Source organism: Amblyomma mixtum, chromosome 9 (assembly GCF_055824585.1).
Source record: "Amblyomma mixtum isolate Tamu chromosome 9, ASM5582458v1, whole genome shotgun sequence".
In the NCBI taxonomy this organism is placed as follows: Eukaryota; Metazoa; Arthropoda; class Arachnida; order Ixodida; family Ixodidae; genus Amblyomma; species Amblyomma mixtum.
The window spans coordinates 7,475,666-7,601,540 of record NC_143020.1 but is presented as its reverse complement, the minus strand read 5'-3'; the positions used below and the strand labels follow the sequence as shown (position 1 = coordinate 7,601,540).

Here is a 125,875-nt window from a genome sequence, read left to right as displayed (position 1 = left end):
ATTCACATGCCTTTGTATTTAAAGGCAAAACAAAGCAGCAATACCCTTTCTGTAGTTCCGACGCGATCTGTCGTGCGCAAAAGGGTGGAACATATTCCTGATATTAGTAGGAAACGTTTTCATTTTTGCATGACTTGCAAGATTTCTGTGTGAGTTTTTACATAACTTGTCGAGACTGTGCGTAAATTTATCTAACCTAAATATATTGAGTTTCTTCGTCATTTCAGAGCGCCATATTGTTATGATGCGGACAAAGATTACACGATATGTTAGCGACTGTGATGGCTCAGTGGTTATAGTGGTCGGCTGCTGATTCTAATGGCGCATGTTTCAACTCGGGCGTGGCGGTCGCATTTCGGTGCGTGCGAAATGCTTAAGGCCCGTGTATTCTAGCCTGAGTCTTAGTAGCTTTGGGGCGCTAAGCCCACAAACCACTATCTAACCATATTATATCATATCACACACTGAAAAAATAATTCTATAAGAATGCTCAAACGGGCAACATGCTTTCCACTACATACACTGTCCTCGAATCCAGCTCACAGGAGTTACAGAAGTCATATTCGTCAGGAGGCAGACCAAAAGTGACATACTGGTCCCAGGCACAATGTGCCAGGCGATAAAAGTTATACGGAACATTCAGGGCAACAAATTTGAAGTCTTAGTTGCCTACACTCCGGTCCCAAATGCTTTAAAAGCGCTGTAAGTACTCAGCTCATTTATAACACCTTAGTGTTTTTTCTAAAACATATACTCTAAGACTATTTCCGTGCACTATTATTTTGTCTCTTCCTCATAGTGAAGTGTTTTACAATGTGATGACTATCTCAACAGTCCCGCGGCATCCACAGCCGAACGTCTTGAGCTATCAGACAGTGAAAGGTAAGGCATTAGTTCCCACTGTAAGATCAATAAACGACCACGCATGAGGTGTATACGTGTTTTATTATACGAATATAAATCTTATAAAGCGGCAAATAAAAGGGGCGTTTATAGTCGCCTTTGAAATATACAGCTACCATGTGCCGCGAAAAACAGACTGCTCGCTACGGAACATCTGGTCTCGATTCTTCTCGACATTCACAATCTCCATTTCTAGTTTCAAAACACTGTAGCGCGACCGAAGACCAGGACAAAAATAAACAGAAGGAACACCACGAGCGCTCCCTTTCTAGTATGGCGACTAAGAGGCCTATTTGAGCAGAGTATTAGGCTGAGTGAATTTCTTCACAGTGAAAGCGCTCAAAAGGACAAGGACAACAGAAGAGGAAAATCATACAAAGCGCTTACTTTCAATTGATTTTATTTCATGCGAAAAACAATTTTATACTCATCGTAATCACCTGCGCATGCTTACAAGAACATTGCCAAGGAGTGATAGCTGGCACGTTCTTTCAGACAACCGGCATGCCCAATGTAAGATAGGGTATCTCTTTTTCCGACAACAAAATTGATGGAGCGCTTGCGCAATCATCGCCCGCTCGTGCTATCTCGAAAGCCTCCACAATCTTTCTCTTTATTTGACATCTAATGAGTGAAGAAAGTTGGGCGAGTTGGTACTTGTTCATTATTCACAACAGCGCACGAAACAAGGAACAAAAGAGGGGAGAATCGACAACACAAGCGCTGACTTCCAGCGCTTGTGTTGTCGATTTTCCCCTCTTTTGTCCGTGTTTCGTGCGCTGTTGTGAATAATTTGACATCTACTTTTAAAAAGTATCTTACAACTGTGAAAAACGGGACGGCAGCCTTCCTTGCTTTTCTTGCTTTCCCCTTTGCACTTCAGACAAGGGATACTCAAGTGCCCACCTCTTTTGTTTTCCACGTTGTAATTATGCTCTCCTAACCTCTCATTTATGCATCTTCCCGTCTGTCCTATATAATATTTGCCACATGTCAAGGGCACCCTGTACACGACGCCTTCTACGCATCTTGCAACTGTGAGAATTGAGTGAATTTCATTGGTTAAGATATTATTCCACTAAAGAAATAGTTCTTCAACTTTAAGTAGCGAGTGCATTGCGACTCGAATTTTTCTGCACTCACTTGATTTTGAACGAAACAAGTTTCGCGTCTCATAGGACAACGGGCGAACGCAACTGCGGCGCCGACGGGGGGCGCCTCTCGCGGCGAGGAGCGCGCATGCTGGAAGATAAGCTCGCCCCCACGCGAGCTCCAATGGCGGCTGCGGGTGATGCCAACGTTTTTAGATCCCTTTCAGTTTGAAAGCTGCGGTGCGCGGATTGTCGCCTTTCCGTTTCCTTCCGTGCGGTGGCGCTCGCCACGCTGTTTGCCCGACCAGCGTGGCCCTTCGCGTCTACGCCATGGCCACCGCCGCCTGATTTGGAGCAGCCAGCAGATATCAGCATGGAAGATATCAGCTGTCCTGTGCCAGTTGTTGGCAGTGACGCTTATCTTACAGTATAAAAAAGCTTCAAGCAAGGGTGCTTAAAGCATCCCACCAAAAAGATGCTAGAGTTTACCAACATTGTAAAGAAAGCAATCCCGATTTCTTTGAAGGAAGGTCCCGTTTTTGAAAGGGACGTTTTTTGGGAGCTGTTAGACGAGCTTGAATTGCAAAACCTTGTTCGGCTTGGATGTGCAGAGCATATGGCCACTTTTACATGCCAAGTGCTGCATTTTGTCATAGTGACACGCATCCACTTCTAGGCGAGAGACGTGAACCGTCGGCTAGAGAACAGAGAAATATTGTCATTGCAAATAAAAAAGCTCGCCTTCAAGTAGCCATTCCCTCCGTGCTTCCGACTTAGTGTGTCTGCATTTAATGCTTGTCTGTGTTCAATGAAATTAACATTCTAAAAATGAAAGTGCAGTACGCTGCTCCTGTCTGTGCTATCATTGCAAATAAAAAGCTCTTCTACAGTTATTCCCTCCCTGCATCCAGCTAAGTGTGTCTGCATTTATACTTGTGTTCTCTGAAATTGGAATTCTAAAGAACGTGAAAAATGCTGCTCGCATGTGCGGTGCTTCGTTGATAATATAGCCCGGAATTTCGTGACTGATCTAGAAGCGGAACATCGCTAGTTTTATCCTTTCATTAATGTTTCGTGCATTCTCCCGAAGAAATATTGATAGCTCTACTCCAACATACGCATATCATCAGCGTTAAACGTCGCAAACGTGATGCGATAAAGCGCAATGCAAACGATTGGTTTTTTGCGAACTGGCATCAGCCTGCTCTTTATCTCACCCTTACTAGCCAGGTGAAACATTTCTTTAACCATGAGGCTGAAGTTTCAACGTGACAGCTCCAAAAGTACAGCAAATTTGAGTTCGACGTGTTCGCTCCCAACGTTATTGCGGATGAGAACAGGCTGTCACAGCAACTGCCAAGCGCGAGCGCTCCGGCGCCTCCGGGCCGACAGCGACAGCAGCGCCGCGTGGTGAGTGGAAGCGGACGGGGGCCGCTTTCTCGGGCGCGGCGCGGGGGAGCTTGCAAACTGAAAGGGATCTAAAAACGTTGGGTGATGCTGCGTTCTGATTTACTAAAGCCAAAGCCGCATGGAGCGTTTTTCGCGAGCGAAAAACGCGGTGCTCGGCGAACGGCCGCGTTGCCGTAGACGCGCGAGCACCCGCACGAGAAAAATGTTGCGGCGCTGTCGCGCTATAGTGTACTAGAATAAATTCTAGTACACAATAGTTACAGTGCTCTAGAATATTGGGCAAAAAGGTTGTGCCCAGATGCGCGGAGAGCAGAGCCATCTGTTGGCAAACCAAAAAAACAAAACGACACGTGACTGCGCGTCAGAATGACGCACGCGTCCCACCATCCACGCGTACATTGGAAGTTTCAGCGCCGTTTTGTACACCAACCGAAAAACTAATGGCCGTGGGAGTATCGAACACCTTCGACGAACTACGAGAAGCGCAACGTAGTGCGCAATTAGATAGACTCACTCAAACCAGAACGGGAAGACACCTACTGGAGAAATTACGGCTACCTCTAGGTACACAAAAGAGACAAGGAGCAGATTAATAATGAAGACAAAAACAACATCCGGGTAAGACCAATACCCCGACACATGGATCCGAATTTACATCATGAAAGACGACAAGCCAGAGTCCGAGCACTCACCAGGGAACTCAGCGACAATCCCAACGTAGTCTACACGGACGCAGCAAAGTACCGATACCAACGCAAAACGATCGCCGTTGTAACAGACGAAGGAGGGCAAGAAATAACCAGCGCAACGATAAACAACTCAAACATAGAAGCAGCTGAAGAAGCCGCCATTGCTCTGGCAATGTCGCACGGCAACGCAACAGGACACAGCCTCACTATAGTGGCGGACTCCAAACAAGCATGTAGAAACTACAGAAGAGGCAGGATCGACAGCATCGCCAACCATATTCTACACACGACGAGAAGACACAAAACACTAAACATAGTATAGTGTGGGTTACCGTACATGAGGGGATGAGGGGCAACGTGGCAGCAGACGAGTTAGCTTGAGGGTATGTCAACCGAGCAGACTCAGCACTTTGCACCACAGGCACCTTTGACCCAGCTACCCTCCACGTGCTCAGATATTCTCGATCATTACAGGGGTCAGCGGAAACGCTACCCAGCCCCACACAAAAGGCTCACCAAAGAGGAGTCGGTAGACTGGCGCAGACTACAAACCGGTACCTACCCACACCTGCACAAACTACACAAGGTTTTCCCTACACAATATGCAGACGAATGTCAGTGGTGCCAGGGTAAACCTACACCAGAACATGTCACATGGACCTGCCCTAAGGCAGACTTAGAGCCCAAAATAGACCACCCGAGTGCGATGCAGTGGGAGCACTTGCTGGCCAGCGAGGACGAGGAAGCGCAACGATTCCTTGTGCGCCGAGCCACGATGGCAGCAGTCAAGTGCGGCATCCTGGACCAAGGATCGACACGGCGCCCAGTTACCCGTAAGGGTCACGAACACCAATTTATTTACAATAAAGTTTTTTCCATCCATCCATCCGCGCGGCAATCGCGCCCAAAATCGCGCCATGCGGTTCCAGCTTAAGAGTGCCGATTTTAAGTGCAAGTCATGGGGTTGTCGATTGCATAGGCATGCACTTGTGATACTTCACCATGAACTTGGTTTAGCCGCTCCACCTGCTTGATCGCACATATCAGGCAGCAAACGTTGCATCGCGCGCACTAGTGTTTGTCAATTAGTGGAAAATTAATGCTATGAAAAAAAACTGAATGCATCAAAAATGCATATTGGTTTAGCACACGCCACTCGAGAATATAGAGCAAGTACTTACGGTGCGAAAGGAAATGAAGAGATCAACCTAGCGTACTACCGCTCAGCTGTGTTCTATGAGCTACACTGTCTGCTCTGACGTCTGACTAGTGCATCGCTAAATTTTTGCGGAAGAAAAAAAGTTTTTAGAAGTACATTGCTCTGAGTCCACCTGCCGCAATTGTTGCGCAATTCCAAAACTGATATTCGCTGATCTGCGAACAAGGCACACATGCCGGGCATTGCTACTGCCGAACCTGTTTCTACATAAAGCTTTCTGGTTTGGTTTGGTTTGAGTTATTGGGGTTTAACGTCCCAAAGCGACTGAGGCTATGAGAGACGCCGTAGTGGAGGGCTCCAGAAATTTCGACCACCTGGAGTTCTTTAGCGTTCACTGACGTCGCAGAGTACATGGGCCTCTAGAAACGATGATTTTAGCGGGGTGGTGAAAGCTTGATTTAAATGATTTCATGTACCGAAAAATTGCACTGAACACTAATTATACAATAGAAAGCCCTATAAACACAGAAGACACAGCTGGGCTCGACATGAACAAATAAATAAGACGACAAATTATCACGCACAAGGTGCAGAAGCACAAAATAATACAGGAAATAGTAAACTTGATAAAAACGAATGTAATGTATGCGTGTCCTGCTTATATAAGGCCTCATCGATTTCAAATATCTTTGTGCGAAAAGCATTAAAGAATTACATCTGAGAATTCGACCGCTTTCTGTGCAAAGTTGTAAAAACTATGATTTGCTCGATTTCTCTCGCGTTCAGTTTCGGGCTGCGCTAGCTTGTCTACTACACGGGCTGTATTGCCGAAGCGATCCGGCAATACTTTCTTCGCTTGTCGCTGGGTGGCGATGGCTTCTAAGCGATTGCGGAGGCTCCTATCGAATGCTCATTGCCGAATAGTGTTTGTTTAAGGCGGTATAATGAGCCTCCAGTTTATGTCATGGGCTGGTTTGCTTCACTTTTCGGCCACTGCGATGTCAAGTACGTGATTAGAGATGATCCCAATGTTAAATTCCAAAGAAGACCACAAAGAAGACCACAACATATTCCTTCGCACTGTTCTGTTGTTAACCACGTTGTAGCATAATGCGGGGAGCGTTGCACTCTTGTTATTCGTGGGGTAGAGCCACCGGAACAGAATGCATCTGTCAGAGTTAAGCCGGGAAGCATGACGCAGGACTTACTTATTGATTCGCGCCGGAACATAATGCGGAGAGAACAAGCTTTCGGCGCAAGTTACTCGGCTTGCAAAAGAAAGAATGTGAGAAAGAGCAGGGTTTATGGAAAATGAACCAGCCGTGACAGGCTGGAGAAACGTTGGAGTACAATTCACATCAAATGTTGTCAGTAAGGTATAAATTGGGGGCTCTACGTTTGGAAGTGAGTAATGAGCTGTGAGTAACGGTGTAGTCGCTGCAGACCATCGGGGTTCTTTAACGTTCGGTAACATCCGGCGGATGTTTCTGTGTTGCGCCTTCATTTGATATACGGCCGCCGCTGCCGGGATCACACCCGTGACCTCGGGATATGTAACCGAACGCCAAAGCCACTGATTAAGCGCAGCGGGTCGAGCTTTTGTACTCGTGCGAGAAAGTAACAGCAGTCTGTCCTTCATTTTGTACTCAATTTCTGCAACCCTGTTCGATATTAAGCAGACGCAAGCGGTAACAAATCCGGGTAAATGCTCTATATAAACAGACCTGTCACACAGAAATCGCGAAAACGCACCGCTGCCTTTGGTTCTGGATTTCTTTACAGCACGCCCCTACTCATGAATGAACTGAAGGTGAATTTAAAGGCAAAGTCCTTGAAAGATTGGAGGTGGCTTCTGCCACGTAGTCGCTTGACTTCATGTTGACTGCTTTTACTTTTTTGGTGTCATTCACTTATTGCCGTGTACACACAGAAAACGAACAGTGTGAATTATAAATTAAACAGTTCGCAGCCCAACCAGCTTTTTTAAGCGAGAAAGGTATATATGTAAGTAGATTATTATAGCAGAATATTCATGGTTGAGGAATATGATATAGCCAGAGTACCATCTTATTGGTACCATCTGGTACCATGGTACTCTTAATAAGATGGTACCATGGTACCATCTTATTAAGGGTATCATAAGAGTACCATACTGCTACCAAAAATGTGTGTATCCGAAAGCTTATTTGCCTATTTTTCTCAAGGAGCATTAATTAAAAGGTTCGCTTACAACAAATGTGCTTGTGACAGCACGGGCTTTAGATGAAAACAGATTCGAAGCTGATTTTAATTAGCATGTTTTCAACAGAACAACGCATTTGAAATGCCGCTCTCTCAAAGCAATGCTTTTTATTGCGCGTCTTTCTGAGAAAATCAAATATCGCAAGCGCTTTCAAGAGAACAGTACCATGTGCATGAACGCCCGGCCTAAGCATTTTGTTTGTCTAACAGCTCACCTATTTGTCTCGGAGACGTAACAATGACATTTCGATCGCACGCTTCAACACTCACACGTACGCCTGACAGTCGGGATAGGGTTCCCAGGTGGCTAAGGTATTCGTTCATTATATTCTCCTTGGTTAGACAGTAATCAGTAAAGTACTCTTGGACAAAATGTACAACACCGACCAAATAGTAACCTGGGAACATATTCCGCATGGAAATATCACTTTGAAATATCCCGTAATATGCCATGTCTGTAAAATAAACAAAATTAACGACTTTTGTTATTGCTTAATATGCTCCGTCGTGTGGCCTGTTTGAAGCTATTTTTTACGCTGTTTATAAAAATGACACGCTTGATAATTACGTTTAGTTTGGAGGTTTTGATCTCCTAAGGACTTATTCTCTATTTAGTAGTAAACCTTAAAGAATAATTATTCACCTTGATGTTTTTGAAACCTCACGAAGAGAGCACAAACGACGTTTCGTGAAAAGCGCGGAGTGTTCAGTGATTCTTTTTCGTTATGGACAATATAGGTGGAGCAATATATTCTTTCAAGGTCTTGTATGCTGACCACTTCAACGGTTGCTTTATCCTGGTTTCTTACAACAAGCGTCACATAAGAGGTGAGTTTAAGCGACAGCATTTTAACACCGGCCGGTAAAAGTCGCCCGATTCGCTCCCGATTCGTTCATTCGCTTTTCATGGACCGTAAAAATTTCCAAATTTTTACAAACTGCTCTCTCGAATACTTATATGCGAATTGGTGCAGTGCGTCTTAATTAGATTACGCCAGGAGCCGTACCTTTGATAGAGCCGAAAACAAAGTAAAAAAGTTCTCTCAATTCTCTCATTGAAACTTTTGCCGAAGTGATCAATTCATTTTATCCACTTCGCATTCGTGGTCGTGTTTTTCAGCTTCGAGTGTAACTGTCAGTTCAAAAACGGCGCTAGCCTTGTAAAACGTCTCTTGTTTGTTCCTTCTAGGTGTGGTACCACAGTTTTCTAGGCGAACGCAACGTGTATGATAAATACACACCTGCAATATGATGCAACAAGAAAAGCTCTTCAACGTGACAAAGTACACGACAATGCCCTGCGGACATTTTAACACCTGCGACTTTGTTCACAATGTAGCAAGCTGGATCATTTTATTATACATATGCTACACCGCCCATTGTTTCATTCAAGAAACCAGTGGAACGCAGATGGAGGCACATCGGCGTGCGGTGCTTATTATACAAGTGTACCTGCTGAAATCTGCCTAAGTACCGACCGATGCGATCAGGTGACAGGTCTTGTACATGTAGACGCAATATGAGATGGAACAAGTGAGCGCTTAGCCTCTGCACTTCGCGAAGCACTGCCGCCGACAGCCGACGTGAATGGGAGGCACCAGGGGCATGCCTGGAAGGAGCAGCCGGCTTTGCTTTCTGGACATGAGCCTTTGCTGGTGATTCCTGCCGTATCTCGGCGACTGCGGTCTATGTATTTTGGAGGCCACGCATTCCAGTGTTCTAAGATTGCTTCTAGCTGTACATATCAATGAAGTACAATTGATGACTCCGTAGAACAAAGTGGCTGAAGTGTGAAAACGTGTGCAAAAAAACCTTCGCAACATTACCCCAGGCGCTGATATTTACCTTACTATTGCGCAGTTTGCAATGTTTTCTCCTCACTAGCAGTTGGGTCGTCGCTTGCTGCCACTGCAGCCGCATGTAAACCGCTGTAACTACGGGGTACGGATCAAGCCGAGCACAATGTTGCTTAAACAGAAACGAATTTAGTATACATATCAAGTATACGAACACAAGTGACGACAGCAATTCAAAACTACAAGAATTTAAAGGTGCACTGAAGAGGAATCTGAACTTGTCTTTTTGCCGCGGGAACTCGATCTACACGTTCCGAGCTTTCTTAGAAACTGCGATTTACTGCCCTGTGTGGTCGATTTCCCCAATTAAATCGAATTAACGTCCGGCTCCCGCCTTTTTTTTTTAATTCTGCCTCGTACGGTGGGCGGAGTCGACCAACGCGTGGAGCGCCTTTCACCCAGTCCCGTGGCGGCTTGCTGCTCTGCCATCGGCGGAGTAATACGTAGTAGTATGTAGTAGCAAATAGTCCGCGCGTATTTTTATTTCTGCGGGCTTATTTTGCGGCTATATTATCTGCGAATGAAACTATTTATTCATGGAAACCTAAAAAACAAAATAAAGCGAAAGCAAAGCCTCCACGGGACTGGGTGAAAGGCGCTCCACGCGTTGGTCGACTCCGCCCACCGTACGAGGCAGAATTAAAAACAAAAAGGCGGGAGCCGGACGTTAATTCGTTTTAATTGGGGAAATCGGCCACACAGGGCAATAAATCACTATTTCTAAGAATGCTAGGAACGTGTGGATCGAGTTACCGCGGCAAAAAGACGAGTTCAGAATCCTCTTCAGTGCACCTTTAAGATTTTTGCGGGGTTTAACGTCCCAAAGCGATTCAGATTATGGAGGGTGCCGCGTTTGAGCACAGCGGGTAATTCCGTCCACCTGGGGTTCCTGAACGTGCACAGACATTGCACAGCACACGGGCCCCTAGCATTTTATCTCTATCGAAATGCGACGCGGTGGCGGTAAAAAAGTCGCATCTTTAGGGTCAGCAGCCGAGCGCCATAACCACTGATCCACCGCGGCGGCCCAGTAGCCAGTTAAGAAACAATAAAGCAGAAGGAGCGAAGTCGCTTATCACTATAGAGCGATAATCAATAAGTTAAAGGCTAAACGGTTATAAAGATGGAATATATCCTAATTCAAGTTGAGACAAAAAATGCAGGTTAAGTGCTCTGAATCCACATTAGGCAAGATGAAAGGATGGTAATAACTAAACTGTAAAATAGCTAGATAAATTGTTATGACTCAAGAGTTGTGGCGTGGGGTTAACAGGGAACATGACACCTTCTGGTGCCGCGTTTCATATTGAGAGGCGAAATGCTAAAACTGTGGTGCACTTTACGACGACAGTGTGCATCAAGTAACAGCGTGAGATAATACTTATTACGACGTCAGCGGTATGACGTCTCTCATAGCAGACGAGCGGCTTCATGATGGTAAATTCGGCACAATAAACTATGCCTGGGTATCTTGAATTCCTGGATATAGCAAAAGAATCCCTTTTACATGATGAACACATTTCAGATTGAAATATTTCACCGCCAATAACTTCTTTAAACACTTACAAAAGCTGAACATTTCATTAAATGAAGTCCGTGTTCGAAGAAACATCCCAGAATGAAAAATATCTAGCAAAGATATATCACAATTTAAATTAAAGCCCAAGCTTGGGCAGCGCACAAAGCTGAATGTTCGCAGTGCCGTAGTTTTGGCTCGATATCTGAAGCCAGAAATTTGGACTTTCAAATACCCATGATCGTGTCGCGCAGCCTGCTAGCTTGGCTTTTCGAGTGCGTGTGTACTATTTTTAACTCGCCGCACACTTGCACTAATTGCTTTAAACTTACGTGCAGTATTCCAAGCATGACGCCCCGTTTTGGCATGTTCCATGGCCTAGTAGCGCTCATATTTGCCCATGCAAACATTAAACCTAATGGGTCCCCAAACATCATTGCAGGCTAATTTCTCAAACTCTATTAACTCTATTAATGTTATTTAAGCAATGTTTAATTCTGCTTCATGCACAGCTCAATTCGAAATTCGTGCGTTTCACGCACCTGCTGCACAGCCATCCACGCAGCTCAATGCATAACATGGTTCCGCCTCACCGGTGGCTGTGGAAGGTCTGTCTATGACGTATATCAAGCAACTGCTAATCCATACGCGGTGGCACTTTGATTACTGGGGGTCCGGCCCGGACTCTTTCTCGCCACCTGACTTCTGACCCTGTGATCACGCTCCCTGCAGCTCTTGTCAATATGGTACTAACAGGCGTCCATGAAAGTATTACGCACTGCTTGTGTAGTTAGTGAAATAGTATCCGTTCCAGCCCATAGAGCATGCATGTTTCTTAATCTGCCCTTGATTTTCAGTAATGTGGGTTCCACGGCCGTAACTAAACATTTACTTTTTTCCCACGAAACTATTTTCAGCAAGTGTTTTTCAGCATCACATGGTGTGTCCAAATCTGGCAAATAAAACAATTCATTTAGTTAGAACGGCTCAGGCAATGCAGGCTCTAAGGGCTTATTGAAGGGAAGCTGGTATCGTTCCGTGCTATGCAGGGTTTTCTGAATTGGTTTATGGGGGTTAAACGTCCCAAAGCGTCTCAGGTTATGAGGGACGCCGTAGTGAAGGACTCCGGAAATTTCGACCACCTGGTGTCCTTTAACGTGCACTGACAGCACACAGTACACGGGACTCTACAATTTCGCCTCCATCAAAATTCAGCCGCTATGGCCGGGATTGGACCCTCGTCTTTCGGGTCAGAAGCCAAGAGACATAACCACTGATCCACCACTTGGACGCTGTGTTTGCTAATATCAAACATAACCAGCAGGTGTCCATTGGTCAGCGCGGCATTCTGCGAGTTTGACTAGCCTTTTTTTTTCTTTTTTCGAACGTCAACTGACTCAATATCTGTTAGTGTTCATTTATTGCACCGAGTGTTAGTTTTCTCAACCTAAAATGATCTGATATTGGGTTTTTACACTAGGTCTCTTGTGTTGCCAACTATCCTCGTGAATAGCTTAGTAGCTCTAGTTCCTGATATCATATAGCGGATTCTTGTCAAAAGTTTTGATGGAGGTGCAAACTACATTTCAAGTGCGCCGATATTTCGGTGCTGGTTTAAAAATATCAGGGGGCTCAAAACTAATCCAAAGCGCTCTAAAACATTACATTTTACCATTCATAGTCTTGCTTCACTTCCTAACAGCACTAAAATAATCAAATTAAATTTTTCCACAGCTTGCCGGCTTCTCCAGACAAGCAGCAGGGTGGATAAACGCATTCCGTTCATGTGCCTGAGAGTCTACAATGAAAACTGCCCTCAGCCTAGTGCTGAAATTTACATGCCAGTTTGTCGGCAGGTGTTCGCGTATAATAAAGGGCCGAGAAGATGACTGAGCCTGTAATTGATATGGCGTGCTGCTTCACGTGATGTCAGAGAATAAAACCTGTGGAAAAAATGCCTCAATATTTCTCGACTCCACCTACAAAAACCTTATATTTGGACAAGTGGGGCAATAGAAGTCTGCGGTATTTCCGCAGACTAAGCCGATATTTGTAGGGATGGCACTACTCTAAACCAGATGAATCAGAACTTTTCGGCCAACAGGCCAGATTGTAGATTCGTTAAGGCGAGAGTGCGTGACAATGGAAGGGAAATAAATGCAATATTACCAAAGAACAGTCATATAGACCCCATATGTCATCAACATTAGCCTGACTACACCCACTGCAGTGCAAAGGCCTCTTCCACGGCTCTGCAATTAACCCTGTCCTTTGCCAGCTGCCCTGTCCCTGAAAGCACCTTAATCACATCCACCCAACAAACTTTCTGCCGCCCCCTGCTACGTTTGCCTTCAGTTGGAATCCACTCTGTTACCCTTAATTAAGCACCAGCAGTTATCTTGCCTTCGCACTGCATGCCCTGCCCAAGCCCATTTCTTCATCTTCATGTCGACTAGGATGTCTTTAACCCGTGTTTGTTCCCTCACCCACTGCGCCCACTTCCAATCTCCTAACGTTAAACCCATCATTTTTCTTTCCATAGCTCGCTGCGCTGTCCTTAACTTAAGCTGAACCCTCTTTGTTAGCCTCCACGTTTCTGCCCCATAGGTGAGTACCGGTAAGATATAGATGTTATGTACTTTTCTCTTGAGGGATATAGGTCAACTGCCTTTCATGATCTGAGAGAACCTGTAATATGCGCTCCACCCCATTCTTATTCTTCTAGTTATTTCCCTCTAATGATCCGGATCAGCGGTCACTAGCTTCCCTGAGCAGACATACTCGTATTACTTTACTACTTCCAGCCCCTCGCTACCAATTGTGAACTGCTGTTCCCTTGCTAGACTGTCGAACATTATTTTGGTTTTCTGCCTGGTAAATTTTAGAACCACCTTTCTCCTGTGCCTGTCCAACTCATTATTCATGATCTGCACTTCATGTCCTAAGTGAGTTCACAACGCTGTGCGAATCGTAGATTACTTAAGTATTCTCCATGAACTGTTATCCTCGACTGTTCCCAATTCAGGTTTCGACATGCCTCCTGTGAAAAGGCGGTGAATAGCGTAGGCGAGATCGTGTCTGCCCTGCGTGACAGCCTTCTTTATGGGAATTTTATAGCTGACTTCATGGGGGGCTATGGTAGCTTTGGAGTCGTTATAAATATCTTCCAATATTTTCACATAACAATCTTCTAATAAGGGAGTAATTACTCATTGACGTCCACCCGAGCACAGCCATACGGGTTCGAACCCCGGACCAGGACGAATTTTTCTTTAACTATGAAGTTTCTGAGAAAGCTGTATAGCTTTCCTTTGTAGCCGTATGGCTGCGCTCGGGTGGACGTCAATGAGTAATTACTCCCTTATAAGAAATCTACTCCACCTTGGGGGATTCCCCTAAACATTTGGTCAACACTCTTCTGCACCGATTCCGCAATGCCTGCATGACAGCTGAGGTTTCCACTGAGTCAAATGCTTTCTCGTAATCAATGAAAGATATATATAGGGGTCGGTTACCTCCTGCGCATTTCTCTATTGCCTGATTGATAGTGTGAACATAGTCTATAGTTCAGTATCCTTTACAAAAGCCTGCCTGATCGCTTGGTTGACTGAAGTCTAAGGTTGTCCTGAATCTGTTAGCGATTACCTTAGTAAATACTTTTTAAGCAACCGATAGTAAGCTGATCAGTCTGTATTTTCTGAAGTCCTTGGCATCTCCTTTCGCATGAATTAGGATGATGTTAGCACTTTTCCGAGCTCTTGGTACGCTCGAGGTCACAAGGCATTGCGTATACAGGGTGGCAAGTTTTTATAGCACAATCTCCCTGCGTCCTTCAACAAATCTGCTGTTACCTGATCCTCACCAGCTGTTTTCCTCCGTTCCATTGCTCCTAAGGCTTCCTTTTCTTCCTGTTTCGCTACTGGCAGGATGTGCCATTGCTGTGCGCTGCTGTATTTTTCATTAACGTTCGGATTGTGTAGGCTGCTGTATAGATCTGTGTAGAACTCTTCAGCTTTTCGAACTATCTGATACATATTGCTAATGACATTGCCCTCTTCGTCTCTTAACTCATACGTTTGGATTTTACCTAGGCTTAATTTATACTTCACATCTTTTAGGCCTCCTCCGTTCTTTAGAGCATGCTCGATTCTCTCTATATTAAACTTCCTTATGTAGGCTACCTTGCGCTTATTTGTTAACATTGATAGCTGTGCTAGTGCTATTCTTTGTGTAGAGTTAGACGCACTCATGCTTTGGCGTTTCTGATCAGATCTTTCGTCTCCTCAGATAGCTTGCGGGTATCACGTCGAACCATCTTACCGCGCACTTCTACGGCGCATTCTGCAACTTTAGCAATAAATAGTTTTACTAAATGCAGCCAACATTTACAGCTAGTAAATAAAAAAAAACAAGAATTAAGCGAGCAAAAGCGCAAACCCCGTGTTTATGGCACAGCAATGCTTACCAACGTAAGAAAACATCAAAGCGGAGGTCATAAAGTCACAAAAACTGATTGATTCATTTTATGTTAACTGAAAAGGTGCAATGCCAAGACATGGCGCCTGTGTTGTCCCAATGTAAAACGGTCCGCCATATTAAGGCGGAAGCCTTTAATGTCTCATCGTTGTAAGCAGCAGTTGTTGACAGCAAATGTCACGCTTTTCAATTGGTGGAAACAGTCGTGACGTCACAGTGCGCGAATTTCAAACGGGGCCAATTGCACTTTGGCTAGTAACCATGCAACCAATTGAAGGGATCGTATAGTGATCCCCCAAGTAAGTGGGACTGAGCTTAGTTAACTGCTAAATTACCCAATTAGCCTAATTAGCTTTACTAGTCAGGCCATATAAATCAATAAAACCGATTAAGAAATTGGTCGAGCTCAGGAATCGAACCCCGGTCTTCGGAGTGCGAGACGAGCATGCTATCCACTCCGCCATGCCAGCCCGATGGTTTGGAATGAACAAAGGCGCGTCTAGTGAATACGGTGTCTTCACTCACTCTCATCCTCCTCCATTCCCTTCCCGCGAGGTTTAGGTGTCCACCGACAAATGAGAGACAGATACATTTCCTTTCCTCAAAAACCAATTTACTGACAAGCGAGCCGTACAACCGAATGGGCGATGGCGTTCTATGGACTCCTTGGCAGCGTTGCAAGACGCTGTCGCGTTCCACTCTTAGGGGCATCAGTGACCACACTTTAGGTCAAAAAGTGCCCCCCCCCCCCTGAATTTTGTGAGACAGTTACTGCGTAATTTCCTTTCCTCAAATACAATTTTCATTTTCTTCATTACGGCTCCTCTTTATCTATCTTCTTTCACTCCCACTTCCTCCCTTCCTCTACGGTGCGGTTCAGGTGTCCACCGAGATGACAGAGAATTACTGCGCCATTTCCTTTCCTTAAAAAGCGTTGCGTTCAAAGGGCAAGGCATCGCGCTGAACGGGTGGTGTTCCGTGGACTCCCTGGCAGCGCTACAACGCGCGGTCGCGTTCCACTCCTAAAGGCGAAGCTTAAGCGTCATTAATTAGCAGTTAATTAGTATTCAGGCATTAATCAGTAATTAACCATTAATTAGTGATTTGTCATCACTTAGTAATAAGTAGTCAATTATGTGACGCCACCGGTGCCACAGAAACAGCGAAGGTGGTGCGGAAAACGCTTCCGCCTCTACCCACTTTAGACAGTCAAAGTGCCCCCTGAATTCTTTTTTCTATTGCTTATTTTACAGCTCAGCGCAGCACCTATTTCATCAAATCCGCGTTAACAGCTGCAAGCGCCGCAGTTGTAAGGAATTAGTGACATTAGTTGCTATTTTGACGAGAATTGGTGCTCTTCACAGCGATGATGACTGAATATCTAAGTTTTCGGATTTTTATGGGATACCACGAATTCGAGAACTCTTTAGCGAAGTGCAAAACACGTCTGCTTTCGCTTTTGTAACAAAAAGATGTTTTCATCTAAAATGAAATTAAAGGTATATTAGTTTGGCAGAGCCGGTATTGAAAAAACAATAGTGTTGAAAAAAAAAGATGTTGCCTGAATAATTTGCCGCAGCTTGTTCCCTGCGCAAAAACGATAACATTTAGAATTTCTCGATTTAATTATACCGTTTGCATACACAGGACTGAAATGTGTAGTAATGTTTTCCTTCATTACCATATAATGTTCTTAAAGGGGCCCACGAGTTTAGGACTGCAGCCCCTATGCCTGTAGAGCAAAACACAAGGAAGCACGTGATGCACGAGGTATATAGTCCAACGAAGTGCTTTATATTCCATTAGGATAGCACGCGGATCGGATGTGCCTTGACCGCTAAGATAGGAAGACAAATTGTGTACTTACGTTTAATGTATTATCTAGTGTGCTGGTGTTTCCTTTCAGCGATGTATTGTTTTCTGTTATAAAACATGCACTTGCTTTTAGTGTTCTTTAACTTTCATCGTTTCGAATTTCGCAAGATAATTTGTTTTAAGCAGTACCACACTGTTCAGAGCTATATTAAATATTTTTAAGGCGAAAGGCTTTAATGGCTTATACTGTCGAGACCAAGACGTGTTAGCAAATTTTTCCGCGTTTCGGATTGGTCGAAATGGTCGTGACGTCACTGCGCGCGAATTTTGACGGGTGTCCACCGAAATATGTGAGACAGTCACTGCTCAATTCAAGGTTCTAGTAACGTTGGCTCAATTTCCTTTCCTGAAATACAATTTTCGACTGGTGTCCACCGAGATGTGTGAGACAGTTACTGCGTAATTTCCTTTCTTGAAATACAGTTTTCATTTTCTTCATTACGGCCCCTCTTTCTCTTCCTTCTTTCACTCCCACTTCCTCCCTTCCTGTACGGTGCGGTTCAGGTGTCCACCGAGATGACAGAGAATTACAGCGCCATTTCCTTTCCTCAAAAAGCGTTGCGTTCAAAGGGCAACGCATCGCGCCGAACGGGTGGTGGCGTTCCGTGGACTCCGTGGCAGCGCTATACAACACGCTGTCGCGTTCCACTCCTTAACGCAAAGATTAAGCGTCATTAATTGGCAGTTAATTAATGCACCAACAGAATGTGAAGTGAACACTAGCATAACAGAATGCAGCACACAGGCTTTCGCCGTTCACCACTTTAGCGGCTAAAGTTCCTCGTAATTTTTTTCGTTTTCAACCGCTGTTTTAGAGCGCAGCTCTTTGGCGTCCGTTCCTGGGTTTCGCGTCGTCGTCGGCGTCGGCGTCGGCGTCGGCCTCGTAACCAGCTCCGCCCCCAATGTCACGCTTTTCAATTGGTCGAAATGCTCGTGACGTCACAGTGCGCGAATTTCAAATGGGGCCAATTGTACTTTGGCTAGTAACTATGCAACCAATCAAAGGGATCGTATAGTGATGCTGCAACTAAGTTGGACTGAATTTAGTTAATTGCTTAATTAATCAATTAGCCTAATTAATATAGAGGAGAATGAAGAGCTCAGAAGAAAAGAAAAGAAAGACGCGCGCCGAAGCGACACCACCGTCCGCGGAAGGAGACGCTGCTGAAAAAAACAGATAAGTACGAAGCCGCGTTCCCTCCACCACCACGCACTTCCCCACTCAGTAAGACGTTGCTCGTTTCATATACGATGTGTCGAACATCCTAGACAGTTCCAACAATTGACAGGTTAATGACAGAACACGATGGATAGAAATACAATAATATAAATATGAAATAGCCTAATTAACCTTTCTAGTTAGACCGCATAAATCAATAAAACCGAGAACAAAATTGGTCGAGTTGGGGAATCGAACCAGGGTCTCCGGAGTGCGATACGAGCACGCTAGCCACTCCGTAATGCCAGCTGAATGGTTTGGAATGAACAAAGGCGCGTCTAGCTAATACGGCGTCTTCGTTCACTCCCATCTTCCCCCTTTCCCTTACGGCGAGGTGCAGGTGTCCACCCAGATATGTGAGAGAGATACATTTCCTTTCCTCAAAAAATAAATTTACCGTCCAGCAAGGCGTACAGCCGAATTGGCGATGGCGTTCTGTGGACTCCCTGGCAGCGTTGCAAGACGCTGTCGCGTTCCACTCTTACAGGCGAAGCTTAACATGTTAACCACACATCAGTAACACACGCAGACAGCCAATGGACGCGTCATTCGCTGGCAGCACTTGATTCATCATTCACAACCACATTCTTAACGTACGCTCCCTTGCCGCACATGCCAAGGACGTACACCACGATCACATTCTGCGCCATTCCTCTGTACTTTGCTTTGCTGAAACCTGGATGGATCCCGAAGAGCCTCTCGAAATCATAGATCTCCTATACTGCTGTGGTGCTCGCAGAGACCACAACAGAGCGGCGGGAGTCGCTATCTACTTGCGCACAGGTCTCTCTGCAATACCAGTCGAAATGTTTGGCACGTCACATGAAGTTGGCGAACTGTGCGCCGCAAAGTTGCCCAACGGCTTGCTGGTAGTAGCTGCCTACTTCGCCCCTACCGCACTCACGAAAGACGTCGTGCACTTCCTGCAACTCGCATTAACCGTCCATCGATCCACACCGATGTTAGTAGTGGGGGACTTTAATGTTGACATAAAGACAAACAGCAATTTCCTAACACTTATGCGGGAGAACATCCCGTTCCTCTCGCTCGTAACGCGTCCCACGGCTGTGACAACCTCGCGAGGCACTTGTATAGATCTCGTCTTTGAGAATCAAGCATTGGTGTACCAAGTCGAACATATATCAGTCTATTTCTCCGACCACAAAGCTTCCTTCATGACTGTCAAGAACTGTTAGTGGAGTCTTTGTTAAAGGAATACGTGTGAAAAATAAAGAAAAAATTCTGTGATAGCGCATACATGTGTTGCTCGATTTCTTTGCCTCAATCTATCGAAAAGGTGAAACAGCTTATTTGCTGCGCTCAAATTTCGCATTAGGAAGTAACGTAATCGTCGGTAATTTTTTCTCCTCTCCACACCTTGCTCTCTTCGCCTCTGTTTCCCGCTGAGACCAATGCGTAGCGTCTCAGTGCCCCTATAGCATTCTAGCTCTTCCAGGTCCTTTGCTGCCAGTGCTACGCGAATATATTCCCGGTCCTGTGCTAGGTAAATGCAGTTTAAAGCACCCAGGTAGTCGAAATTATTTTGTTATTTCACCTTCCGTCTTCCTCTGCCTCCTTTACTACTTCCACCGAAGCGTCGTAGGAGTGTGCATGTACAGTTACATGGCTTTTCATTCGATGAGAAGGAACCTTTGCGTTCTGTATATTGGAGAGTACACGGATAATTGGAGACGTATGGCACACGCCTTTGTCATTTAGTGTACAAGGCTAGGTTTATGATGCTGTTTACAACCCTACTGATATGTTATTCGAATGAAAATCTGTTGTTTGATTCTTTGTGGATCCTTGTCGTATCTACAGCGCGAAAAAAAGGTATACGAAAGTTTTTTGAAGTGTAAACAGAATCACTTTTCTTGATACACGAATCAAAGTCGCTATGTCAGTGATGACGATGAGAGATATCTGAATTTGTGATTGATGACTTAAAGCGGTTGGCTGCGGGGGGTTTAATTTGAGATGCGCTTGTATAAGGTATTTGACATTAGGGAAGTTTTCTTCAGATAATGCCTTAAGGCGGCTATATTTTTATGTCATTTGATGACCTGTCACAGCTAAAAAAAAAACGAGAAATTCGGTTCATACAGCGCTACGTACATTTCTCCTCTGTGACTTTTTAAATTTGGAATTCTCGCGCGTCGATGCTCATTAGGTGCACAAATTGTATTTAGCCTCCTAAAGCGACTCTCACTATGAAAGACGCCAAAAACGTAATGCACAGAAAAAGAAAGGCCGCGGCCGTGGCAATGTAAAAGCATTGCAGAACAAAATAAAGCTTTGGGCCAGAATAAGATCCCACGTTCTAGAAAATGTTCACGTTTCGGATACCATTAAATTTTTCTTCCATTTATGCTACGGATGTATAAGATGGATTCGCTAATTACATGAAGATGCTCTTATAATTTCGAAACAAGGATCACCCATAAAATTTACAGTTATATTGGCGAATGAACTATTCAACTGCTCGGTATTTGGTGATGTCCACGTACTCTTCAAGACAGGAACAGAAAAAGGAGCGAGGAATCTGAAACCGAATGGAAAAACTTACCGAAGACATTTTGGAAATTCTGAAGTGTGCTTGGCACTTGGCGGGCTTCCCGCATGTGCGGTTTTTGTTGTGTTTGGCGGCTGCGGCCGCTTTTTTTATTGTAGTGTTTTAGTGTGCGGCGTCGCCGTCGCCGTTGCCCGTTCGGCGTTCATCGTGTTCATTGGCGTTGGCTTTGACGTTTAACACTCCGATCATTTTAAGGAAAGGAAGTGCGCAAACTGGCTCCCTAGGTCACTGGATGCCTGATTCGCGCTGTTGTGTTGTTGATGCGGCCGTATGAGTCGTCGCCTAGCAACCGTCGTGGTGAACACCCGAACCGCACCGTACAGGAAGGGAAGAAGCGCGAGTGGAAGAAGAAAGACAAAGAGGGGCCGTAGTGAAGAAAATGAAAATTATTTCCTTTCATCAAATACAATTTTCATTTTCTTCACTACGACCACTCTTTGCCTTTCTTCTTTCACTCCCATTTCTTCCATTCCTGTTAGGTGTAGTCCGGGTGTCCACCAAGTCGGTTGCTAGGGAACGGCTCATACAGCGGCATCAACAACTCAAAAGCGCGATTCAGGCGTCCAGTGACCCAGGGAGCACTTTGCGCACTTCCTTTCCTTAAAATGATCGGGGTGTAAAACGTCCACGCCAACTGCAATGAATGCAATGAACGCCGAACTGGCAACGGCGACGGCGACGCCGCGAAACGGGCGCCAACGATCTGCGCTCTAAAACACTGCAATAAAAAAAAGCGACCACAGTCACCAAAGATAATAAAAACTGCACATTCGGGAAGCCCGCCACGCACCTACCACGGGTGAGCGGCAGTGGGTTGACCGCAAAGCTTTCGCGAAGCACACTTTAGAATTTCCAAAGTGTCTTCGGCAATTTTTTAATGAAGAGCGTTCTTGATTGTGCCTAAGCGCTGGCAAGAAACAGAAGGCATATGAACTGGATTTCTTGCGTGCACTTCTAATAGGGGCAAATATTATTAATTGCCATAGAAAAATGACGCCGTTGTGATCTCACCTTCATAAGTGGCACCCAAAAGAAGAATTTACAATGCCAACAATACTTTCCATTACAAATTCGACGTTACTTTTCTGCTATAGAAATAGGCCCCTCATACAAATAGGCTTCTTATAGTATGCGCAGCTAGCTGTTAGTATTACTCTTTTCAGGCGTCTACTTGATAAGAAGTCTGACCGTCCTGATGTGAGAGACGAATACTGACTGACGACAAGCACTTACACAGTGATGATCATACGCTATTGAGTAGGATAAGTGCCTCCATACGCAGACCGAGGTGTGCACCGTGGACTAAGCAAGCGACATTTAAGGAGGTGATAAGCAGCGCGCCTTGAGGGTTACGATATTAAGGCGAAAGCCTTTAATGGCTCATCCTCGCGGTGTCCGTCCATGCGCTCGAATTGGGCGAACTGAGGCCTGTCCTCCGCGCAGCGGCGCAACCTTCTCCCCTCCTTAGCAACCGGCTCGCCGGTGGGGGGCGCAGCTGTGCATACCAACCGTGACGTCACTTAGTAGCCGTAGAACGAGCACGCGCGCGTCAGCGGTGGTAGCTGCACCACCGCTCTTTAGCCAGACGTCTCGTTGCAGTCGAGTGAGTGAGACGCATGGCTCCGAAGCGACCCAGTGCCCCGCCGCGGTGGCTCAGTGGTTACGGCGCTCGGCTGCTGTCCCGAAAGACGCGAGTTCGATCCCTACCGCGGCGGCTGAATTTCGATGAAGGTGAAATTCTAGAGGCCCGTGTGCTGTGCGATGTCAGTGCACGTTAAAGAACCCCAGGTGGTCGAAATTTCCGGAGCCCTCCACTACGGCGTCTCTTATAGCCTTAGTCGCTTTGGGACGTTAAACACCAAAAGGGAAAGGAAAGCGAAGCGACCCAGTGATTGCGCGCCAAGCGGTTCGGGGAGGCGGCACTGGGCTGACCACAAGGCTTTCTCCAAGCGCACTATAGAATTTCGGTGATCACACACGCATGTCGAAAACCGTAAGCAGGCTCAATGCGCACAGCTAACTTGATCGAATCGCGCTACTTTTTCACGCACTTGCCACGCAACCTTCTCAGTCCCTTCATGTGCATCTATGTGCTTCTGTGCAATGGTTAAGATTTTGGGTATTATCACTTTGATTTCAGGCTGGTTAGTTAACATGATTCAGCTTTTGTTTTCTGACCTCAGCCGTCAATAATACAATTTCCTCGAAAAAGCGCTCTGATTTATCTCTAAACGCTATATTTAAAAATTACAGTCGGGCTTCCCAGAAACAAATGGTATCTGTCGCGGCTATGTTCAGTTCGAAATCGTGTTCGTCTCTGTGGTTGTGACTCGTGTGCATTCTACCAAAAATACGAAGCGTTATTTTGCCTTCACAATTCCTCTTCTACAGCTATACCTGAACTATGCGTTTTATCTCGTGTTCCATTTTTTTTGTGTTGTCTGTACTCTTCCCTGCCATTCACTAACACATCGTCGGGTGCAGTGCCCAGTACCAGTTTGCTGGCGAGCAGTTTTTCTCTGTCAGTGAAAACTTAGCCACATCACTGTTATGTCATCATCACCATCACCAGCCTTAGTACATCCGCTAGAGGACAAAAGCCCCTCCCACTGACCTCCAATTAGCTCTGTCATTCGGAAATATGCTTTACGTGTTGTAAGCCTGCCTGGAAAATAAAACCTGCCAAAAAGTGTGTCAAGTGTTGCGCTGATATTGCTGATATTGTCAGTTACTGCGTGCTGGTCAGTGTCGCGCTCGGCTCCATCTCCTGACGCCCTAAGAGGGCGCAGTTATAGCCTTGGCGATGCTAACTGGTGGCACATTTTAGGTTTCCGCTATTTTGCTTAGCTCGCCTAGTATGCGGCCACTAGCAAGCAAAGAAAAGGTATGCGTGGGTGCATGATGAATAAGGTGCCCCTCTTCGGTCCATAGTAGTCGTTTACGCTTGCCCAAGCTTGCAGGAACAATGCAAATATTGTAACTATATCAGGGCCGGTTAACTAATTTTCATGTGTCAAAATCTCCCAAAACACCTCCAGCTTGGCTATTCCAAATCAGTCAGAAATAAAAAAAAAATCAGCCTATTATTTTTGGGGGGGGGGGGGCTCTAGTTTATATAGAGCGTGTTTATGTCTAAAACACATTGCTTCGATTGCTTAGAATGAGCATTGCATCTCATTAGTGAAACCTTATTATGCGGCGAGGCACCTCCGCTTTTCGATAGTGAGGCCGCTTCTTCTGTCAGTACGCGGCAGCGCAAAGCCAGAGATTTTAGAATTAAGTAGATTCTGCTCGTTGCTTGCGCCATTTACACGACTGAAGAATGAAAAGAATATCCACGTCCATATGGGCAAATTGCTCATAAATTAACTTTCATTTCGGTAATCTCGCAGAGGGCATTATGAAGCAAGCTTCTTCATGTATAAAAAGCACGACAATGCTATGCTGACAATGACACCGCTTTGTAAAGAAGTGGATCGTATAATGTTGGCTGTCTCTTTCGGTATCTATGTGCTGGCTGCCGCTGGAGGTGTGACAGCGTTTTTCTTTGAAGATAATCCAAAGCATCACCGGGTACAAATCGCCACTGCTGTGAGTGAATTCAGTGTTTCTGTTCTGTTGTTTTCTACGCGTTCTTCAGTGTCTACGGTTTGTTAATCGAGCAGGAATAGGTAAAAATGTATTTAAAATGTAGGGTATTTTATTTGGCAACATCAAATCGACGATTAAGGCGTAAATGGATATGAAGAATATCGAAAAAAAGAAGCCGTGTTAACCCCGAGCATTCCGCGATTGTTAGTATTGTGAAGAAGGTCTATTTAGAGAACGGCATGGTAGAGAGCATAGATGGCGTGTGAGTTCACAGCAGCAAAGTCAACTCTTGCATTTTCGTCTCGCTCCTCGTGGTTCAATGCTAGTGCTTCTGGCATAGCTGCAAGGTCATCACTGTGACTAGTCGAATTCTCCGGAAAAAGATGGTTTATGGTTTATGGGGTTTAACGTCCCAAAGCGACTAAGGCTATGAGAGACGACGTAGTGGAGGGCTCCGGAAATTTCGACCACCTGGGGTTCTTTAACGTGCACTGACATCGCACAGTACACGGGCCTCTAGAATTTCTCCTCCAAAGAAATTCTAGCCGCCGCGGCCGGGATCGAACCCGCGTCTTTTGGGTCAGCAGCCGAGCACCATAGCCGTCCGGAAAAAGAGGAAGTCGTCCGGGTGACACAAGTGGGGAACATATGGCTGGGCGTAGCCATGCTACAGAAGATGAATGTCTGCAGTCTCGAAGCTGTTGCGGCAGAGGTTGGCATAAGGGGTTAAAGTGACGGTGAATTAACTAATCGGAGATGTTTCCTCGGTCACATATTAGGGGCAGTTATACTTGGTGACCGATTTTGAAACAGGTATTAATGCGCTTGAGAAACAGAGGCAAACATGAGAGTAGTGCAGAAATATATGAACATTATATTAATTGCTACTGTGACCTTGAAGGCGACGTTGGCGTTCCGACGTGAGCGATCTGGCGAAACGTTGGCATTCACGAGGATGTTGTTGCGGGCTAGTTGGCTTAACATTGCTAAAAGGGAACAGCGCAAACGCATGACAATTCTACAGTCACTTTCGCTGCCTGAGGTACGTTGTTACAATCGGGTGGACCATAGAATACCTAGTAGTAGTAGTAGTACAAAACCTTCAATCGGCCATAAATTACAGGCCGAGCAAGTCGACCGCCTGGGCGACTAGAAATCGCTGTTCTTCCTCCGCTTCAGCGCCAAGCCAGTCGAGCCAAGTGGTGATGGATAAAGAAGGTGTGGGGTAGGAACCCGACTGCCCAGCAGCCGGGCAATAGAAGAGGCAATGGGCCAGGTACGCATAGATACCAGGACAGTTGGGGCAGGAAGGGTCCGATCGAAAGCAATAGAGAAAGAGGCGAGACGGGGTGATGACTGCATTCATTTGGATGTGCCGAAGAAGGCGAGCCTCCGGCACCGTGAGTGATGGATGAGGGGGAGGGTAAAGCCGTTTGTTGAGGCGGATCTCGAGGTAGACCTCTTTTATGGTGCGGCGAGTCTCCCACCGTCCTCCTAGGGCTTGGGCCAGGGGATCAACGGTGCCCGGAAAAGTGCGTCGCGGGCGAGCTGATGGGCCAGCTCATTGCCGTCAATCCCTAAATGCCCAGGGACCCAGCGGAGGAAAACAATGGAAGGCTACAATGCGGAGACCGCTCGTTCTTAGCGCGGGTGAGTCTTTTGGACAAGGCGGCTGGAAGGAACCTTGATTTAATTCTAACCAACACAACTTGTGATCCACGACAACAATGAACTCCTGGCCGTACATGTAGGGCCGAAATCTGTAAAGCGTCCACACGATGACCATGGCCTCTGTATGTGCTGAAGTGTTGGCTTTGTCGGCTTTGCGGGAAGTCCAGTAGCTGCGCGCTACTGAGTTTTCTAGAAAACCAATTTGCCTTTGATCAAAAACACTGGTCTGAATGTGGCGCTCTAGAAATTTTTTGGAGGCTTTTTCTCATCTCTGTGACCATGCAGTGGGGCTCGTTATTAGTGCCGACTGGTTGTGTCAATGAATCATCGATGCGAGCGAAACTCGGATTAGACAAATAAATAGTAAACCCGATGAAACTGCTTATTTCTATGAAATTCTGTGCTTTGACATAACTGCGGCGAAATTCGTTCGCATTGTAAACTTCATCGCCGTTGTTGGGTAGTAGTGCCATCGATCTGGCCCCGATGCAATCTTCGCAAGTCAGTAGACTGGTAACGACAGGTGAGTGCTTGATACTCCACTCCGTCTCTGAGCTATGAGCGTTAAAGCAAAACCCATAATCTTGGAGCTGTAATTTATGTAAATTTCCTTTTGCCGTAACCTTGCTGGCCAAGCTCACTGGTATTAAAAAGTTGGGCGCGATGAAAGTTTTGTTTTCTTAATCTGCTCATAACAATGTTACCATGTGAAAAGCGTGTAACGGAATATAATTTAAATTTCTTCAAAAATAGGAGAGTAGGGTTCCTGGTCGAAAAATTGCTTTTAGCTCCCGTACGCATTAAGCAGATTTCACTGGAAAATATATGCGACAATACGCATATGATTTTGCATTTAGTTACCCTCGGACTGCAATAGACTGAAACGTCATATGCAAACCTCACTGACAATAAGTATGAGACTTGAAATTTTTATTGTTGAATCGGATACATTGTTGCGTCACCGTGCAACCGCGTTTTCATCAAGAAGGAGGTACATCTCAAAAAGCTACTATATATCTCTGCTGGTTTGGTTTGGTTTATGGCGTTTAACGTCCCAAAGCGACTGAGGCTATGAGAGACGCCGTAGTGAAGGGCTCCGGAAATTTTGACCACCTGGGGTTCTTTAACGTGCACTGACATCGCACAGTACACGGGCCTCAAGAATTTCTCCTCCAAAGAAATTCGAGCCGCCGCTGCCGGGATCGAACCCGCGTCTTTCTATATCTCTGCTGTATATCTATAAATATGCAACATACCACTCTATGTGCTGAGTATGCTGAGTGGAATATGCCACACATATATAACTTATAGACCCTTGGACCGTAAATATTAGAAGGCGCTGCAGATTTCATGCTGGTGTCCCAGAATGCTTCGTTTTTCTAACTGGGGCGCCACCAATTTTTCTCCAGTTTTTCTCAACAGCAGGGATTAGCCATTTCCTCTGGAGGGCTAAAAGACTGAAATTGTTCATCGTAAATGTAGCCTCAGTTAATATCGACGGCTCTAATTAAAGGCGATTTTTCTTGGGTTCGAATTTTCCTATGTATTTTCCCCTGATTAATTACGAAACTTGAATACCAGGCGATGAGCAAGGTGAAAATATGCAGAACACATTTTGGCCCACACACTCTTGCTGCAGTAATGTCGTCGATGATATAAAAACAAGGTTAACTATCTGTATCAAGTGGTTGCTTTGCAGTTTTCTGAGTCAGAACACCAGCGGAACGAATGCGAAAGTGCAAAGCTGTATTTACCGTATTTTTGTTTTTTGAGGATCCATGCGTAAGAGTTGTAAGGTGCCAAGCCGATCCAGCGTTCCATTTGGCGTATTTGGTGAATTGCTGCGAAGTGAGCTCTAAAAGCAGCCTCCGAGACGTTGAAAGACGCGTTCATCGGCTCTCAACCAATTGCGTATAGACATGTAGTACTGGTTGAAGTGGCATGGCCTGTCATAGGGAAGATATACATCCCTCCATGAGACACCATTTCGCTCCTCATAGATCACGAAGAGCATCAAACTCCACTACATTATTTTTGAGGATAACGATGACCCGCTTACGCATTCGGAAATCTGAACATTGCTGAAATACCAATTTACTGTCCGCCACTATGCACAGAAGCCGACCATAATATCATGTCAAGGCCTTTTAATACTTGTTATTTTAAATGACTTAACGAATTGCATTTACGTGACAATACAGACTAGCGTTCGAGCACGAGCCGACGATAAGACGGCAACCCTTATACCTAATGCGGAGACGGACCTTGACACTAGAACGCTAAACGGAGGATCTGATAACGCTTTGCATATTCACACAACGTCGATGTCTGCGCCTGCTCTACTCACCTGCTGACAGCTTCCTCAGCAGATCAGGGAATTTAATTGAATTCGCACCTTTCTTGATCATTGGCTTGATTTCGTGTTCATGGATTTATCTTTGACGTGTGATGGCTTTGCTTTCATTTCCCAGTCAGCAAACCTTTCCCTGAACGTGTAAACAAATGTTCCTATGTGCTTATGAACAGTAAGTACCACTGTAGCATGCCAATCTAGAAATAAATGGGCAGAATCACGACCATTCTTTCCCCATCCGATTTTCCAGTTGACAAGCGCTAATGAGATGCTCTGGGTGAGAAAACAGACTGCGGGCACCAATTTGATTTCGCCCGCCCGCTGCCAGGGGATAAAAAAGTCCAGGTACATTCATGGCAACCAGTTCCGTTATGATGTGTACTTCGCTCCTCCTCCAACAGCTAAGGGAGCTCTGTGAGTGCTTAGGTCATTTTTTTTTACATTGACTTGGAAAAAAAATGTTTCCTTAAAGATTTACACCTACTGTATCTCATTCCATGCAGCCACAAGTATTCTACAGTTCTAACTACCACGAAAACTACGAACCACCATTTTGAGAACGCTATAAGCTATCAGGCCTCAAATGGTGAGTTGTCTAATTTACGACATGAAAAAGTGGGATGGTCATTTCCCAAAACACTGCTGACCTCAGCAACGAATGCTAAGTAACGACGTATAGCAAATGGTTGAAAGAGGTGCAATGACCTTGAAAAAATACTAAGGTTATGTGCGCTGTGAAAAGAAGAGCAATTGCAGGGGACACTTCAGGTTCGCCTGAAGGGTATGACGCTGTAGCGTAATGGGTTGATTGCCATATATACAGGAGGTCATGTTCTACTTTACGTTAATAGACCGCTTCGAGTGTCTTACACCACTCCTGGGGCAGCGGTGCAGCAGTTAAGCGATGTGCCACTGCCCTGCGATGACAGACGCTCATTGCGGTGGGGATTGTATGACCCGGGCTGCTTTGCCTAAGTGACAACTCATTAATTTACACTGCCACGTATTGTAGTTGGTAGTTGTAATGACGCCTGGAGGTGGCGTGACCTAGGTGGCCCTCATGCCTCATAGGTTTCTCTCAGGGGCCACCTGCCAAAGCCATGCCCGTTTTTTTTTTCGCTTCTTTTAAGTACGAACATAATGCAATCTTTCTGTGCTAAGAGTGAAAAAAAGCCTTCAGGAGCTAGGAGAAAAGCCAGAACTGCAATTGCGAAGAATCTAGATCAGAAGACGAGGTTATATTCCAGAGTTTGGCCGTGGCGAATTCCGGCTACCTTGTTTCGCTGACGCTATTGTTTCATAGCAGGATGAAAATATATGTAACAGCATTTTACTATTTTAGCTCATTGAAGCGACGTACAATGAGTGCTGCGTGATGATCTAACATTACAATTTAGTCGTTCATATTTCCGATTTATCACGCACATGACACAGCCTCGCCCCTCATGCCAGCACTTTCATTAGTGCCGAGTTGCTTTGACAGTGACGGCATTCCTCTTAGGCCACCTGCTTTTGCAGCCGTGTACTACACGCATCGACACGTTACGCTTTAAAAGGACTTACTGCACTGCAAACTACTAACACGATTCTAGCGCCAAGACGTACAACACACATGAAGGAAGACAACACTCGTTCTGTTGTCTACCTGCTTGTGTGTTTTACGCCTTAGCGCTAGAATAATTTTATCACGTCTGATAACCGACTAGCCCAACAGGTTACTCTTTCAAACCGACTTTTCCACCTTTCTGGATCTGGAGTACAGACACAGTTGGTCTTCGGGGTTACAGGTTGCAAAAGAATGTCCTGATTAAATAAGAATTCCCACTGAAATTTATTAAGACTTCGCACTTTCGTAAGAGTAGGGTTGCTAAATTTTAAGAGAAAATGTGATATGCATTTAAAATCTCGCCGAGTGTAGAGAGGACTATGCCATTACCGATATGGAGAAGATAGTTCATGTAGTCAGAGAATTCTACAGGATTCAACTGGGTAGCAGAAGAGATGAGCGCATAATGAGAGACGATATAGGGCAGTAAAAGTGTATGTTACACCGGTAACAAAGGATGGCGTAAAGAAACCTTTGTAAACAATATAGAGAGGGAAAGCAACCGGTTGTATCAGTTAACACCAGCTTTGTTGAACGAAGTGGGATGACTGTGCTATAAAGACTGGTCACCTTGTTTTTGCATTTCCTTACGACCTCCTCCATACCGGAATCTTAGAATAACGCCATCATGGCCTTTTCCAAAGAGATAGGACACGTCACAGGAACTGAAAAGCTTCAGAACAATCAGCTTGCTGTCCATTGCATACAAGGTCTTCATATCGTTGACAAAGCCAGAAAATATGTAGACTACAGTAAAAAAACAGGAGCAGGCAGGCTTTCGTAAAAGGATGATCGACCTTAGACACACTTGCACTCGCGCTCTGATTATAGCCAAATGAGCAGAATATGCAAGCCCCATTATATAGCCGGTATAGATTGCGAGAAAGCTTATGACTCAGTCCAACACTCAGCAGTCATGCAGGCATTGCGGACCGAGGGTGTAAAGAGCCGACAGTAAAAATCCTGGAAAATATATGCAGCCGCTGTACAGTCACCATGGTCCTCTATAATGCATGTATTCAATCCCAGTAAGAAAGATTGCCCGGCAGGGAGACAAAGCTTTCCAGTGCTATTCATTGCTTGTTTGCAGGAGGTACTCAGAGACCTTAATTTAGAACATTTGGCGATAAGCGGTAATGAAGAATACATTTGCAGTCTTTGATAGTTGATTTCACTGGCCTGCTAAGCAAATTGTAGTAGCTTGCAAAACATGATTAGTTATATAGACAAGCAAAGCAGAATACTGGCTCTCAGAATGGCATGGACAAAACTAATAAACGTTCAGTCTCCTTGGCAGAGAAGAGCAGTTTGCGATAGACAGCCAGCCAAAGGAAGAGGAACGAGAATACGACTACTGAGGGTAGGTAGGGACTCTAGACGCCGATAACTGCAATAAAATACCTGGAGAATAATAAATGCGTGGAGTGCATTTGGCAGATACACGCAGACCATGGATGGTAGTTTGCTAGTATCCCTCAGTAGGCCAGTATATAGGAACACCACCTTAACGGTGCTCATTTATGCGTCTGAAATTCCATTTTTTCAGCAATTAATTTTCTATACATTCCTAAAGTTACCATATTTTAACCTATTATATTAGGATTTTATTGTTAGTGTGGTTCATTTTGAGGTGCTCCTATTACCAGGAGAGTTCGAAGCGCTTTCCGGGGCTGCATTCCTTGACCTGAAGCCCAAGAATTACAAAGCACTCCTTCTTCCTTTCTACAAATGTGGGGTGCGTGCAAGAAACTTTTAATTTTTGCATTTTGTTCGCTCAGGCTTAAGTATGCCACCATCTTTAAAGAGCTGTACTTATTTATTACTAGCAATGCAACAAAACTTGCCACTGCAAAAAAAAAAAACACTTTATTCTGTAAGATTTGCCAGACACACTTACGGCTGTTTACATGTGAGAATGCTATAGCATAGAAAGGTTAAGTCGTGCTATGCAGCAAATCTCTATTAGCGATTAGTCATGACTATGCATACCTTCTACAAACTCTATCTTCCTAGTATGAGTCAGTGCTGACTCATGCTGCGTTGCCGAAAGACTATGACCATCCCCGATCTTTGTACATTCTGTGTACACCTTATATTACTTGTAAAGTGCAGAGTTATGCTAGGTTGAAGAGCGATTATAAGCCACGACTATGAGGCATGAGTATGTGAAACATTGGTACAAATCTATACGGCTTAAATTACTTCACTTCTCAAGTGCTGAGTCATGCATCCTTGCAGAAGTAAAGCGCTGAGTCATGCTCATGAATGTGATCCCTCAACAAAGAAGAGGATGTGCCTAAAATGTATTTCAAACATATTGTATTAATTTCACATTTATTTCGCATTTCTCTGCCCCTATGCTTAAACTGCAATACGAATGCTTTCTAAGTATGCTACGAATAATGTATAGAAAGTTCTTTAAAGTACGTGAACAGTACATTTTTTCCCGCTTACCATATTTATAATGCATTTAAAATATACTAAAATACCCATTAAATACATTAGATTACATTAGAAACACACTAAAATATACATTTAATACATTAAAATACATTCACTTTGGCTTAAAGAAAGGTCGACTTCACAGAATGATACGGGTTAATGCTTCAGCTTCAAAACAAATTCTACAAGCGCAATTATCATCAATCACAATGTACATCAGATTATAAAGTCACGTGACGGCATGGGAACGGCAAAGATACCTACTCAGCAAACCATGGCGGAAGGGCCGCAGCAAACAACAAATGCACCGACAAGCGCCATACTTGGCTTGCCTTATATATACCCACCGAGAGCGACGCACTTTCTTGTCCGGTGAGGCGCTTATTTGCGCAAAAACTGTGGGTCGAAAAATTATCCAAGAAGTGCCCTACTCGCGTTCGAATTGGAAGGTGATCAAGAACAGAATTGCTCGTCGAAACTTGCGTCAGAAATAGGTCAGGAGTCTAACTGTCAACCAACAGATACACGGGCGTCAATGGGAGCTGGTCGGCCTTCCAGGTCGTGGTCCTTTTCCCTGGCATATTCGGGCCCGTAACTACCCAAGGCGCCTGTACCGGCATCATGCTATCACGTTCTCCGCACGTAGTGTAAATAAGTGGTGATTACCTTCCTGCTAGAAGTTACCATAAACGAAGGGACTTCAGAACAGAAAAGGCTTGGGCAGGTTGGTAATTCATTGCAACACAGTAATCATAGCGCGGGAACAACGCAGGCGTTCTCGTCTGGTCTCGTATTTGTCCTTCGTTGTTCCCGCGCTATAATTACTGTGTTGCAACGAAAGGACGACAGGAAAGGGAGTTTTCACTGTTAACTGAAACGTCATTTTGAGCTCTACATTGTTCCATGGTAGCTTGAAGTGTAATGCAAATATGTTTACGCGGACTGCCCATTTGTTCGAATCGAAGTGTACTTTTACGGATTAATTGCTTATGTACGAAAGTACACTTTAAAAACATTGTCACCACCAAAATGTGATTTCCCTAAACTCGATTTCGAGCATTAGGTTGTTCAAAGCCAGCTCGAAGTGTGCTGCAAAGATGCTAAGGCGGACTGCCCATTTGCTAGAATTTAAGTATTCTTTGGACGACATAATTGTGTATTTACGGAAGTACACTTAACATACGTTGACAACACGCAAATTCCTTTTCCTGAAGCGCAATTTCGAGCACTCGACTGTTCAACGGCAGCTTAAAGTGTGCTGCAAATACGTTTCAGAGGACTGCCTGTTTGTTCGAATTGAAGTATACTTTGGATGAATTAATTTCATATTTCTGAAAATACACTTTTAATACACCGACAAGATGCTAAAACTGCATACATATTTTTTCATGTATTTGAAAAGTGCTCGAAGTGTGCTTTAAGTGAGATATTTTGCATATTTTAAGAAAATATTTCGAATATCAAGGATGAAATTTCAGGAACGTATTTCTTATATATTTTTAGGGCATTCATGAACAAAAAATATGTTTAAAATACAGTTTAAATAGCCCACCGTATATTCCAAACTTATTAGTTTTTGCTGAGGGATTTCATGTCATGACTGGGCATACTTTGTACAAACTCTGTATACCTTACCTCACAATACTTGTAAGGGGCTCAGTCATGTCACATTGTAGAATGACTATGAGTCATGACTGACTACGAGGCATGACTATGCATAATGTTGTAAAGCAAAGAAAAAGTACTAGTGCACATTAGTCGCGTTGAGCGAAAGCAGGTGAATAGGGGTCAATTTGTTTATGGTACGTCTTCCGATCACTGCTTTGTTGCTGAGGGACAATTACAAAAAAGCTTCTCCAGCATAACGATTAATAAAGAAACGTTAATTTCTCTATAAATGCCTAACTTTCAGACGTCTCACGAACAGTCTACAAGCTGGTGTTCGCTGACTTCGACAATCGTTGCTACATCCTGTCTGTTACTGACCGGAAAGGCAATAGAGGTAAGTTTCAGTCTTGGAATGTGCAACTAAAGGAAAAGCAAAACACTTAAATTTGCTTTTATTTCAACAACCTTCATAACATGACGGCATTCTAATGCTTTACTGGTGAACTTCGCTTTACGCAATACTGGCAGAAAATTGTGTTTAGCTCATTAAAAACGCCGCGCGTGCAGAAGCATCGGCGGTGCGGTTCATGTATGTAGTCCTAAATATATGAATATTGTTACGTCGCGTCCAGCAGAAGCATGAGGTGTGATGGACGATGGATAAGATATGATTTAATCGCCCCTGGCCTAGCGCGAGCGCTCCGTCCCGCGCCACTGCCAGCTTCGTCTTCTTCGTAACATTACACGGGGCCACCGAGCGATCGTCCCGATCGTAAACTGAAGAAGACATGGACGAAGGGATGCGTGATTCAGCGATGGCTTCCAGGGCAGAAAAGAAGTGGCAAGGTGATGAAATGCTGGCCGCCATGGTGGATGAGATGATAGGCGGATCAGTCCCGCTCCACGAAGCATCTGGGCCGTAGGGTGCCAGGAGCTGACGGCCGAGGTGGTCCTTGGACGCACCGAATGACAGGGGCAGGGGGCGGTGTCCTCATGTGTGGGCAGGCTCTTGGGTCGGTCGGGTCATTATGGTCGCGGCAACGTCGTCAGTTCGTCGTGTCTTGTGGTCCGGGCGGAGGACGGGGCTGGGGTGAGCGGCGAGGTCGGTTAAGGTCGGGCGGGCTGGGGCACGTCCGTGCGGGGCGGACCAGGTACTCACGGCTGACGTCCACGGCAGGCTCAGGACGCCGAAGCTCTGTGACCAGGATGGCGATGAAGGGACCCCCGCACCTCACACCAAATGTTACGTGGCGGCCAGCCGAAGAATGAGGCGTGGTGAACGATGGAAGAGAGATGATTTAATGGCCGCTGGCCTAGCGCGAGCGCTCCGTCCCGCGCCACTGCCAGCTTCGTCTTCTTCGTAACATTACCCGGGGCCACCGAGCGATCGTCCCGATCGTAAACTGAAGAAGACATGGACGAAGGGATGCGTGATTCAGCGATGGCTTCCAGGGCAGAAAAGAAGTGGCAAGGTGCTGAAATGCTGGCCGCCATGGTGGATGAGATGATAGGCGGATCCGTCCCGCTCCACGAAGCATCTGGGCCGTAGGGTGCCAGGAGCTGACGGCCGAGGTGGTCCTTGGACGCACCGAATGGCAGGGGCAGGGGGCGGTGTACTCATGTGTGGGCAGGCTCTTGGGTCGGTCGGGTCATTATGGTCGCGGCAACGTCGTCAGTTCGTCGTGTCTTGTGGTCCGGGCGGAGGACGGGGCTGAGGTGAGCGGCGAGGTCGGTTAAGGTCGGGCGGGCTGGGGCACGGCCGTGCGGGGCGGACCAGGTACTCACGGCTGACGTCCACGGCAGGCTCAGGACGCCGAAGCTCTGTGACCAGGATGGCGATGAAGGGACCCCCGCACCTCACACCAAATGTTACGTGGCGGCCAGCCGAAGAATGAGGCGTGGTGAACGATGGAAGAGAGATGATTTAATGGCCGCTGGCCTAGCGCGAGCGCTCCATCCCGCGCCACAGCCAGCTTCGTCTTCTTCGTAACAATATATACACCACTCCAGTGCTAGCAGAGGAAGGAAACAAAACGCCGAAAGTTGATGCAGGTAATATACGAACGTACTGACTGGTATCAAGTACGGAGGGAAGAACCATTTAGAACGAGCGCCGTTGTTTTGGGGTGCACGAGTATGTACGCATAAAATTCAATCTGCACTCTAAAACTTACAGTTACATCTACTGCTTGTTTCATAGAACTCTGTCTTCAAAAGACCTGAATATGTATTTGCATTGTAGGAAACCACATTACATGACGTTCAATGAATTTCATAACACCATAATTTCTCTACATAAAACCTTCATAGCCAAAAAAGGTTTGATGTGAATTCATTAAATAGCCGATTTTCGCGATTTGGTCAGTATAAGAATAGAACTATAATGCCAGATATTGCAACCAAAAGAGTGAGATAGCTGGTAGAATAAGTATTTGGTGACGTCCATTTGCCAGGTGCTCCCAGGCCATGGATAGCAGTTTAAAAGTATACGTGGAAAAGGAAGTCTATATTAAATATCGGTCTTAAGAGTACTGAGCTACTGGGCTTGAAACAAAAGGCTTGGAAGAAGTCTTCACTTTAGAAGGGTGAATGGAGTTAAGGAAAGGAAAATAACAGGGTAGTGACAAAAGATACGAAGAGCTCAGAGTTGGTCACGGAGAAAATGGTAGTTAATGACACCCTAGGTGAAATGAAGGAGGAGAAATAAGCAAGGACAGAGTCATTAATCTGAAGGTTAGATCATCAATTGGCTGCTAACAGAACGGAAGAAGGAAAACAGCGAGAGTATCTTCCAAACGAGCGTCGTTAATTTGGCTATTTTGCCCCCGTAAATAAATGAATCACTCGGCTGTGGTGCAGCAACTGGCGTTCTAGGAGGTCAACCAACACAATGCCCGCCGCTCTCGGACGTACTCAATTTAAAGCGGATAGCGAACTTCCGACATAAAGCCTGATAAGTTACTAGAACATTCTGGAGCACGATTCTGCGCGTAATTTACCGTCTCCTCTCTTCCCCTGTAGGTTTTTAAATTTCGAGTGAACGATGGTCAATCGCACCTAGCTGCTAGCATAACACGCCATAGTGTACGCTAATTTCTCTCATGCTGCACCATTTAACGCGAAACACGACGCATCGCTGTTTGAGTATAAAGGCTCGCAAACGGTAGAAGGACGATTCCGCACTTACAAATCAAATCGACACGGCAAAATGTCATAGGCGCTGGTCGGCAAGCCACCCTTCAACATGATAATTATGATAAGGAGTCCACTGAGACAAGCAGGGGAGAAGAGGGGTGAGACGATCGTCGCACGCCGAAGACGGTAGCATATTAATCATTCCGTGGATGCGTGACTACAATGTGTATGGCGCTGTCAAAAAACCAAGCACGAAATTTGCGGAAGCGGGCAGAGGCGCCTAGTAAGAGAGAAAGCGTAGGCAAGAAATTAGTAGGCAGAAGCTGATATGCACTCTGAGCTCTACTCAGCAGCATTAAAGAAAACAAGTCTACGCGTGAGCCCCACCAATCACTCTACTTGACCACTAGAGAGGACGTTTAATAGCTGCATATTTATTGCCGGAATTTTTCCTTGAACTGCATCAAAATGAACGTGACATCGTTTTACCTAATGAATGCGTGAATAAATAAGTCCGTGTTTCAATAAATCAGAAACTGAAACAGTCCACCTATCAATATATCGTTTTTATTTCTGCTGTTGAACGCCTCAAAGGTACTTGAGCTTTAAGGGACGCTGTAATGGAGAGGTTCAGACGATTCCAAACGCCTGTGTGTTTTTAACGGGAACTGCCATCGGACATTATGCGCGACTCTAGAATTTCGCCTCCATTGAAATGCGACCACAACCACTGAGAGCAAGCCCATCTCTTTGATTCCCCAGCAGCGCACCATAAACAGTGAGGCACCGTGGCGGCTCAGTCAGTCAGTCCATCAGCCCCGTCCAGTCCGGTGCAGTCCTGTCCAGTCAAGTCTAGTCCCGTCCAGGCCAGTCCAGTCCAGCCTACTCTAGTCCACTCCAATCGTGTCCAGTCCAGTACAGTCCAGTCTAGTCCTGTCCTGTCCAGTGCAGTCTAGTACAGTGCAGTCCTGTCCTGTCCAGTGCAGTCTAGACCAGTACAGTCCGGTCACTCAGTAAGTCGACTGACTGACCGACTGAGGAGATACCCTTTTTTTATTAAAACGAGAGGCTCTATTGGTCCAGGCCAACTTCTATTTGTCTTTTGTGTCCTTTTATAATAATTTTCAGGGAAGGTAGTCACTGATAAAATAGGCATGGCGCGATAACCGGGTTTCTTGAAATTCGCTTCCGTGTTTCCATGATTAGGTCTCGACTAGCAAATTTACTTCAGGTCATGGTTGTGCCCAAAAGCAATTTCTATCTTTTCCGCACATATGAAAACGAGCACAACAGTTGACGAAGTTTCAGTTTATAAGAATTGTGTAGTATTCAGCCTAGCAGGGATTCTGTGAGGCTGAGCCGTTTATTTTATTTTGGGCTGGACTGATTATATGCAGTTTTCTAATTAAGCGGATCCTGTTGGTGCCTCGAAAAGGAGCTGAAGAGAGCAAAACTGCTCCCAGCTATAGTTTCGGTTCCTAAAAAGGCCTCAAGTGCATAACAGAAATAATTTTACTTGAAAGACATCCTTACTGCTAGAAAGTTTCGTAAACTGTTTTCTCTTTCAAGCATTTTCTGATGAAACTGGTAGCTAGGGTTGGCGCTGAAAGCAACAGGAATTGTAATCAGTATAAATTCATGCTTCATGACGGCGGCAGCAATTTCTCTCTACATAGCAACAAAAACGTTCTGAATGATTGATGAGCTGTTTATAAAATCAGGGATACAAACTTAAAATGACGTTTACAAAAATCAGAACACAAAAAAGACATTCAAATCATAGCAAATTACGCGCTTTACAGTGTTCGCCAGCGATGGCAGGCATTGTCAAAGAGAACAAGTGATTTTCAGTTAACTGTGCATGGCAAAGTTCCGAAAGATTCTATTGCATGGAACAACTGAATGCCTAATTCCTGACCTTTAGTATTCAGCAATAATTCAAAGTTATTTGCGATGCGGTGTCTTGGAGTGATCATCACAGAAAGCAGTGCGGTGCTATGCAATGTAGACGACTTCCGCGACGCATGGCTCTCCTACGCGCAAGGTTCTCATAGAAGAACGTTACATTTAAGAACGCCCAGGACCGCATCCATATTTATTACGATTTCCCAGAAGGCGACGACTGCCAGAATAACATACGTCAAAAATATCTTCATCGACTCGAATGTGTCATTTAAATGGAAAAAAAAAGCGAGAAGACGAAGCCTAAGCTTTGAAATATGATTTGTAAGAAGATAAATTACGTGTCCCCTCCGGTAGCGATTATAAACATGTGGATTCATGTAGTACCGATAGTATAGGCTTCGACTGCAGACTAAACTGTGAAGCCTTAACCTTTAGGAAGTAGACCACGTTATGTGGGCTCCCTCAGTGGGCGTCTACATACTAGCTGCAGTAGCCTTGGCCTCGGCTGTTACTCTCTATGAAGACAATCCACGATACTTCAGAAAGCAGTACGCTAGTGAAGTGAGTCAATTTAGTATTAGTATTTTGTTTTGTTTGCCAACTTTATTTTTGTGGAAGTTTGATTCCTCACATTACAAATTCTGCAACGTGATGATCTTAGCCCCTCCTTCGGTCGTACTTTTCTGACAGTTTGCTTGGCATTCACATCATTTTTATTGTTTTATTGGTAACTTCTCTCAGTCACGTAGCCCATTGTGGATGACGGCACGCTGTACGAGAGAAGAACACATCTGTAATGGCACTTACGGCCATAAAGCCGCCGCACACCGAAGGTGACAAATGATTGACCCCAACGACATTGGTGACACGCCTTACGATTTGAATCAAGCCTAGTCCCGTATCATGAAAGAAACTGTTATGTTGTGCTACAAATTGACTGGTTATCTGGTTTCTGATTCGGTTAAACTAGATGCTGCTGCTTAAGGGTTAGCAGTTGCACAACCAGCAGCCTGGTCATGCTGTGGTTGACTGTTTCGTTCACCTGCTCCTTCAATTATAATGGTTGACCAACCGGCTAAATGAAACGATAACAAGTAATGACCCCTCAATGGTTTTCTGAATGCAGATAACTCACATATGCTGTACAAGTCAAAACTCCTAGAATCGAAAACACTGCAAAAAATTCCCTGAAAAGTATCAAGCAGAAATGTCGCGCTTAATGCAGTGAAATAATCCAGGTAACGAACCTTAAACATGACTTCTTTTTGTCATTGCGATGCCATGCAGGGGCTCACGATGCGGGACGGTGGGGCACCACCGATTGTGTACTGGCGGTGCTTGACAGACCTCGTGAAGGGCGAGGGGTACCATCAGATGTTCTAACGGAGCGACTTTTAGATCGGCGCCGCCCCTGAAGGATCCTTTCGTTACTCACCTGTTACCCACTTTCGTTACCCACTTTGGATTCAATGGACAGCGGTATTTTTTAGGAGCTGCTTACGTGTGAAGGACTAAATAAAAATTCCGAGAAGATAGGTAGAGATAGCGTTTATATCGATATTCACGGGACGTTACCTGACGTCCACTTGTACCAACATTTCAGTTGAGGATGTTTCAGAAATGAATGGTTCCGTGGGCTTCCGGGGTTCCAATCAAGCCTGGTGGAAGGTTTTCATTGTTCTAACGCTTTGTTGTTCTAACGCTTTCCTCTCAGAAGACACGAGCAATTTACCGGACAAGGACTGGCGCGCTCATATTGCGCTTATTAAATCATTTACAAACTAAAAGTTCGCAGCCGTCTGCCAGCAGGGTAGAAGGGATGGTCCAAGACAGATGATTCTAGAAAGTAGATCGTATAGCGAAGGTGTTTTAACGGCGCTCGTAGAATATTGTCATCAAACATTCCATCGAACTTGGATGTTTCCTAACTCGCATAATACGCTTAAGCGGTTCAACGCTGGTACTGTCTAGAAACCTTTGGCCTGGCAATGCACAAAGCACCGGGTGAACTTGAGGCACTGCACGACTACGGGTTCTTCTGCCGGGTACACGGCTTTAGTCTTCTTTCTTTAGGCTTAGTTCCTTCGGCGAATTGTACTGTCTGAGAACAGCCTATGCTCTTAGAGTCTCTGCACCCAGGGGCTGCTACAGAGCTCTCGCTCGATGGCAGAAGCCTCTGCGCTGACTTCGGTGTAGAGGGTATTTGCAGCTTTTCCCTCGAGGGCCAGCTCGGAAGCTACGTGGGCTTGTGGGGCAGTTTACAGCACCGGTCCTTGGCGAAACCGGGCACCTGATCATGGTGCCACTCATCTTCGGTGACAGTTACAGACGATATCGTGTCTACGGACGGGAACAATCAGACAGAACATGAGCTGTTTACTCAGGCGCAGTTGAGTCCCTCGAAAAAAAAAAAATGAGTGGACGGTTACCACTGTATAACACGATATTCAGCAACAGCTTTTAAGGCATTTATATTTTACGACATGTTGAGGAAAAGAATATGAGTCAGCTTCACGTCTGTATAGCTCTGGAGCGCTGTTTTTTTTAGTTTTCCACGCATACTCGCTTTTAGCTAGCTCTCCTCTCCAGTGCGCCATTCTGGTCGCGCGGCGCGATCAGTGGCCTTCACCTCGCTCGGAGCCTTTCGATTTAGCTGCCGCATATTGACAGTTCTGCGTCTGTACGCTCTCACCATGCTCTCTCATCTGCTTCCACTCTAACCAACCTCCAGATGGTTCCCATGGTAACAACCTTTACCGGTTGCCTATTCCTACTCTCGCCGTATTATACCTCCTTCCATGGTAACCGTCCTCCACCTTCATCAAGGGTAAATACCCTCCGGGTGGTCCCCGTGGCAAACACTTTCTGCTTGGGCCTTAATTTCTCGCCATACCTTACTCTTTTTACGGCAACCACCATCCGGTTAGGTATTTCAATGCTCTCGCCATATTACATTCCACCTTCCACGGTAACCAGCAACCGGTTATGGATTTTTTCGCTGTCGTCACGCGCTCTTCCCGCCACAATCACTTTTTTTCGGATGGTTTTCACCCGCCGGTTACGTGTTCTTCCATTAGCGTCATACGCTCCTCCTTGCTCCCGGTAACCATTCTTCGAGTAGTTCCCGTGGCAACGCACTCACCGGTTGCGTTGACGACTACGACATACTACAACGACGCGAAAGCCAGGTACCGGAACTTAACAACTGTCTCTGTAAAAACAAATATCCCACAGCCAAGGCAAGAACTACACTCGCTGCTCGTCGGAAGAACACTTCTGTTCGTTCTCGCCCGCCCTCAGTTACACGGTAACAGTGAACTTTGAGGTAAAGCACCAACAAACACTCGCAACAACATCAGACCTTGCAAAACTGAAGCGCGTGTCAACCTCGCTTAGAAGGCTCGGTTAGTGCCGCGAGTAGCAAACTGATAACAGGAGGTGCCCCTGCTATAAACATACGACAATAAAATGCAAAGAACCAAAGCTGGTCGAAATTTCCGGAGCCCTTCACTACGGTGTCCCTCATAGATTGAGTCGCTTTGGCACGTTAAACTCCACTAAGCCAAACCTATAAAATTCAAATTCTGCTTCGTATCAATAATAGGTTTAGCCAGAGAAGAGTTAGTTCAATTAAATAACAGTTATAAGCTAGTCATCATTCTTACAATCACCGTGTGCAGTTTACAGGCCTGAGCGAGCTCCTTTTCGTGAAGAAGCAGACAAGAAGCCACCTTCTGAGGCCTTTCTTTCACTGCCAAGCGATGATGAAGAAATTTCACAGTTTTGTCAACGTGTTTGAATACAGAATGTTCTACACCTCCACTTCGACTCCGAATATAATGTGAGTGAAGAGAAGTATCTTGCACTGATTCTCTTATTTCCACTGAAAAAATAAGAATCTCACTTGCCCATTGTTTCTGTCCTTTTCGTGCAGCCGCACCTTCGTCACTTCATTGTATACCTCGACAACTCCACACCATGATCAACCGAACGCCTTGACGTTTAGGAGAGAAAAAGGTAAAACCCTTGTGCGTATCGGACCAAATTTCAGATCCCAGAAAATCAAGGCACCGAACCAGATTTCGACATTACAAACCAAGAGCCTGGTGCGTTTTGGTCGATAACTGTTATCTTACGAAAGCATTACAAGAGTGAATGTAAGAAAAATACAGGCAAAAGGAACTATACTGCAGGATAACAGCACCTTTTGCTGGGCGAGTTGGTGCGACATGTGTTCCGGAAAGAAAAAAACAGCGCTAAATTGTACACAAACCACACAGAAAGACGGACAAGACGTGCGCTGCCGTCCTGTCCGTCGTTCTGTGTGCTTTGTGTACAATTTAGCGCTGTTTTTTTATTCCTGAATACAATAAACTGCCGGACATCATAACATTCAGAGTGCAAAGGGATAACAGCAAGAATAAAGTAGAAAATATATAATGCAATAAAAGAGAATAAAGATGTCCTATGTGTTCCTACGGGCACCAATTTGCGCTGGCAGTCAGCAAAGCGCAGCTCAAACGGTAATTTTCATCAGCAACCTGACTACTCTCCTTACAAAACGACTGCCCATGCCATATACAGGGTGTTTCACCTAAGACTTTCTGCAATCTTTAAAAATAAGCTATTTGAATTAGATGCGCGCTTTTTCTGGCATAGCATCGTCAGTGGCATAATACATCATAATGCAGCTAAGACGTGCTAACTAGCAGGCATGTTAACCAATATTTAATAGTTAACTTTTAAACTATTACCGTTGGGCTCCTTAGTTATTGAGAGGCATGTAGCCCACCGTAAGTAATGTCCATATCCGTTTTTAAAATTTCGAGAACGCGATTATCCTCCGCGCTGTGGCCCAACAAATTTTGGCTATTTTGACGAGTTAGGTTCCCTGGAGAGGTTGCTTTGCCTGCAAGCTTCTCAAACAGCATGTATTTTGGCGCGATGTAGGCGAAATTTGTAGGCGTATACGCTACACGCATATTAGTGACCACGGAAATAAGAGCTAAAAAAGGATTTTGTACACATTGACTTTTGCAGACGGCTTGTTGATGTACTACTGCCCTTTTATTTTGCTTTATAAGCAAATATAAGATAAGAGTGTGTTGTAGGTCGCATGTCATGACCGCTTACAAAAACCTTGGATTCTTAGGTCTTATTCCTATTTCTGTTAGGCACACAGCAGTCTCTGGTGAGGTCACTAATTCTATTAAAATCTTCGTTCGTGGTCTTCTGGAGCATATCATTACTAGAGCTGTTCCTGCGACTGCGAGGTCACTATTGGTTTCTGCTCATTTCCCCGTACCTCCCGTTGTGTTCTTGTTTATGAGCGCTTGATTGTACAGTATGTTTGTATGTTTATTCTTCTATGTATAAGTTTTGGTGGTGTTGAAGATATCTGTCCTATATATGTTCCGAAAGGGAACCGTAATGCACTGGGAAAGTACAATGCTCTATTGAGCACTCTTGCGTTTCACAAACACCAGGCAACAAGTTTATTCTGGCCCTAAGCAACTTGTCTCGTAGGTTCGTTCAGCCACCTCTCATTGCGTGGATATACAGTCTGACTTTGTGTTGTGGAATTCGATTAATGCACGGAGATTTATAAATAAGTTCTCTGTGTTGCCTATTTGTGAACAAAACTCCACCAAAACAATTGTCACAACGAGTTGCTCGACACCTTCGCTGCAGGAAAACAGCTTCCTACCAACACGCAATATATATAATTAAAAATGCACCTTTCGGAAATTAGACTAATAGCTAGCCCAGATAGTATGTAACACCTTACAATTCAGCGTGACACACACGGAAAAGGCAACAGAAAAAGACACAACTGACCACAAAAAGATGTCTTCGTATTCGGCACTTGTAAATTAATTCTTAGCCCTTTTCTTGTGCATTGCAATGAACATCCAGGCGCTATAATATTTATTTCTACCGCCAAAAAATAAGTATTTATGACGTTGCGGAAGTTTTTGTTCTTTGTTTTTAGTTATTATGTCAATGTTCAGTAGTCTTCTCCATTTGAATTCGGAGCTGGTACCACACCATAAGATGCTGTGCTTTGAACGTATTGGCTACATTGCATGTTTTGAGACATTAACATTCTCTCGCCCAATAAACATTTTTTCGGCATTTGAAGTCCAACATCTACGGATGTTTTGTTCGCTGAACGGGGCATTTAGCGCTTCAGAATTGAAACATAGGCACATCGTAGCAACAACGTCGCACCTCATCGGCGCAGTTTAAGGGCATCATAAAGGTGTAAAGGAGCGCGACCTCCGTCGCCTCATTTATGCCTTGGTCCTCAGCCGTGTGCTTTACGCTACCCCATACCTTCAACTATCCAAACATCACATAAACGTATTGGATGCCTCGATTCGCAAGGCATTCAAGGTAGCACTTCATCTTCCCCTCAACAGACCCACATACAGCTTACTAGGCCTGGACCTCCACAACACGATCGGGGAACTGGTGGAGGCCCACCGACAGGCCCAATACATCAGGCTCACACAAACCTTCACAAGTCAGTAATCCTGGATATCCTCGGAATCAGAATACCGGTCAACGACCCAATGCTCCTCACCATACCTCTGCTCTTTCACCGGGAGCTGCTCATCATGCTTCTACCGAAGAATGTGCGCCCATCCCACCATGAACAGCGCCGCAGCGCCCGTGCAAAACCACTCCACCCAGAGTACGGCCCCCAGCTGGACGCCGTATGGGTGGACGCTGCCTGCAATGGTGATGAAGCGGCAGCAGCTGTGGTGGAGTCCTCTTTATTCGCCCCCCTTATACTACATCTCCACCCAGACACCTCTACAGAGAAAGCCGCCATTACAATTGCCATCACCCGCACGGAAGCTCGTACATTTCAACTTCGCATCCTCTCTCTATGGCCGGCGGACCCTGCCCCTCGTGGCCTAGAGAATCTCAAGACCTGGGAGAACTGGGAGACCTTGCTGCGCTCGAAGGACCCAGCCGTGCAGACCATCGCAACTGGTCAGGCTGCCAGTGTTATTGAGCTTAGGAGTATAAATACTTGAGTACAGTGCGGCCGTGAGGGAACCTAGTGGCGTGCCCAGAACTCCCACCTCCCTTAAACCACCCGAAAAAAAAAAACTGAAAGAATAAGGGAATTGCCACGTCCGCCCTAGTGACTACTGCAGCAGTGGCACCATCTCACGGCCAAGTGAACTTAGATACAGGCAATACAATCAGTGCTACGATAAGAACAGCACGGTTGCATAAAACTAGCGGAAATTTCCTGCGCAGCGAAGTAAAACAAATAAAACCAAAATTATGTCAAGCACGCCTCACGAGACATTTTTTGTTACCTTCTACCGTAACACATGCTCATGCGTGGACGAAAGAGACCTCTAGAAAATGTCGCAGCTTTTTATGCTTCCGGAACAATCAAGATCTTTCTCATTCGATCGCGGCTTAGTTTGAGCACAAGCTCAGAGCATTGCTGAGACGATCTCTTGTCCGCTCTCACACGTGGTTATTGAGTGTATACTTCTCGCGTTTTAAGACAGAACCCTGACTAGCCACATTAAGAGAAATGCCGGCAGGTGCGTTAGTGCGTGTGCGTACTCACAGGTATTAGAGGAAATATCAGTGATCTAAATAGGGCGACGCCATCAAGCACCGTCATTTCAAGCAACCATATACAGGGTGTCCAAGCAAACTTGCACCAAGTTTTTGAAAAAAAATCAAAGTGTTCTTCCGAACTGAAATCGCGTGTATATTCTTAGTGGTTATCTGAAGTTACAGTACCATTTTTGCTCGCCCTACTTGAATAATTAGTGGAGATAAATAAATTAATTTTTTAAATATAGCTTGAAACGATCAGGCGTCAATAGGAAAGCTGTGCAGCTGCACTAATGTTGCCCAACCCAGGCAATTCCAACGAGATAGACTTAACGTGGCGGTTTTTATTTGGGAAAAACGAAAACCAGCGTAGCTTTAAAAAATATCACGCGAAAGTGCGCTCCGTGCACCCGAATGCGCCGCGATAACAGCGCTCTAATTCGTGCTTTGTAAAAAGCATCCTTCGCTTCGCGCCTTTCGTGCTGCACAACAGAGATCTTCGCGTTGTGCTTGGTTCCAAGATAAGCGCCAGTGGGTTCGGGCGGCAGTTGAAAGAAAGCGTGACTCCGGTTTCTGCGATGATAATTGCGCTTTAATGTTAGCAGAATGCATGCGGAGGAACGATGACAATCTCATGAGTTCAAATTTAGGAGCAAGACCCCCATAAGGAAAGACGAATTATAGCAAGCTAGATAACGCGGTCTGAATTACGCTGAAAAATGGGAGCCGTTTACAGCGTAAACCAAGACGGGCTGTTTTCTCCTCCCCACGCGATCAGGAACCTGATATTAATCCGGTCTATACCTTCAAACATATTACAACCTGCTATCAAGATAGTCATCGCCTTTACCCTCGCCCATGTAAAGGCCTCAAGAAGACGATGAGCGCCTCCTTCTCCGCCTTCTCACCAATACATTGCTGTGCCCGGCAGCACTAAAACATTTTGACCCCTTCTTTAGCAACAGCTGCCCGCACTGTAGTGCGGGGTCTTCGGACACCTATCATATGTTATGAAACTGCCCCTCCAACCCGGCCCCCCACCCCCGGCCTCCCTTCCTAGCCTATCGAATGTACCAAAATTGCATACGGGATGCGGACCCCCGACACCGTTACCTTATATGGGCCCCTGCTCATCAGGGGTTGGTAGGAAACGAGGCAGCAGACGCAGCCGCCCGTGTCACCCAATACATGGCTGTGCCCGGCAGCACTAAAACATTTTGACCCGTCCTTTAACGGCAGCTGCCCGCACTGTAGTGCGGTGTCTTCTGACACCTATCACATGGTGTGGGCCTGCTGCTCCATTCCGGTTATTCCCCCCATCCCCAACCCAATCCGGGAGGACGGGGAGGCGACCCTGCTCGGCTGCCACGACTTACAGGCCCAACAAGCCTCAGTCAGGCGCGCCCGGGCGGCGACCACCGCCACAGGGGTCCCAAACTAGGGACCTTTACCTAGTGCTTGTAAGGATCGGTCCCTTAAGGGCTGATGCAAACATACCTGCTGTTCCTTCCAAAGAAATGTTTTCACCATCCCCACTGAGGTCCCAAACTAGAGACCTACAACAAGACGAGCGCATTGACTGACGCCATCATCAGGAAGGCAACAAAGCGAGCACTGGACCTCCCGGTGGCTACCTCCAACGCCAAACTGAAGGCGTTGGGAGTGGTAAACTCCTATCAGGAGTTGCGGGAGGCCCACCTCGTGAACCAATATACGCGGCTATCGCAGACGGTTCCTGGGCGCCGCCTGCTAAACCGCTTACACATCCAACACACATGCATACCAGAGGGGACGGAGAACATCCGGGTGCTGTGGCGCCACATGCTCTGAGTCGCTCCGCTCCCGCGTAACATGGACATGGATTCACATGAAGGCAGACGACAAGCCCGGGTTCGCACACTTGAGACGCAATATGGATATAAAGAGGGCGTCTACTACCTGGACATCACAGGGCCGTCGCCCGCAGGATTCTTCACGGCTGCCGTAGTCCACCGGGGAATGAATGTCGATGGGCTATCTTTTCAGGCCCAAAATTCAACACGAGCGGAGGAAGTCGCAATAGCTCTCGCTGTCGCCGATCCAAAATCGAAAACTGTTATCACAAACTCTCGCCGGGCCTGTGAACATTATCTTGCAGGCGAAATATCACCTCTTGCCTCGCAAATTCTAAGACGCGCTCTCGCCGATCCAACTCGCACAAAAGTGATCTGGGCTCCTGGCCACCAGGGTCTACGAGGCAATGAGGCCGCTGATGCGGCCGCCCGAGCGCTCACACACCGGGCTCCTCATCCTAGCTCTCCTGGCTCAGAAGCTCATTAACCGCTTCTGCGGTTCCGCGAAAACCTAATTCATTATTGCGACAGCCACCGTCTCTACCCGGCTCCTGCCAAGGAGCTGAGTAAGGCGGAGGAGCGAACTCTGCGGCGCCTGCAGACAGGAACCCTTCTCTGTCCTGCCATAGCAAAACACTTCGATCCGAACACAGATGGGCGCTGCCCGCACTGTGGAGAGATCTGCGATATCTTTCACCTGGTGTGGGCATGTACTCAGAATCCTCACCTTCCCCTTTCCCCCAACCCCACCCGAGAGGCATGGGAGACTGCCCTCCTCAACTGCTCCACGCCGGAGTCCCAAACGACTCTGGTCAAGCGGGCGCGAGGCGGGGCCTCGTCGTGCGGTGTCCCGGACTAAGGATACCGACCATGCAGCGGAGTTTTTTTACCCTCAAGCTCTCTTTGAATAAAAGTTTTTCACCACCACCACCACCACCACCTAGTGTTTGTAAGGATCGGTCCCTTGCGGGCTGGTTCAAACATACTTCCTGTCCCTTCCAAATAAATCTTTTCAGCACAACCACCAGGAAGCCGAAATTATTCCGGAGGCCTCCACTACGGCGCCCATTCCGGGAGGACTGGGAGGAAATCCGGCTCGACTGCCATGACTTACAGGCCCAGCAGGCCTTAGTCGTGCACGCCCAGGAGGTGTGGTGGTGGTGAAAACATTTATTTAATCATAGAGAGAGGTGTTGGGGGTCATGACCTGAAGGGTCACGCCCTTACAACCACTAGGTGCGATGCCTAGTCAGGCACACCATTGGCGTTTGCCGCAGCCCGGGCGCGCTGCGTTAAGGCCCTTTGGGCCTCGAGGGTGCAGCAACCGGACAGGGTCGCCTCCCAGTCCTCTCGCGTGGGGTTCGGGATAGGGGGTAGCGATGGGTTCTGCTGGCAGGCCCACACCATGTGGTAGGTGTCAGACACCGCCCCACAGTGTGAGCACCGCCCGTCGAATTTTGGATCGAAATGCTGTAGAATTGCCGGGCACAACATCGTGTTGGTGAGCAGGCGCAGGAGTACAAGCTCGTTGACCTTCCCCAGCCCTTTGCATGGGGTGGGAAGAGTTTGGTGCGTGGATTTGTAATAATCACATATTTCCTTAAAAGTGTAAATCGGATTTAAATGGAAGTCCTGGTCGGCGTCGGGTCCCGTGGGAAATGCCCGGAGAGAGAGCGCGTGGGCGCCGGCGTCGGCTGCCTCATTTCCGTGGACGCGTTGGTGACCTGGAGCCCAAACGATAGATCGGTGCGCGGGATCCGAGTCTCGGCTACAATTTTGGTAAATGCGATAAGCTAGGGGAGTAACCCACCCTTGCGTGACGTTTCGACAAGCCCCTCGTGAGTCGGTGATTATGTATTTGGAGGAGGTGTCAGAGGATGCCAAAGCGATGGCAACCTCTTCTGCGTGAATTGCTGACTGGGCCTTGAAAGTAAGTGCGTCTACTGTTTTACCCTCGTGGACGACCGTGGCCGTGTACCATCCCCTGGAGTCCGGGCCGGACGCGTCCACGTAGAAGACTCCTGGTTTGCTCCGAAAATGGCGGTCCAAGGCTTCCGCCCGCGCCAGGCGCCTGCCATTATGATCCTCTTTGGACATATTGGTGGGGAGAGGCCGCACGTGGAGGGCGCGTCTCCAGTGTACGGGAAGGCGGCATCTCTCCTCTGTGAATTGAGTGTGCTGGATGTGTAGTCGGGCTAAAAGGCGCCGACCCCACCCTGTCTTTGTGAGACGAGTGTATTGGTTGTTGAGGTGGGCCTCCCGAAGCTCCCTAAAAGTGCTCACCATCCCCAGTGCCATAAGGCGGCTGGTAGAGGTAGAAACTGGGAGGTCCAGCGCTCGTTTCATGATTTTGCGGAGGATGACCTCGAGGGAATCCTCTTCCTGTTTCCGCAGGTGGAGGTAGGGAGTCGAATGCAAGATTCGACTGGTCACGAATGCGTTCGCCAGCCGCAAGGCGTCTTTGCATCGTAACCCACCGCGCTTGTTGGAAACCCGGCGGACCATGCGGCCCACTTGGTCCCCCACCTGCCGGAGCTTGGCGAGTGTTGTGTCGCAGCGTCGCTGGTTGTGTATGAAGAGTCCAAGGACTCTGATTTCCTTGGATTCGCGAATGGGACCGCTTTGCAACGAGAGATTGATTTGGGTCGAGCATGTGCGCGAGGGACGTAAATGCATGCACGAATTCCGATTTCTGCGGGGAGCATTACAGACCACAGTCTCGAGCATAGCGGTCCACTATGCTGGCGGCCGTTTGCAGGCTGGTCTCCATATCCCCCAGGCGTCCTTGCGTAGCCCAGATGGTGATGTCGTCGGCGTACAGCGCCTGCTGGACCCCTTCGACCGCACCAAGCAGGGCGGGTAGGCGCATCATGGCAATGTTGAATAGCAGAGGGGACAGCACCGCGCCTTGTGGAGTCCCCCTCGTGCCGAGCAGGAAAAGTCCGTGCTCTTCGTCCTGTATTCGGATGTAGGACAGTCTGTCCGTGATAGATTGTTTAATGTAATTGAAGGTATTGGTGATGCAGTGGGTTTGACTCAAATCTGTGAGTATGACCTCGTGAGTTACGTTATCGAACGCTCCTTTCAGGTCGAGCGCAAGGACAATTTTATCGTTTTGGGGGTGTGTAATGGGGTTCAAGATTTCACGGTCGAGTTGGAGCAGGACATCCTGTGCGGATCTATGTGGACGAAATCCGAACATGTTGTCCGCGAAGGTGTTGTGTTGTTCGATGTACTCGGACAGCCGATCCCGCACCATCGTCTCCATCAATTTTCCCACATCCCCAGGATTCCGGCCCATGCGCCTCGGAAAGCCGGTCGCGCCATCTCGCGACAGCCGGCGGCGCGGCGGCGCGTAACTGAATGGCGATGAAAAATAAAAAATCAATATCTCGTCACGCATAACAGTTACAAGCGAGCTCTGACCCTGAGGGGTTAAATACCTCATAAAGTTTCTTTTAATAAAGTTTCATCACTGTGGCTTAAATATTGCGTTTACCCTGCGCGATGAGATATGGTCGCATGATGCCTATGACGAGGTCGCGAAAAAAAGCCCACTTGTCCTCACTTGATCACTCACCGCTGCCATGATTTGAAATATATCGGACTGCTCTAGGAGCTTTAGGTAGCGAAATGTCCCATCTTTTAATAGATGTAAAGTATTTTACATTTGAAAGAAGCAGAATTTTTCCCTGGCTATTTTTCTATTCATCATGCATCCTCAGCATCGGCAAGAAACGTGTGGCGCCCTCTCTTGGTGCGTTTGGCTAGGCGCACGTCTACGCTTTTTTTGCTTGCTTTAAGGAGATCAAGTCACGCCTTGTGAATGCGCGCTTTTATTAAAAGTGTCCCCATCGGATGTAGGCACACAAACATGGGCCGCTACAAGAAAGTGCTCGCCATGAATGGGTATTATAGAGGACTATAAGCAAACTCCAGAGCTTTACAGACACATTTACTATTGCAAACGCGTACAGTGGCTACTTGAGGATGAGTGATAGTGGAAATGCGTGCGCATTAACTATACAAAGCCACGAAACTTAGGTATTAGCGCATTAATCGCTACATCTTAAAGCTCAATAGCGTTCAGCTCTTCGAAAGTTTAGGCGATGCGGTCAAAATGCAGCAGGGATGCGTTGAAATCAGTGTACCTCTGTAGTCTCTTTATTGAATATAAAGCTATTTCTGTAAGGGTACAAGCCCAATCAAGCCGAATTCGTTTGGCTTCTTGCTGTACTCCTGTCATCTGTACATATATAGATGCCCATAAGCTTGTACGTTGCAAGTACTGCAGGATTCTATGCAAGAAACCTGGTGCTCCGTTTCGTGCCTGTTTCACTAACTGATTGTGCGCATTAGGCAGTTTGTCCAGTGTAACAATTCGTAGTGTGGTAATTCACAGCATTTCTTCTAGGTTGTTAAAGTGCCTCCAGTTATTCGATCATTCGCCGTCGCTAAGGGCTTTGCCATTGCCGTAATCGCTGCTAATTTCCGCGTTCATGTCAAAAGTGTGTGCAAACTATGAAGCGATAACGAAGAGTTCATAGAACGGCATGTTGTGAGCTATTCTGACAAATCTGCCATTTGCTGTGCAGGAAGCTACGCCTTTTCCCAAAGCTGCAACCCAGAGGCAAATCCAATTAAAATTTTATGACTATAATTTGCATTTATTTGAGAAGTAAACGCCAGCCAAATAAGTTCTTGTAGGATAACACGACGTTTCAAAGCCGGCTCTGTTTCTGCTTTAAGGCGGCAGCTGGGCGCTCCATCCGGGCCACTTGCGCAATGCGCCGCTCGCGCTGTCCATTAGCGACAGGACGCTACGTGCACGCGGCCTAGAATATGCAGTTAATTTACGCGCGTTGTAAATGTGTACAACAAAGCTTAGGCACTACTAGCTTGCGAGCGGCGCGAACTTGATACTTTTTTTGTATTTTGTGAATGGACAACTTGCAGAATAACGAGCGCCCTCTACAATTTTCCAACCAAGAACCCTCGTACGCAGACGGCAATCTCTCATTCTTCTTCGAAAAGAGAGAGGAGAGCCGTCCCTTTATCTGTATGGGAGGGAAATTGTTGAAAGGACACAATAGAGCCGAGACGCGAAGGACAGGTGCGGGTCGAGACAGGCAGTCGTCAAGGGAATGCATCATTGTAACCTTTGCACAGCTTTCCTTTACACTCTACCTCGAAAGCTGGCAATGTCTGGCGGGGCTTCAGGTTCACGCAGATTTGTGGGGCGCCCCGCACACCTTTTCGAAGAAGGACACAGTGCAGGGCTGCTGACTCATCTCCCCTCGCGGTTAAACCCTTCATGCAGCATTCCAGGAAGCGAAAACGTGTCTGTGAACGAGGGTTCTTAGTTGGAAAACATCTTCCTGTTAGTCAGCTTTCCCGCAGTTTTGCAAGTTGTCCAAACAAAGCTCCCCCGTCTTTTCTGCCGGTCGCTTTCCTTCGTACTTTTCCTCGCTATACTCTCCCTGTGACTTCCGCCGGCTCTGAATTCCGTGAATTCCACCGGCTGCAGCTCTCGTGCTTCCTTTTTGTATTTTTTTGTCAGTAAACGATTACTACTACTTCTTGAAGGTGCGACTGCGGGCGCGTTGCGGAGCCTTTTCTAAGCCCACATAAGGTCGACCGCAGGGTCATGGAGCTTATACCGTGGATGTAGGAAAAGGGAGTTATTCCCAGAAAACATTCAACATTCTCCTCCGTCATGACTCAAGTAGAAGGCTTCTGCGCAGTTTGGTTCGGTTTCCACCTCAATAGTGCCGTCAAAGTCACCCCTGTGGTGGCATGGCTGGGAAGTACGGCCACTGCGCTTCTGTTCATTTGCTTGACATAAGCTTTTTGCTGCTTCACTCTTTCCGTCATATTGTTGGTGTCCCCAGCCTAAGCCTCGTTTACATAAACCGGACTGCGGTAGATCGAATCGGGGGGTCAAGTTGTGTAAGGTCAGCCCGACTCGACGATTGCGTGTTTACATGAACTAGATTTTAGCGAGTCGAGACCGGTTCAACTGCAGCGACACCAAGCGTCGAGCAGCGCAGCGGGTGAGGGCAGTGGCAGCCTCCAAGATTGCGGCACGGCACCGCTGTCTCGCAGGCGCGATGGCGCAAGCGTAAAAGCAGGATCGTAATTTATGCTCTCCACTCCCGCTAACCCGACTCTTCGTCTGTATCCGGTTTACGTGCTATCTTCCGTTGGAATTGAGCGAGTCAACCCCCCCCTGCAGCGGAGTTGACTGGACTCACTTCCTCGACTCCCGGAACCGACTGTGCGGTGTTTACATGAAACCAGTAACCGGTTTTCAACTGAATTCCTCAACTAAACCCCTTCAAGTAAACGCCACTCTAGACACCATGCACTCGAGCAGGGTTTTTGCGTACCACGCCTTGCATCTTTTCTGTAGGACGATGGGTCTTCGGGACAGGGGAGGAGGCGCCTGATAATGATGTCCGGCTGGTACCCAGTTTCCACCGCTTCCTTTCCGCGAATGCTGGCCAATGTTTTGCTGACGCCTTTTACGTACAGATTGCATACGCGTTTTTGCTCCTGGCGTGTACTTAGCCTACGCGTAGAATTGTTTTCGTTGCGTTTTTTCCCATAAGGATGTTTGCTTTTGTTGACGAGTTTTAATGGTGCAAGGGCCGCCTTGCACCAAAGAGCGCCATGGAACAGTGTTTTCTTCTACATAAGGTTAGGTGAAAGACATTTTTCGAGTCAATTCACCTCAGAGAAACCACGAAAAAATTTGTATGCATTGGAAAGCGATAGGTACCCGGGGGGCACTGGGAATCGAACAACCGAACCGCCCGCGAACCGCATGCTAAAAGCACTGCTATCGCTGATTTTAAAATAAATAAGGAAGAATTGGGCATCGCTTTCAACCTAAACTTGCTTGAATTTCACGCTACCCTTCCGACACAACTCTTTGACAATATGTTCCTCTCAGAAAGGCTATGACAACGCGACACAAGATTCGCAGAATTAAATGGATGACGAACACAGGGAGAAATGGGCGTTATTTTCAAGAGGTACGTAGGTGACCGGTTGCGGGGGTAAGGGGGAGGAGAGAGCAAAGGGCAGTAGGGAGAGGGTGCTGTCTCCTGCTGTACCTTTGTGTGCGCCTTTCTCTTTTTCCCCTTTTACTTCTCCTCGAGCCGTGGACCGCAGGCCGCGAATTCTTCTAAAATGCGCTGTTTTTTTTACTTCCGACGCTGAAGAACGACAAAGCTGGCGCGTCTGCCAAACCGGTCCTGAAAGGTCTCATGCATGAACGCATCCTTGCCGGCTCACGTAAAAAAAAAAAAAAAACAAACCCTTACAGCTGCTAATGTGCCACTCCTGACTGAAGCGGTCAAACATTTCCCAAAAACCCCATCAGAGTTTTTGGAGAGAATCAGTTGCATTCTCTGATGTCCTGGTTACGCAGGACTGCCACCAGCTTTGCGAAGAGAGCAGTGCAAGGCAAAAAGAGTGACACAAAAAGAAATTTTGGTCCATTTGTCGTGGCTACGGCAAATGCGAATTAGATGTGTTAGCACTGCGGTTTCGATATTCGAATCCGCTGATCACGGCTGCAAGTTGATGCAGAAGATACCCAAAGCACAGCGCGAGAGACGGGTAGTTTAGGACACGGGATGTTCGGCTGCGGTGATGTAAGAGCGAGTGCTGTGGTGCTGAGGTGTGTCGTATTACGTGTCATGTCGATCTGCTACTGTTTTCCATATGGTTTGAACACGGTTCATGTACATAGAACAAAAGGCAGTGATGTAGTGGTCTGATGCAGTGGCCAGCAAAACTAATCTATACGCGCCGTCCGGATTCGCAACCCACTCGGTCCGTAAGGTATTTTCGTTTAGTTAATTTTATTTAAGGTCAAGAAAACTCCAGACATACAGACGGACCTAGGCGAACACTAAGAAGCCTCAGCACCGAGTAAAAAAAAAAACTTTGATCGCATCAGGTCGCTGTTGTTCCACTGCCATGTGGAGCAAGACCTTTCTGCGGCCACGTAATTGGTGGAAGCTTCGGAAACCACGTGTCCTCAGCCTGTGTGTCAAGAAACCAGCCGTAGTGCGTTTATTTTTTCTTTTCTCACCCAGCGTGTTCAAGGCGGGCTGACTGTGCGGCTGCCCCCCGTGCTCCCTTTGTTGGCGTGCAGGAAAAGGAAAAGTCGGGTCGCGGCTAACAGGGCTCTGTGCCTTCTTCGTGCGACTTCGAGCGATGATTTGTCAAAAATTACTGCAAGTATACACATAACATAAGACATGACTAAACGTCCCATAAGCGGCACAGAACTTTTTCGAGACAACGGGACAAGATTTTGCTGCGATAATCAGAGAGCGGAGCCCTAAAAGCCTGACAGTTGCTATCATTAACAACATGGTCGGGAAGGTATCCAAACTGTGAAGGATGAGGTAAATGGGATAGTTGGTTCAGAAGCAACAAAACTTTCCACCACACCAGCACTTCTCAGCATGAGGGGTTGTTTTAATAAATATTTTGTGTATTGGAGCTCCACAATACTGGTATTACTGCAACAAAATGGCGATATTTCTACTTCACAGCTGCATCAGAATGCACATTTTTCGTTCCATAGTTGCCCCAGAACGCCCATTTTTGTTCTCCAAAAGCTTTTAAAAAAAAAACATATTTCGGCCATTCCAGCACTGTTGTCAGCGCTCCGTCACTCAGTCGCTAGCTTTCGTTGCGAGCAGTCTCAGTCACCGGAAGCAGGACTCCGAAAGTTCGCGAACAATGCTGAAACGGTGAGCGCAAGCGGCGCCTATGTGTTGATCCTGCGTGAACTGAACGAAGCCTTCAACGGTGGGCAGAGTCACGCGCGATCTTGCGATGCCACCATTATTAGGAAGTGCGCGCCCACGAAGTCAAAACCGCCAGACGCAAGAAACAGCAAAAACAAAGAAGGTGCCATTTGGGCATTCGAATGCCAGTTCAGCGTCAATACATTCGGCTTTACGTGTTTGGCCAGTGAAATGCAGACTAAGACGCTGCCAGGTAAGCTGTAGGCACTCTGAGCAGCTCCGTTTTTCATAGTGAGGCGGGGCTAACCAAAGTGCAAGCGCAGAATAGAAGGCTTGATGATCGATACAACTCATGAACGGTACGACGAATACACCCTATGGCTTCACCGATTGGCATGACGCCGTGACATCTTGTACCTGTCAGCCTGTCATCACGAGTTTTTGCACGTTAAATGGGATTACTGAGGATTAGGCAGATTAAACACGACGATAGCGAAACCCGGCAGACGGCATTTGACGGAAGGCCTCCTTTCAGCGGAATTTGTCGATTACGGTTCTTGAGTTCTATTCGACAATTTTGACTTTCTCAACTTCTCAGATTATCGGCTCTTGAAAAAAAGTATAATATGTGATTAACGTAAATTAAACCAAGGATAAAAAAATGGAGTTCCAGAGCTACGTGAAACCACCCACAGAGTGTTTCCCGTCGTATGGTCCTCCTCAGAGTATTTTATAAATTCCGATCAATTAGTTAATTAGGTAAGATTAATTATGCTAAATTTTAAACATTCACTTTAGGTTAACGTGCCTTTTGTTAAGTTGTAGAGGAGAGTTACGAAAGAACCGATCAAGTTTTTTTGTAGGAGCGTGTCTTCTACGTGGTTCTTTCTTCAAGTTTTTTTTTTAAAAGCCCGCGAAATATGAAAACACCACGTGTTTTCTCTGTTGCGCTACCGTACTGTCGCGTTGCAAGCCAGCTCTGAATGAACGAAGCGTGTGCGCTCACCGTGGCCAAGTAAGCGGCCGGGGCGTAGTTCGACGGGCTGCAAAATTATGAACAAAAAAAAAAACGAAGACTGCACTGGAATACACGACTTCACTACTTTCACTTCATTTTCTGGTTTGCCTGCGCGATGTCTCATAAAAGCCCTATCGCAATTGGCAGATCACGCCGTGCGCTTTCCATGCTGGAAGAATGTGCTGATCGCACTTTCAAGATTATGCTAAGAGCGGCGTCGACTGCTCACTTCCAGAAGGTGAGCGCGCACGCTTCATTCAGAACGCGCTTGGCAGCGCTACAATGCAGTAGCGCAAGAGCGCAATGAAGTGTTTTTTCTTTTTCATATTTAGCGAGCATTCCATGAAAACTCGAAAAAAGGGCCACGTACGTTGCTACAAAAAACTGGATCGGTTCTTTCGTAACGCCCCTGTACAACTTAACAAAATGCACGTTCCCTTACAGTAAACGTTAAAATTATGTATAATTGATCTTAAATAAGTAACTAATTAAGCGAAAATAAGAAATACTCTGAGGAGCGCCACACAGTGAGCAACAACATGTCGTTGGTTTCACCTGGCTACGCAGCAACCCTTTTTTTTAATCTTTGGTTCAAGTTCCGTGAAACACCCTGAATAGATTTGGCCTGCAATTGCGTCTATCTGGAATGAGGCAGGGGCCCTTGTGCTTGCCTCGTCCTCTGGAATAATGACACACGCACCCTATGGCGCCTCTTGGAAAGCGCTTGGGTGCTTTATTTCGTTGCTAAGGCGTTTCACTAAAAAACCTAGGGTTCCGTGTTTTCAGTATTTCTTTTTTTTTCCATTTGGGGCTTATATGGGGTTTATTTTTTCTCTTTGGTTCGATGATTTTCGCTTTCTACTTTCAATGCCGGAGAGAAACCGGCGTTTATCGGGATAGGTGTTCTAAAGCGGCTGTATAGTTACTGGAGAAAATATAGCGCACCTGAATTTTTTTATTAAACACATACCAAACACCCTACCCAATGAATTAATGCCCAAACGAGTAAAAATAAAAGAGAACTGCTATGACAGCAACGGAACGCTGTACGACGTAAGGTTATTCAAAATTTTGGCACGAATGTAGTTGGGAATACTGCCACCGCATTGAGCCTCTGCCAGTGATGGCATCGCTTGGATTGTCTGTAGTGTATGTAGTACATACGCACGCAAATACTTGGAACGACGAACGCACGGCGCCGGATTTTCTCGTAATGGAACTATAAGGCTTTAAAGAGTATAAAATGTTATATTTACACGTAGTGAAAAAAAATGGACACGTACATTGAGAGATTTGTCAGCCATCGGAGGAATGCGGTCAGAAAGCACACGTTTTACATTTGCGCTTGATGGGGGGATGGCAAGAAAATCAAGAGATGGTTTTAACAAGACCGGCCATTCTTTACAGCGCGCTCTCCATATGCTGTGAAAGCAAACGTCAGCAGATGTAATTTTGAACAGCGATTATTCTGAGATCCTTCTTTCAAAAACGGGTGGTCTGCAGAGCTCACAACAGGCGAAAATAATCCATTAAAGACTTCTTTGTCATCAATTCCTGCTCTATGGGCGGGTCCACAACTTGCACTTGATGCCAGAAGTCATCGCTATGAAGTGAGTTTTCGCGGAAGCTGCGCATATATTTCTCGCGGACTTCATAGCTTGTCGAGTAGCGAATATATCGGTCTTCGCACCAAACGCTGACCATTCAGGAAGGTATTGACCAGTGAAGGTGCAGGCTAGATGAACCAGGATTGAGTACACGCAGCAGACAAGTGCCTCCTCTGATTCCAATGATTTTATTGCTGTGTTTATTGCTTCGATGTTCTATACCACGCGATTACACTCCACAAAAACTATATATACAGTCATGTCTTCGGGGATAGCGAGTACTGCTAGCAGGTTCTCGAGCTTTTCACCTTTTGTTTGATTGCTCTCCAGAAACCAAGAACATGAATGAACGCTAAAAAAAAAGTACCAGCTCTCAGGGGAGCCACAGTGGCAAGTTGCCAAACTGGCAATGAGAGAGACGTGCAGGCAATGTGAAAATCCCGCCGTATTCCCCTGGAGCCTGTAAGCACTGCTGAGCCGAAAGAGCAGAAGATTTTGTCGGGTGGGGAGCTTGTCCTGGGTACTCTCGTGTCCTGTTGCGTTCCTCGCTACAGGAAACTTATGCCTGACCTACACACTTGAAAACCGTCACGCTGGTAAAGAGAAGACAAAGGAACGCGACAACAGAATTTGGTTTCGATTGAAAGGAATGGTACCAAGGACAGTTCAGTGCGGCTGTGTTCCGGGTGAACTAGAGAAAAAAAGTAGAGTACATTTCTTCACTTGAAACTGGCATTCTTTTCTTCAAGGACGGCTGAAAATAAGTGTTCATTGGTTTTCCAGCATTCATATCAAAATGCCACGGGGGTCATTTTTCGGAGTTTAACGGAGTTTAACGGAGTTTAACGGATACCGAAAACACGGCATCTCTACTTGTAACAGGGTTAGTTGGTGCGATTGCAATGTTAGAACTACGCTCACTTCAATAAACCGGCCTACACGGATTCGTGTACTACCAGTACGTGTGGGTCTTTGTTATGTACAGTCCAGCCAGCTCAGCTCTAACGCAATATGTTTTCCTCTTTCCGACTTTCTACGGGAGCCAGATCAATTTCAGCTTAACTTCCACACTTTCACGCAGCTGCTGCGCGGCTTCTAGAACGGATATGATAAAACGTTCCGCTGACAAACCACTTGCCCGAGTGCCTGGCATACCGAAGTTTACCAAACATGAACCGATGCTGCAAGCAGTACAGCGACGGCGTACGCCGAACGGGCGCCGAAAAAGGGCATGCACCTCCATGTTCTTGGTGCTGGCTGGCTCCCCCTCTGAAGCCGACGGAAGTAATTTCGAGCCGTGAAGAAAAGAGGTTGGGTGCTCTGAAGGGCAACTCGAACCGCGAAAAGTTCTGGGAACCTGATAGAGCTTCAAGCCATAAAGAAAAGAGTCGCCGAGAGCTCCGCTGTCCTCTGAATGTCGTAAACCGGACCCCGCTTCCTACGCGTGCGCGAGCGCCCGTGCGTTCCGGTGGTGGTCCGGTGACGTCTCCTATAGTGCGCATGCTTATACCGGTTCTGTGGTATTCCAAGAGCGCCCACCTTGAGCGCGTACGCCAAAGAAGGGCCCTTGGAGCACACTTTCAGCATATCGAGTGCCTTCAACAATTTTTCAACCGAACATTCTCGTTCGAAAAATGAGGGGGGAGATGTCCCTTTGTCAATATAAGACAGAAGTTGTGGAAAGGATGTGAGGAGCGGGTCGGGACAGGTACTTGTCACGAGAACGCATCATGGTAACCTTTCGGCAACTTCTTTTTACACTATCTCGATGGCTGGAGGCGTGCGTCGAGGCTTCAGGTTCCGGCATATTAGGGAGCAGCCCCCCTCACCTTCTTCCAAGAACGACACAATGGAGGGCTACTGTATCATCCCCCTTCGCGCTAACCCCTTGAGCCAGCCGAGCAGGAAGTGGAAACGCGGTCTGTGAACGAGGGTTCTTGGTTTGAAGAGACCTTCATGAAAATAAGCTTTCTGCAATTCTGCAAGTTGTCCATTTACTTCAGACACAATGAATGCCGGCACGTCGAGAGTATGCTAGGGTGCGTCAGCGGACATCAAGGCCGCCAAGCGACCCACAGCGAAAGCGGGTATCTTCCACGGAGCTGCCTTCGTTGCCTGCATTCTCAGTGCACGCTCTGCGACGTATTAACATCGACAGCTGTTGAGGGCATGTTTCTCGGTTGTGCATCGTCAGTGTTGGTGTTGATGTCTGAGAGGTACGAGCACAGTTACATCACGAGTGAAAGAATAGTGAGGCCATGCGTATTGAAAGCAATATGAAAATGAATGGCAATAAGAAATACGAATTTCATCACCTGAAATCTCGCGTTCTACAGCGGTAATCACGTCCTGTGATTTTTGCATTCTACTCTGAGCGTTTTCTTTTTGTTTTTGATATAGTGACATTGGAGCCTCGACGCTTTGTCGTCGCCAGATGATCTCTGGAGAAACGGAAAGTTTGCTACATTCGACTGGTTTCTAGCCACACAAGGAGAGAACACGCGGTTTTTGAAGCTTTGACCAATTACGTGGCCGCTGAAAGGTCTCGTCCGTTCCCAATGGTTTGTTTTATTTGATACTGCACACAAGCCACAATAACACTGTGCACGCACGTTTAATGAGAAGGAACGAAGTAAAGGCTCTAGGAAAAGCCTTTCAGCATGCCGTATTTTTCAGTAAGTGAGCAGACGAGAACCACGGCCACTCGGTGATGCGGTTCCATCGAGCGGCCGTTTTTTTGTCAACCGCCACCTCCACAAACTGGTAAAACAACAGCCAGCTGACGGGGTCGCATTTTTTGGTGCGGCACTAAGGCTTGAATTATCGATTTCGACGTGGTCTGTCTGTATGTCTGAAGCCTGCTTCACGTGAAATAAAATAATCGAAAATGTTTTGCGGCCGCGAGTGGGTTTCGAACCCTGGCCAGCGCGAACAGATCAATTTTAGACAACTACATCACCGCAACCGAGCATCCCGCATGCATCTTAAACTACCAGTCTCTTGCGCTGTGTCTTGGATATCATTTCTTCAACAGCATCCGTGCGCAATGGATCCGAACACCGCAACCGCAGTGAAAACCGGAGTGCGGGCGCACCTGCGCATGTCGAGTAACCGCGCTAAATCGTCCGAAATTTGTTTTTGTGCAACTCTTCGTACCACGCCATGACCACGCGCTCTGGTTTTAACAAAGCTGGTGGAAGTCCTTAAAGGTGCCCTGCGACGTAGATAAAGCATGGGGTTTTTATTCTTTGTATGCAGAGTAAGGGACATTGTAAGTCCCGAACGCGCAATGAGATCACCGAAATCATAATATTTGATATCTTAATCTTCGCTAGAAATGCTTGTTTCGAGCCGATGGTGTCGCAACGCGGCGGCCATTTGCGGCAGCGGAAATGAGGTGGCATCCAGATAGGGCGCTGCATTTCTCATTGGTTGGGCGTCCAGTTTGCATATTGTTCCTTTATACTTGCGAAATGAATCCAAAATATTATGTCTCTGAGCACTGAAAGCTTTTTGCATGCAACAAAAACTGGAAAGAAGCAGGGAAAGCGAACGAAAACTAACAAGAATACAGCTAGGGGCGACACTTTCCATTCCGCTTCAAACCTTGGTGGCGGCTAGGGCTGTTCAAAAAACGTTGGCTCAAAACAGAAAGCGCGCACGTCGAGACCGGCCGTGACCATACCAAGACGGCAGCGAAAAAAAAAAGCCTGTCGACACAGTCGAGTTGGGGGGAAGGGGGGCTACTGCCCACAGCCTTCCACTCCGACCTAAAAAGGAACTTCGGGGAGCTTCCTTTGTTGTTAGTCACCCCTGCCCTGACTACGGCGTCGCGTACACAGGGGGCAGACGCCGTCAAAATGCTCGGCTGTCTACAGCCCCGACAAAGCAACAACTGCATGCATGCTTCCGCTGCGTGTGCGCTAGGTGCGGTTCTGATTGGTAGCGCCCAATCTCGGCACTGGGTGAGTGAAATGGGCGAGTGAGGTGCGTTTTAGTGTGAGTTTTTCATTTCGAATTTTCAGAGTGGAATAACTTTCGTTTGCATGCTCCGATTTCAATAATTCTTTTTGCTCTGGTCTCTGGAAAGCATGACGAATCTATTTAACGATATTAACTGGTACCGAGGAAATCATCGCGGGGCCCCTTTAAGCTGGTGGAAGGCATTAAAGAATGTAACTGATCCTCTGCAAAAGCTCTGATGTCATTTTTGGGAGATTTCTTTCGCGCATGGAGTGACCCTTCGCCAGGACTGACACATTACCGGCTGTAAGTTTTTTTTTTTTTTGTGAAAGCCTAGAGACAAGAGTGCGTTCATGTATGAGACCTTTCCGGGCCGTTTTCGCAGAGGCGCTGACTCCGTCCTGTTTCACTGTAGGGAGCAGAAAAACAGCGCACTCCAGAAGCAACCACGGTCTGCGCTCTACGACTCGAGGAAAAGTAAAAGGGGGAAAAAAGAAAGGCAGGCAAAGGCACAACAGGAGACCCCCCTACTGTCATTTTCTCTCCCGCCCCCTTACCACCCACGACCGATCCCCCGTTGCAAAATAACCGCTCTTAAAAAATAACAACAATTTCTCTCTACCTATGCAACAGCTCACATGAGTCACTTCATCCTTCGCCCTTCATGATACTACACCTCCCCCTTCTTCATTAGTTCCCCGCTGGAAAAAGTTGTATGATGCAATAAACTCATACAGTTTGTCATACAAATATCATATACTTATCACACGAATCATAGAAAATTATCATAGAAATGTCATACATTTCTGTAAAATCACACAGTCATCATAGAGATGTCACAGAATATCATACAAATTGTATGATATATCACAAAAATTGCACGATATTCTATGATGAAGCCTCTGTGAGGTTATTGCATCATAGACCTTTTTTTCAGTAGGGTTTGATGTTGCCAACAGTGCGTCTTGTTCTTGTTGCCTTTGTGGGAAGAACACTGCCAAAAAGTCATGTCCGAAGGGTACAGTGAAATGCAAGCAAGTTTTGATTAAGACGAAGTCAGCGAAACCTTGGCCAGTATTCTCAAAAAGGAAGGGATGTAAACTACACACAAGCCGGCCACCATTATCGGACGCCTCCTCCACCGTCCCAAAGACAGTCATCCTAAAGAAAAGGCCTAAGGCGTGGTATGTAATACCTTGCTTCAAGTGCTTGGTGTCGTAGGCTGTGAAATATGGCGGTAAGGTGAAGCAGCACAATGCTTACATCAAACAAATAAACGTAGAGCGAAGCGCGGTGGCCTAGCCCTTCGAGGCGTCTGTCAACAGGACTGACTTCAACAGAACCATTGTGCTCGAGTCCGAGCCAGATTTGCGCAGAACGAAAATAGCCGGCCAAGTCGGTGACGCCGCAGTGCGATTTTCGCACAGTGCTTTCACATGCAACGCGTACCCAGCGAATTCGGTCGGAGGGACACGCAAGGTTGGTCGATGTTTGCATAGGCAACCCACGATTAAACGCGACAGAAAGGCTGCACGGAATGTGTTGACGATGTTATGGCCAGCGTGTTTTTAGATGCAAGGCAATATTTGGCATGTTGTGATTAGAATAAACAGTTTGGATTACGCCGCGGGAACAGCTCCCACGTGACCCCATGCCGAGACGGCGCGTGACGTGACGTCACGTGGGAGCTGTTGCCGCGGCGGTCTCGACACGCGCGCCTCGAGACCGGCCGTGGCCGAGGCAACAGCTCCCACGTGACACGCGCCGTCTCGGCGCTGCCCATTGGTCAGTCGCAGAGCGAGCACACCGACGCTGCGACTGAATTCCAACCGGACGGAACTTGGTCGCAGGCCGTCTGCGGCTAGACCGACGGACCTCCCCAATCACAGCGTCGCAGGCGAGAATCGCATGCATGTGAAACGGCCCTAAGTCATGGCACAGTTAATTTTTTTTTTGTGTGTGTGATGGAACAGAGTAAACACCGGGACACCGGTTTTTGCGCTGTTCCATCACAAATGCAAATGAGTAACCAACATGCCCAACCTGTTGCCCTGGCTGATTTAAAAGTCGCGGGGGAATGTTAATCGTTCCCTGGAAATGGCTCCCTCTTCTTAACCCGCGTTTGTGGGCTTAAAAAGAACCTGCAACTCCCCTGCAGTCCCTCCTTTAAGAAGTAGTAGTAGTAGTAGTGGTTTGCCAGAGGCAATAACAGTTGACAAAAATAAACTAACGAAATTAAAAATGTTGCCGGCTGCGGTGAGTGCTATCGAATACCTTTGCCCTGCAGTGGGTGTAGTCAGGCTGATGATGATGATGATGATGACCTCAAACATTGGAGCTGCGCCGGTGTAATTAAAGGCAAAGGGAGAGGAAAGCGAGAAGTACGTAGCGGAGCGACAGAGAAAAAAGGCAGGGGTAGCTTTGCACAACATTCCAAAATGAAAAAAAAATTATATGTTCGCGCCACTCGCGTGCGAGCGCCTAGGTATTGTTGCACGTATTCGCATCCGTGACGGGTAAATTCACTGCATATTCAGGGCCGCGCGCACGTAGCGTCCTCTCGCTAATGAATCGCGCGAGCGGCCCACTGCACAAGCGGGCGGGGTGGAGCGCCAAGCCGCCGCGCTTGAGAAACCCAGTCAGCTTTTAAACGTCGTGCTATCTAAAAATAACTTCTCTTCATTTCTCAAGAAATTTAAATCATAATCAACAACATTTAACTAAGGTTTGACTCTTGAGTGCTGCTCTGGGTAAAGGCGTAGTTTCTTGCCGAACAGACGGGAAACGCTTCGGAATAGTTCCCAGCATGCCGTTTGTGAAGTCTTCTTTAGCTCTTCATAGTTTGCGTACACCACTGGAATATTTTCCAAAACTAGCATCGCTTGCAGCAGTGGTAAAGCCCTTATCGACGGTGAACGAATAATCATCGGAGGCACTTTACCAACCTAGAAAAAATGTGAACTACCACACTACTAATTGTTACATTGGATAAATCACGTACCGCGCACAATGAGTCAGTGAAACAAGCATGAAGCGCAGCATCAGGTGTTGCCGCTTGTTATACTGCAGCACTTGCTCACTCAACGCATTCGTACTGCATTTTCACCACATCGACAGAAGTTTCGAAGAGCTGACTGCTATCGAGGCCAATAACATGAGTGTTGAAATGCAGTGATTAATACACGATTTTAATATTTTTAATGCACAGAGTAAGAGCCACATACAAGTATTCGTGAGTGAGCTCTAAGTATGAGCGTCGGGAATTACGCATTTCACTGCTTGAACGAGTGTCCCTGGAAGTTTCATTGCTTTTGTATTGTTAATGCGTACGCAATATCAGTGTCATTATGCATATGTGGTCACTGTACGCGCTTAATAAAAAATGCACCTATCACGCAAAAGTGTCCTTGTAATCTCCTCTATCCACCCCGGGTGCGCTTTCTTGTCGCACTTTATGCAGCAGCCCATGGTATAGCCTCACTCCGATGGGAGCACTTTTGATTAAAGTACGCCTTCATGTGGCACGACTCAACCTCTCAAAGCAAACAACCAAAGCATAGCACGGCCGGTCTCGACGCGCTCGCTCACGAGCGAGCGCGTCGGGACCACATAAAAAACTTGCTTTCGAAAAATATTTCGTAGCTAGCAGGGCTAAACCACCCCCAAATTTTTTGACGAAGTTGGCATGCGTACACCGCACTAGCCACGGTCCGGCTTCTTTTCTTTCACCCCAGCAAAGAAGGGAGCGGGTAGGGGAGCGACACAATCAGCGCGCCTTGAATACGCTGGGTGACAAAAGAATAAAGAGAATCTCTGCCGGGGCACCGAAAAGTTGGGTTCACGTGAGGGGAGCGCGCACAAAGTGGAGAATGCGGGAAGGGGAAGGCATCTCTCCCCCAATCCAGGAAGGAGGAATGTAAGAGGAGAAGGAGGAGCTCAACTTCATGCGGCGCGTGGTGGCAGATTTGTGAACTAAGGGCGCATGAACCAGAATCCTGGCCATGCACACGAGGCTAGAGAGATTGGGCGGAGGTTGTCCGTGTCGATCGGTTTCCCGGCCTTCGGGATGAAGGTGACAAGAGCCGTCTTCCAGTCAATGGGGAGCGGGGTTTCCCCCGTCCAGATCGCATTGATGTATTCTAGAAGGCACTGGTACGCTGAATCAGGAAGGTTCGCCAAATGTTTGACGGTGGCCTTGTCCCGGCCCGGTGTGGTGCCCCTCTTCATTTTGGCCAGACCCGCCCGCAGATCGTGAAGCTGGAAAGGCTTGTCCAACTACGAGTTTTCCCTGCCGGCGTAGGAGTAGGCCGATCTGCGGGCGTCCTGCGTTGTGCACAGGTAGCGATCCCGGAGCGCCTGTGCCAACTGCGTTGTATTTCCTTGGAAGGCGTGCATGGCTTTGTGTAGTTCCTTACCCTAACCCACTATCATCCCTCCTTCCCCACTCCTGCTTGCGCCCTATGCCCAGAACCCTTCGCTTCTTCCCTCCACATCCTTTCCCTCTGCCCGGCGGACCCTCCCCCGCGGGACCTAGAGAACCTCAAGACCTGGGAGGACTGGGAGACCCTGCTGCATTCGGAGGACCCGGCCGTGCAGACCATCGCCACCGGCCGTGCTGCCAGTGTTATGGACCTCAGGAACATAAACACTTGAGTGCAGTGGGGTCGTGCGGGGACCCTGGGGCGTGCCCCGAATTCCTTTGTAAATAAAGTTTTCTCTCTCTCTCTCTTGCTTCTGCGTTTCTGTGCGGCTATGTGTTGGGTTGATGAGGGCTCGGAAGAGCCGCCACGTGTTGCGGCTCGACATCTGCCTCGCCGCCGTGTTGCAGCGATCTACCCAGTTGGAGTCAGCGAGTTGGGCCGCGTACTCTGCTGCCTGCCGGGTGAGGTCCGCAATGCGCGCTTTGAGCTTCTTGTTGTGTTTCTGGCGCTTCCAGCGGCGCGTGAGGCCGCGGCGCGCTTCCCAGAGGTGGAGGAGGTGGTTGTCCGCGTCCGTGACCACCTCTGTAAGCTGTATCTGCTTCTCGTGGGAGCGAAGGTGCGATATGACTGACCGGGACCAGTTTGCGTATCCTTGCTCTGTGATGTTCGTGTTGGTGTCGGATGGGAAATTTTTGCGAAAGGTGGTCCAATTTGGGATGCGTGCTAGTGTGGTAGGGCGCTTTAAGGGGCGTGTATAAACAGTGGTGTTGATGATGCAGCGGTCGCTGCCGAGGGTATCCTCGGTGTTGATCCAGTCTGCGTGTCCCAGGTGGCGGCCACAGCCATTGGGGTCCCAAATTACGGACCGCCATCTGGTACTTAAAGGACTGGCCCCTCAACGGGCTGTTCCAAGCATACTTCCTCTTCCTTCCAAATAAATGTTTACACCACAACTACCCCTTTCTCTCTTTCTTCTTTCCCTCGACAGTTCCTCCCTTCCCTTACGGCGCGGTTCGGATGTCCACCGAGATGCGAAAATTGCTGCTCATTTCCTTTCCTCATATACCAATTTTCATCTTCACATACCTGTCTAGACTAGTGTCGTCTAGATCGGCTAACTTATTGTCCTTCGCAGCACTGATTATGAACTGCGCTCGGATAACGGTCAGGAGACAGGCGACGAAATATTGTAACGTTTTGTAAGTATCCCAGCGCTGCATTCTTTTCAAACTGCGTTACTGGACATCAAAATATAATTAATATAAATGCAAATAGTTGCGCTTTCAGCCAAGCCATCTTTGAACGCTCGAATAAAAGACATGATGGTAGCATCTTTATACAACAGCGGAGTAATCAGCATTGGCAGAGTTCTGGCTCACTGAGTTTAGTCGATCAAGAGAAGGCGTTCGACTTTTTAGAGCACGGGTATATTTACGGGACGCTGGATGCTTTCGGTTTCCCAGCTTCTTTCGTGCTTCTCATTAAAGAGGTGTACAGAGATATTTCAAGCACTCTGTTCCTCGATGGCCGGGAAAGTACCGCGTTTGATGTTCGCCGTGGCGTCCGTCAAGGTTGTCCGCTCTCCCCCCTTTTGTATGTCTTAGCATTAGAGCCTTTCCTCTTGGCAGTGAATCGCCACTCCCTTATTAGAGGTCTGGCTTTGCCAGGGAGCGAAGCGGTACGCGTCACTGCTTATGCAGATGACATCACACTGTACTTAGCTGACGAACGCAGCTTGCTTGAAACTCTAAATGTTTTTCGTGAGTACGCCTCCTTGTCTGGAGCTGCTCTTAATTACCCGAAGAGTTGTTACTTTTTTGCGGGGTCTACCCAGAATCGTATTTCATCTGCAGTACCTTTGCAGTTGTGCGCACAGATGCGCATTTTAGGTGTGACCTACGACTGTGCTGGAATATGGGATGGTGTGTGGTCTTCGGTCGTCAACGACATTACAGCTCGTGTGCGAAGGGCGCAGACATTCGACCTGCCTCTGCTTGAGAGGCGCTACCTGGTTCAGTCAGTCATTCTCGGTGCCTTCTGGTACCTTTGCTGTACTGTTAAACCACCCCTCCGTGTCATAAGGCGGGTGCAGACTACAGTTTTTTCTTTTTTAGAGCGCAGCTCTTTGGCGTCCGTTCCTGGGTTTCGCGTCGTCGTCGGCGTCGGCCTCGTAACCAGCTCCGCCCCCAATGTCTCGCTTTTCAATTGGTCGAAATGCTCGTGACGTCACAGTGCGCGAATTTCAAATGGGGCCAATTGTACTTTGGCTAGTAACCATGCAACCAATCAAAGGGATCGTATAGTGATGCTGCAGCTAAGTTGGACTGAGTTTAGTTAATTGCTTAATTAATCAATTAGCCTAATTAATATACAGGAGAATGAAGAGGTCAGAAGAAAAGAAAAGACGCGCGCCGCAGCGACAACAGCGTCCGCGGAAGGAGACGCTGCTGAAAAAAACAGATAAGTACGAAGCCGCGTTCCCTCCACCACCACGCACTTCCCCACTCAGTAAGACGTTGCTCGTTTCATATACGTTGTGTCGAACATCCTAGACAGTTCCAACAATTGACAGGTTAATGACAGAACACGATGGATATAAATACAATAATATAAATATGAAATAGCCTAATTAACCTTTCTAGTTAGACCGCATAAATCAATAAAACCGAGAACGAAATTGGTCGAGTTGGGGAATCGAACCAGGGTCTCCGGAGTGCGATACGAGCACGCTAGCCACTCCGTAATGCCAGCTGAATGGTTTGGAATGAACAAAGGCGCGTCTAGCTAATACGGCGTCTTCGTTCACTCCCATCTTCCCCCTTTCCCTTACGGCGAGGTGCAGGTGCCCACCCAGATATGCGAGAGAACATTTCCTTTCCTCAAAAAATAAATTTACCGTCCAGCAAGGCGTACAGCCGAATTGGCGATGGCGTTCTGTGGACTCCCTAGCAGCGTTGCAAGACGCTGTCGCGTTCCACTCTTACAGGCGAAGCTTAACATGTTAACCACACATCAGTAACACACGCAGACAGCCAATGGACGCGTCATTCGCTGGCAGCAATTGATTCATCATTCACAACCACAATCTTAACGTACGCTCCCTTGCCGCACATGCCAAGGACGTACACCACGATCACATTCTGCGCCATTCCTCTGTACTTTGCTTTGCTGAAACCTGGATGGATCCCGAAGAGCCTCTCGAAATCATAGATTTCCTATACTGCTGTGGTGCTCGCAGAGACCACAACAGAGCGGCGGGAGTCGCTATCTACTTGCGCACAGGTCTCTCTGCAATACCAGTCGAAATGTTTGGCACGTCACATGAAGTTGGCGAACTGTGCGCCGCAAAGTTGCCCAACGGCTTGCTGGTAGTAGCTGCCTACTTCGCCCCTACCGCACTCACGAAAGACGTCGTGCACTTCCTGCAACTCGCATTAACCGTCCATCGATCCACACCGATGTTAGTAGTGGGGGACTTTAATGTTGACATAAAGACAAACAGCAATTTCCTAACACTTATACGGGAGAACATCCCGTTCCTCTCGCTCGTAACGCGTCCCACGGCTGTGACAACCTCGCGAGGCACTTGTATAGATCTCGTCTTTGAGAATCAAGCATTGGTGTACCAATTTGAACATATATCACTCTATTTCTCCGACCACAAAGCTTCCTTCATGACTGTCAAGAACTGTTAGTGCAGTCTTTGTTAAAGGAATACGTGTGAAAAATAAAAAAAAAAAATTCTGTGATAGCGCATACATGTGTTGCTCGATTCCTTTGCCTCAATCTATCGAAAAGGTGAAACAGCTTATTTGCTGCGCTCAAATTTCGCATTAGGAAGTAACGTAATCGTCGGTAATTTTTTTTGGTCAGGCGGTACCGAGCTTGTGGCTCGTGCTGTTCTTGGACAACCACGGGAGAGAGGAGGTTTTGCCTTTCCAAATTTGTCTGTTACGTCCTCGCTGTTAGCTTTAAAGGGTATTTTGCGTATCCTGCTAGGAAACGCGTCTCCGGCGCGAACCCTGACTCGGTACTTTTTGGGCCCTTCTTTGCGCTTTTTGGATCCCGCGGCCCCCGTTAATCATGGACCTCAGTCAGAGCAACCTTCCGCTTTCTATGCCTCGTCAGTGGCCTTTTACAGGCATGTAACAGCAGTAGCACCTGATGTCAACATCGTCGCAGACCGTGTGGTGGACATTATGGGCTCGCTGTTGTTGCCTGTTGTGCCGGCGGCTCGCCGCTCACTTATGCGCCGCGTTCAGTGGGCGCGCTTAGCGTCGACACCTCTCCCAGACCATCTACGCGACTTTGTCTGTAAACTTGGCTGGGCAGTGCTCCCTACTTGTGATCGGTTAGAGCGATGGGGTGTTTTACGCTCCAGTATCTGTCCGAATTGCCCACTCCCGGAATCTAATCGCCACGCTACAGTCACCTGCGTGGTAGCGCGTGTCTTTTGGCGCGCGGTTCATGCGGGATTCCGTGGGCAGGGCATTTCGTATTTCGTCTCCCGCGACCGATTCACCAGCGGCCGTTTTGCTCGCCTGTTAATTGTTGCGGGTCTTTTTAGTTTATGGCGCAGTCGATGCGCCGCGGTCGCTGGTGGCTTTCGACGCCGCGCTGTGTGGCCGATTCTCGGCCGTCTCCGACGGGAGCTCATCAGTTTTTTGTCCGAGGAACTCTTTTTCTTGGGTGCGGAAGAGTTCCTCCGGCAATGGTCATGCCCATTCATTTCTGTGAATAATAGTCGTCTTGTCCTGGTTTTTAGGCCAAACTGGCGCTAAGGTGTCTTTTTAAATATTTCAATGTCAAATTATTGCCTTTTCACCCTTGTGTCAATAGGTATTCTATTCTGTTTTACATCGCCCACGAGCAATTCATATTAGTTAGAGATGTTTATGGTAGCTGTTTAATTGGCTCGCCTTACATGCTTATTGTCATGTGTTCTTGAAAATGTCACTGTACCTGGTAACTTGGCATGTGTACATATGTAAATAAAATTTTTTCTAAACATGAAACACAAAAGTCACATCGATGATGATGATTATTACGTGCAGTGAATGACTTTTGTTTGCAGGGCGACAGGAGTCGCCGTCGTACCTTGAGTGATCGCTTTTCCGTAATCGAGCGACACTAGTCGCGAACTGTACTCTTGTATTTTTTGAGGGACTGTGGTCCCTTATCGTGTAACCATGGGGTCCAATAAAATTCTCTTGAGTCCATCGATGAAAAGCCTGCGGACTAAGGATACAGGCGACATGTTTTGTTGTGGGCTCCGCTATACATACCGAAGTGCGCATGGGTAAATGGGTGGACGGAAGATGGGAGAGAGAGAGAGAAAAGCTTTATTACGATAGGAATTCGTGGCACGTCCCAGGCGTACAGAGCCTCACGCCAGCTCTATGCCGAGAACACTTCACCTCTTCCCTCCACATACTTTCCCTCTGCCCGACTGACCCTCCCCTGAGGGACCTAGAAAACATGGTGAAACATAATTGCGCTTTTGAAAATACAGGACAAAACAGGGACGACACAAACTCGTGCGCGAACTGTCAACTGAAGTTTTATTGTGATGAACACACATAAGGTTCACGTCATAACATAAATCACCAAAATTTATGTGTGTTCATCGCAATAAAACTTCAGTTGACAGTTTGCGCACGAGAGTTTGTGTCGTCCCTGTTTTGTCCCAAGCGCAATTATGTTTGACTATGTTAACTACCAACTAGCCCAATTTGAAACCCTCTTAATGACCTCAAGACCTGGGAGGACTGGGAGACCCTGCTGCGCTCGGAAGACCCGGCCGTGCAGACCACCGCCACCGGCCGTGCTGCCAGTGTTATGGACCTTAGGAACATAAACACTTGTGTGCAGTAGGGTCGTGCGGGGACCCTGGGGCGTGCCCCGAATTCCTGTGTAAATAAAGTTTTTAAGGCGAAAGCCTTTATTGTCTCATCGTTGTAAGCAGCAGTTGTCGACAGAAATGTCACGCTTTTCAATTGGTCGAAACGGTCGTGACGTCACAGTGCCCGAATTTCAAACGGGGCCAATTGTACTTTGGCTAGTAACCATGCAACCAATTGAAGGGATCGTATAGTGATGCTCCAAGTGGGACTGAGCTTAGTTATTGCGTATTTACCCAATTAGCCTAATTAACTTTTCTAGTCCGGCCATAAAATAAATAAAACCGAGTAGTAAATTGGTCGAGCTCGGGAATCGAACCCGAAGAGGCGAAAGCGTTTTCCGCACCACTTTCGCTGCTTCTGTGGCACTGGTGGCGTCACATATAATTGAGTACTAATTACTAATTGATGAGAAATCGCTAATTAATGGTTAATTAAATATTAATGCCTGAATGCTAATTAACTGCTAATTAATGACGCTTAAGTTTCGCCTTTAGGAGTGGAACGCAACAGCGTGTTGTAGCGCGGCCAGGGAGTCCACGGAACGCCACCGCCCGTTCGGCGCGATGCGTTGCCTTTTCAGCGCAACGCTTTTTGAGGAAAGGAAATGGCGCAGTAACTGTCTCGCATACCTCGATGGACAGCCGTCAAAATTCAGGGGGGCACTTTTTTGACCTAAAGTGTCGTCACTGACGTGTGGTTAAGATGTTAGCTTCGCCTCTAAGAGCGCAACGCGACAGCGTCTTGCAACGCTGCCTGGGAGTCCATAGAACGCCATCGCCCATTCGGTTCTACGCCTCGCTCGTCGTTAAATTGGTTTCTGAGGAAAGGAAATGTATCTGTCTCTCATACCTCAGTGAATACCTAAACCTCGCCAGGAGGAAAGGGAGGAGAATGAGAGTGAGCGAAGACACCGTATTCCCTAGACGCGCCTTTGTTCATTCCAAACCATCGAGCTGGCATGGCGGAGTGGGTAGCATGCTCGACTCGCACGCCGAGGACCGGGGTTCGATTCCCGAGCTCGACCAATTTACTACTCGGTTTTATTTATTTATATGGCCTGAGTAGAAAAGTTAATTAGGCTAATTGGGTAATTAAGCAATTAACTAAGCTCAGTCCCACTTGGAGCATCACTATACGATCCCTTCAGTTGGTTGCATGGTTACTAGCCAAAGTACAATTGGCCCCGTTTGAAATTCGGGCACTTTGACGTCACGACCGTTTCGACCAATTGAAAAGCGTGACATTTCTGTCGACAACTGCTGCTTACAACGATGAGACATTAAAGGCATTCGCCTTAAAGCATTTTGACCCCTCCTTTAGCGGCCGCTGCCCGCACTGTTCTGCGGTGTCTTCGGACACCTATCACATGACACCTATCACCTATCACATGCTCGGCTGCCGCGACTTACAGGTCCAGCAAGCCTTAGTAGGGCGCGCCCGCACGGTGGCCACCGCCACTGGGGTCCCATACTAGAGACCCCCACCTAGTGCTTGTAAGGTTCGCTCCCTTAGAGGCTCAACGAAAGATACCTCCGTCCCTGCCTAATAAATTTTATCACCACCAGCTGCCCCTCTTGTCACCTGGCTGCTGCTGCTGACGTCAAATGAAGAGGAGAGACTTAAAGAATAGGCGGATACCAAGAACCAGGACCACTCGCGCCAGTGCCGCAGTGATGTATGATTGATTTTGGAGGTTTAACGTCCCAAAGTGACTGAGGCACTCTGGAACGCCGTAATGAAGTGCTCCGGAAATTTTCACGACCTCGGAATTCATTGACGTGCACTGACATCGACTAGTACACGGGCCTTTAGAATTTTGCCTCCACCGAAATTCGTATGCTGTAGTAGGGAAAGAACCTGCGTCCTTTGGGTCAACAGCCGAGCGCCTCAACCACTGAGCTGCGACAGCGGCTGAGTAAGGTAGGTATGCATGAAAAAATTCAGGGGGGCACTTTGTTTACCTAAAGTGCGGTGAGGCAAAAGCGTTAAGCGCGGTGTTGCTCCTTGTGTCACTGGTGTGTAGTTAAGATGTCAAGCTTCGCGTCTGAGTGGAACGCAAAGCGCCTTGCAACGCTGCCAGCCAGTCCAGACCATCGCCACCGGCCGTGCTGCCAGTGTTATGAACCTTAGGAACATAACCACTTGAGTGCAGTGGGGTCGTGGGGGGACCCTGGGGCGTGCCCCGAATTCCTGTTAAAGTTTTTCTCTCGCTCTCTCTCCATCGCCCGTTCGGCTCTACACCTTGCTCGTCCGTGAATTGCTTTTTGAGGAAAGGAAATGTATCTGTCTCACATATATAGGTGGACACCTGAACCACGCCGTAACGGGAAGGGAGGAAGATGGGAGTGAACGAAAAGACCGTATTTACTAGACGCCCCTTTGTTCATGCGGGCAATAAAGACAAAAAAAGAGAGCTGGCATGGCGGAGTGGTAGCATGCTCGTCTCGCCCTCCGAAGACCGTGGTTCGCTTCCCCAACTCGACCAATTTTCTATTGGGTTTTATTTATTATGCGAAGCATATTACTCGCACAACCGAGCTCTTCCTTGCTGCGCCGCGCACGGCCGCGTAGCTACCACTTGACCTTCATCGGCGCACCACGTGATATGACGTCACAACAGCTGTGAAAGCTGGGGCCTCGTGCGCTCGCTTGCGCACGCGCAGCCTCCGCCGGCGGCCTAACTCCCGCTCCTACCGCTAGGAGATACTGACGTCACGCAAAAGGCGACGCACTCGTTGAGTCAGTTGAGCAGCGAGATGTCGGCCAGGGAGAGGGCGGCTCGCCATACCGCAAAACTATGCGTCGCATCCTAGGCTTAACCATAGGCTATGCCAGGGCATTTTTTATTTATTTATCGTGTCCTCTTGTCGTGACGTCACGCGGTCCCGTGGTAGCGCGCCGCAGCTCCGGCGGAGCGAAGGATGGACCCCCATCGATGGCAGAAAAGTGCAAGCAGTATCGCTTTCGCAATAAAAAACCTGTCATATGTAACACGGGTACTCCTGGTTTATAAAGAACATTCCAATGCTTGGAAAGGGTGGCGTCATCAAGCGCCCGTATGACGCGCACTGCAAGCCGAGCACCGCGTGTTCAGGCAATCCTTTATATGCCGCTTGCTAATAGACGCCAGCCACTGGCTGAGCTCCATGCGGCACCATTCATGTGGTGACATTCGTGCCGGAATTGTTACGCAACCTTTTCTCTGATAGCATTGCGTGTGGTGTCATGATTTCTTCTTGCATAAAGCTTACATGTGCTTTTGAAGTTGGCGGCTAACTTGCAAAAGGGGTTCGAACCGATCACTGAAGTACAGTTTGTTGAATTGGATGCGTTGTCTGGTTTTCATATCAAAATTGTGGTGCAACTGAGCGGCTGACGTGTCCACCAAGGAGTGAGACAGTTACTGCTCCGTTTCCTGTACTCAAAAAAGTTAGGTAGGTTTTAACCACGGTTACGCTCTAAACTCGAGCGATAGGTCCGACATTCCTCCATTGTTTTTCATTGTAATTGCTGATGAGGCAAGCTGTTTTGACTGAAGGAATAATGGAAAGGAAATTGCACACGCCTGCCCACTGGCTGGAGCAGATCCAGAATTGCTTCAACATGCGGACACCTCCGCACTACACAGGACAAGCAAATCCCACACTCGACACCTACATCACGGAGACGGAAGTCAGAGCGGCCCTCCTGATTCTCCGCGGCCAACTGCGCACCTGGTGCAGACCAAATCACAAACTCCATGCTCCGTAATCTGGACGACCGATCGATCCCCCAGATTACGAAATACTTCAACCAGTGCTGGAGGGAGGGTAGCCTCCCGCAGTCGTGGCGCCACGCGAAGGTAATATTCATACCCAAACCCAACAAACCACTTACTATTCAAAACCTTCGCCCGATTTCGCTAACCTCATGCCTCGGGAAGCTCCTCGAGCATGTTGTGTTAGCGATACTCACAAGTCAAATGGCAGACAACAATCTTTACCCGCATAGCATGGTGGGATTCCGCCCCCATCTATCCCCACAGGACCCCATGCTGCAACTCACACACGAACTTTTTGACCCACTTCTTCCAGGTCACACCAAGGCAGTCTTAGCTTTGGATGTTGCCAAAGCTTTTGATCGCATTGCACATCAGGCGATCATGACTGCCCTATCCCCATTGAATGTGGGTGTGCGCACGTATGCCTGCATTCAAGCATTTCTCACTGATCGCGCGGCTGAGATACACTTCGGCCCTTTGTCTTCCCCCTCCTACACGCTTCAGAGTATCGGCACCCCTCAAGGAATCGTCCTTTCCCCCTTTCTCTTTAACATTACCCTCATCCCCCTCGCCCGAAAATTGGCAACTATTCCCCATCTGAAGCACACTTTTTATGCCGACGATATCACCCTGTGCACCACCCACGGCAGTGACGGCGACATAGAGAACACCTTACAGGAAGCAGCCACCCTCACCCAAAATTACGCACGGACCATCAGACTGTCTTGCTCCCCAGAGAAGTCCGAACTGCTCCTCATCCGTCCTAAGAACCACCGCTGTCCCCGCTCCCCCATTGGCATTGAACTGAATGGTGACCCGGTACCTGAGGTTGGTACCCTCCGTGTATTGGGCCTGAACATCCAGTACGATGGCACAAACACCACCACTCTGAAGAAACTCAAGCAGGTTGTAGGCGCGATATCGCACCTCATCCGCAGGGTTTCGGGACATCATAGAGGCATGAAGGAGCGTGACCTATGTCGCCTCATTCATGCCTTTGTCCTCAGCCGTGTGCTGTACACTACCCCATACTTACAACTATCCAAACATCACATAAACGCTTTGGATGCTTTGATTCGCAAGGCATTCAAAGTACCACTTCATCTTCTTCTGAACACACCCACGGACAGATTACTAGGCTTGGGCCTCCACAACACGACCGGGGAACAGGTGGAGGCCCACCGACAGGCCCAATACATCAGGCTCACAAAAACCTCCACAGGTCGGTATATCCTGGACTGCCTCGGAATCAGAATACCTGCCAACGACCCAACCCTCGTCGCCATCCCACGATCCCTTCACCGGGAGCTCCTGATCAGGCCGCTCCCGAGGAGCATGCACCTGTCCCACCATGAGCAGCGCCGCAGAGCCCGTGCGAAGGCACTCCATCGAGCGTACGGCTCCGAGCCGGACGCCGTACGGGTGGACGCTGCCTGCACAGGTGATGAAGCGACAGCAGCTGTGGTGGACTCCTCTTTGTCTGCCCTCATCACACTACCTCTCCCTCCCGACACCTCCCCAGAGGCTGCAGAGGAAGCCGCCATTGCACTCGCAATCACCCGCACGGAAGCCCGGTACATTTTCAGTGATTCAAAAACTGCGATTCTAAATTTTGCTCGAGGCCGAATCCATGTCCCTGCTTTTGGCATACTGGACTCGCCCGATGCACCCCCGCCCCGCCAAGTGGAGCTCATATGGGTGCCTGCGCACTCCGGGAATCCCGGAAACGAGGCCGCCAACCTTTTAGCTCGAGGTTTTTTAAACCGGGGTCAGGTGTCCTCGGATGCGGGATTCACGAAGGAGCGCATGCACTCATTCAGTGAGCTGACCCAGGTATACAGAGCCTCACGCCAGCTCTACCCACCGCCCCACCCCTCCCTAGATAACAGACACGCAACACTCTGGCGCAGATTACAGACACACACTATCCCCTCGCCCCTTACCCTAGCCCACTATCATCCCTCCTTCCCTACTCCGGCATGCGCCCTATGCCCAGAACCCTTCGCTTCTTCCCTCCACATCCTATTCTTCTGCGCGGCGGACCCTCCCCCGCGGGACCTAGAGAACCTGAAGACCTGGGAGGACTGGGAGACCCTGCTGCGCTCGGAGGACCCGGCCGTACAGACCATCGCCACCGGCCGGGCTGCCAGTGTTATGGACCTCAGGAACATAAACACTTGAGTGGAGTGGGGTCGTGCGGGGACCCTGGGGCGTGCCCCGAATTCCTGTTGCATTAAAGTTTTCTCTCTCTCTCTCTCTCTTGAGATGAGGGTGAGGTGTCTACAGCTCGGTGGACACCTGAACTAGAGGGAAGGCACATAACTGCCCCCTTGAACAGAGGACACCTCAACCATGACTCAAGTGGCGGTAGTGACAGGAGTGCGCTGCATGCGATGGCTTTGGCAACGTTCTGCCAGAAACGTGGCGCTTGAAGCCATAGGTTCATCGGCGTTGGGGTTGACGGCGTTTTACACTCCAAGCAACAGGCCAAAGCCTGGCGTAGACTTCAAACTAACACCTATCCAAATCCCCAAGTGTGTAGCTTCTATTCGGAAGGACTCTACTCAGAGAAATGCGAAAATTGTGATATGAAAGCAGATCTAAATCATATGATCTCGAACTGCCTGCAGTCCCTACCCACGAGTCGATTCATTAACGACTCTGTTCACTGGGAGGCTCTATTGCTCAGCCCCAACCCGGGGACACAGATCAAGCTCCTCCAGGTGGCTGAAGACGCCGCCGCTGCGCAAAGGATGGCGGCCGCCGTTTAAGCGGGGAGCGACTTCGGGTCGCTCCTCTATATCCGCTGGTAATAAAGTTTCACCACCAGCACCACTGCGATCATTTTAAGGAAAGGAGGCGCGCATAATGGCTCCCTGGGTCAGTGGACGCCTGAATCGTGCTTATAGGTACGTGGGGTGATGAGAGAGAGAGATATGAGCTGCAGGCATTGACAAGGTTGTGGCAGAAACGCTCCACTGAAGCCATAGGCCATCTGCGTTCATTGTGTTAATTAATTGGCAGTGGCGTTGTCAACATTTTACACGCCGTTCATTTGGAACAAAGGAAGGCGAGAGCGCGCGGCGAGGCTCGCCTGCTGTGCATAATGGCGTCAGTTGCTACTCGCGCATGCGCAGTATGGTCGTGCAGGAGCACGCGAAACGGCGAGACTGTGGGCAGTGTAGCTCACACAACAATGCATGGCTACGCGCCGATGTTGCTTTTGCAATGCTCCAGGTTTAGCCAGAGCTAAACCACAGCCAATTTTTTTTCGCGATATTAGCCATTAAGCATAATGAGAAAGAGAAAGAAAGAAGAAGGACTAAACAAGCCTCGCTTAAAAAGTGCCAAATGCTCTCGATAAAGCGATTATCACGTGTCCACTTGCGATAGTCACCTGCAATGTCCCATCGCAAGCCTACCTTCCTTAGGAAGCGTCATCTCACGAGGCTGCAGCGGGGCAAGTCCATAGCGAGTGTTTTTATCACACTGGGCACACTTGTCAGTCACTTCTAAACATTTGACACACCACTATGACGCACAGAGGGAGTCAGAGCCGCTCCTGCACGAATCCTGCGCACGGATATCTCCTCCTCCCGAGTGAGACTATGTTGGAGAGGGTACGAACACGGAGGAATTAGAGCTCGTGTTAGCTGACGAAAAGCCTGATTCTCGGAAACATGGGACAGGAACGGAGGCATGAGGAAAGATTGGAAGAAAATACAAGCGTCGCATCACCGCGTCCGCTGAAGTGACGACACTGGTTTTAAGAACAGCTGCCCCTCCTCCCCCCCAAAGAAAAAAAAAATTAGGTGTGTTTCAACTCATGTTGAGTCTGGTCAGAGAGCGAAAGGGTTGGCTATGGCGTATTAGACAGTTATACGCGGCTTTCGTCTGTAACCTTGAGTGCGTTCCACGCACTGGCTAGGCAGCGTGCCCACCCTGCCACCCTGGCAGGTGGCAGTTAATAGTTGAACGCGAGAGTTTGCTCACCCAATGAACACTGCGGCCTATTGCTGTTGTGCCGCGTTTCTGGCACAACGTTGTCAATCCCAACGCATGCAGCGCGCCTCTCTCTCTCATCACACCACGTAGCTTAAAGCACGACTTAGGTGTGCATTGTTCCAGCGCGACTCAAAAGTCAAAATGTAATAAAGCATTGAAAAGAAAATATTGTACCATTTAGCAAGATGGTCGATAAGATCCTAGCAAGAAATTTTGAACAGCGGCACAAGCACATCTGTGGCTGTACCTAAGTGTGGAGGCGTTGTACAAGTGACAGCAACAGCGTGCTCCTCAAATCCTCAAAGGTCAAGATGATGCAAGAGCTCCTCCAGCAATCTTCTTGTCGAAGAGGTGAGACGGCGACAGTGTACCCAAAAATGATAGATTCAGGCTCACGCCAAAGTGCACAGAGATGAGATAACGCCAAACCAGACCTGTGTAGATAGATATTTACAGGAGGGATAAGGCAGAAAATCTGGTCGAAGATACTTCAAGCTGCCAACATCACTCAAACACAAACTGTTAGTATCGTCATCTTCAAGAGCAATGATAGTCACTTCATTGTAAGCGGGTAACAATATGTGGGGGTTTAATGACTGGTGTAGTTTGGTTTGTTTTATGGGGCTTAACGTGCCAAAGTGGCTCAGGCTATGAGGGACGCCGTAGTGAACGTCTCCGGAAATTTCGACCACCTGGGGTCTTTAACCTGCACTGACATCGCCGAGTATAGGGGCCTCTAGAATTTCGCCTCCATCGAAATTCGACCGCCGCGGCCAGGATCGAACCCGCGTCTTTCGTGTCAGCAGCCGAGCGCCGTAACCACTGAGCTACCACAGCGGTGGTGTAATAACTGACACTGCATGCAAGAGATATATACATACTGAAGAAGATCGGCCTCCCGATCGAAACGTCGAGTCAAATAATTGTTTCCTTTGACGAATCGTATACTGCGGTATATACTCCTGTAAGCAGTCAGGTACTTCATGTTATATATATATTGTTACGAAGAAGAAGAGGGCAGTGGCGCGGGACGGAGCGCTCGCGCTAGGCCGGCAGCCATTAAACCATATTATCATCTGTCATCATGTCGTGCTTTTCTTAGGCTTGCCGCCTCGTAACATTTGGTGTGAGGTGCGGGTTCCTCCTCGTCATCCTGGTCCCTGGAGCATCGCCACCTTCTGCTCGCATTCGTCGCTGGCCGAGGGGACCTGGACTCCGCCGCCAGCTCAACCCGAGCCCGACCTGACCAGAACCGACCAGCCGCTTTCCCCAGCCCCGTCCCCAGCCCCGACCACAAGACACGACGACCAGGACCAGACGCAGCATGACCCGACGACGACCCAAATCAAGACGGCACCCCCGCCCAAGCTGTCCGGCGAGTCCTTAACCCCTGACCTTCGGCTGTGGGCGACCGACCGCTGGACCTGGAGCTCCAGGGACAACCATTCATCGGATCATCTCGTTCATCTTGGTGGCAAGCCTTTCATCTTCTTCTATCCTCTGTGTTCATGGTCATCGCCACCTCATCTTCGAGAATTTAAGCAACCGATCGGGACGATCGCTCGGAGGACCCGGGTCGTGTTACGAAGAAGAAGAGGGCAGTGGCGCGGGACGGAGCGCTCGCGCTAGGCCGGCAGCCATTAAACCATATTATCATCTGTCATCATGTCGTGCTTTTCTTAGGCTTGCCGCCTCGTAACAATATTGTAAGGCTAAAGAAGATGCGTCTGATGGTTTGCAAAGACGAAGACGAGGTGACAGTGCTCTCGAGAGTCTTACAATATATCCTTACAATATATATATATACCTTACAATATACCTTATTACAATATACCTTAATATACAATATATACCTTATTAGCCTTACAATATATATATATATATATATATATATATATATATATATAAACCACTCCTAGAGGAAGACAATCCGTTCGGTCCCCTGGCCGATAGCGCGCCTTGCGGCGCGTGACCAACCACGGACCTACGATCCGTACAGTTAATAGGCCTTTAACTGAGTTGGAGAACCACTGGGTTTTTCTATGTACGATAGCCAGTCCACACCAAACTGAACTAGAGGAGACCGTAGGAAGAGACCGGTCTGATTTGAATACGCTGCGGTAGCATCAGTTATCAATTATCAGTTTTTTCAACCGTCTTTGTAATTATATAACAGCGAGGGAAGCGTCTACGGTAGGTGAATGGCAGAGATTCTTTCTGCTGATATTCTACTGATATTTCTGCGGACATGTTCTTCCTACTGATTCTTCTCGTCACGACTCGCGAGGTTCTTGCAATTGCGGGTGACCGCTGAAGTGGAGATTACCTGGGCGGAAAAAGGACGTGCTAAATGCGAATTTAAAACACATTTTATTAATTTTATACTAATTTCATACTTTTTCATATGTATCAGCAACGCGAACACAACACAGGAAGAAGAAGGAGAAGATAGTACAGAGCGCTGATCAGCGCTTACTATCTTCGTATGTAGAGGACAACAAAAACAAGTATCTTCTTCTTCTTCTTCCTGTGTTGTGTTCGCGCTGCTGGTACATATGGATCGCAACCAACTAGCCCGACAGATGGTGTTATTTATAGTGAACTAGAATACTAGAATTTTAGTTCACTATAGTGTTATTCGTACTTTTTGTCCCTACACTTGAATTGCAATACGTATGCTTTCTAAGTATACAAGAGAAATATTTTTAATGTACTTACAAAAACGTCAAAAATACAAGTTTTTCCTGCTGAGTATATAAATGCATTAAAATAATACAAATAACATGCATTAAGTATATTACATTACTTTAAAATAGGCTAAAATTATACATTTAAAACACAAAAAATACTTTCACTTTGGCTTGGCTTGAAAAATATAAGACTGGTTAATGTTGTAAACAGCAGACCTAATGACTAACTAAACGATAAGCACAAGAAGCGCATCCCTGAGTTATCAGTCAATAGGTATCCGACATTGCAAGGCCACGTGACAGAATCTGAACTTGAACAGAAAAGATGTCTCCACACAGCAAATGCGGACAGAAAATGACTGCCGCAAACAAGGAGTCATCCGACAAGCTTGATCCTTGGCTTGCTTTATATACGTCCCCAGAGAGACGACACATCATCTTGCCCGGTGAGGCGTTCTTTGCGCACAGTGTGGCCTCGAAAATTGTCGCAAAAGTTTCGTTCGAGTCTGGGGGCGACCAAGAGCCGAATTGCCAGTCGTAACTTGTGCAAGGCACAGGTCAGGAGCCGATATGTGAACCAACAAATACACAGGCGTCTAAGAGAGCCGTTCGGCTTTTCCTGTCTGGGTCCTTTTCGTTGGAATGTTCGAGTCCGGAAGTAACTGGGGAGCTTTTGCCGTTTTAATGCTATCACGTTCTCCACACGTAGTCTAAATAAGCGGCCATTGCCTTCCTGCTAGAATTTACCCTAAACGAAAGGACGACAGGAAAAGGAAAGTTTTAACTACTCCCCGAAACATCATTTCGAGCCCTAGATTGGTCCATGGTAGCTTGAAGTGTGATGCAAATATGTTTATCAGGACTGCCCATTCCACAGAATTTATGTATACTTTGAGCGAAGTATTTAGTTGTTCACGAAAGTACACTTTAAATACATTGCCAACACGCAAATTCCATCTCCCGAAACGCGATTTTGAGCACTAGCCTGTACTACGGAAGCTAGAAGTGTGCTGCAAATACCTTTAAGACGTCTGCCCGTTCAATTCAAGGATACTCTGTACCGATTAAGTTACTCAAAAAAAGTACACTTTGAATACCCTGAGATGATTCTATATCCATATACATATTTTTCACGTATTTTAAACGTGATCAAAGCATGCTTTAAGTAAGGTACATTCGGCCAATTATAAGAACATATTTGGAATATCAAGCACGAACTTTCAGGAACCTATTTTCTGCATATTTTCAGTGCTATCGTGAAAACAAAATATTGTTACGAAGAAGACGACGCTGGCAGTGGCGGGGGACGGAGCGCTCGCGCTAGGCCAGCGGCCATTAAATCATGTCTTATCCATCGTTCACCACGCCTCATTCTTCGGCTGGCCGCCACGTTAAATTTGGTGTGAGGTGCTGGGGTCCCTTCATCGCCATCCCGGTCTCGGAGCTTCGGTGTCCTGCGCCTGCCGTGGACGTCGGCCGTGAGTCCCTGGTCCGCGCCGCCCGGCCGTGCCCCAGCCCGCCCGACCTGAACAGACCTCGCCGCTCACCCCAGCCCCGTCCCCCGCCCGGACCACAAGACAAGACCACCCAAGACCTGACCGACCCAAGACCCTGCCCACACATGAGGACACCGCCGCCCTGCCCCTGCAGTTCGGTGCGTCCAAGAACCTCGGTCGTCAGCTCCTGGCACCCTACGGCCCAGATGCTTCGTGGACCGGGACTCATCCGCCTATCATATCATCCACCGTGGCGGCCAGCACTTCATCACCTTGCCACTTCTTTTCTGCCCTGAAAACCATCGATGAATCACGCATCCCTTCGTCCACGTCTTCAGTTTAAGATCGGGACGATCGCTCGGTGGCCCCGGGTTATGTTACGAAGAAGCTGGCAGTGGCGCGGGACGGAGCGCTCGCGCTAGGCCAGCGGCCATTAAATCATCTCTTGTCCATCGTTCACCACGCCTCATTCTTCGGCTGGCCGCCACGTTACAATATGTGTAAAATACAATATAAATATCCCGCCGTATATTTCAATCGTATTAGTTTCCGCTAAGGGCTTCAATGTTAACAGAACTTGCTGCCTCTTAGCTTCCTAAGGGTTGCCTAGGAAGAAATAACGGATTAGCCTGTGCAGTTGGTGTTTTCCCCACAGTGCAGGATGTTGCGCTCAAAGGCGTCAGGTCTGGTTTTACCTCGCATGGTTTTACCTCGCAGATATACTGAAGTATATCTGAGAAACGACATTAAAGACACTTCCCCACGGGCTGATAAGTATAAAGCGAATGTTGTGAAATCTTTTTGTCGACGATCTGAGGCCCCTGTTATTTCTCTTTCGTGGCTATCGACTGCGAAAAAAAAACACTTTTTCTGAAAATCAGTAGAAACCTCGATGGCGCTGAAGAGGGAACCATTTAGATTCAGAGTAGCGGATATGATGAGCAGGCTGAGCACTATTGTGACAGTTATTTGTAGTCTGAAAGCAATGAAAGATTCTGGCACGAATGTTCACTGCTTCCGAAGCCAATCAAATTCTGCACTTTTACACAAGCTGCCTTGCGCATGCAGGAATTTCAGACTTTCGGAAAATAATTTCACAGCCTTATTTCTATATACATGTTCTACCCATATTTTCTAATTTGTGCTTATTTTGCAGAACAAATATGATTCGTGGAGCGTACACTTTCGCTGTGCAAGGAAAATGATTAAGAAATTCAAAATCTTGAACGGCATTTCATGAACATGGAAACCCCAGAAAAACGCACTGAAGAGTAGATATGAACACGCAGTGCATTGTACTGTCACCTCATTAGGCCGCATAACATGTGTTAGTGGGTTCTGCATAAACATGAGCCTTAATGGGCAGTCTTTCTCATAGGCTCTATGCTGCATTCAAGCGTCAGTTTCATACTTCCTTAATTGAGTATTCTTGGAATTTGGGCAAGTTGCCGCCCGGAGTTTGAATTTTAGAGATTCTTCGATTGCTTAAAAATCTATTTGCTTCCATCGAATATTTGATAGACGAATTGAGTTTTCTTTGTCGGGCAAAAACTTTTTTTGATGATCTAGCAAGAAATCTTGGCTCGTTTTCTGCCCATACATACACACCTGGAACTGAAATTGCTTCAAAATTTTCTCTCTAATGTCTGAAGTAGCTTTTAAATCAAAGTAAAAGTGACTATATAACGGACATGTGGACTCTAGCTGCTTTAAGCTATTATGCACTGCGAAAAATTGTCATCACTTCTCTGCTCCCCATCAGGCAAAAAGTTAAGCATCCATTTCATTGCCAAAATTTTGCAAACGTTTCGAAGCTTACAACGAATTTTTCCAAGTATTTCTTAGAAGAGAAGAATAGCTTTATATTTACCCTGTAATTATCTTGCAGGTATGAACTGCTATGTGCTTCATCAGCCAAGACGAAGCACGAACGAGCAGAACTTGTACTACGCACAAAAGTAATTTTGAAAGTGTATCAGAGTTGTCTTTCTTGCCTGGGCTTTATACGACGATGCAGACGAATACTACGCCTCGCCGAAAGGGCTATTGGCTTTTTAGCACCCTTAAGCTGATAGTCGCAAAGATTAAGAGTGGGAAGAAAGCATGCGGGAAGGCACCGGGATATTGTATATGTCGCATTCCTGATAAGCACAACATATCTTTCCCCTTCTTTCGCAACTATTTCGGGTTTTTGGGATAAGTAACAACATACAAATCACGATTTTTGCCTGCTTAACCATTTCTTATTTATAATGCGTACTGTCTATGTATTCCTAAGTAATAATGCGCATAAACTATGGCCATTGGCCACCTAAGAGCAAAGGCACTGGTTCGAGGGGAATTTTGCACGGATTTTTCGTTTTCTATATGTCCAAATTGGCGGTTCATCTGCTGTGTTTTCTTCGGCGATAATTTTCACAGAAAGCAATCATATCCTCAGTGAAGGCCACTGATTGCGCCCTTTCTCCCGATGATAGTTGAAACCCTTAGCTCGTACTTTAGGACTGCGGCAGAAAAGCCCCTTATAAGAGACTATATCTCTACACAAAGGCCTGAAGGCAGCACAGACATGTGTACAAGGCTTTGAGGTGTGCTCAAAGCGGTGTTTCTGGAAGGTAACAAATTACCCATTCATCTGTTACATCTCCGACAGCCTTCAAGGCTTGTAGCATGCAGGCGTTTCTGGAACGCTCCGCAGCACATTCTCGAAAAGGGGTCGTGAACGACTTACGGAGGGTGCCCTGTCGACTCGCGTAAGAAGGAGCACTGCCGCTTGAAGGCAGGAAATGGAGAAAAGAAAAAAATGCCCCAATAGAAGAGAATGCATGTCGGCGAATTCGTTCGCGCCGACATGGCGATGATAGCATGCGAGCTACTGTCCCTGAGCGTCCCACAGCTTCAAACTTCTAGCAGGCTGCCCCGGTGGATCAGTGGTTATAGCGCTCGGCTGCTGACTCTATAGACGCGGTTTCGATCCCGGCAGCGGCGGTCAAATTTCGCTGGAGGCGAAAATCTAGAGGCCCGTGTAATGTGCGATGTTAGCGCACGTTAAAGAACCCCAGGTGGTCTAAACTTCTGGAGCCCTCCGTTAAGACTACACTCACCGCCTGAGTTGGTTTGGGGCGTTAAACCCCCGTAAACCAAGCCAAACTTCTTGTCTTGTAGTTAAGGACATCAGTGCGCTGGTATAGAGCACAAAATTCAGCAACAAAATTTTAGGGTCATTGCGCTGTGAAAAAATTCTGTTGCAGAAGAGAATCTTCGAAAAACCTTAGAAAGGAAATTTACACGCTTTTTTCAATATTTTAGTTAATCCCTCGTTCAAGCCTTTCTACTAAACACAATGCTATTTCTTGAACTGTTAAATGTATTCGGAAATATTTTTATTTTTTAATCTTAGGAACCGCAGCTGTGAAATGCACGCGGGGTGTCACTATTCGAAAGGCAAGGAGTGACAAGCAGCAGGTCCAACTGAAAAACTCCATCAATGCCAGAAATCTAGAGAGAGAGCAATATAATGCGATTAAAAACTAGCTTGCGGAGAAGGCGTGCAGATAACGGATGACGCAGGCTACGCTGAGTAGGTTTTCCCTAAAGCGATGAACGGGCTCCTCAATCCCTCGCCCGTCGCCCACTACGAACTGCCCCCCCCCCCCCCTTCTAACCTAGCAGCGGCGGCACAGAATGCGAGAAGAGGAACCAGCGCAACCTCATGGGCGGCCCTACTTCCCTCTTTCCGCGGTGAGTTTAGTAACGCCCGCCCTACACCCTCCACTCATTCAGGCCTACCGATTAGATCTGCTTCGTCCCGCAGATACGGGGATTGCGCTTTCTGTGGTTTCTTATATCCGCGCAGTACATTTCCATTCAAGTTCCACCGCGTGCGAGGTTTTATGCCTTACGTGCACAAAACCTCGCACAACTTGAAGAAAGTGGCCAACAGGTATGGCATGAGTGTCGCCTTTTCGGCTCCTAACAAGCTGAAAAAGTTGTGCCCCCGAATCTGCAGCTCAAGAAAGCGGGGTTGCCAGATTAAGCACGATACTCCGTTTACGAATTGTTCCGTAGGAATGGTTTACGCTATCCCCTTAACGTGTGGTAAAGTTTTATGTCGGCCAGACTGGCCGATGCATCAACGAGCGTTTGGGGGACCATGCTCGAAATTTATCGAATATGAAAGATAAGTATGCACACTTGGTTGCGCACGTAATCAGCTGCGACGGTTGCGAGGCTCGGTTAAAGGAGACAAAGATTCTTGGCAAGAGCACGGATAAAACTGCACGTGTTAGTCTGGAGGCTTTCTACATAAAGCAATTTGGCTGTAGGTGTGTTAGCACTCCATCTTTATCGCTTGTTGCCTCCGAGTACAATTTTCTAGATTCTGCTGTCAGGTAACTGTTCTTTTTATTTTTGTGATTTTGGGCTGCCTGCCTGTTTCTGAGTTCCGAGATGGCTGCTTTTGTTCACCTTCTCATCTTGTCACCCTTCTTACCTCTTGAAACTTCACCTTTTATAATGTGCCTCCTGTCTTCAATAGAATTTCAGTTGTGAGTTAGCGCTTGTGTCTCGTCGTCGTTCCTTCTCGTGGTGTGCATGGTTTGCGCTATTTTTTCTCTAATTCAAGTATGCACCAACTAGCCCAAAAAGAGGTGTTAATGAATATAGCGGAGGAAGCTGAATGGAAATCTGGCTGAAGCGCGCTCTCTCAAGGCTTGAAGTTCGGGGCCGTTAAATACGTGTCCGCTGCCGCCTGCTGACGGCGCTTATTAAGACGAGCAGCGCGGAGCTGTATAAAAAGATTGATTCTGTAGATGAGCTGCAGTTTTAAACGCCAACTTTAAAGAAATTGTTCTCACCATGATCGCAGTCCATCTGGCGATCTATATGCTTTCTGCCGCTGGGATAGCTGCGGCACTACCCTATGAAGACCATCCCTATTATTATCGCTGGCACCATGCAGACTACGTGAGTAAATTTTGTACTTGTTTAGTTTCATCTTCGAGACATTCATTTATTGGCTTGTATGATTCCTCGCCGTGCTTTCCACGAAAGACCATTTTCGATGCTATAGTCAGCAGCATGATTGGTGCTATATATATATGACCTATAGTCAGCAGCATGATTGCTGCTATACATATATGAGGTTTTCATTAATATATACCTAATCAAAGGTGATAAAATTTTGAAAACGAAGTCGATGAGATAACACGGGTCTTTATAACAGTCTTCGCATGTTGTCTGAAACCTATGGGCGAAAACTGTGTCATATCCTATTCGTCAATATATAAACTTTGGTTTAAGCTTTAAGTTCATGCACTACAAACATCACCAGAAAATTTTAACACGCGCATTTTTCACACGGAAAGCTCTTTATGAACGCAGTCTTCCTGCGTAATATAACATTGTCCTATAATTACGGATATACATGCGGATTCCTCATCGGACGACTTTAGTTTCGTGCTGGTTAGTGCAAAAGCGCCACCCATTGGTTTTTTAACGCAATTAACTCCTAAGTGTGAGTGCAGGACCGGCTTAAAAGCAAGCTTTCGCTCCCAATCAGATGGTTACAACGTTACTAATATTGTGTTCATAATATTTCGGAGCATTCCTCAGCTACCTCACAGTAAAATGGACGTTCTGGAAAGATGGGCCCGATCACGTTGGGTGTGTTTACGGCATTATATACGCGTTACCATGAAAAAATGCTTGCATTTACGTCGTTATGTGGCCTCTCCAAAAACGGTCATGTCTGCGGACCAACTGGGAACATGGGACAAGCTTGGAGGCCTCACGTTGGCAACATTGCAGAGACGGAATTTCATGTTGCCCAGCTTTGGAGACACATTATTGTTTATTGTTTATTGGAAATACCTGCAGCCCCCGTAGGCATTATTGCAGGTGGGGGTGAGGATACAGAACAGAAGAATAGGCCAGAAAAAAAAGAGACAGAAAAAAAAGCAATTCAACAAGGCATGACACAGCAAGTACAAAATGAAGGAGTATGAAGAAACAACAAGGCATGACAAGAAAGCAAAAAAAAAGAAGCCAACTGCGCACTAATACATACGATAGCAACGCGCGGAACATAGGTTCGGAACGGCACTCAACAATTTCATGGGGAAGGCGATTCCAGTCATGAATGGCAGATGGAAAAAAAAATGCATTTTGATAAGTGTTATCTTTGTATTTCATTTTTCTTTAATCTTCCATCCGTGGTCAAGTCTGTTCGATACTTGGATGTAGTAATGCGCTCGTAGCATGATGACCAGTCGTCGACATCTCGGACTCCTGCAGTTAGCGAGGTCGCCGAACGTAAGACTGTAGGAGGGGAGATGGTGCTAGCCCGGTTATTGGCCTTGGGCGTGGTCAGGGCTAGGACCTAGGTGCACCTGCGGTGTTTCTGGCTAAGGAGGAGCGAGGTATTATCTCATTTATGCGGCATCACTTAGATGAAACATTCCGGAGAACATATGACGGGAGCGAACAGCAACCAAAACCAAGAAGGATTCCTTATACGGCGGGATATTTATATTGTATTTTAAACATATCAAGCATTGTGCGCGAACCTCATCTTTATTTGTCTATATTCATTATCATCTCCAATCATCGTCTTCGTGGCGTACGCCATTCCTGCCGGTGGCAATAAAGCCTACTCCTGGTGTTCCCAATCTCTCAATATCTTCTATTTATGAAGGCACTAAAAATATGCAGGAAATACTTTCCTGAAATTTCATGCTTGGTATTCGAAATATATTCTTCAAATCTGCCCCAAATAACTCACTCAAAGCATGCCGCGAGCACATTTCAAATACGTGAAAAAATGCATATGTGGATTTTGTATTTTGTCGATGTATTAAAGGTGTACTTTTGTAAGCATGAAATTCATTCAACCAAAGTATACTTGAATTGTAACAAATGAACAGTCCACGTAAACATGTTTGTAGAACGCTTCAACATGCCTTTGAACAATACAGTGCTCGAAATCGCGTTTCGCGAACTCGCATTTGCATGTTGCCAATGTATTCAAAGTTCACTTTCTTAAATACGAATTGAATTCTTCCAAAGCATGCTTAAATTTTAGCAAATCAGAAGTCCGCGTAAACATATTTTCATCACTCTTCAAGCTGCCGTAGAACACTTGCCGTAGCAGCGTAAGGATCTAACTGCATGCAGTGGTAATCATCATCGCAGGGACGCACTCTAGCGGGAAATTGTTGGAAGTTGCGTTCTGGGAAACCGCATTTACACCTTAGCAATGCATTTAAATTGTGCTTCCGTAATTAAGAAATAATTCGTGCAAACTATATTTCAATTCTAACAAATGAGCAGTCCGCGTAAACACATTTGCTGCGCACTTGAAGGTGCCGTAGAACAATCTGGTGCTGGAAATCACGTTTTGGGAACAGAGAAAACTCTCCCTTTTCTGTCGTCCTTTCGTTTATAGCAACATCCAGCAAGAAGCCAATAACAATTTATTCAGAACGTGTGGAGTACGTGATAGCATTAGTCAGGCTAGGGCGCCTTGGGCACCTCCAGGAACGAACATGCCATCGGAAAGAGCCCGACGTGCAAGGCCAGTCGTCTCCCATAGACGCCTATGTATTTATTGGCCGACAGTTTGACTCCTGACCGATGCCTGACGCGACTTACCATTAACAATTATTCTAAAGCGCCCTCTGATTTAAACGCGTCCCCTCTGATATTGTGCGACAATTTGGAGGCCCCCAGTCGCTGCGCAAAAAAAGACTCATCGGGCAAGATGATGTGTCGTCACTCTGGGCGTATATAGAATGCATGCCAAGTAGCACGTATGTCGGAGAAGTTCCGCTTTCCTGACGTCACTTTCTCTCGGCATTTGCTATGCGGCGACATCGTTCTCTTTCAAGTTCTGTGTCGTGACCTTGCGCTTTTATCGACCTCTTCATTGCTGGCAACTCCTCGTTTTCTCAAGGATGGGATGCTGATCGCTTATGGCTTCGTCATTCATTAATTGTGCTGTTGAAACATCGATAAGTCTCATCCAGTGAAGCCAATTAGCAGACCGTTTTTAAGGCTAATTGAGTGTATTTTTAATCTATTGAACGCATATTTTTACTCTGCATTTAATGCGATTCTCGTAAAGTGGCTGGCAAACCACCCGTGCGGCCAAACGCGCAGCGTTGCTCCAATTACGATGTTAGTTTTCTGTACACCAACATAAGGAGTGTTCTTTCTAAAAACGTAGCTCTTTCTTCTTTAATTGATTCATGCTGCTCCTCGGTCATCGCGCTTACCGAGACTTGGTTAAATGACATGGTTCCTGATGATGTCGTGTTCGCCTGTGACTCCGAATTCAACATATTTCGTTGTGACCGCACGGGCCGTAGAGTTGGCGGTGTCCTTCTGGCTGTCAATAAAGTGATCACTGCTGTGCCTATCGAGGTCACGTCGTACCTAGAATCGGTATGGGTTCGGTTGAGTTGTGGTCCCACGGTCGCCATCATCGGTGTCATTTACCGCCCTCCGGACATGAATTCTTCATTCGCAAGTCAGTTTTCTAATTTACTAAGCGATCTTACTTGTCGTTTCCCGAATTCAAGCTTACTTTTACTTGGTGACTTTAACTTTCCGGCTATTAACTGGTCGTCATTAACAGCTCCTGCCAATGATCCTGAAGCTCAGGCTTTCCTGCAACCCTGTCTCGATTTCTGTTTGCGGCAACTTATTGCTGAACCTACGCGTCGTTCCGCCACTACAGCCAATATTCTCGACCTTATCCTGACAAGTGATCCTTACCTTTGCTCCAACATTGCGCTCTTAGAAGGCCTTACTGATCATTCCATAATCACGGGTAACCTGAATTTTGTGCCCCATAAAAAGGTAACTCGTACTAAACAAATAAGGTGCTACAACCGAGCAAACATCGGTGAAATAAACGCTCAGTTGTCAGTCTTTGCTGATCATTTTCTTCACGATTTTTCGTCACGCTCCGTGGAAACGAACTGGAACCTGTTCAGCGTGAAACTCGCTACTCTCATTCACAGATTAATACCCGCCATCAGTATCCCATGCACTAACACAGCGCCTTGGTTTAATAGGCATCTACGTCGCCTTAATAACAAGAAAAAGCGCCTTTACAGACAAGCCGACAAGAACAGACACTCCGAACCTTGGCAACGGTACAAACTATGTGATAAGGAATATCAGTCTGAGTTGATATCTGCACGTAGGCACTTCTTCACACACGATCTACCGGCAATGCTAACAAACAATCAACGGAAGTTCTGGCAGATAATAAACCCCTCTAATCATCCTGCCATTGCTCTTACCAACGCGGAAGGCAGCAGTGTTCCAGTTGCCGAATGCGCCGAAGTTTTCAATAACGCATTCACATCCGTTATTACACGTGAAGATCTCCCTCTACCTCCTATTTCTGTCAGCGCTTCTAATAGGTCAATGTCCGAAATATTTATCAGTGATACCGGTATCTTATCCTTACTAGGGAAGCTTAAAACAACATTAGCATCAGATCACCTTGGCTTTAATAACAAAATACCCAAAAATTCATCTGATGGTATTCATCGCATCTTGTCCGCTATTTTTTCACAATCTCTATCATCAGGCGTGATTCCGCTGGCCTGGCGCCTAGCTAAAGCTGTGCCAATTTTCAAGTCTAGCGACCGATCCTCACCACTAAATTAGCGACCCATTTCATTAACTAGCACTGTTTGCAAACTTCTTGAACACGTAATTCACTCGCAGGTAATTAACTATCTTGAAGAACATAATATTATCTTTAAATATCAACATGGGTTCCGTAAAAGCTACTCCCGCGAAACGCAACTTGCCGGCTTCATTCAAGACATACATTCATCGATTGATGCTGGCATTCAAGTAGACTCCATATTTCTTGATTTTTCTAAAGCTTTCGACAGAGTACCTCACAACCGGTTATTAATGAAACTAGCACTGTTTAATATTCACCCTCTTGTCTTTGCATGGCTTAAAGATTTTCTCTTTTCTAAGTCTCAATTTACAACTGTCAATAACCACGATTCGTCTTTCAGCCAAGTACACTCTGGCGTCCCACAAAGAAGTGTGCTTGGCCCCTTACTTTTCCTAATATTTAACAACGATTTACCGGATTCCATTTCTTCCCATATCAGACTTTTTGCTGATGATTGTGTAATTTATCGCAAAATTTATTCTAACACCGATTGTCAATCCCTGCAATCTGACCTGCATTCAGTAACAGGATGGTGCTCAACCTGGCTTATGCAACTTAATCATTCAAAAACAAAATTGATGTCTTTTACTAACTGAATGTCGGGAATTCAAACAGCATACTCCATAAATAATAGCTCACTCGAGCTAGTCACCACGTATAAGTACTTAGGACTTCACCTTTATTCAGACTTAGCATGGAACCACCATATTCACCTAATGCTTGCATCTGCTAATCGGTCATTAGGTCTCTTAAAACATAACCTAAAGCATGCTCCTCCTCACCTCCGTGCTCATGCCTATACCACTCTAATTCGACCTAAAATTGAATATGCCTCGGCTATTTGGGACCCTTACCAATCTTACCTAATAAATAACATTGAATCATTGCAGAACCGCGCGGTTTGTTTTATTTACTCCGATTATTCACGTAACACCAGCATCACAGCCTTGAAGAAACGCGCAGGTCTCAAGGATTTACGCCTCTGCCGCAAAGTTGCACGCCTATCACTTTTTCATAAACTTTATCATCATCCATCACTTCATAACGACTTTTTTTCTTTGCCTCCTTCGAATTTTGACCGCCGCGATCATCCCTTTAAAGTTAGGCGTTTCACGTGCAGAACATCTAACAAGGCGCATTCATTCTTACCACGCACAATATCTGACTGCGACACTCTGCCTTCACATTTCGCAACCACCACTGATCCTGATAAATATTTTAATCTTATATTTTCAATAACTACTGCTTAACTCTTCGCGTACATTGTTAATTATTTGCTCAGGGCTTCCTTTTTTGCAGGGTATGTTACTAAAATGATTCATTGCATTAGTGTTCTGTTTGTATAATTTTAATACTGCAGTAATTTTCTTTCTTTGCCGCGCTGCCATTGTTTTGATTGTTTTGCTTATTTATGTCATGCAAAGTGTCTTATTTGTGGTTTTGTTGTTTTATATTTGTGGTTTTGTTTTATTATGTTCAATTGCCTGTGCCCCCGTCCCCTATGTAATACCCTCTCGGCGCGAGACTTCTCGCTACTAAAGCCTGGCAGATGCCACGCTCTTTGTGGTGTGATCCGCTGCGTCAATACAGACCCCTCTTTCGCACTGACCCCGTTTGTGAATTCTGCATGCCCCGGAATTTAAATAGACGTGACTGTAATTGCCTGCACCGAATTCGTCTGGACGTTGCCTTTACTAAATTCTATATTTATAAAATTGGTGTATCAAGTAGCCCTCTGTGCCACACATGTGGTGTGCGCGAAGATATTCAACACTTGATCTGCCACTGCCAAATCTTTAATACTCATCGCAAGGCACCGTTAGGTGCTTTAGGACTTCGTCAGGAGGACCCCGTGCACCTGGAGCATGTCCTTGGACCCTGGACTGATGCGACTTCGGCTGAGCGAGGGACAAAAGCTTTCTTCGTTTTTCTAAGGGACACGGGTTTAGTGGACATACTTTGATAGTCATCTAAGGGACACGGTTTTATTGGACATACTTTGATACTCATTGTGTGCGTTAGTGTTGAGTATGTTTGATGTCACCTTTTTTTTCACCCTCTTCTTTCATCCTCATCTGGGGTAGCAAGCCAGGCCTACAACCAGGCAGACCTCTCCATTATCCATTAAAGTCTCTTTCCTCCTCCTCCTCTCGAGTGCCTTTATGGGTATTTTGTATAAATAAATACATAAAAAGTTTAATGTACAATTAGTATATTTTGAGTGTATAATAAATATACTAAGCGGGCTCGCGTTTTATTTTGACGTATTTGCAAGAATGCTCCAAATATTACTCTAGCATACTCAAAGGCATTTGTATTACAATTGAATTATAGGGACAAAATACAAAATTTGTTTGAAATGAGTGCAATGTGTTCGAAATGCATTTTAGGATAGCCGTTTTCCGCTTATGGATAGGGGATGAATATTTTTTTCATTTGTAGTTTTTCGTCACTGGGAGATTAGTAAAGCAGAAGAAAAAAATTGGCTTTGGCTTAGCTAAGGTTAAGCCTCGATATCTCGAAGCGAAAAGTTCTCGCTGCTTTCCAGCCAACTCCCAAGCTACCACTTCTGGATCGGTGTTTCTGCGCCGTTCGACTGTTGCTGCTTCTTCTCCTTTCATGGCGAGTGTCTGCGCCTGTTCTATGGGCAAGCGCGCCTTATATACCCCTCCTTCCAAATGTGCACTGCGCACGGATGCGGCGATAGGGCAAACGGTGGCGAGGATGGCCGCCTCTTCTATGGCTGCCGCCGCCACGCACACGTTCTCGCAACGCATTGCGAAAGAACCTTCTATTCTTGGGACGGCGGCGGCGAAGGATAAAACGGTGGCGAGGAGGAGAAGCGGCGACGCACATGCGCAGTAGCATGCGGCGGCGGCGATAGGTCAAACGACTTAAGGCCGGGATACATGCGACGTTTTTTTCCACGACATTCGCGCGGCAGAAAACGTCGCGGCGGCGCGACGCCCGGCTGGAGATACATGGAACGTTGAAGCGGCGGCGCGCCGCCGCGTATCCCTCGACGCGAAAGCAAACGTGATCAACAAGTGGCAAACACCACTGTGTAAGGAGGTCTGTGAGAACAGCGACGCTAACCATTGTGTTAAAATCAGGAAAGTTTCACTTCGACACCACTGTACACATTTTAGCACGCGCGTAAGTATCCATAAAGATTTGCGTGCTCGAATGCATGCCGTCGCGTACCTTTGGATGCCCGCTCAGCCGCGGACACCAGCGGCTGCGGTTTTCTTCGACACATTCGCTTCAGGGAGGGAGCGCACGCATTTCGATCCAAGATTCGGCCGTGTTCTCCAAAAAAAAATGGCTGAGGCTTAGCTAAGGTTAAGCCTAGTCAGATGCGAAGCATATTGATGGCTAGGCTTGGTAATACATGGCTTTTTTTGGTTGAATACTTGGTCATTTTAATACAACCACTAGAAGCCTTCGTCGTGGGGGAAGACAACGGCATGGCTACAGCGGAACGCCGACTAACCCCGAGACGCGCGTTGGGTGAGCGCCTGGATTGCCACGGAAGCCGCGTCCGCCTGCCCGGTGGAGCGAGCGTTTCACCTACACCGAGTGTGAACGCGCGTTCGAAATGCGCGGGAGTGTGACGTCACCATACCACGTGATTCACACGGCGTGCAACCGCAGCGACGGCACAAGTTGGAGCCCTGTCTCTCATCTGTCGTGACGTCACCATACCACGTGGTCTGCACGGCGTGCAACCGCAGCGACGGCACAAGTTGGAGCCCCGTCTCTCATCTGTCGTGACGTCACCATACCACGTGGTCTGCACGGCGTGCAACCGCATCGACGGCACGAGTTGGAGCCCCGTCTCTCATCTGTCGTGACGTCATTGTGTCACGTGGTGTGCACGGCGTGTAACCGTCACGAAGGGCTTGGGTTACCTATTGTAATATGCTTCGCATAAAAAGCGACATTTCAAGTCTGATGAAGCGTTTATTTTCACGAAAATAACATTTCCGTGCCAAAAACACCGCGTAGCTCGTCGGCCATGGCGGCCATGTTGGCGGAGGCAAGCAGAGGATCGGAAGAGCGGGCTTTCTGCGCTGCTATTGGCTCGCTTCAGCCGCCGCTTCCGGTCTCACCGGACGCCGCGCGTCAAAATCTAGCCGGTCCTGATCGGCGGCGGCAGGCGTTTTTCTCGACGCCGGGCGTCAAATCTGCGCCGTCGAGCGAAAATCGACGACTCGCCGCGGTAAAAACGCTCTATGTATTCCGGCCTTTAAGGCCGAGTCACACTGCGGAAACAGTCGACCAACCCGTCCGACAAAACAGCGTTTTCGTCGGGTTCGTAATCCTGCCACACCGCGTCAACACGAACAATGGAAAACGTGTCGCTGTCTCCCGCCAGCCTGTGTTGGCCTCATGTGCGCCACTTGTTCAGAAACACTCTGTCACACCAGGAAAACCACTTCAATCGCGTTCCCCGGCGCTTCTCTGCTCTTGCTCGCGCGCTTTCCTCCGTGCGTGTGCACAGCCTCGGAAACTGGAGAAACCTTGCGCTGCCGTAGCTACTGGCGGTTTTGCAGAATATCGGACAAATTATGACCGTGCCCGACGGCTGAGGTGCAGCGTTGCTCGATTCTGACTCGGACGACCAGCCGCCACCTCACAGAAACCGCGCTGGATGATCGACAGGCTGGGAAGGGCGGCTGAGCGAGGCGTTTTCGAAACCGTCACGCGAGAGAATTAAATACGAGCTACACGCGTCTATTTTCTCTGCCCTGTGTCTACTTCTACGCATTTCGTATTTTGCGCTGCTGTTCCACAATGCATTATCAACCCAGCCGGTCAGTACAAATTCACCACCATCTCGGATGATTCACGGAGTTTATTCCCCGCTCTGAGAGTACTAAAAAAGGTATAATTATACTCATCATTCGTGCAATCAAATGGGAACTCACTAAAGTTATTACGATTCCTATCGCAAAGAAAAATATGCAGCACTGCTTTCTTGTTCATCTCAAGTTCAAAAATAACACGAAAGGTAACAGGTAACTCGCGCTCACCAGCGAAATACGGTCCCAAATATCGACCTCTAGATACACAGATTCCTTCAGGTCACGCCGTTGACATTTTGGGTCTGTTATATCCCATGGATAGCGCCTCTCTTCAATCATCGCAATCAGGTCACTTTCCTGGCGGCACGAGTACGACGGCGGCATGTTCACGAGAGCAACTAGCACAATCGTATGTCGGCTCCTGCTCGGGTGGTTCTCGAGCACAAACCCGTCAATAAACTTCTGGAGGTCGCGGCCGAGGCACTCCCTGGAACAAGACATTCGTTTTGGCTCCCTACAGAGCCGCGTTCGTCAGAAGTGTAGGCTTGCTCACAAGAATGCGACGGGGATCGTAGGAAACGTGCTTCTCCACGGCGGCCGCATCCGCCAGCCGACGGTGGCCACGGCAGCCTTCCCGTCTCTCTGTATGCGCCCGCCTGCAAGACGCCGTACAGCAGCAGACAGCGTTAAGACGAAAGCAAGCGCTCTTTTTTGCACTTTGCAAACGACGTTTCCAAGCACGGAAGGGACAAAAGCGGTGAATCACCGCAAAGTGCTTGGTTTGGTTGTTCGATATCTCCAGGAAATTCGCCCGGTGGGCCAACAGCGCCAACCGGGTCCACGGACGCTGTTTGTTCATTGTTCCGGTTCCCGGAAGCTGTCACACCGAGGCAACACCCCAGCAACCTGTCTCGTTTCTCTGCCGTTCGCGCAGTGTGAGAAGAAGCTGTGGGACGAGTTGGTCAGGCGACTTGTTGACGGCTCGCTTGCGCACGTGTTTGGTTCATGTCGTTGTTGTGTTTCCGCAGTGTGACTCGGGCTTTAGCGCGCGGCGGCGAAAACGGCTGCGGCCTCAGCGGCCACCTGCGCTCCGCGTGACGTCACTCGGTTTCACGCATGCGCAGCTGTTGCAAATCTGTAGTGTGGCTCACGCGAAGCGCGGTGTTGACAAGCCTAGTTAAGCTTTTCCCTTCAAAACGGCCACATGCCGTCGGTGAGATCCCAACCGCAACCTCCGAATTTCGCGTTCGGTGCTCTAACTGAGCTACGTTGGCGGCTGTCCAATCTTCTGCTTTCGGGGGCATTTATGTGTAGCGTAAGCGAACCGCGGGAGAGTTCACCAGCAACCTCTCGTCTATAGCGGCGGACGTACTATGTCCTGTATTACGCCTCTCAATAATTAAGAAGCCTGGCAGTAATACTTCAAATATAATTATTCAGTGTTAGTTAACCAGCCCCTGCATTCAGATGATCTGAAGTGCTGACTATGCTATGCTGAAAAAAACGGTCCTCTATCTCAAAAATCCTGTATTTGAAACTGTAAAAATATAGGTGAAACACCCTGTCTGTGTGTCTGTGTGTGTTGGTTGATTTAGTTTATTGGGGTTCAACGTCCAAAAGCGATTAATGCTATGAGGGACGCCGTAGTGAAGGGCTCCGGAAATTTCGACCACCGGGGTTCTTTAAAGTCCACTGACAAATCACAGTACACGCGCCTCAAGAATTTCGCCTCCATCGGAATTCGACCGCCGCGGCCGGGATCAAAACCACGTTTTTCGGGTCTGCAGCCGAGCGCGATAACCACTCAGCCCCCCGCGGCAGCGTCGTGTGTGTGTGTGTGGTTCGGAATGAGCGCAAAATTTAATTATTAGTTATTGTCAGATTAAAACCCCTTTCCCGTCAGGCTGCCGAAAAAAGCCTGTTAATCTTGCGACTTCCTTTCATGGAAATAATCTACATGGAACGTAAGGTATAAAGATTGCGGAAAAGAAACAGGTGTCATACAAATCCAGAATTACGTGCTACTATATGCGTTCTAGCCAGAACAGTTAAAAAGAAAGCGCAGTAGGCTAAAAATCTATTTTCGTGCTCTATGCTAACTAACTTTATTAAAGAATCACGTCATGAATTCTGGAGCTATGTTGTGAAAAAATCGAGCACTTCAATAGGTTCTGACGTAGAAGGAAAAAAAAACATGCCGACTCCTTCAGGAACTATCCCCAGTCGGTTTTCAGTGTGGATAATGGTCTTTTGCATACCCTTATACGCCACAGTAGTGAGTCGACGCCCATTCCAAGCGTTCCGACCATAACTGTGCCCAGCATTCTATCCCTGCTCTTGAGCTTAGTTGTAAAAAAAGAGTTTCGGTCCTGACGACCTTCCAAAACTACCTTTTGGGGCGCTATGCCGCACCATTCTATGAGTGCCTGCATCTTATATATTCTAAATCAATTCAAGATAGCTGCCTCCCAGCCGAATGAAAAATAGCGAAGGTTGTCCCTAATTATGAGGCAGGTGACGCAACACTAACATCTAATTACAGGCTAATATTTGCGACACGTACTCGCTCGAAAATTCTAGACCGCATAATATTAAAATTTCTCCTACAGCATGATGAGGCCGAAGACATAACCGATCCCAATCAGCACGGCTTTAGATCAGGTTTTTCTCCTGTCACCCAAAAAGTAGGACTCTTTCACGACTTAGTTCAGGGCAATAATAAGCAAAGCCAAGCGGATATAATTTTCTTCGACTATTCTAATCCCTTCGACCGTGTGTCACACGTCAAATTAATATTTAAGTTCAAACATATACTTGGTGACAGACCCATTCTTAAATTGATAACCCACTTTTATTTAGAACGCCGGCAATTTGTGCAAAATTATGACCACGGTTGAAATACTGTAAGGGGTGTCTCCGGAGTACCGCAGGGAACAGTAGTAGCACCTTTTCTATTTATTTTGTTCAGTAACGACTTAGCAAACCACATGTATCTAAACTACGTACGTTCGCAGATGATTGCGGGCTCTACCAGCAAATAAATCAACAAGAAGATAGAACAAGGCTAAGCGTTGCCCTTAACGTTGTGCAGTGGTGTAACAGCTGGAAAATGGTCATTAACTTAGAAAAAGCATTCCCGACATCACCGACAAAAACTAAATCAAAGCCTAGCAACCATTATGATGTTATTATTGTCATTGGACCAGTTTTATTTCTTTTATTTTAACTTTTGTGCGCTGCTTTTCTTTGTTCTTTGTATCCCAAATTTTCTTCCTCATCCAGAATTTCAAGCCAATGATTTTAAACTCCGGCTAAATTCTCTGTTTTTCATTAAAATGTTTGTCTCTCTCTCCACTACCTTTCTGAGACCTAAGCGGGAAAGAAATACCTACGCGCCGTAATTTCTCAACACCTTGGACTAAAGACACATGCGCTTAACAACTAAGAAGGCAATGAGGAGTGTTCTCTTTCTTAAAGTGGTCTGACGTTTTCTACTATCGAAATGAAGCTGTTCGCTCTTGTCCGACCAATCTTAGAATGCGCAAAGATATTTGGTTGCTGTACGCAGAAAATGGCACAGTTATGCTCCAGTCAGTACAATGGAAGGTGATTCGTTTTATCTACCGTAAATACCAGAGCACAGACTCTGCCGCGGGTCTGCTAGCAAGCCGCGCTACCCCTTGTACCGCGCAAGTTTTTATGCTTGCTAATTCATAAAACGTTTAACACGAATACTGCTACATATGTCACTTTCAACCATTCTAGGGGAACACGCCAAAAAGCACGAATTCACGCTTCGAAAGTACACTTGTGTCCACAATGTATACTACTTTTCTTTTTTTCCCGCGAGCAATACGCGAATAGAACTTTGCATGTAAGTTGGTTACTTCACAACCTTCACTGGAAGCGTTTGTACAGTTTTTCGCAATAGCTGCGTGATCAATTGGCCAAAACTGATTGCCTTGTTTGTTATTGTGTTTTTGATTTTGTTTGTATGAGATTGCTGGGAGATCTCCCTTTTTATTTTTTTGCTCTCGCTATATGCATCTTTTTATTCAACTCCTGTACATCAACGCCCTCCTGTAACAGTTATAATTAGGGACTGACATCGTCTTCAGATAAGTAAACAAATAAATAAATAATTAAGACCACCATGGTGAGAGGAGCAGTAAAATGTCGAATTCATTTTTTTTTCAGATAACTGAAGTTAACGAGATGCTCTTCGTGAGGAGACAGACATACGCTGGGTACTTTTTACCTTCCACTCCATGTCAGGCGATCAGAAAAATAGATCGAATTTCACGGAACAAGTTCAAATATATTGTGCACTACACGGCTCCAGCGACTCCTAATCAGATGTAAGCCCCCGAAATTCTTCCGCTTTTTTCTTATTTCTTTAACAATGAACATTTTGCTGCAGAATATTCATATCCGCGTCTTTTTCATGCCTCCCGAGCAGTGAAGCCTTTGTAACTACGCTGAAAACTTCACAAACTATGTCTCACCCTACCGCGAACGCCTTGACTTATCAGACAACAGAAGGTAAGTTTCCTTTCTGTTTACAAAAAAGAACCTTGCGACCATACGGAAAAGCACCTCAGAGCTGGTGAGAACTTTAAATAACTCAGAGTGGTCGCCGAGTACTCGCAATGGTGTCGAAACAGTAGCGGGGATACATGTGGATAGTCTTCCGCGGTGGCTCAGTGGTTATGGTGCTCTGCGGCTGACCCAAAAAACGCGAGCTCGATCCCGACCGTGGCGATCGAATTTCGATGAAGGCGAAATTGTAGAGGCCCATGTACTGTGCGATGTCAGTGCACGTTAAAGAACCCAAGGTGGTCTAAATCTCCGCAGCCCTTCATTACGGCGCCTCTCATAACCTGAGTCGCTTTGGGACGTTAAACCCCGTAAACCAAACTATACGAGGAGATCGACGCGAACAATTATTACTCAAGATTGTTCGGTGTTGCACTCGAGGCAACAAATCGCCGTTTTTTGGCATCTAATCTATTTTTCTCTGCCCCAACGAAGCGGCCTCGCCGACTGACATTTCAGATACAACGTTTGAAGTGTTCCGCGGTATGGTGTTAGTACAAAAGCGCGACCTTTGTGACCGTGATACATATGTGCTCTCGAACATCGTAAAGAACACATCGCAACTTTTGTGCCATTAGAATTCTATATTTCATTAGCCAAAAATGCGTAGGAGCAATTATGGGTGTTTTTTTATTAGAACATATGGTACGGGTCCATGAGCTTTTATTCAGTTTTGCTCATGACGTAGGTGAGGGGGTTCCTACTCTTCTCGCTAAAGGTCACAGCGACGTTCGGGCCTATTGCTTACGTCAAAATGATTAGTATGTCGCTGCATATTGCTAGACTCTGACAAGAACAGCACAGCGGTAAAAGGCGAAGCTCATGGACATTACAAGTTGTGTATCAATAGTGCCAGATCTGTCTTACCCGTTTTATTTTAAGGTCTGTTGGCTGATTCTTTTTCCAGAATAATATACCAACTCGATAAAATTTCTGGTCACCCCTATTCCGCGATGTCTAATGAAGTCTTATTCCAGTTTTATCCCGTGCACGCGGACTACAACTGCAATAAAAGCGGGCACAGGGGGTGAGAGAACATACACGGGTAATGACATCCTAGTCGAAATGAAGAATAAGAAATGAGCTTGGACAGGCAATTTAATGCGAAGGCAAGATAAACACTGGTTCTTAAGGGCAACGAAGTGGGTTCTAAGAGAAGGCAGCCGTGGAAGGGGGCGGCAGAAAGGTAGGTGGGTGGAGGAGTTTAACTAGTTTGCGGCGATACGATGACCGCAGCTGGCAAAGGATAGAGTTAAATGGAGAGATACATCTTGTTTTTTCGCGCTAAAAATTTTGTAAGATGTATGTCAACGAAATCGCCCAATATGCAGTACTGTTAAATGGAGAGACATGGCAGAGGTCTTTGCCCTGTAGTTAGCACAGTCAGGATGTTGATGATGATGAACCCAGGCAAGAAAAACGCTTATACAGGAGACGCGTGGCAGAAAAGCTCAGGCTCGGTGTCGGCTTCTGGTGACCAGAATAAACCTTCTCTGGAGTCCAGCAGGCTGTTGGGTACTAATTCTTTCTCCGCCTGCACTATACAGCTGCTGACTCACGTTGCCCTTGTTTAGCAGTGCTAAAAGACGGAACGAAACATCGATCCACTTCTGCGCCCGATTACGCGGAACGCAAATCGGTACCGCCTCTGTCAGCCAGACGATGGAGCGCCTCTCAGCTGTTGCTGTTCTGACTGTTTCCCTATAGGCAGAGCAAATCAGCGCTCTGGTTTCTGCATATAGAGGCACACTTCGATGCGCTCCATATCAGGATTTGCACATCTTTTATTACCTTCCATCGCGCATGAAGAGCGTCCTGGCATTCTGGCCCGGTTCTGTTTGGACCCCCGGCGGATCCCTACGACAAGCTCAAGTCGGCGGTTAGCACGCATTGATGCACCGGAGCGCACGCAGATAGAGCAATTTCTATAAACACTGAAAGCCACCTCGGACAACTTTTACCTCGCATATCGCACCTTCTCGGTCCATGAGCCCTCATGGTGGATGACCCTCTTCAGCGAGAGCTGTTCCTCTAGCGACTTTCGGCGAACGTCCAGCTGATTCTGGTGCTGCCTTCACTTAGACTTGCCTTACTGCGCCGACTTAGCCGACAAGATCGCCGTAGTAAGAAACAACCCTCCACAAATTGCCATCGACGGCTGCTCCACCACAACCACCTCTGCCAACCAGGCACCGATCTCTTCTCGTTCGGTGCAGACTATTACGTCAGCATATTAATATCAGCTTTGCCATCACGTCGATCAGCTGGTCACTGCTACAACCCCCTCGTCGCTACGATGATACATGTGGGCCTTCCAGGCAGCCTCCAAACTCCTCGAGAGGTTCGTCAGCTTGCGTACGTGTCCGACTATAACGCAGAAATCCAACACGACAGCGGCACGGGCAACTTTCCTGCTGGCGCTATCAGTCTTGTGCACGCCGTGACTGCGCTTCACCCGCTTTCTCATACTGACCTTATTGCCACCTAGCTAACCGACTCCGAGCGGACGCGTTTTCGGGCTTATACCGAAGCTCTAAAACTCGTCGAAACCGAAATACAAGGCACCATTCTCATCTGCGATTGGTCCAAGCGTCCTTCCTGAACATTTATGCCTGATATGTGCCGCAAGCAGATCTTCGACAACATGAAAAGCATGGCCCACCCAGAAATCCGCGAAACGCAAAAGGATGGGGCCAATCGCTGCCAGCGGCCAGTGCACTAACTTTAATGTTCGTGAGTGGGGGCGCTATGTGTTTCTACCCAACTAGCGAAAGTTTATTGCCACCACATTCCTCGAGCCACTGCATTCATTCCACCACACGTCCGCTTTGAGACGGTCCACATCAACCTGGTCGGACCAGTTCCAGCAAACCAACGCCGCCGGGTACTTTGGCGCACAGGCGCAGCCGTTGGATTGAAGTAACCCTCTTGGCCGATATTTGTTCATCAACCGTAGCGTCTGCTTTCCTTTTTACTGGGAGTCTCCTTTGATATCCGCCTACAATCGTCACGGACCGTGGTAAGCAGTTATAATCACCTCTCTTCACTGACCTTCTTCCCCTTTTCATGCCGACTGGCCTGGACATCACCGTGTACCATCCCCACACGAATGGCCTATCAATGGTACCACCGCCATCCCTAAGACCGCAATTACCGCCCATGCCACAAACGGCGCCGCCGAGTCGGTGGCCCTGGAGCGGCTGCTGGAAGCCCACCTTGTCAACAATTTAGTACCCCTTCCCTTACTGCCCGTCTCTCCGCAGCGACAACGGCAATTGGCAATGTTCATTGGCGCCAGCACCTCTCACTAGCTCCAGCAATACCACTCATGGCCCAACTCCTCGCTAGAGGGCAGAGAGCAGCAGTAGCGCCACCTTTTTGCTGCGGACCACTAGACTTAGACACACGAGACCCGTTGAAAAAAAAAAAAAGCTCTGGCTCCAAGTCAACTACTGGAGTTTCGAATATAACAGCCATGGAGTCCAGCACACGGCTTCCTTTCGGTCCTGCCTGGACGTGTTGTCAACGAAGTTTCAACTAAGCGTCAGCAATTTCTTATGTTGCTTCTTTTACGTCTAGAGTCGTTATTAGGGGCCGTCAATAAGCTATTGTGCATTTGAAGGTCCCTGTGAGGCGGATTTTGCCTAGGCAAGGCAAGCAAAGGCAAGGGAGAAAAATAAAGAAGACGCGAGAAAGAAAATTCGGAGACACCTTAATATACTTTGTTGGTAGTCCGAAAGCATTAGAATTATTTGAAGCTTTAACAGGAATTGTCGTTAGCCCTGCTGTCCTGACGTCACTCTCCTCCAGTGTCACCCAACTTCTCGCACTTTTAGCGTGAAGCTCCCGGACACCCTTAGAGCGTGTGGGGGTAGCTGTCTCGGACTCAAAGGAGAAGCACACGACTCAGCGACTCAGCAACGCACAGCAGACTAGTCGCGGGGGATCCCTTTTCCCCCGTTTTACGACCGCGCCGGAGAGACGCGTCCGTGCAGCGCAGATTTTGTTTGCTTTTTCAAAAGCGCGCCGAATTTTGTGACATCCAGCTAGTGGGGATTATGCGTCTTGTAATAAAAACAGCGCAAGGACACAGGACGAGAACGGAGAGTAGACACACACGGCGCTGAACGTGACTCCTCCGACCTCCCGACCTCCGACCTCCGAGCCCGACCTCCGAACGTGACTCTGAGCAGCGCGCCAGTGTGGACGATAGAACAAAGAATATAGCTGTAATGCCGTACGTACATTCCCTTTCGCACAGATTCAAGAAAGTGGGAGCCAAGTATGGTGTCAACGTTGTGTTCTCGGCACCTAATAAGGTAGGCAAAGTGGGGGCAGCTGTTCAAAGGAAGAGGGATGGAATGGGAAAGAAAACAGGGTGTAAAATTAATCATGCAAACAGGTTCGTCTCGTGTAAGGTTGCTGTGGTCTACCAGATTCCTCTGTCCTGTGGCCGTACTTATATTGGCCAGACAGGTCGCTGCATTAATGTACGGCTTTTGGAGCACCAAAATTCTTTGGGTAAGAGTTCAACAAACTTGGCCAAGCATTGTCTCGAGTGTAAGTGCACCCCGTTTTTCGTTGACACCGAAATCTTGTTCATACATAACGATCGTAGCACGAGGGAAGTAGCAGAGGCATTTCATATCTTGAGGAAAGGAAACAGATGTGTCAGCCAGCCTTCAGTAGCATTGTCCTCTAAGGAAATGAAGTTGCTAAACAGTGGTTAGCACCGATAATCACACGTGCCTTTAGGAGACATTTTATTACCCGATAAGTGTATTTTTGACAAAGCGCATGCGCGCGCTTTCTTGACGCCCTGCCTTGAAAAGCAGCGTGTTTTTCCAATAAACTTAGTTGCAAGTTCAGCGCCGTGTGTGTCTACTCTCCGTTCTCGTCCTTTGTCCTTGCGCTGTTTTTATTACAAGATGCTTAACCAACTCGCCCAAACTGCCATTTTACTACAGTTCATTTCTAGTTCCGGGGCCTCTTTTACATGTCGACATCTGGATTTGTCACAACCAGCTGTTTTGTCTCCGCTCATCGCCGTGTGCATTTGCCGTGCCCGCTCAGCCTCCTACCATCTCCGTCATGGAACCTGCCCTACGGATCTACAAGCTATGTGTGGAATGTTGAGACCATCTGTGGGCCATACCAGGAGAATGTGCAAGATTATCCAGAGCGAATATTGGAGGCAGGCGAGGTTTTTCAAGGATATGCTTTGGACAAGGTGCTGCTGCGAGGATGTACGCCGGAATCAACGCCTCTTCCGCGAGTGGTGCAAGACTACAGAACAGCTCACGGAATTCCTGTGGAAAACTGTGCGCTCTTCGTTTCCAAGAGCAGCCAAGCGGCAGCAAGCTGAAGGCAAACTTTTGGTGCTTGGGGACATCACCGTGGATCCTCGCCAAGAGAAGACCCTACGCCTAGGACCAAAGTTTTGTTTGGAAACCGGTATGAAGACTTTTGAAAAACTTGGTTTTGCTCGCAGTGTATCGTCTAGGGCAGCAATAGATGACCGCTCAAAATGTGTTTCTGAGTGTGTAGATGTTGTAGGTCATTGTGAGACTACTAAAGGACAGAGTAACCGGTTTAGTTCCTTGGTAAACTATCTGTGTGATAGGCAGCTTCGAGCGGTGCAGTCGGACAAAGAAGGTTTTTTTGTTGTCTTATCGGAAGACCTTTATGCCGAGAAAGCCCGCCATACAGTGATGAAGAATTTCAGGACCGCCAAGGTAAAACCAGCACGTTGTAAACAGAAGGCAGAGGCTCTGCTGCTTAAACTTAATTTAGAAGGGCTAGCAAAGAAGGTGAAAGATGCTGAGCTAGGGGTTCTGGAAATCTTCTTCGCGGCCAAGACACATAAGCCGGAGATTCCGTTCAGGGCAATAGTTTCCGAGCATCGCTCTTGGCAGTTGGTGGTTTCCACGTACCTAAACAGACATCTTTCAACACTGCATGTGAATGACCCGTTCCTGGTTCCAAACTCAGAGGAAATTGTTAACTTTCTACTCAGTGACAACCCTGGAGACTGTTCTGGTTTTAGTATAGATGTGGAAGATCTGTTCTTTTCTCTACCGCATGTGCCTCTCCTGCAATATGTACAGCAATCCATTGAAGATCAAAATGACGAGCATGCTTTTCAAGATAGATGCGGAATTTCTACGGCATCCTTTCTGGAACTCCTCACCTTCTATCTCAAGAATACGTATGTTTCTTGGGAAAACCAAACAGTCTTGCAAAAGTCTGGCGTGTGTATAGGATCTAAAGTAGCCCCGGTGCTCAGCAGCATCTTCCTTAGTCATGTCGACAAGGAAGTGGCGAATGAATTGGCAGGTGGTTTTATACGCATTTTTAGGTATGTTGATGATTACCTTGTGATTGTGAAGTCCCCTCAGGCAGAAACCGTGTCAAGTGTTTTAGATTGTTTTGTAAGGAAAGGGTCCGGACTGAAATTTACGGATGAAATTCCTCAGCATAACACATTACAATTTTTGGACTTACTGCTGGTCTTCGAAAAAGACCACGTGGTGTGCTGGAAATACTCCCCTCGGAGTGAGAAGCCCCTGCTGAACTATAGGTCTTGCCACTCGAAACTAGTAAAAAACGGGATAGTAACAGGGTGCATGAGTATGGCGTTAAAGAAATCCTGTTCTCACAAAATGAAGACTAGCCTCTGCGCCCAGGTACACCGCTGTAAGCAGGCCGGTTTCCCAGACTCAGTTCTTGTGTCGTGTGCGGAAAAGATCCTGAAGAAATTGAAAACCTCCGAACGTGACTCTGAGCAGCGCGCCAGTGTGGACGATAGAACAAAGAATATAGCTGTAATGCCGTACGTACATTCCCTTTCGCACAGATTCAAGAAAGTGGGGGCCAAGTATGGTGTCAACGTTGTGTTCTCGGCACCTAATAAGGTAGGCAAAGTGGGGGCAGCTGTTCAAAGGAAGAGGGATGGAATGGGAAAGAAAACAGGGTGTAAAATTAATCATGCAAACAGGTTCGTCTCGTGTAAGGTTGCTGTGGTCTACCAGATTCCTCTGTCCTGTGGCCGTACTTATATTGGCCAGACAGGTCGCTGCATTTATGTACGGCTTTTGGAGCACCAAAATTCTTTGGGTAAGAGTTCAACAAACTTGGCCAAGCATTGTCTCGAGTGTAAGTGCACCCCGTTTTTCGTTGACACCGAAATCTTGTTCATACATAACGATCGTAGCACGAGGGAAGTAGCAGAGGCATTTCATATCTTGAGGAAAGGAAACAGATGTGTCAGCCAGCCTTCAGTAGCATTGTCCTCTAAGGAAATGAAGTTGCTAAACAGTGGTTAGCACCGATAATCACACGTGCCTTTAGGAGACATTTTATTACCCGATAAGTGTATTTTTGACAAAGCGCATGCGCGCGCTTTCTTGACGCCCTGCCTTGAAAAGCAGCGCGTTTTTCCAATAAACTTAGTTGCAAGTTCAGCGCCGTGTGTGTCTACTCTCCGTTCTCGTCCTGTGTCCTTGCGCTGTTTTTATTACAAGATGCTTAACCAACTCGCCCAAACTGCCATTTTACTACAGGGATTATGCGGTCTGGTGACATCGCTTGCCTGCAGCCGATGACGAATTTTATGAGTGGCAAAATTTTGCTAATTTGTTCGATGAGGACTTGAGGGCTTCCGTGTAAAAAAGCGCCGAGTGACACAAAAGGAAAGGCTCTATCGTAGAGAATAAAGCATCAATAGTAGGGCAAAAAATTGGCTGAACAGTTCTGAGGCTTAGTCCAATAAGGCGACTCTCGAGAAATGTTTCTAATAGGCCGTAGCGTATTTTATGGAGTACATTTTTCTGTTTCGTGTGCTTTTCCTGGTTGACTTCAACGTAATGCATACTGTTCGGAAACTATTCTTCTAGCTGCCGCTCTCCTAGTATACATAAAGGATCAGTTAATCCTTGGACCCCCCCCAAGAAAACTGCTTTATTTTCAGTTAATATGGCCCTACTAGAGTTTGACCGCCTCAATGTAATCTCTGTGTGCAAATGGTTGTCGTCGCAGTTTCCGTTCTTTGAGCGCTCAGCTAAGTATCAGCAGCGCCGTAATCCTCGCGACTCTTCCGCGTTTAGAATGTCAGCCTGCAATATACAGTGTTCTTCGCTTACTAGAGTCCTGAAATTATTCTCAGTCATGCTCTCGGGGTTATAACTTTCAAGTGCAGTACATTTTCTTTTAAAGTTCAGCAGTGGGCAGTGGTTTTTCTTATAAATTTAATTACTGAGAAATTAGGATTTCTAGCTCTTTAAAACTTGTAAAATAATTGATAGTGACCAAAAAAGAAAAAAAAATGCATTTGTAAGGTGTGTAAAATATGTGGACCATTTTCTTGACGTGCAATTACCTATGCAGGTGGCGCATTCAAGTTATACAAGGTTTTGTATGCGGACCGTCGAAAGCGCTGCTTCATCCTGGTCTACGTCGAGCGGATTGGTATAAGGGGTGAGTGGAATGCACAAAAATGGCCGTAAGCGCAGAAATATGCGCATATGTTGGTTTACTATGTTAATGATTTTTGCAGCTAGGCGTTCTTCGCAAATGACACCCACAAAGTACTACTCGGACTAGGGTACCACGAATTAGCGGCCTTGCATCTATGTCCTACTTCATCGAACACCTTAGGAATGAAGTGTGTTTGCGAAATGGCGATAACATCAGCGTGCACGCAGCCAACTCATCAATGACAATTTATGCCTTTCCGTCATGAACAAAATAGATTAAAATTTGGTGTGGCTGACGCGAGTTTATCAAATCTGAGAAAGGTGTGTACAAAAAGACTCGAAAGCAAGGAAACAGATTATTTCGTTACAATTAGGCTGATTAACATCTCCGTGATGAGTTCACCCGCAAGGCAAAGTATATAAAGCTCACATTCAGTACCCTTTTAAAGGTGCTGATTAAGGTGTTGTAGAAACACCTTAATGCTATATTCTGCATTTCATGATTTCATGCCTGCCATAGCACTGACACATTTTATAGCGGTATTTCTGCGTAAAAATTATTTGTTTGCACATTCTATAAAATTCCAGATCTAAATTTGTGAGCAGGACGGCACGCATGCTTTGCCAAACTAACTGCGTTTAATTCTTTAAGAAAAGGTGGGAATATTGCAGTTTCATTTCGCGCGCAGGACCTCATGTATGATCTAATGGCGACGCACGCAAAATTTTTCTTTAAAACATTTATGAAAGCATTTTTTTAAGTTACACGGCTTCCCGTAGTATAAAAATCTTCCTCAGAACCCTCTGAAATAGCATGCATTCATAAAATCGCGTCGCTCCCACTTCCCTCTTCTGCCTTACGAAGAGCATCGGTATAGAAACGACTTCATTATTGCCTTCTCCGCTCGCTCACTGGTAGTAGTATGGCGAACTAGCACTGAATTTTAAATGAATATCGTAATGCTTTGTCACGAAGCCTTGTGAACGGAGAAGATTTGTAGTTTTTGGCAGATGCTGCAGCCAGAGCATATCCGGTGGAACAAGCATGTGTACTGCAACCAGGCGCACGAAGCCAACCTTGTCTGATGAGCCCTACAGGATGCATCAAAACGAACTATGAGCCCGGCACGTGGGAAATTTGGCGTAAATGCCATGATTAGGCATCTCTGTTTTATTCCCTCGAGCAGTTCTCGGTTATAGTTTTTTTCTTGCGCCGCCTGTTTTTGACAGCCATAACTTTGGCAACTTCAATTTCTGAATCGATGATGCAAAAGTATCCCATGCGAGAGCTGGGCGCCGCTGAGGGCGGAGATCACTACACACGCAGTTTTTCCGTGGCATTCACTTTCATTGCAGAAAAAAAAACAGGTTTCGGCATGTTAGTAGTCCCTTATCAGGCGGAAAAAAAGCGCAGAAGCACGAATAGACGACGACAGCACTTGTCCTGTCGCTTGTTTCCTCTTTGTCTATTCATTCTGCGCTGTTTTCTAGGGGTTAGCCATTATGCGGAGCGATATTGAAGAGCTCTTTCGTTCTGGATGTCTATGTTGCGCGCGCATTCTTAGCGAAGCTTAGGGAAGATTCTGCAGCAAACACGTTTGGAAAAATCGTAATAATGTGCACTAAGACCCGATGAGGCGCATTGAAAAACCAGACTAGCCACTCGCACAGTGTCAGAGCTTTCTGATCATGCCAGTTGATAAAATCATGGTAGGACCTATGTACATCATAAACAGTGAATAGACATGCCCCACTTATCCAGAGTGTAATCTAACCAAGAAAAAATGTCACCGGTGTTTTTCTTTAAAGAAACGTCATGCCGTTACTGGTCACAGTTAAGCTCTGCAACAATAAAACCAATATACTCGTTTTTTTTTAACAGCATGCCGACTTCTTCAGACTAGCAGCACGGTGGACAAACCTGTTCCAAGGCGATGCCAGCATATGTACCAACAACACTGCCCTGCAGCAAGCATTGAAATTTACAACCAGTCCTGCCGGCAGCTGCTTGGACAAATTGTGGTGCCACAGGGCTGATTTAGTTTTCCCTGTATGTACCTCTTTGCACTAGAAAATGTGCCTAAAATAAAAAAGACGGAGACACTAAAGAATTACTACTTCTTTTACTCGAAAAGCCTGGTGCAGCTTCGAGCTGTTTGCAGATGCCTGCAGTGTTCTTTATAGTTTCAGCTGGATTTCAAAGTACAGGCATAAATATTAAAGCAAAACAAAAGAAAACATTCCGCGCACAGTACGCTCTAGGCGATTTTTCTTTGTTTTCTGCGAAACATTGGTTCCTTCCACAACAAACTGCATTGTCAAAACTATTAGTTCTCCTCGAGACTAAAAGTAAAGAGGTTAACTGTTACTCTCAAGGAATCGTTCCACATGGCGCAGCAGTTCATCCGAAGCGAGCAACGAATGGTTGCAACTGTTGACCCAAATAGAGCAGCAGCTGAAAGAGAAAAGAAAATTTTAGACCAAGTTTCGAATCGACCTACTCTCTAGCTTCATGGGAGAAGGGATGCTGCCCGTAAGAACAATTTTACATTCGTATTCATTATGACCACTGTTCCGAATAAAAAATTAATCCGGTGGTTAGCGCTTCTCTATGTCTTGTCACACCTTCGTCTCCGTCATTTTCAGCACGCCTTGGCATCAGGTATAAAAAGGCTGATATTTGGAAAGAGCTTTAGAAAGTTTAGAAATTCAAAGTTTCGAAATTACATCAAGATTTCGCAACCAGCTAAAATAGCTTCGGGGGCATCCGTTAGATTAATAACAAAAACGATTACAACAAGAAATCTATTTTCATTTCAAATGTGAGCAAGAATGCCTGCGGATCTAGAATGTCAGAAGTCCATGCCGGGTATATGTAATGAACACGGATATAGGGAATATTTTCTCATATCAAACTGTTACAATATGAGCTTCTAAATCCGACGGAAATGACAGCTGTTTTGTGCCCGCCATCAGAATCTTGTTCAGTACAACCATCGGTACACTGAACTGTACTCAACAGTCATGCAAGTGCTCTTCTATAATCCAGCGTTCGATGACTTCGATCATGCTGACAGGTCCGTTGCGAGGTCTCAGGCACCTGCATGAAGTGCTGGCGCTGTAATACCATGTGACAAGGGCAATTGGGAGTGTGCTTAAGGGTTACCATCAATCTTGGAGGCTTATTGGAACGTGACTTTGCCCTTCTGAGCAAGTGTTGACGTTCAGTGTACTGCTTGGAATCCGGTGAATGCAACTTCACTGCCCAAAGGCTTGTGGCAACTGTCCCGTATCCTGCCTCGCTGCTGAACGCTTTTAATTCAGATTCTCTTACGTTTATTTTGCACCCATTAAACATTGCATCTATTTTGATTGGCGGTGCCTTGTTCCAATGCACTGTCCACTGCGTTTTCGATGCAACATGTGCTAGGCCTAAGAGGCCCATTGAGCGGTGTGCTGCCGGTATGCCGGCGGGCAGGACGTCGCTGCAAGAATCTCGCTGCTAACATTGCGCCGCTGTATTTACACCAGTCGGTTACCGATAAGCCTATCGCCGTATTTTATATATCGAATTATCAATAAATTGAACTATTTCTCACTCCCTTTCGAGTCTGTTATATCCGGCGTAAACTGCATGCCATTTCTTGTTAGAGGGATTTAATTGTGGATAGCTGATATCTATTTTAAGTATTCTGCACATGCAGTTTATTGAAGAAATGATATATTATGCAGCTTTGTACTCAGACGTCCCATGCAACTTGATAGGGGCTGCAGAGATGGAAGACATGGCTGAAGATATAAGAACCATGGTTAGGGAAAAGCAGGGACGGGACACATGGAACATTCAAAAGCGCACACAGGGGCTAACTGTCAACTGATTTTTATTTCGAAGAGTAGAGAATATATAACGAAGAAAAAAAGGTGGGCGCATCACTAAGACGCTTGCTCGGTCACAGAAATTCAGCCAATAGTCACGTCGTCCAGTAAAACATGTGTTTGTGAAAGAAGTGGCAGCGAAAGACGGTGAGAGAGAGAGAGGGGGGTGCAAAGGCTCGTCGCGCAAACACCGCCACTTCTTTCGCAAAAACATGTTTTGCTTGACGACGTGACTATTCGCTGAATTCGGGTGACCGAGCAACCCTCTGTTCCATGTACCCCCTTTTGCTTTTTGTTATATATTCCCTGTACTTCGAAATAAAAATCAGTTGATGGCCAGCGCCCATGTGTGACTTTGAATGTGACTTGTGTCTCGTCCCTGCGCTGTTCCCTAGCCATAAAAAAACATCTAGCCAACCATTACGCTCTTCTAAAATAAAGGAAAAGTTGAGCGCTACATGAGTCATGTGGCTTTAGTTTTATGAGGTTTTAACACTTCAAAGCAAGTCAGACTATGAGAGACGCCGTAGTGAAGGGCTCCGCCAATTTCGACCACCTGGGGTTCTTTAACGTGCACTGACATCGCACAATACACGGGCCACTAGAATTTCACCTCCATCGAAATTCGACCGCCGCGGCCGAGATCGAACCCGCGTCTTTCGGGTGAGCAGCCGAGCACCATAACCACTGAGCAGTGGATTCGGCTCGTGCTAAGAGCATCCACTGCACTTTCGGCTATTCGATGACAGGTTCATCTGCAGCACCAGGCCAATTGCAAAATAGCGGATTGTCGGTAAGCGAACTGAGACACGAATCCTCTTCTGCAGTCACCAGAACGGCGAGATAGGCCGGTTGGTTTCAGTGACAGCTATTCCTATACTAAACGACACTATCTAGGTTGGCCTGGCCTCCATTGATCTTTGTGAGTTGTGCCATATCAGAGGTAGACTATATATATAATATATACATTATATAGAGGTAGAAAATGATCGCTTGATTATCTCGTGCTGCTATCCGTTGATTTTTTATGTGAAATGCAGTCTGGCCTCGATGACAATATGCTCGAAACATTTTAGGGCCTTTGGTTATGCCACATTTCTATATGAGGTGATTCGATTTTTTTGCCACTTGGCGAATATACAGCAGGTTGCAGGAAGTAGTTTAGAGCCAGAGATAAAGAAGAGGTTTGAAGCGAAAAGCTTCACTACCCGCACCACAGCCGCGCTTCGCGTGAGCCGTCGAAACCAACATTTACCCCAGCTGCGCATGCGCGAAACCGAGTGACGTCACGCGTTGCGCAGGTGGCCGCAGCCGCCGCCGCGCCGACTCCGCCGCCTGACCTTTCGGTGCAGCCGCGCGCTACTGCGCATGTGCGCCACCTCCTCACCAGCGCTACTACTGTGCGTTCGCCTCCTCGCCACTGTTTGACCTTGCGCTGCAACCGCGTGTTACAGTTACTACGCATGCGCAAGGAGGGCTATATAGCGCGCTTGCCTACACCGTTATCGTGGTGCTCCCAGTGCGTTGTGCGCGAACTGCGACAGCCATGACGTCGAACCAAGCACAATTGCAGCTTTTCGCTTGTATATCCAGGCTTAACTAGAGCCAAGCCACTGCCAATTTTTTTTTTCGCATTCCACGTCCGCGTTACCAATTTATATGGGCAAGTTTAGTCTGTTGTTAGGCACTGAATACCAGGTACCCAAAACAAGTCATTTGTATCCCGCTGAGTGGCCATGGGTATGTGTGATGCGAGTAGAAGGAGGTCTACACTTTATCCGTAGATAGGGTACGGTGATGGGAAGGGATGATAGAAATCGTGTGGGAGGCAGTTCGGCATTGATGTGGCATTTGGGCCTAAACTGCACTGAAGCGGCGATAACCACAGACGTTGTATCCTGGGCAGTTGTCTTCAGCTTTGTAGCCCATTACACGAACATGGTTTGCGAGACTACGTTTGCTTGCCGCGCTGACGGGCCTGGCTGCCGGCCATTACTGAGCATCCGACACGCGTCTTTCTAACGCGACAGCGTTAAGGATCTTTTGTCGCAAAAAATCCGGTGAGGTCGGTATCGTCGGCGCTGTGACCGTGAGCGAAAAATTCACGATAAATCTCCAGAGAAGTAACCAAGGAGGCCGGTGGGACACCGAGGTTGGGTAACTTGTGGCGTCATCACAACCTGTCCGCCGGGTTGCGAGTAAACTGCGCACCGTGGTAGGTGGCAGTTAAATTATTTATTGGCCTCTAGAGGTTGCTCGGCAAGAGCAAGCTGCGTAGCGCAAACCTCACCGGTGGCTGCGTATGCCATTGCAGGGCAGTGGCGCATCGCTTAACCACTGCATCACTTCGCCAGGAGTGGTGTGATGGCTCCCAATAATCTAGGAACGCTAAGTAGAGGATGACCAGTTCTGCATATATGGGCGTTAACCAATTAACCTATCACGTCAGTCTCTTCAAGCAGACAGTAAGTGGCCAACAACTTTTGCCCCCCGCTTCCCTGTAGCGGTGGGGATCTTTTGCCGTGTTGAGCAAATATACGGCTCATTTACAAACGCGGCGGAGTCCACCTCCGTGAGGTGGCCATAAGGCGGACAAGCAACTTTTCCTCTACTGTTCTAATTTAACCGCACGACAGAGCCCTCCTTACAAAACTTGAGTGAGATGGGCATTGTGCCATTTTCAATGTTATTTTTGGCATTGTAGTGACGCCAATGATGGAACAGCGGCTCCACGGGGACGATTCCACTGCGCCACGATGATTTTTGTTTTTCAAAATATTATTTATTACAATGATGGGATGTTTTATGTACATGACCCTATTGAAAATATTGAGCGTGAATTCTGCGTGCCTATCTTTGCGTGTTTATTGCCACGCTAAATGCGACGATTGAACGAGGTCGCAGAACGCGAGACATATTTCACATAATTTGCGCAAGCTGAGCAAGCTCGCAAACGCGAGACATCTCTCACGTAAGTGCGCAAGCCACGTAAGGCTCGTACAGCAGGAGACATCCTCGAGTAATATGCGCAAGCCGGGTAAGGCTTCCAGAATGTCCGAGAGCCAAGGGTGAGTCCCAGAATGTTCAAGAGCCGAGTCTGGCTCACAGAGCACTAGACAGTGTCTAATGGAGTTACCATCATGATGCCGATAATACCTTGCATGGCTGCAAGTCTCCTACATCACTGCTCAACACGGTACGCTAATGTACTGCATTAAGGCCTCCTCATCTGTCTGTCACTGCCTCATTCAGCATGCATGTTGTGAGATAACAAGCTTTGCAGAAACGGTGCTTCGTGGGATGGTTCTCATGTGTGTAGCATGCTTGCAAAAGGACATAGATAAGGTCACCTTAACTGGCTTTATTAATGCCACATCCCTCATGATGGGTGCCACACAGTGGCTAAACAATTTCTTCAGTTTCTCCAAGTCCAGCAGGTTGGCGTCTTGATACAGGTTCTCACTATGCAGCACCTGAAAAAGGTAGGAGTATATGCAAAAAAATTCAGTTAATCTGTTTTCTGGAAATTCCAGAAAAGGGCACAAGTACTTCTTCCATTAATGAACTAATGATGATTTCGAAAAGTTTCAGGTTTGAAATACAGACACTGGAAAACCCGACTCAAGTACGCAGACTGCTCAGCATCAAACCTGCACAAAATCTAATAACCGTGTCACACAGGCATTTTGAAGGCTTTCAAATGGCTATTAACTCAGTGGCACTTGAATACAGCTAAATGGGCATTTCCAATAGCCACTGAGTCCCTAGAACAGTGTGGACATCTATTAAGATTTTGAAGGCTTTTTAGTGGTAGAAATTTGCACTCAGACATGGAGCACTCGCAACTATACACGAAGGAATAAAATCAAAGCAATTTATTCGCTCAAAGAATACTCAACATGAAATGTACAACTTATTTCACTAAAAAAAAAGAAGGCTAGTCACAAAACACTGCAGCAAGCATATTATCACTGTTGCCAATAGCACAAAAACAATGAATACCACCTTTTCAAAACTGTGTGAGCGCTACAACAGCTTCCCAGCAAAATTATCAACTGTGACAGTGGCGCCACAGCAGCTTGGTGCCAGATGATGAAATATCTCTACGGCGATCAAGTATTCTGTGTAGCAGTGGCATAACTCCCGAGTTGAAGTGCAAATCTCGAAGCTCAATCTCCCACCTCAACTGTTATCTTTAAATACATATTTAAATTCATTGGAGCGTGCTGCAGAAGTAGGTGGTCAGATCATTCCAGAGGATACCTGCAAGCTATCTCAGGAGACGAAAGATCTGATGAAGAAACGCCAAAGCATGAGGACGTCTAACTTCAGAGATAGAATAGAACTAGGAGATCTATCGAAGTTATTTATAAGTGCAAGGTAGCCAACATAAGAAAGTTTAACATGGAGAAAACCTAGCATGCTCTAAAGCATGGAGGTAGCCTAAAATCAGTGAAGAGAAAACTAATCACAGGTAAAAACCAGATGTATGCGCTAAAAGACAAAGAGGGCAATGTCATAAGCAATATGGATAAGATAGTTAAAGTAGCCGAAGAGTTCTGCACAAATCTCTACAGTAGTGAATGTAATCAGAATGTTACGGAGAGAGGCAGTAGAGCATAGCAATGGGACATCCCGCCAGTAACGAGGGAGGAAGTAAAGAAAGCCTCAGGAGCAATGCAAAGGGGCAAAGCAGCTGGTGAGGATCAGGTAACAGCAGATTTGTTGAAGGACGGAGGAGAGATTGTGCTAGAGAAACTAGCCACCCTGTACACGCTTGCCTCGTGACCACGAGCGTATCAGGAGCTTGGAAGAATGCGAACATTATTTTAATTCATAAGAAAGAAGATGTCAAGGACTTGAAGATTTACAGACCGATCAGCTTACTATCGATTGCCTACAAGGTATTTACTAAGGTAATCACTAATAGAGTCAGGACAACCTTCGAATTCAATCAACCAAATGATCAGGCAGGCTTTCGTAAAGGATACTCAACAAGAGACCACATTCATGCAATCAATCAGGTGATAGAGAAATGGGCAGAATATAACCAACCCCAATTATAGCCTTCATTGACAACCAGACAGCAATTGACTCGGTGGAACCACAGCTGCCATGCAGGCATTGTGGAATCAGGGTGTAGAAGAGTGTTATGTGAAAATATTGGAAGATATTTATAACGACTGCACAGCTACCATAGTTCTCCATAAGGTCAGCAATAAAATTCCTCTATATTCCGAGTTTTCTAACACCACCATCATTTTTTGGCACCGTGACCATATCATACAAGAATGTGAGACCTACTGCATACCTAAAGAAAATATGTGTGTAAGCCAAGCATCAGCCGTTGTATGCAATAAGAAGTCTAAGTGAAAAAGATTCGATGTAAATTAGAGAAAGCCTTGCCATTTTTGTACTTCTGCTTCTATGACTGCTTGCTGGATTTTTTTCTTTAGTTGGAAGCATTCTTCCATCCCTTATCTCTATACACTATTCCTCTGCCAAATGACTGAGTAACCCAAATAGCAATTCCTAAGTAGGGAGGGGGCCTTCCACAGTGACCACACAGGGGCCTTCAAGTTCTTGCAGCAATCAAAACATCCCTTTGTAACACTGGCCTTGAATGCACCACTATACTTTTGTGGCAGGCCAAATACTTATACAATTTATGTTTTAAAACCACACAGAAATCCACAACTGCCATTATGAAAACAACCTAGGAATGTAACCATAAGCGTACCTGGCCAGCATGATCAGCATGGAAAGGCGCCCAGCTTGTGTGCGGCTCCTAAAATGAAAGCAAATTCACATGATTAATTGCAATTTCCACAGAGACATTCTTGAAAAATCATGTTTTTGCACCACTCAGCCTCAAGCCTGCCTTCTTGCTCCTGCAGCAATGAGGCAAATCTGAGCACAGCTTGGGGTGAGCTGGTGGTATCACATTACGCACCTGACACTACATGCATCAATCCATTTGTATGATTGAATTTCAGAATGGCGAAAAAGACACACACACAGGAAAAAATGGTGGGTGGATGAGATTAAGAAGTTTGTGGGGATACAGTGGCCGCAAGTGGCAAACGACAGGGTTAATTGGAGAGACATGGGAGAGGCCTTTGCCCTGCAGTGGGTGTAGTCAGGCTGCTGCTGCTGCTGCTGCTGATGATGATGATGATCACAGCCTGAGCACACCTACAAAGTAAAACTGTGATCTCGACCCAGCAGCACTTTACTGTGTTGAAAGAGAACAGGTACAATTGAATTACTGCATTACCTTGTTATTATAATTAAAAAGTACAGGGCTCTAAGGACTTCCTAATTTACATCGAAACGAATGGGTTACAGTGAACTTTCACGGATTACACTAACAGGCACTGAAAATCCAACACAGCTGCCCAAGAGAATATAGGCAGCCGCGCTAGCCTTCTTTTGCGCTATGCTACCTGATACCAGATTAAAATTCCAGAGCAATTTACTCATACTCTAGCACTGGGATACGTTATGCCCCAGACTGATGCAGCTGTCTTACTAAAGGCAGAGAAGCTTTCAGTGTGGGTCATGTGTGCTGTGGCGTGAACACATGCACAGCATCGCCTGCTACCATTCAAGTCCTCTGTGTACACAAATGCAGGTGCAATAGAAAACCCACATCACAAATTTGGCTAGTCTGGTCGGCCAAGCATGGGCCAGCTGATAGCACGAAGCAGCAGGTGCGACACATACCATCATCATCAGCCTGACTAGGCCCACTGCAGGGCAAAGGACTCACCCATGTCTCCACATTAACCCTGTCCTTTGCTAGGTGTGGCCACCATATCCCCGCAAACTTCTTAATCTCATCCGCCCATCTAACTTTCTGCCGCCCCCTGCTACGCTTGACTTCTCTTGGAATCCACTCCATTACCCTTAAGGACCAGCGGTTATGTTGTCTTCCCATTACAAGCCCCGCACAGGCCCGTTTCTTCCTCTTAATTTCAAGTAGCATGTTATTAACCCGCGTTTGTTCCCTCACCCACTCCGCCCCCTTTTGGTCTCTTAATGTTAGACTTATCATTTTTCTTTCCATAGCTCACTTTGCTGTCCTTATCGTTTGGCACGTGTTTTTTTCTTTGTAATAAGGCATAAAGTATTATACACGGATTACCACATGGCATCCTCCTATGACCGCTAAATAATTTATAATCAAATTTCTTTCTCCTGCTGTATTTGTTTCGGTTTCAACAGCTGAATGATGGCTGTGACGTCAAAGCGAGGTTATTGGTCACGTGAGGCATGAAAAACTGCAATACAATTGATACTTCTGGCTCTTGAGGAATGCTGGCGTCAGCGCTGTAGCAAATTAAAATGACGAAGCAGCGATTATAAGTGCAGTTTTCCCACGCCTCACATGACCTATAACCTCTCTTTGATGTCATAGCCATAGTCAAATTGTTCACCGAAACAGGATGGCAGAAAAAGTTGATTATAAATTATTTAGCGGTCTCACGTGAATACCAGATGGTGATTCATGCATAGTAGTGTCTTCCGCACCATTATAGAGAAGAAAACATGCCACCAAGATTAGGTGTCTATGCTCTTTTAAGCTGAACTCTCTTCATTAGCCTCCAAGTTTCTGTCCCAAAAGTGAGAAACATGCAGGCTAAAGAAAAGATTTCAGCTTAAGTACCAAAGTGGCTCTAATTACACGATGAAGCGGAAAAACTCTTGACACTTGAACAGAGAACAAATAGGAATTCCAACAAAATTTTAGATTCTTGTAAGGCTATCAAGCATTTCTGAATATTGTAAACTGCACTTTCACACATACAGTACGCATGTATGCCAAGCTCACATTCAATAGCTCTGTTTACCGGCTGTAATTATCACGGTCTGAGCTCAGTTACAGATTTAAAACCAGCCAAAAGATGCAACACAGGAAAAGAGAAGAAAACAGGTTGGACTATAAATTGAATTTTTTGTGAAGGAAAAGAAGGCTCGCATGAAGATGCGCCACACATGACCCACACCAGCGAAAGGCAGGACAACAAATAACTGT

The 125,875-nt window shown here is 46.9% G+C and overlaps 1 protein-coding gene across 1 annotated transcript; it reads left to right on the top strand.

Annotated features, from left to right (window-relative positions):
• Positions 1-39,768: 39,768 nt before the first annotated feature.
• On the top strand, positions 39,769-115,998 carry LOC149328203 (uncharacterized). The gene is made up of 5 exons (XM_089558931.1): positions 39,769-39,879; positions 42,999-43,159; positions 43,253-43,335; positions 113,873-113,962; positions 115,844-115,998. Exons 1-5 carry the CDS (start codon positions 39,769-39,771, stop codon positions 115,996-115,998), a joined length of 600 nt encoding a protein of 199 aa, XP_089415057.1.
• Positions 115,999-125,875: the final 9,877 nt, after the last annotated feature.

Coding starts and splice junctions, on each gene's coding strand:
- LOC149328203 (XM_089558931.1), top strand. CDS start 39,769: ATGTGGGCTCCCTCAGTGGGCGTCTACATACTAGCTGCAGTAGCCTTG. Junction 43,160..43,252: donor ACTTCGACTCCGAATATAAT/GTGAGTGAAGAG, acceptor CTTTTCGTGCAG/CCGCACCTTCGTCACTTCAT. Junction 43,336..113,872: donor GACGTTTAGGAGAGAAAAAG/GTAAAACCCTTG, acceptor TTACCTATGCAG/GTGGCGCATTCAAGTTATAC.